The sequence below is a fragment of the Condylostylus longicornis genome, unplaced genomic scaffold (genome assembly GCF_029603195.1).
Source record: "Condylostylus longicornis isolate FDR11 unplaced genomic scaffold, ASM2960319v2 ptg000084l, whole genome shotgun sequence".
NCBI classification, from domain to species: domain Eukaryota; kingdom Metazoa; phylum Arthropoda; class Insecta; order Diptera; family Dolichopodidae; genus Condylostylus; species Condylostylus longicornis.
Window position 1 is genome coordinate 432,843 of NW_026578052.1, and position 144,179 is coordinate 577,021.

General features: G+C 23.7%; 1 protein-coding gene across 1 annotated transcript; it reads left to right on the forward strand.

Moving 5' to 3' along the window:
* The first annotated feature begins 32,362 nt into the window (after nt 1-32,362).
* Nucleotides 32,363-116,447, forward strand: LOC129613475 (cysteine-rich motor neuron 1 protein). Its single transcript, XM_055527564.1, has 5 exons — nt 32,363-33,124; nt 34,286-34,416; nt 108,962-109,146; nt 109,255-109,400; nt 115,798-116,447. The coding sequence occupies exons 1-5, from the start codon at nt 32,922-32,924 to the stop codon at nt 115,805-115,807; spliced, it is 675 nt and encodes a 224-aa protein (XP_055383539.1). The 5' UTR covers nt 32,363-32,921; the 3' UTR covers nt 115,808-116,447.
* Nucleotides 116,448-144,179: the final 27,732 nt, after the last annotated feature.

The following is a 144,179-nucleotide window of genomic DNA, read 5'->3' on the forward strand; positions in this document are numbered from 1 at the left end:
ATACCAATGCTATTGCTCGTGTAGTACTTTCCATTTTATGTACGATGCTACTGTTAATTATGATAAATACCAATTTTTACATAAATATATGTATACATATGTATGTATTTAAGTTGAAATATCTAATTGTTAATATGTATTTACCTTTATTAAACTACATGTAAGATTTTGCGTACTTCTACAAAAATGAACTGCAAATGCTAAAATAAAAATGGTAACACATTTCAGAAATGAATCGAAAATTGAATTGTTGAATAATCTAAAAATTTATTTTGGGATGAGAAAAAATATTCAAAAAGAACTAAATAATAATAACAACAACAATAATAATAATAAAAAATAATATAAAATAATAACTGAACAAACAATAATGGTGATGAAAAGAAATAATCTTGACAAAAATAACAACAAATACGGTAATATTACGTATAAAATGTAAAAAAAAAAAAACCTACACAAAATAAAAATAATAAAACAATTCATCTAGAATTCTGGCTGCTAAATTATATTGCAAATAACATTATATACTCGTAATATTAAAAAGAATAAAAACGAAATCATCTCCATTTTCTTAACTCAAAATATGAAGAAAAAAAATAACGAAAGCATAATAAAACTACTTGAAAGCTTGGTTATTGCTAATACAGTCTTATAATGAAATTAAAAATTGTATAACTATACTGCCTTATTATAGGGTCAAATTTTTTCTATCAAGTGGATTTCTGGCGATTTACAGTTGAAATTCAAACAAAATAATCAAATAATATTATTTTCCAACTTATGAATACAAAAAATATGCTCAATGTCCTTTAATTTAGACCGAACACCTAATTTATTAAATTTAAATTTTTATATACGAGCTTCTTATGGACTAGCAAAATTATGTTTTCATTAATTTTCCTTTTTCGGCCCAACAGGACATAAGATGGTCCGTCCCAACATTCTTTATACTCAAAGATATAATTCAATTGATCTATATACTCTATAATAACTGGTCAAGGTTCAATTTTCAAAAAAAAAAAAAAAATTAAATAAAAATATATTCAAAAATAAAAATCAACATTTCAACTCACACCTAAAATAATAAAATATCTTAAATTCTTATTCTCTTATTATTAAGAAGAGTTTTAGAGAACAAAAGATAGTAACAAAGAAAAACAAAAATGAAATAAAAGAGAAAGAAGCGTGAAAATACAAATGGGATTATGGTGATGGTTATTGTTTTTATTAAGGCTTATCCATCAGACTTTATTATTATGAGATGGTAATGGTAATATAAATGAGAATAAAATAAGAGAAGACAGAGACAAGAAGTATATAGAAAAGAAAAAGCGTCTGCCAGTCATTTCAAGGATATGTTTTTTTTTTTTATTTATTTTCATTTTCATTTTTGTATTTCAAAAAATTATGATGAAAAATTTATAATGTTTCATTTTATGAGAATCCTGCTCATGGCTTTTCTCTTTATCTTGCATTCGTTTTTCTTCATTCAATATTAGCTATATAATATACTTATGTATGTATGTATATTAATGGGAAATATTAAATGAAAATGAGGGGAAATAAGGGTATGCTTCGAGGTTTACTGCTTCATGGAATCGTTTTATTTCGCCTCAGATTAAATTTTAATAATTATTTTATTTTCATTTTTCCTATTCTCTTTTCACATCTTTATGTTATTTGCAATAGCTTTTGATTTTTCAACAAAATTGAAAATAAATTAATGTTTGTTTTTATATTATGTTTTTTATTAAGTATACATGGAAATGTTGCTTTGTGTCCATCACATGCGTTATATGCGTTGATACAATAATATATTTCTATATAATTAGAAAATTGCTTCAAGTACATATTTATAATTTTGTTATCATAATATTTATACAATATTAAGTTATTCATTCCAAATGATTGATGAAAATTTATTACAATTTATTTATTTTACGAATTTTTTTTTTATAATTTCTAGTTGCCAATTACAGAACATAAATTGTAATTTTATAAAATTATTAGTTAATAAATTCAGAAAATGTATACAATACAATGTATAAATAAATATATTCGATTTAAATTTGATAGAATAAGGATGAATAGTACTATCGGAAACATAAGTGGAAAGGACTATGAAGAATGCATTTAGAACTCCGACAAGCGAAGGTGCTTTTTAGAAATTAAAATCGAAAGTGCTTTAAAACCATAATAAGAATGGTTTTCAAACGGAATATTTTATGCTTAGAGAGCACCGAAGCAAACCGAGCATAACATGTCTGGCACTCTTAGTAAGGTAGCAGAGGAAATTGCGGCTCATTTTTCCTCGAAATATGAAATGTTTCATCTACAGGCGAAGAGACAGTTGACTTTCCGGTTACCTCTCTAATGAATATGCCGTTAAGAGTATTTCCCTAAAAAAAATTACTCGAATTAATAAGAAACTTAAATACAGATACATTGTGTACTCGTTTCTAATTATACAATTCGAAATAATATTAACATCACTCAATTAATCAAATAAGTGTTAAAGCAACAATGTTATCCCCAGTCGCCTACAATACACAGCAACCTGCTAACTGAAAGCAATTCTATAAATTTAAATAATTTTTTTTTGTCAAAATTATTAGAAAATTTACTTAAAAATATTCTTAATTTCAGAAAAACAAATGCAATATTTGATCCCGCTACGTCCTTTAAAATATGTTCAAAAATAACAAATAAAAATTTTATTTGAAACATCAAAATATTTTAATTATTTAATAATCTTTCTTTGCCAAAAGGAAATCCATGTTGTTTCCGAAAAAAATTAAATTAGGTCACCAATTTTATTTCGTCCTATATTTCTAATTTTAATTATGCGAATGTTTTTTTTTTAAAGTTTATTAAAATTCGACATTTCAATTCAGTTTTTTTTTTGTGCATTTATTTTGGCTTGTTTTTAGTATTTGTTTTGTTTTTTGGTAAATTTATTCCGGAAAAATACAAAAATTATGAAGGAAAATCAAAGAATAAAGTAGAGAAGAAGAAAAAAATAAAAACCTCGTCATATTCAGAATAATAAAAATAAAATAAAATTTAATGTTGTTGATGAAAAATAAGAAGAAAAAAAAAACATTATTCTTCTTTCATCTTTTATAATATTTTTTTTTTGACTTTAATTGTTTTAATGCAATTTAATTAGCAAATTTTTTCGGATTATCTGTTAAAAAATTCTTCTTCATTTTTTTTTCTTGTGTTTTTTCTGTTATTTAAGTGTGCGCTTTAACATTAAAGTGAACATTAAATGTTATTAAAAAAAAATATGTTTTTTGGTTTTTTTTTCTTTTGATGGTTATTAAATTTATTCTTATTTTATATTATTATCCTTAAATACAAACATAAACCAAAATAAAAAGAAAATGCATATACATACATGTACATATATATTATTATATAATTGAATATGAAAATAATATTTTCATTTTAACAAAAAAAAAACAAAAAAAAAATACAATAAAATGAAAATAAATGTACAGAAAGACAATCATTTTAGTGGCTTTTTTGGTTAAGTTTATTATAAACCATAATGATTATATAACAATAATAACATAATATAATAATAATAATTAAAATAATATTATTAATATTAAAATATAATAACATTTATTACATAATAAATATATAAAATAATGATGTGGTGAAAAGTGGGTTGTAATATTGAGGTTTTTATAATTTTATACGAAAAATTATTTTAAATAAAAAAAATTAATTTTTGAAATGTAATATTCAAAAAAAAAACAATTATTAATTCAATAATTATTTTGAGCTATTATTATATAATAAACATTTAAAGCGAGCCTCAATTAAAATAAGAAATTTTTAAATAAAAAAATAATAATTTAGCTATAATTATATTAATTAATCATAGCTATATTATTTGAAGATTAAGACGGAAATTATACTACAAGGACATTGGTTTTTCAATACTCATTCAAAAATATTTTTTTGTGGTTAAATTATCTTCAATAAAGTAATTTTAATAGAATAATATTGGATAAAAATGTTATCTAATTGATTATTCTAATATAACTTAATTTAAAATTAAAGTAATTTTCACTTAATTTTACTTATTTTACTCAATTTATTTCTAGAAATTTCATCTTATACTTTCATGTTCTTAATTTAAAAAATAATTTAAAAATTCGCATATAAGTACATACATAACATGTACATATTATAAAATATGCTTATGATTAAATTCCTTATATTTTCATTATGAATCTCTATGTTCCATGAATATCATTTATATTAAGACACATAGATAAATATATATTCAGTTATTTACATCAATTCGTCCCCTTTGATTCCATTAAATTCTATGTTACAGTTTTATTTTGTTACATACATCGTTAATACTAGGTACATACATATATATTATCATGTTATAATGACTAGACATTTCACACCTTGATACCTTGATATTTTCAGACCATGAAAATAAAAAGAAATTAAATTACACATTAAAAGGAAAAAAAAAATAAAGAAATCCACTGTGCTACGTCACTTAAATTATGAGGCAATAATATTATTTTATATAAGTCTAAAAATTTTCCATAAATTTTACTTGTTTTTTTATGAATTTAAAAAAAAAAAAAATAATTTTTTTATCAATTTTCTTAGTATTTTTTTACACGAGAATTTTGGCGTTTTTTTTTTTATGAAAATTTTGTGTAATTTAAGCTTTTGTGGTTATAATTCTTGTTGAAATGGTTTTTGGTGGAATATAAAAATGCAAAGAAAAAAAGCATATTCAATTTCGGTTATCGTTATATTTTATGTATAAATTTTTTGGAAAATAAATTAAAAAAAAAAACACGAATCAGAAAGAAGATGAATAAAATTCGGATATTTCTTAATGGAAATTTTATGAAATTTTTACATAAAAATTCTAATAAAATATCTTAAATTTAATAAAAACAAAAATAAAGATTGTAGACTATTTACTTCTGTAAGCTATTCGAGCAAAATTTCTGTCTGTTTTTCTACACAATTTAAAAATTAAAAGCTAAAATTTTATAGGCGAAGTGAAAAGTACCAATAATGCTAAAATTGATTATCATGATTAAATTACTTCTAAACATTTAATTATAATAGCAACAACTAAATTCTTATAGTGTATTTTTAATTTCAATATACAGTTTGTAACACAGAAACAAATAAAGTCCTGAGATACAAATAAACCCTTACTTAGAGGCGAATTAAAAATTTATTTAGCCAAATTTCAGTGTCCGTCTAAAAGATAAATTAAAAATTAATTTGAGTAAGCTATTCTCATAAAAAACTTGTAGTAAATGCTAAAAATGATTTTAAATTTGATGTTGAGTAGCAATTCCTGTAGCTGAATTTACAACTATCTTAAAAGTTATTTTTTCATATCTCGGAAATTCTTGAGGTCATTTAGGCCTTTTCTTGGTTTTCTAAAAAAAAATATAGCAAGAGTTACAATAAAATAATAAGGGTCTGTAAATTATTTTCTATTTGTATACGTTTTGCCACAAATGAGTTACAATAATAGAGTTTTGCAAGAGTTACAATAAAATAATAAGAAGGGTCTGTAAATTGTTTTCTATTACTATACGTTTTGCTACAAATGCTTGCATTTCTTAAGAACTCCCTGGATATCAAGGGATGTATGTAAAAATCTGAAAAATTGAAATATCATTATTTCTTTCAAATTTTTTATTTTAAACATGAAACTAAATATTTGAAAAAAATAAAAAATTTAAAAAAGAAAATATTTTTTGGAAATATGATACGAGTATGTATGATAGGTACTTATTTTTTATACGAATATCCTTTTTAAGTGAATTTTGAATTTTCATATACACAATAATTTCAATTATAATAATACCCTTGTTGTATTATGGTTATTTTTTTTTGTTTTGAATGAGAAAATATTGGAAAAGGAAAAAAAAAAGAGTTTAAAAATTTTTCTAGTATACGAAATTTTCGTTCTAAAAATACATGTGTACATAATATATAACATAAATATTTTATAGAAGCTTCTACATACCTACTATATATTCCAAGCATATACCAGCTTCTACTTTGAAAATATCAAAATTTAGGAAATAATTCATTTTTTTAAGTAACCCGTCAGGTAAAGGTTACCTTAAGTATTATATTATACAAACTTTTCAAATTTCTGTATTATAAATATGTGTATGTACTTATAAAGGGTTAAAAATACGTATATTATACGCATAGACATATTTTATATTAAAAATGTCAAATTGTATGTATATTACATGAAAAATAAAAAAAAATCTACCTTGAGGTATTTATATAACCTAATATAACCATGTTTAGCATTATAATATTGCATGTAAATAAATATATAATTTTACGTCTAAACACATATTAAGTAAAAAATTGTAGATATTTTTTTTTTTTGAAATTATTGTACGTTAAATTAAGCCACTATAACCTCAAGGGTTTTGTATTGTGCAGTTAATGTGTGCTGGTTTGTATACATAACAAAACAACGCAATATAAAAAATTTAGTTAATCAGACCTATTTGGTTTGTTTATATAGCACATTTCTTTTTAAGAAAATAAGTTTACATTATATCTGTAAGTATTTAGATATTTACTGGCAGAATTCTCTTATTGGAATAAAATTTTTTGTACAACGAGTGAAAATTTAAAATTTATGATATATGAGCAATTTATATACGATATATAAGCAATATATATATATATATATATATATATATATATATGATATATATATATATATATATATATGATATATATATATATCACATATATGATATATATATATATATGTGATATATATATATATCATATATATATATATATATATATATGATATATATATATATCACATATATTATATATATACATGTCCAAGTACAAATGTTTAGTGGGCAATATGATATTGAAGAAAAAGAGAATCCCATTCCAAAATTTGGTTGGAAAATGTTAGTTTCAATAACAGTTAATTTGAACGGTAAATTGAACAATTTGACATTTCCTCAAATTTTTTTGCTAGAAGAAATTAATTGTCACTTTTTGCGTTTTTTCAATTTAGAAATTGCCCTTGGTTTGTAATTAGTAAATTTCGAAATGTGCATTTATATCACCTTGAAAAGCTACAACTTGAAAAGGAAGGGTAAAAATTATGTTCTAAAGAAATAATCCTTTCATCTATTCATTTCTTTAATAATTTCTATCTTAAAAGGTTCAATCTTCAAGACAAGGCAGACACACAGATACAGCACAATTGACAAACATTTTTTTTTACAAAATTTTTCGGAAATGTTACGTTTTAAGAAATAAAATAAAAATATATAAGTAAGTATATTTATAACATTTAGATTCCCTGTTCTAATCTATTATTCTTATATACCTGTATTAACCAATTCAATTTAAAGTACATCATGTTTTCTATATATATAAAATAGAGTTTATCATAAAGTATATATTAAATGTACATATGTATATGCAAATATTATTTACAATAATAATGTAATGTATATTTAATATGTTTTCATGTACATATACATGGCACGATATTCTAAATTATCCTTGATAAAAGCACTCTTGTGTATATGAATATGAAAATCTTAACTACTATGTACATAAATATGTAAACATAAGAATAAAATTAATATAAATTTTATATAATACATGTACATGAATACATTGTGTATATATTTTATTATAGTATAGTATTATAGTAGCATATGTTATAGCACACGCCATACAATGTACATAACATATTATAATTACACAAACATATACTTATAATATTATTTTATTCAGAAAAGTAAACTTTTTGTCCTTTCCACGTTGAATGTATATTATACGCGTATAACATTGTAAGGAAAATATATCATTTTCCATAGACATGCATTATTATATTATTGTCCTACAAACTTCTAATAACAATAACTAATATGAATTGTTTATCATTCTTTTACATACACACGCGCGTTTTCTTACAACCGACTAAGAGAGCTGATATGTATAGATCCACTTTTGTATGTCTGAATACTTAAACTGTACTTTGGCTCGTTCTTAAGCGAGTGAAAATATCACGTTTTATTTTCATTCTTATATTCTTGCAAAACGATATACAGTTGGGATAAGTACGGCGAACAAAAGAATATAGTCAAAATAAGACATGAGAAAGTTGGACGTGTCAACAATAACCTTAAAATAAAAAAAATAAATGAATAGATTTTATTATTCACTTTATAGAAGCTTCGATTGGTTGGTATTTCTTGAAATATCAACACTCAGCATTTAAAATAAAATAACTTAGATTGGCAAAATCTAAACTTTATAACTAATGTTATTTTCTTCAAAAAAAATGAGATCAGCTTTTAATTTAAAATTTAACAATTAAAAATTGGATATGATTTTCCTCGCTTAGAATAACTAGTTCCTTGATATGAATTTCGGAATCGCATAACTAGTCTTCCTTTGTGCTTATAGAAATTTTTAAAATCCAAAATAACTACAATGGTTAACTTTGAAATAGAACGCTTATTAATTTTAGAACCCCCGATATTATAAACGAGTTCATAAATTTATTGTATGTACATATATATATGCATTTAAAATTCACTCATGGGATATGTAGTCAAAATAAAATATGAATATAGGGAAGAAAAAATTTGTGAAATAATAAAAGAAAAACAGAACATAAAAAAAAAACAAAATAAATTATAAGCGTAACATAAATTGAAAGCAATCCCAAAACAATGTAAAAAAGATTAGCAAAAACAATATGAATATGTACAAGAATAACGTATTACAACACCTACCCGATGTAACCAACAATAATAGGAAATTTATATACTAACTGGATCAAAACAAATGCATTGTGTGACCAATAAATCAAAGAAGGAAAGCTGCTGACGTAAATGCAAAACTTGTAGAATTGTACAATCATGGCAACAGTGAACTCCCTAAAGCATTCACAATTTTTCCATTACTTATACATGGTATTGAAACCTTCCCCACTTCAATTAAACAGATCCTTGGTCGTAATTATATTTACATTGTATTAAGTAGAACTAGGCCCTTTCCCAGTATGTCAAAGATTTGACGATCATGTCAATCACGTCAATCGCTTGATTTAGCAAATGACAATCACCTGTAATTTGAGCAATTTTCAAACAAATCACTTATGCATTAGCCTTTAAAAACATGCGAAAAAACAACTAAAATGACAATCAATTGCATTAGCAACATATGTTGGAATTTATGACGCTAGCGTCATGTTGCCTTGGGATTCATGACTAACGTCAGTTGCATGCCTTTGACATTACTGGGAAAGGCCCCTAATATCTAAGATCATGTCCTCCCAAGAGTCAAATTCATTTCATCTAAAAAATAATCTTATAATTAAAGAGTAATACTATAATATTATTTTTTTATTTGTTAAGTAAATAAAATTTTTTACAATAAATAAAAATTTCTTAAAGTTATTTTGTTATTTTGCATTAAAGCATTTTCAAATGGAGTACATTTTCAGTTATTTAGTTATAAAAAATAAATTGGAACAAAACAAAACATTTGGTCTAATTTGGCAGATTTTATACGAAAAATTCGAAAATTATAATATTGAATAAAGACGATTTTATATCTTAGTAGTTTAACATATTGTTACAGAACTTTTTAATTTTTACTATTTTATAATATATTTAATATCCCTATAAATATGCAATTTAAGTAATATTTGATTTTGATATTATTAAACAGCATCTACATAATTATGAGAGTGATGCCACGTAACTAGCATTTTCATAATAAATTAGCTTATGTGATATAACAGTTTCGTCAACGATTTGGAATGTATTTTTTCTAATCATTAACAGAAACTTGAAAATCACTTAATACATAAAAAATGTTGGTATGTTAAAAACGTTAAGAAAAATCCAGTAATAAATTTAGAAATTTACATTAAGGTTTTATAAAACCAAGCATAAGAAGAAAACTTTGATATTTTTTTGACATCTTGTAGTTTTCTTTTTTTCTTTGTATTTGTTTATTATATTCTATATATTTATATATGTACGTTCTTAAAACGTTATATTATACGTGTAGATATCAAATATTTTTTTTTTTATTAAAATCTTACCCTACAGGTTAAACGTATAAAAGTTGTATAAGACATAGTGATGAAAAAATTGTTTATTGTTTTGGCAGGTACAAATATTTTCTTATAATATAATGGTTATTGTTTTCTTGTTTTCATGTTATATTTACTTTTTTTTTGTTCAATTTTATACTTTTGTTATTATTATTATCAAAACATATTTACAACAAGCGTTGAACGGGTGTATAATTTTCTTTCCGCAAGTTATTCCTTTTATTCCCCATCGTTTTTTTTTCTTTATTTTGTGATTGGGATAATGGAGAAGATCAGACATGATAAAAAATTAGAATAAAAAGGGAAATCAAGAATATAAAGACTGTGTTTTTTTTTAATAAAAAAATTTTAAAACATAATATTTTTAGAATTTCCCTTTACAGAGAGGAAAATATAAATTAATTAAAAGATATGAAGTCAATACAAAATGGCGGTTTTAAGTTCCTCCACAATTTAATTGAATATATAAGACGTATAAAAATGAAGTGTCTTAGAAAAGAAATATTCAATTCAGATCATAAATTAAAAATCACTAAAAATTTTAAAACACAAAAATTATAATTTTGAAAATGAATACTTTAAAATTTAAATTTCCAATTAAAATATATGTACACATATAGTAAACATAATATATATACATACATATATGCAACCTACATATTAGGTAAAATTTTAATTACTTCCGATATTAAGGGTAAACACCTTTTTTTTGCCATTGAAGTCACCATCAATGTAGGTGGCTTCATAAACAAATATATTTTATTTGTTTATATAAGCTTTAAAAACAGAAAACCAGACAATTCAAATTGAAATAAACATTGAGTTCTAGAAGGATAAAATAAAAAAAATCAAAAGAAAAAAAAATTACATACATACACAAGTATTTTTTGTTTCGTTTCCTTAAATTCAAAAACACTCAAGAATTTTAATTAAATTTACATTCTCATGACAGAAAAAACAAAAAGAAATTTTTTACAGATTTAAAGGTTTCTTTAGGTTATGTTAACAAAAATTAATTGTATATGTAGGCACATAAATGGTAAAAGTCAAAAAATTTTAATATTGCAAAATATTTCACTAAAATGTCCAAAATTTCACTGCAGTAATAAAATATAAAACGATGCTATGTGTATTATTTTGAAAAACAGTTCATTCAAACCGTCTCCAACGTTAAAACTTAATCGGAATAACTGTTGCAAACTTTTTTATAATCGAGCTAATACAGTTAAGACCAGAATTTAATGAATAATTTCTATAAAGTAAGAAATAGGAAACCTTAAGGGTAGTTCATTAAAAACTAAAGCAAAAATAAGGGTACTAAATTTTAATTTTATTTTTTCAAATATAACCATCAAAAATATTAAAATAACTAATAAACTTTAATTGCAATAATATCATTCACAAAATTTTACATATACAAGAAGTTTTTAAATTAATTTTAGATTTCAATGTAAATTTTATCAATTTAAAGTGATATATCCGAAAACAGCACTTTAAATACAGAATATTTCTTTCTGAAGAGGCAGGAAGAAAAGATTTTACTGTTAAAACCTTTATTATCGCCCTTTCCAAAAGAGAATACATTTATTCATTATTTTCTTATTTCAGTATTTTGAAATTTTATACGCTAATTCAATTTTATTCAGTTTTGTTGGTTAAAAAAAGGTGTAATCAAAGGACAACCAAAAATTAATTTTAGAAGTCGCGAATTTGCTTTATTTTTTATTTGTTTTTCTTTTTATTTCCATTTGCTTTCTATATGAATAAAGAAAAATATATTAGGTGCTATTCAATTTATCATTTCTCTTAATGCCTTTGTCTTTCAATGGGAATTATTCTCGTTTTGTTTTCATTTCAAGGGTTTTTACTATGATTACATTACGCATATAATACCATAATACGTATTGTATATAAAAGTTGATTCTGCTACCAACAATTACTGTTATTTTGACAACTCTCCTTATCAGGATAATAAGCTTTCTATAAAAACATGTATAGCTTAGAGACAATGAGATTGGTGTTGAAAGAAGAGATTTTTGCCAGACACAAAAATTATTAAAATTATGGACTGAGGCTAGAATTTCAATTAAAATTCTTTTCTTTTTATGAAAACGTTTTTAGTGAAATTTCATTCTGCTTTATATACTTTTTCTTGTTTTTATTGTCACGGATTATAGTTTCATGATTATCCTTTGTTTTGTTTTATTTTGTCTGCCTTTTGTTGTGATAATTTTTGAAATTTATGACATCACAAACAGAGCGAATCCTTATAGAACGATAATACCATTATACAGGAATAAATCTTGCTAAAACAAAAACCAAGAATATATATTATTATTTAATATAAATATCATATTCGTTTAAATTTAGAATAAAATTTTCATATATACTTTTGTATGGGATAGGAATTAATTTTTATCCTGAAATTTAATTCTACTTAAATTAAACAGAACTAATTAACAAGTTTAAAGACTTCGCAATAAAAATTGTTAGTTGAAAGGCTTTTAAGTTACAATGAAGCTTTTAGAAAAGGCCCTAAATATAAAGTAAAATATAGATTAAAAAAAAGTAAAAGTATATATAAACAAGAGGGGTGAAAATAAAATTATAACAAACTTGGTTAATAGCACGCAATATAGTGCACAATAAAATTAAATTAAGGTGACAAACATAATTACAAATTTTTAATATATAAACATAATTCATAGATGCATATGCATTTGATAATGCCCCAACAAAAGTATTATTTTATACTAATTAATATAAAGCTAAACATTTATTGAGTTCATCAATGAGAATCGAACTAAACAATTCTTGTTTGTTCATAAACTGAGGCCCTAATATATTTTTCTTTATTCATATAGAAAGCAAATGGAAATAAAAAGAAAAACAAATAAAAAATAAAACAAATTTTAAATCGTACTAGATTGTATCATCTTAGGCTGGAGTTAGATTTTTTTCAAATTATTCTAACATCTCTAGCTCAAGTCACGACCTAACCACCATACGACACACAGCTATAAAAAGAAATTTCGTATTTATTTTCAAAATCAAAATTATTCGTATTAAATTAAAAATATTCCAATTAGTAAAATCGTATCTTAAAAGCTTTCTACAATAGAACAAGAACCTTAACTTCTTCTTTCACTTAATGTTTGTTTTTATATTCTTTTGTCAGTATTATTGAGGATAATGAAATTTATATTTGAATCAATTATTGCTTAAATCGACGAAATTTTGTTCCTTTTGTGCATGATCTACTAAATATATTTTATGAAAGATATTCTAAACTATGTCGTATTACATTTTAATCACTATAAAATGCAATAAATTAAAACATACTTAATTTGCACCTTGTTTCATATTTAATTTTTTAATGTCATAAATTTACACACAATTTCAATTACACATTAAAAAGTCATCGTTGCACGCATACTAAATTATATACTTGCTTTTATCACATACATCAATAAAATTACACTTGTTATAACATAGAACGTTTAATATTCTTAAAAATTGATTTTTCAATTCAGTAGTGCATTTAAATTTATTCAAAACATTTACATATTTAGGTCATAATGTATAAAGTCTTTTATAAAACATTATAACAAAAGGTTTTTCATTTTAAATCAAAAACTTTTTATGATTGCGTATACAATATGAATTTTTAATATTGAATGAAAAAATAATGTCGTCCTTGCAACATTGCACTATGAAACAAAGCATTTTTATTGTGCTATTGTACGTAATATTACAAAAAAAATTAATAGTGCTCACAAAATAAAAATGATTTAGATAATGCACAATTTTATGAATTTTAATATTTTGCTTATTCATTATGTATTACTCTCTTATACTCATTGAATTATATGTCATGCATGGCAAACAAATTATCTTAAAGAGATGCACATTTCATTATTTCATATAGAGATTAATGTTTAGAAATAATAGAGAATTTATTCACACAATATTTATTTCTCATTTATAGTAGTTTGGAATAAAATTGAAGTGGAATATTGTATATATACCGGTATGAAAATTATTGAATGCAACGGATTGTACGTGTTTTTATTTCCAAATCAATTAGCCTAACACATTATTAGAATTAAAAGCTTTATCAAAATACAATATGTACTTTCATGATGTTATTGAAATTTCAGATCATTGAATATTCAATATTAATATTTTATTTCTACATTATGTACACCTCTAGAATAATTAAAATTTAGGAAAATTCGTTTGTCATTGTTTTTATTTCGTTACCTGAATATTTCATACAGACATATTTTTTGGTTATATTTAAAGAAATAAGAAAAGAGATAAAATGGCTTTCAGGAAATTATTTCGATGAGGAATTTTTAATAAATTTGACTAGACTTGTACAAGAAGAACATTCATAATAATCCATCTGCTTTAAATCATCTCATAATCAATTTACAACCCACGTTGGGAAAATTATAGTTTCTACTTCAGTTTGGAGTATAAGATACTCTGATCAACGCCATCAAAGCTCCTATACTGAAATCCAGTAATGCAAATAATTAAAAAAATTTCTTTTCAATATCAAATCTGGCCTTCTCCGTAAAATCCAAGAGAATAACCAAATTCATTGAATGTACACCTAGTCCAAAACCGACTGATTAGCACAAGTTAAAAAACACCATCCGTATCTATAAAAAAAAAACATAATTTAATCTCACAATATAACTTCATTTAGTTTGAAAAACAAAGGCAAAATGAAAAATTTAAATATAATAGATAATTTTAATTATTGTAACCTTAAACTTTCTCTTTTAGAAGATGCATTAACAGCACTTCTTATACAATATCTGTACATAAACGAATAATTTCAATTTTAATTGACCCAATTTCATTTTAAAATTATAGCACACCATCTATACAATATAACGGATAAGAGGAAAATTACAAATTAAATTTCATGTATAGCAAAACATTTAACTTGAAAAACTTTTTAATGTGAAATTATTTGCTCTGTAATAAAAATAGTCCTTAAAAATACTCTATTATATAGTTTGAAAAAAAAACTAAAAACAAATTTATTACTATCAAACTTTTTGTATACTTAATTTAAAATATAAAGAACTATGCTTAAGGGTTTCTGACTATAATACTTTTCCTATAATATTATAAGTTAAATTTATTAAAAATTATATTATTACATATCTATATCTACATTTTATTACATTTAATTTAATGCACATATAAAAAAACTATACAATGATAAGAATTTCGTTGCGGTTATAAAAAAAATATTCTTCAAATATAATTTCTTATTTCTAAATCGTCTATATGTATACAAAAGAATTTCTTTAAATTTTTATTATATTATAATGATTATGACGATATAACGATGATGATGATGATGATGATGATGATAATGGTTATTACCATTAGGTACTATCATTATTAAATAGAGTCTAAAGCATTATTATCAATATCATTAGCCGGAAAGCTCAAGGGCTGTTTTATTTTTTATTATTTTTTCATCATAAATTTTATTGTATTAATTGAATAAACTTGAAAAAAAAAAAAGTAAACACAAAATTTCTTCCTTATACAAAAATATTGTATATAAAATTGATAAAGAAAATATTCATCTTGATTTTTAAGGAAAATTACGAATTTCCTCAAAAAAAAAAAAAAAAATCAAAACGGGAGACATCTAACTTCATAGTACTTACAAGGAAATGAAAAAGGAATAACGAGGATGAAAAGTGGCGTAATGAAAAAATAAGAAAGTGAAAATTTTATGAAAAGAAAGGTTAACAAAAAAAATTTTAAATGTTGATAAAGTTCAATTCAATATACTAATTTAATAGTAGTGTACAACGTTATATACTACAAAATATTTCAACATAAATACATTATGATAGTAGGTAGGGTTTGTTTTTTCACTGAAATTGTATGTAAAGAAAAATTTTCATGATACTTATAGATTCTTAGTGAAAAGTCTATAAAAAGCAGTATAGAAAATTATTAAATTTTCATTTTATTTTTTGGCTAATTTCTTTTCTTCTCTTCCTTCTTTTCTATTTATTTAATTAACTTTAATAAATTGAATGTACTTAAATATTCTTTAGGTACTTTGCTATTATGTACTTTCTTTAAAATAAGAGTAAATAAATTGAAATAATTAGCAATTTTCAAGAGGTGGCACTGGTAATTTTCATAATGACCAAAATCTCACAATTTCTAATTCATTTTTGTGTATTTCATTATTCCTCCTGAATAAGTCGATATTTTCGTCACAATTAATGATATCCTAAATATATGCAATATTAGGCACCATAATGACGTATACACACATCCCCTATAAATATGCAACATCATTATAATGTAAAATATAATATGATGAGTTACGATTATTTTTTCATGGGATTAAAGAGAAAAACTATAATTGTAGGATAACTAATTTAAAGAATTAGATTTCTGAACATATTTTTGTAATTTTAAAGAAACACTAACTAAATCCAAAAATATAATGTTTAAAACTCGTTAAAAAAAATTGTAACTATTTAAATTTCAGTGTTTTAATTTCTAAAACATTTCAATTAAATGAAATACCTGTACTAATTAAATTTCGCAAGAAGAATTTTTGTTTGAATTTATAATAAAGAAAAATCGAAATAAAAACTTGACTTACATGGTAAATTATTGCTAATATTTATCTAGGACTAAAATTCCTTATAAATTCACAGAAAAACAATCAAATTTCATTTTTAGAATTAAAATTTATTAAAAAAATATTTCATATAGCTATTTTTCTTATAAATTCAAATTTCTCACAAATACTATGAAATATTTTTCTCAAATATATACACGAGACTAAAAGGCTACACATATAGTTTTATAAAATTAATAATTCAAAAATACAAGAATATTAAATATAATTTTATATAAATTATATAATTCTGGGTAACAACGTTAGTACTCGTATCAGTTTGTTTGCCTAGCAAAAGTCAGGAACACCCTATTTTCACTTATTTATATATATGTATATATAAATATGAAAGCATCTACATATCCTACATAATATTAAAACAAGATTTTTATGTATAAAAATTTTTTATTTTAAATTTTTTTAATAGAAATTAATATTTTTTAATTTACGGTTGAAAAAAGAAAAAACAGACATAAATATTTAGTGATGCTTCAAGACATTCTTGTAGACCTCTTTTTATTATTATTGTTTTTTTTTCTAAAATTTTATGTTAATTGAGTTGATTCTTGTGTACTGAAGCAATAAATTTTATTATAATGAAAATTATTTCTATTTTTCTTTTTTCTGTATAATAATTAGTGTTTTGGATAATTAATTTTGAATATGGTTATATTTTACTTTTTACATTTTTTGAGTATACTTAAAAGCACATTTTAATTTAAACTTTTTAGAGAAAAATAAAAAAAACGAATAAAATATGAAAAACAGAAAAACGGAAATTAATTATAATAAATACAAAAAGAATTTCAACGAGCTAAAAATGTTTATTGTTGCAGGAAGAAAAAAGCAAGAGGAAATTATTATGCAAACGTTTTGTACAATTTTTTTATCACATACTTGAACTCACTCAATTACGTAATAAAATATATTTGCTAAATGACACAATTTTTTGTTTTGTTTTGTTTTCTGGTGAAAATCAAGAAAAGTAAAATTTTAATTTCATAAAATTACTCTTCAAGCCTTCTATAATGATATTAGACTTTCAGTGATTTTTCAAATAAAATAAATTAATTTATTTAATTTTTTTTTTTACTGATTTACTTGAAATTTTTGAATGAAAATTGAAATTTCTGAAAACAAAATAGTCTTAGGTAATTCTAAATTAATTAAACTAAAATTATTCATTCACTATTTAGATGAAATTAATTATGGGATCATTATAATTTAATGTTATCTGGCTTAATAATGTAAGCTAAGTATTAATGAATATTGGAACCAAACACATCAATTTCGAAATTATTTTAACAAATGTAAGTTTATTCTTAAACTCGTACATTTTAACCTAAATGTAGTTACTGACTTATGCATTTACTTAAAAAATCTTTAAATATTAAATATTGTGCAAGTAGTACTTCTCAACTTTGCAGAATTTTTTAAATTATCTGTTAAACAATTTAAAATTTTCAATATACTATAAGGAAATATTATAAAGAAAAAGTAGTGAAATATTTTTATTCCCAAACCTAACCAAGTTTCTGTTTTAAACATTCCAATTTTAATTTTGAATCTTGTAATTTTTGTCTAATTAAGATAAAACTTTTAATAAGAAAATTTTAGCTACAGAAAATTTCAACTAAAATAGAAAAACTTTTTCTAAAAATTGTTTCATTTGTGCGTTTGTGTGCGTGTCCCTTGTGTGTATAATGTAGAAAATTTCTTTAATTTTTCTTCTTTTTTTGTTTGTTCAATAAGTGAAGCAAACAAAATATACATTTTTTTTCCTTAAATTCTTCCGGAATAAAGAAAAACTTTGGCAGAACTCTAAAAGTTTTAAATACTTTTTTTTATACAGAAATACAGGAAAAGAATCTTGCCATTAGAAAAACAATTAAAATTTATTCCACATAAGTTTGGAGAATACAAAAAACCGCGAATAAGTACAGCGATTAAAATTTTAATAAGTTTGAACTGGATAATTTTTTAAACTTAATATAATTTTGGTTAGTTAGTTGTCATTTATTTTTTTCATGAAGAAATTAAAATATTTTTCTTTAGTAATTGTAAATTCAATATAAAGTTGGTAAAAATCTTTTAAAGGAGTGAAAAATTTCAATGGCATTATTAAACAATAATGCAGCACAACGAATCGATGAGGCTTTGCATAATATGAATGAATTAAACTCTCTAGTGAATATGTAATGGCTAGCGTAAGTTTATAGTTAGTATTAATAAGAAGCAGTTTTACTACCCTACAATTTTCATATTATCGCATACATTACACAATTTTTAAGTATCGCTGTTCATAATATAGTCAAATAAAATAATTAAAAGGTTCTTACAATAAATCAACAATGTCTTGTAATATTACATTCTTAAATAATTATTTATTAAAACTATAAAGTGCATATATGTAATTGTAGCAACAAATTATAAAAAAAAAAAAGTAAACGAAATAAAATCAATACAAAGACAATGCCTTCGTGACTGTAAAACATAAAATATATTTTTGAATTTTATGACACTAAAAGTTTATTATGGTCAATAAAGCTGTCAACGAAAAAATAAATGCGACGAAATGCAAATGCAATATTATAGTAAAGAATTATACCAATAAAAATTTTTTAAAATTTATGTTGACTTGAGTTCTAGATTTTACAGAAAATATATAGTTATTTTCTTACAAAAAATTTGTTCTTCGATACAATTTATGTAAATTTGATGTAGATTCTTGAGTGGCGAGTGAAATGAAAGCAACAGTACCAGTTCTGACCACCGAAATCTTATGTAATCAGTAACTTATTGAAGTCCTCTTTCAACTTCTACCTATAAGAACTCCGTTCCATTCATATAGGGGACAACCTAAAATAGAACAATATATTTATGTTGGCAAAAACTAAGAACTTTACTTTGTATACGCTCAAAAAACATAAATAATAATTTATTTTAGAACTATTTTAAAACTAAAACAATTAACAAATTGTGAAACAAAGAGAAAAACCATGTTTTGTTTTTTTTTTACAATTTGTAATCACGATCCAGTCATACATATCTACACACTTCATTAGTTAGGTACTCACATAATACACGTAATCCTAATTTGTTTTCTAAAGAGAAATGAGCATGCTTGTGTTATATTTATTATACGATTTCGACTAGAAATCAAATTAAAATCTTTATTCAAGAATATTTATTTCGTGTGAAACGCAATAAATATCTTTAATAATAAAATATATATATATATATATATATATATATATATATATATATATATATATATATATATATATAACGTGCATATAGTTAAAAGTAAATTAGATTGAAATTTCTGTGCAATGAAAATATTTATGTAAATTTTGCATTTTTATAGCATAGCTTAAAAAATCCTAATGAATTGTTTATGGTTTTTACATAATAAAAATACTTAATCTAGGTGTATTATGCAGGTATAGTTAAAATTAAAAAATATTAATAGCACGAAATCCGAGAATTAATACATTTTTTAGGTGTTCTAATAATAAAACATTTTTTTTTTTTTAAATTTAAAAATTATAATGCCATATTATAATATACATATATATTGTATTCTGTAGTTTTTTGGTCAATATTATAAAATTTAATATATGCATGTACATAAACATACTCGAATATAACAAATTATATTCTGTATAATATTAAACAATTGAAATGGAAATTTATCTCAGATTAAAAATAAAAAAAAATTCTTTTTAAACAAGTAAAAAAACAGTCTGAATTTTAATACTCATACATACATTTACGAATATTGAAGTACTATAATATATTATATGTATATATTCTGTTAACATGATATGGAATTTTATATATTCAATGATAGATTTCGACCGGACTCTGATTGAACCCAATTAAAATGAATTTCTCTTGTTTCTTATTTCTCTGGCTATCGTTTTTGTATTTCCCCAATATGTGTACACAATTTTGTATTCATTTATTTATATCTATTCGATTCTTATTTATTTGTGTTTGTTTTTATTGAAATTAAGTTTTTATTATGTTTATGCACATTTACATATATACATATATATATTGAGAAGATATTGAACATTTCATTATAGGCAGCAAAAAATATCAATAACAAAGTGTAAGGCGGAAAGTCCAAAAAAACACGGTAAAACTATTTTTATTGAATCTAGGCAATGATCCGTTTTTCATGTTGATTTTTTTGTTTTGGTGAGAACCATACGGCCACACTGCAACATATCGTTAAATTTTGGGGTCACGACTTCTGTTAGATACCTAAGATACATAAATATTTTGCTCGTTAAATAAACTCAACATTCAATATAGACTTCAGCTTATAATTTGGGCTTTGGGTGTCATTTTTAGCTTAATTAGAATTTAATTAATAAAGCAGAGTGCTTAGAGTGCTTTAAACTCAAACGTGCTTCTTTTTTTTGGACGTTAGATTCCAAGTTGTGGCAGATGATTTAAATAAAGAATCCCGAAATGTTATTAATTTTATGATTTTTCTTTTTTCTTCTCGCACTAAAAATGAAGCACCTTGTATTTTGAAGGGATCAAATTTGAATGTAGTTTATTTTAATTTTTGAATATTTATCTTTTAACATAGTTGTACATCCATGTATACAATTGTACATAATTCACAATAATGTATATTGTGTGTTACGTATATGTTTTCTTGTTGTTCTATATATTCAATAATTTCAGTTTATTTGGGTCAAATCCTTTTTTTCGATTTTAATTCGTTTCTTTTCTGCTTTCTCTTTGTATGTAATTGCTTCTAAAATAAAATAAAGTTGCCGGCAAATGTTAACAAATTGTATACAAAAATACAAAAATAAGAAAATAAAAGTTCATTGCACGATAAATATTCAAAAAAAAAAAAATAATTAAAAAACATTAAAAAAAAAGACAAAGAGAGATAAAAAATAAAAGCAAAAAATAATTCAAAAATTAAAAATGCAAAACAAAAAATGATAAAATATTCAAAAAATCAAAACATAAAAATAAAAATACCGTTAATAAACTTAATAAATCACCGTAAATTCTCTCATTTTTGAATTTTATATTCTCTTACTTTACTTTATTTTTATTATTGTTATTATTTTTATTCTCGTTTGTGCGAATGTTATTATTGTAATGTTTTTTGTTCCTTTTTAAATTTATAATTATGTTCAGATTCAAAATGATATGAAAGTTTCATAATGAAACCGAAAAGGAAAAAGAATAAGCAAAGATAGAGAGTGGAAAATTGTAAATGAAATAGAGTAAATAAATAAAAGAAAGGAGAATAATATGCTTATGGGAAAATAGAGAAACAAGTAAACGAACTCTCACTGCTGCTGATTAAAGTGAAAATTTTTGTGAATCAAATTTTAAGAGGATAAGGTAAACAAACACATACGGTGAGAAATAGAAGCAGAATTTATTCTTGGACTAAAATAATTTTTAGATATTATTTAAGCTAATCTAAAAAAAACCTAAACGGCAATTAAAAAAAGGTAGTATTCTTTAAATATCTTTTAAAATTTGAACTAAGAACGAATTATAATAAAAATCTGCGTAGAAAATCTATTTAAAATATTTTTTACGATGAGTTTTCATCAATGCACAATTCTCTTTGACATGTAGCAATATTTGAACAAATCTCAAATTAGAACAGTGTCAAAATTAATTCGATACATAATATTGTTCGATTTAACTTACAAGTCTGTGACAATATTGGTATACTGAGAAAAAAAGATGATAAATTTATAATAATACACTTAATAAATTTTCCCGAGCTTTAGTAGCAAAAGTCTCAAGACTTTTTCAGTTATTTTGAGCCGAAGATTAAAAAAAATCACTTCAACTTAAAAAATAGTCAAAATTTGATAAAAACAAAAAATAGTAACTTAGCTACTAGGGTATTTCAATATGTATCAGCACTTATACATAACACAACAAAAATGCGTACAATATTTCATTTTTCGAAATTTAAAACGTGATTAAACTTTTAAGTTGAAGCGTATACGAACAAGTACAAAAACAAGTTGATAATTTACACTTTAATATCATTAATAATTAAAAATTAAAAAAAAATTATATATCAAAAGAATAACACTAAAAATTATGAATTATATTGGAGGTTTTTTGAATATTTATCATCAGGTGGATTCAATATAAAATCATAAATAAAATAAATACGTTATTTATTACGGTTGAATAAATTATAATAAATAAAATATGAATCGATTTATTTTTAAACATAATATTAACTTTATGCTTTTTTAAGCATCAATTCAATAAATGATAATAATAAATATAAATGAAAAACAAAAAATAATGCTGAATTTTAATTTAATTGGACTCTGGTTATTTTTCAAAATGATCTTACTTCTCTTTATTATAATAAGACTTATGATTTTATAATGATTTCTTAAACATCATAACTACCACGTGCATATAGTCAATATTAACTTTTTGTAATTGTAGATTGTATATGGCCTCTATTGTATATCTATTGTGCCTCCCATCTAGGAGTGAGATATTAAGCCTCTACAACATCTCCTCGAGACCCACCCACCTGATGGATTCGAGTTGGAAAGTTTAGCATACCGCGGATGAGGTCCACGCAATCTCTCAGAAAATGCAATGAGACCTCGTTTTCTCCACAAAATATACCAGCACTTTCACTTTCCAGGCTTAGCATTCTAAGGTTATCCTAAAAATTTGTTTTTGTGAACAAATTACAAACACGAATTCAGAAAGTGACATCGTTGTTGTCATGACTGATAATATTCGTCTGATAATAAACAAATTCAATATTTTGGTTTAAATAAAGCAAATAATTAAGAATCTTAAAATAACCACAATCAACTCATTGGCTTGCACTGCGTAATATAAGAGAATTTAAGCTTGAATGAAAATTATTGAATATATTTAATTTCTTCATTAAGAAGAATACAAAAGAATTACAATTTTATCCTTTTTCAATGGGATATTCTTGATTAAATTAACCAAAAAAATATAAAATTATTCATAAAAATCACTACAAATAAAATATATTTTATAACCAGTTCAATTATAATAACGCCATATAAATATTTATTACATAGTATATAACATAAATTGTATTGAAATTCTATTGTGCGTTCCGGGACGTAAATGCCCGTATTTATATATAATAAGTATGTATGTATAGATATTCATAAGAAAAAAATATTTTTATTTAAAAAAGAGAAATATTCTTTTTTGTTTTTAAATATTTTTTATTCGTTATATGTAAATATTTAATTACAATTTTCATTATTCACTGTATTATTTTTTTTTACCCGTTGTTTTTTTAAATAAAGAAAAATTTATAAGGATATGTACGGTGTAATTACATTTTATATACAAATAAATAAGTAAAAACCATATAAGTCAAAAATTAGCAGAAAATCGAAAAATTTTTGCTTCATCTTCATATTCAAATCTATAATCTAACAAAATTCGATCAAATTCAAATCATTGGATTCAACAGCTCATTAAATAAAATTGCGAAAATTACCACTCCAAATTTTGATCAAAATTCTTTTGAAAGAGTAAGCCAAAAAAAAATCTGGCTGAATTTGGAAAAAATACTAAAACAAGCTGACAACTAAATTCGAAACTTAGTAAAAATACAATTGTTACATGAAAATATTCCCTTAAGTTCTACGAATTCATATATTTTCAAAAGTAGCTCTACATTTTTTAACTTGATTAACTCGAAGCTACTAATTCTGACTTAAGCTGCTTCTCTTATATTGCCCCAGAAATATAAACAAACATGCGTTTATTGTTATAAAAGAAAAAAAAAAAAAAATCAACAAAACTCATTCATTTTATTAAAATTTTTGTGTTCTTATTTATACCAGAATCTCTTCAATTTTGTTTTTAGAGCGCAATATATAAATTATTTGTCTTGTCTTGTGTCTGGGATGACTTTACTTGACATAATTAGAACAGAATTTATAATATAAGGGCATATACAAAATATCTTTTAGAACATCCTTGTAACTTTTATATTATTTATTATTTATAAGTATGGGTCGCGTATACATTATGTATGTACAATGTACATTGTTATGTATACATAAATATTTACATTCACTCTCTTATATAGGTATATATATATTATTATTTTATAAACTCATGTCACAGTAATTCAAAATTTAAAAACAAAAAAATTTTTTTAATAAAATGCTTAAAACAAACAAATTTATGTCCTTGTATATATAAATATATTGTATTGTCATTTTAAAACAAGAAAAATAAACAAAAAAAAAAGTTTGTTAAAACAAAAAAAAATAAAGAAACAACAATAAATTAGTATAAAAAATACACAAATTTCATTTTAAATGAATTAGAGAGAAAGAAAAAAAATTCTTTGTTATTTTCTCTCTTTTTGATTTTATTGTTTTGTGAGCAAAAACTCAGTGTTATCAAAAAATTTCCTTTTTGTTTTGAAGGATAATATTCTGTTTTTTTTTTTTTTGGTTTTCGTTTTGGTTTTTTTGGTTAAAGAAAATATTAATTTATGCTAAAATATAAATAATCTTTTGACTTATAACCTTCTGTGTTAAAAAAAGCAAAATGCTTACCTACCTAAAACTCCGTCGACTGATGAACAAAAACAGCTGAACATGAAACTGTTTTGTATTCTAAAATGTTATATATGATTTTGCTTTTTTGTTTAACAGTATTTATTATGACCTTAAACTTAAAAGTAAGCAAAAAAATTTGTTTTTAAAATTAACTTTTTTCAATTTTGATTGCAATTTTAATTACAATATTAATTACATTATTTATAATATTCTTCTTATACAAAGAATGAAAAAAAAGGTGGTTTAAATTAAAATAATTATTTTTTTATTAGAAGGATACTTGCTCTTTTAGGTATGGGGCTTTAAGGAGGGACTATGGCAGTAAGAAAAAAAAAAAAATCTGGTGTGGTCAGCACATAACCGACCACAATTTATGTTGCCTAGATTAATAAAAGTATTCCGGAAGATTATAAAAATGCGTTTTAAACACTTCTGTACAATTTTAAGGAGATTTATAAGTTTTTAGTTAACATACCTAGAAAAAAGTGAATTAGGCTCTCAGTAGAGTTTCATTTTGCGCAGTCCGAGTTATACGAAAAGTTCGTCAGTAACTTCTGGTGACAACCAGAACCCAAATATTGAATTTCAAGAAATTCCATCAATTCGTTCCGTACATATATGATAAAAAATAAAAATCGGCCCCCAGATCAGTTTCCGAGTCCTGATCTTCCCAAAAAGTTTATAGATTCATTGTTTTAACACCTCAAACTTAAATATTAAATCTCAATGAAATCAGTTGATTATTTCTCTTTGCATACGCAAAAATGTATATTTGGCTCATAGTCAACGTCCAGTTCAACTCAAAACTAAATTTAAACAACTACGAAAACTGGAAGAATAATTAAAACTATGAATGAGCAACAAAGATTTTTTTTTTTCTTTTACGCTACTTATATGTGAATAGTTAATTCAAAGGCAAACTACATGTTAAAAACCTACGCACTGCACTTTTTTTTACGAGTACATACAATGTAAAAAAATGTTTACACAAAAACAATATTTTTTAATTAAAATAAAATTCATAATGGCACATTTCTTTACTTTTAATACTTTTGAAAACTTCTTTATTTAATAAAAATCCTCTGAATTCATGCAGTCTTCTAAAAAAAAAAAAAAAGTTTACTGAGTTGATTTAAAATTTTTTTTTCATAAAATTTTTCATGCAACTATAAGTATTTTTAATTCTCTTTTTGGCTACTTTAGTTTCCGTTTTCTTAATCCTTTCCAAAAGAAAAAATTCTTGCTTATATAAAAAGAAAAATTTACAAAGTTTTCATAAAGACGATGGCTGCAATATTACTAACTATCTTATAAATTTTCTTTTAATGTGCATACGCTCTTATTATTTGTAAAAAGAAAAAATATTTTCTTTTCCCGTGATGCAACAAATGCAATTATAGCTATCATAGACTATAAGAAATGCATTTTTTTAAAGAGCATTCATAATAATATTTGGTATGGCAAATCTTAGTATACAACACTCATCATTATTCCAGATTAATCAATTTATTTCAGTATTAACTAAACATTCAAATATTTGATGGATTTGGGTAAGAAAATAAAGTAAGGAGTTTAAGATTTTTAATAATTTTCTTTAATATTAAAGATGAGAGGGGATAAGATTTTCCACATTGTATTTTATCGTTTTCTTATGATATATTTCTATTATTGATTTTAAGTTCTTAATACAGAATAATAGGTATATGAAATATTGGTATTTTAAATCGTCTATTCTAAAAGGAAATTACAAATATTAAAAAGCTTATAATAAAAATTTTAGTATCTCACAAAAAGTCAACCAAGAATATTTCATTTTAATCGAGAAAGTTACATAAGAAAGGTACTTTTATTTTTCATTTTTATTTCTTCTCCAATTTTTCATAATAATATAGTATGTGTTTATTGTATCCTTTTAGGAAACTTATAGTAACTTGCATATGTATACATACAACTTTCTTATAAAAATTTTTTTTTTAGAAAATATTTTTAAAAATTATACATTTCTATAGAAATAAGAGCGTATAATATAATGGGTTTTGTACGAGAAGAGTAAAAATAATAAAAAAGGATTTCACCTTATATACATATTTATTGTATGTGGTTAAAATAAATACATTCCTATATTAATATGAATTTAGATTAGGGTTCAAAACATATTTATTTATATCACATTAAATTTCTAAAAATATATTTTTATATATAACATGTATAATAATATTAAATGTAGTTAAAGTTTAGTAGATCAGGTTCACAGGAAAAGAGGTCTATTTATCTTGCTTTTTTTTTGTTGTTGAAACAAAATAAAACAAAACGGAAAATATGTAAAATTTTGTTTAGAGAAAAACCAATGAATAAATGAAAAATATATTCTTTTTACATTTACGAAATGGAATATTTTAACAAGGACAACAGATACCTACATATATCATACCACAAATAGCTATCTATATATACTTAAGTATTATTATATTTATTTTTAAAATATTTTCCAGTTAATAATGATAACATCAATTTAATTCTATAAATATACACAATGCATTCATTTTATTGTATTCATTTTAATGTTACTATTGCCAGGGTTGATTTTTGGTTTACAAAATCCTCTGTACAGTTATAAAAAATTGGATTCTATGGTCAATAATTTTTGCAGCCCGCTATGGACTAAAAACCTAAAATTGAATGTAAATTTGATTAAAATGGTATATGTAAACAGTGTATTGTAAAAAATTTTTCTGTGCTCAATCAGATTATTGAATGCACGTTTTAAATTTGTGTTTATATGTAGCATAATATGAAAAGAGGGGCGGCATGTGCGTAAAATAAAAATCTTTCTAATATAAATCGATTGAAATTATGTATGTACGCCTGTTATGCTATTTCCTTAAATGATTGGACATTTTTTTTTAAAAATTATGAATAAATATTTAGAACGGCATTCTCAGTTGCGTCTTACTGTTTGCATAAATCCGATCCTGCACTATCTATACATTAAATAAAATATAATATTTGTTTAAGTATATTTTAATATTTTTACAATAAGTATTATTGTTTAATTTTTCTTTTTTGTATTTTGTATACTTTGAAAAAAAAAAAAAGAAACATTTTTCATTTTAAAAATAAACCTTTGACGTACTTTTATAATAATAAAATATTTTTAAGTAAGAATGTGTGTGTATGTAAATGAATGATGATATTATAAACTCTGTTTTGTTTTCAAAAAAAACAAAAAAAAAAAAGTTAATAGCTACAAAATTAATAAGTCCTTTTTGTTTTATGTTTTAAAATGGTAAAATGAATGGTAATTTGTGGAATGTGAATGAAATGACAGTTCGTAGAAATAATAAGAGGATTAGGTCTTTGTTTTATTTTTATTTTTTGAGGTATTTTACATGCAATGTACGCGTATACGTAGGTAGATATACATTATGCAATATGTATGCATTATTCGAATAAAACAATTGATATATTACAAATATTTTACAATAATGCTACTTCTCTATGTTAATTTGCCAATTACAGGCACCATTCTTAATATTTATATAACAATGCTGATTAATTTAAAAATAAATATATACTATAATATTTTGTAATAAATAATTGTATTTTCCTTAAAATTTATAATTATTTTAATGGAAATTCAAACTCATTAATCAAAACTAAATATTCGAATTTATAATATTATAGCATGTGTTATTTTTCAATATGAAAATTTATATGATATTATAATTGCAATTTATACCATATAATCAACGTAAAAGGATCAATAACTTAAAATTTTTATTATGTATTAAAATTAAAATACGATTTTACGAAATCTTTAAAGCTGCCCATTATTAGAATATATTTTGCTGAGTACATGGCATACATTGAAGATATTTTTATCATATCAAATTTTATACATATATCGAAAACTCAAACTAAGCTATTTTTTGCACGGCGTTGATTTTTTTGCACTTATTTATAAACCAGTTTTGTAAACTCTTTTATAACCAGTTTTGAATAACTCGGTTAGCTTAAGTGAAAAACATAAAATGTGACTATGGTTCCTCCTAAGAGCCAGGAAAATGAAAATGTAGAATGAAAGACGAGATTTTTACATTTTTAGCCATATTTAACACAACAATGGATGGATTGAAATATTTTAAATATTTTTTATAAGAGTAGCGATAAATAAACCGGCCGACGGAATCGTGTAATAAAAATCGAACCTATACAATGCTTCTATTTCGAATTTTCGAAAATGTTTTAATAAATACACTATGAACTTGTAAACTTGCTTATGATGTACATTTATATAATGTATAAATTTTTCAAATATACAAACGAGCTACATATATTATTAATAAAATTAGTGTGAATTAAAAAAACCTAAGTTTTTACTTGTTTTATTTTAAATCAGTATCTAGGTGTGATTTTTGAGAGACCCTATACAAGATTAATTTTCAAATATATCACCTAAACATGTGCATTAATCAAATTATATTTTTTGTTTCATAATATGCAATTTACATTTTATGGATTTTCTTATATAACCAATATTGCAGATAATATGACTGATAAGAGTATGTATACATATACATATGAATGTAATTTTATTGGATTTCAAAGGATTATTTTAAATAAAGCAACATTATGCTGACGTAATTGATTTATTAAAACTTGTGATTTTATTTTCTCTTAAATTATCAAATAAATTTCAATATTTTTTTTCAATTAAAAATAATATTAGTGTACGTATTTGGATTTATTTTTAGATTCAATTTACGTCACAAATAATAATATTAGTGCAATTGAAAGGGCAAAATTAAAAAAATTATAAAATTCAGATTAATTTTAAAATGTTTCCGATTTTTTTTAACTTTGTTATTCAAACTTGACAAATCAATATTCAAATTGGATTTATTTTATACTCGAAACTCGGAAATTCCATAAATAGTTAGAAAAAAATATGTATTTTAAAATATTTTAAACTTAACCCTATATTTTATGATTAATGAATAATGACTATCTATAGAGGTTAACTTAATAGGATAATCAATTTCAAAGAGAAAGCCTGAGACAAATTAAATTACATATCTAAAAGTTTATTTTAAAACATGAATTTGCGCTTCTTCTAGTGCATTATAGACTTAGTTTTTTCAGTATATAACACACTCAATATTTTTATGTTGTTTTAATTCAATAATTGACTAAAATAAATTTTCCTTGAACACATTTAATTGAGATTGATAGTTAAAATTTGATTATACAACATGAAATAGCATTTGAGTGAAATTGCTTTTCGAACTTTATTACTATGTACGAAAATAAATTCCAGAATAAATTCAGGAATATTATATTTTTATTTGTGAACTTTAAAACTCTGAAATACTTAAATTTAGTAATTATTTTTATTATAATTAAAATAAAAGTTTAATACGGCTATTATAGCTACATTCATTTATTAATACAATAGTTCTTCATATAAATCTTTTCGAAAAGCACATGCCGCATTGCCGTAGAAATATTTTTAAACTTATATATTAAAATAAAAATAATTATGGAGATTATTATTTTAAAAAGGATAAGAATTAAAAAGAGAATTATTTCAGAGTCCAATAATCCAATAAATTAAATTATATAGGATTACATTTAATAATATTATCCATAATCTGTTTTATAATTATGTGTATTATACGTACATACGGTATATTTAAATTCAATTTTATGAGATCTAAAATAAATCGGAAACTTATTTTATTTAATTGAATTCAAATTTAATACAATATTGTACATTTAGTTGAAATTTAATATGATTCTGAATTTAATTTCACATAATTATAATAAGCACTACATGAGTCCATGTTATAATTGACTATTATGAACCGAAACAGATAATTACCGACCCTATTGTGTATACAATAGGTAGGTTATGTGATGGAAACAAATTCTGTATATCGAGTTTCAAGTGTAAATAAACTATTTTTAACAACCAAAACGGTCTGTGTGGCATCGCATCAATCAAACATTTTAGGCCGATCGATATTTTTTTGGGTTTATCTAATGCCGGCAATTATGCCTTTTATGAACTAAATTTATTTAATATTTATTTAATATTATTACATTATATTTATAATCTAAACCAGTGAATTGAAAATTTACTTTATTTTAATTAAAGTTACTCTAAACTATGTAATAATAAAGTTTATAGAAGGTCTAAATTAAATTCCAGAAACATAAATTAAACTCCTATAACAAAGAATGGGAAACTTGAAAGATGCTATAGAATGAAGTTAATATGGGTGGAATATATGTCAGAAATATCCTCACCATGAAATCTAAAAGTTTCTATCGCATTTTTCAATTGAAACCTAAACAATAAAAATGTATATTTAAGAGAACTAACAATAACTTGCCCTAAGAAAAATTTCAAATAGAACCATAAAGCCTATTCCGACCTAGTTACGTATATTATTTGGTCGAGTTTACTCAAATATATATTTTCTTCATATTACAATTGTGTTCTTATATTGAATGAAATAATCAATTGTCGAGAATTTTATATAATCAAAAATATTTAATTTACAAATTAAATTTTTTTCATTTTCTCTTTACAGATTGCAACAGCAAATCAACAAGGATTATCAAAATAAAAAGAAAAGTATTTTATAACAAAAATAATGTAAAATAAAATCTAAAAGATTTATTTTGTATAATATTGTAACTTTTAAAAGTCATCATTGTTAAAGATTATACAATAAAAATTTAACTAAAAATCCGAAAATTATTAAAAAAATATACTAAAAGTTTCAGAAAATTTTGTGGAAACAAATTAAACTTGAAGCATCTTGAAACAACTGTAAAACTATAAAAAAAAAGGCATAAAAAAACCTTGAAAATTGATTTAAAATTTTAATTCTGATTTTTTTTTCTCTTATTTTTGGTCTATAAGAATTCCTAATATTTTTCTAAAGTATTAACGAACAAAAATATGTAAATAAAATTGCAAAACAAAAAAATACAAAAAGAAAAAAAAAAAGAATTATTTCATCCTTTTTGTTTTTTCATTTCCGTTTTACAGTCTCTCATTTCCTCCAATCCCTAATGTTTTTATATTCGAATTTTTTAACACCTGTATGCATAGTAGTACCATCATTAAAATATTATTCTAGATTCAATCCTAAAATCGCCTGCTAAAATAAAAAATAAATCCTTAATAATATCACAGTAAAAATAAAAACAAATAATAATAACAAAATAAAAAGGAAATAAAATAAAAGAAAAGGAAACAAAAAATCAGAATTCTAGAATCCTGTCTTCATGTACACATCTACTTTAAAGGATATAATAATAATATTATTAAAATAAAATATAGTACAGGATATAAAAGTTAAAAGGAAGTGAGAAAAAACAAACAAAAAAAAATTAAATATTTTTGCTCTTTTTTTTTTTTTTGGTTTTTTTAGTTTTTTTTTTCGAAAATTATAGAATTTTTAGAATTATGTCAAATAATATAAAATTTTTGTGGTTATTCCATTTTCGAACTTATTTGATTTACTATTTGTGTTGTTATTTACTTATAATGGTAGCAGCTGGTAGTCGTGTTGTTAGCGGTTTAAAATGTTATTGTAATCCACAAGAATGTGATGTTATTAGATCACAGGATTGTCCAGGGAAAGGAATTGTATTGTGGGATCCTTGCAAGTAAGTAAAAAATAACATTTTTTTTTATTTTACATTTCTCTACTGTTTATGGGTGGAAATTTTATTATGGGTGGATTTTTTTTGTTTCTGTTTTAAAATTTCTTATTTGGTTTTATTTTTTATTTTTCAAATTGCTTTTTTCAAAATGTTTTGATATCTTAATAATTTGCATGCATTTACGTATATGACTATATTTGTTGAAACAGTGTGTTTCTCATTTCAAAAATTACTAAAAATAAAAATTAAAAAAAAAATAAGGTTTTCCAATAGACCTCATCAAATTACGCAATTAGCGAAATAGTAGAAATGAACAACAACAAGTGAAAAGCTCATGGGCCTATGAACAGGATATTGTCAGCTCAAAGTTCATGGAAGTGAATTTTGAATGGAAGAAAGTTTGTAAATTCTATGAACAAACAGTGGATACGATTTCATCGAATTTAGTTTGTAAATCTATACGAGAGATCAGATTTTCTAGGAGCCGTTTGATCTCCGGGAGAATAGATTCTCTAGGCAATTACTTGCTCACAGCAAAAGCTGCGACAAATTTATCTCTATTAGGTACTAAGACGATAGAGGCGATAAATATTCTCTTTCTTAATGTTTCAGTAAATGTAAGGACCACGTTAGTGTTTAACAGTAATGTGGTCCTAACAGTTTCGGATAATTATGACCATCATGACCATCCAAAATTGTAAATAATTTTTAAGTTTTTAAAAAATATTGCAAATCTCATTGAAACACAATATTCTGCTATATTTTCTATATTTCTATACATTAAAATTATGGGAACCATCCTGTTATTATTTTAAAAGGATTTTAAAAAACATATTGATAATTTAAGCTTATAATATGCAATATTTTAGAATTTGATCTAAATTGAATAATTTTTTTTTCTTTGTATTTTATAAGCCATAAATCAATAAATTTTCAATTCTGGTTTTTCTTTATTTTGTTTTTGTTTTCTTTTGTTCTGTTTGTTTTAATATTGTGCAAATATTTTGTTGATTTTTTCTCTCTTTTATCCTTTTAAATTTTTTTTCCCCTTTGTTTTTTAAATTTTAGTTTTTTTTTTTCCTCTGCATTTTAAAACCAATTTTTAATTTATATACATATTATATATTTTTTATATTTTTATATATATAATGTTTTCATTTCCAGATGTTGTAAAATATGTGCAAAAACCTTAGGTGAAAAATGTGGTGGTCCTGGTGGTTTCTCTGGGACATGTGAACCACCATTACAATGTGTTGCTAGTTTACCAGTTACAACTGGATTAGGTATTTGTAAGGGTAAGTCTAAATAAATTTTACTATTTTCATGTTTTTTTTTTTTCAATTAAAAAAAATGTAAAAATGCAAAATTATTTTATTAAATATTGTGAAAATATGAAAAAGTAGGTCAAGAATGTAAAAATTTACTTTATCCCGGATGGGTTATTAATAAATAATATTTAAAGACGAAATCAAATCGAAATTATAAATTTTATGATCTTTATAGCGCCGCACCAAAAATTTTTTTTAAAGAAAATTTCATAGCACTATAGGACATCACAAGATATATTTATTCGCAGTTATTTGGAAAAATTTAAGACCTCATATGTGAAGATTATAATCACAACAAAAATGTTTGAATTTCTGTCGGAGTGATGATACGGTTTAACAAATTCGAATATCATTACTGCCATTATTACTGTTATAAATGTGATTTTTCCATTGATGTAAATTCTACTTTTTAAAATAAAAATTGGAAAATTTAAAACTAAGGTTTCAATATTTTGTTGGTTAAAGCGCTTCTCTACTAAATAATAAAAATTATTTTTTAAACATGAGTGAATGCTATACAAAATGTCTATTGCAACTATAAATTTATTAAAATATACACCCATATAATTAAAAATCCCAACTAGCTATAAAGTAAAACTAAAACTAAAAATTCCAAGTAAAAATTCCAACTAAAAATTAATTGGGATTTTTAAAATAACATTTTTACTTTCCTTTTTCCCTTTTTTTTTCATTTTATTATAAAAATTTCATTCTAAAATATTTTTCAAACTTAAAAAAATATTCACTCCCTCGGTATTTTAAGGGGCAAAAAAAAAAAATAAAATAACAATTTTAGTGCACTTTTTTCCTTTCATTTTTTACTTTTTTTGTGAATAAACTTGAATTCTTTTGAAGATGACATGCACTTAAATTTAGATTTGGATTTTTTATTTTAATACTAGGTCAAAAAAAAATATCTATTGTTTTTCTATCCAAATTAACTTTAAGCGCCATGATGAAAAGAAGAAACAAAACTGAAGGATCATTATAATGACGCGTACACTAAAATAATAAAAAAAAAAATATCCTTTTTTTTATTTTGAATTTGTAATCCTTTTCAACAAGAATTTTTAGTAGTTTGTGTCATTGTATTTATACCATTATTTTTCCGTTTTTTGAAAAAAAAAAAAAAAGAAAAAATGTTGTAAAAGTTTTCATAATGCGGAAGAAAAATTATTTTGTTTTTCTTTTTGTGTGTTTTGTTAAAATCTTGCTTCCAATGCTACAAAGATGGGAAGCGAGGATTTGATGCAGTTACGAGATTGCAATTCAGATCTAAATTTTTATAATTTACGTTCACTGCGGTTATGTATAGAGAAATAGAAATATTTAAAGTTCATATGGTAAATAAAAGCGTAATAGAATTCTGATTTCGTTCATAACAATGGTAGATAAAAATTACTTCGATAATTAAGATCCTAAATAATATAAAACGCTTCAGTTGTTCAAACTGATCGAAGGAAATGTAACTTTTAATTAATATTCTAAATTAGATCCTTTATGAATAATCAAATGTTATCAAAACTTGCAAAATTTTTGTACAAGAATTGGAAATTATTAAAAAAATTAAAATTAATTAAAGTTTGATACTAAATTAGGCCGTTTAAAGTGATCTTTTTAAAACAAAACATATACACGTAGTACAATAAATGGAAGCAACCGGAGTGTTGAAAACCGGAACCGGAATATTTTGCGTTTTTGAGCCCTCAATATATTTTCTAATGTATAATACTAAAGTGTTATTTTATTTGATCATCTCAGAACCTCACAGAACTAATGAAAACTATGTACATAACAAAAAAAAAAAAATCTTTCATATTTTTTGTTCTCTTTCTCTTATTTCACTAAAATACTTTAACATATCCTTGATTGTTAAAGGATTTAACTGTTTTTTAACTCTAACTGTGTTGTTGAAAATAATAGTTAAATGGAAAAGCAAAAAATACTTAAAATAAATTTTTAGTTAAAAAACAAAAAAAAAAAAACTAACAGATTTTTTTTTCCTCTTATTGTTTGGCAGTCTATTATTTTAGATATTTTTTCGTTCCTCCTATTTTTAGCACTTTTCCAAAAATTTTTTGAAAAAAGTGCTTATTAGTTTCACTCTGTCCGTCCGTCCGTCCGTCCGTCCGTCCGTCCGTCCGACCGTCCGTCCGTCCGTCCGTCCGTCCGTCCGTCCGTCCGTCCGACCGTCCGTCCGTCCGTCCGTCCGTCCGTCCGTCCGTGTGTCTGTTTACAAAACTTCTACATTCTTAAAGATAGAAAGCTGAAATTTAATACGTACATAGATCTTTACTAGAAACTTATTTTCGTAGAACAAAATTTTTACCTATCTCCCCCCTCTTTAGAAGTTATACCACCACCAAACCACTAAAAATAGCCTATTTTAACTATTTGTTGCAATGAAACCATAAGCATTTTTGAAATTTTGCAAACGCAGAAAGGCAGTAGCTTCCTTCCCCTAGCGCAGTATACTATAGCTAAACTTTAGAAAAACAAAATGGCCGTTCAAATTTACCGTTATCTAAAGTCCTTTTTTTCCAAATTTTTGATCTCGTTTTTCTTCTAAACCCCATAATGTAGAACTTTGAAATTTTTGCAGCTTTTAGACATTAATAAATAATTCATTTCGTTAGAAGAAAATTTTTTTCCATCTCCACCCCCTCTCAAGTTATGGCCTCTTGAAATTTGTAAAATTTGCATTTTCGCCGCCTTATATTTCTGAAACCGCAAGCTTTTTCAAATTTCTATAAACGCAAAAAGTTAACGGTAAATTCCATGATATTAAAAAATATAATTATTTTTCTTAACTCATACAATTAAACCTTAAAATCGAGCATTACGTTAACCCCTGCTTATATTAATTTTTGCTTTATTTCAAAGACTGCATAAATCGTTCATCCTAAACATATGCAATCCTAGAAATAGTTTTGTATATGAATGAAAATAATTTTAATAGTGTGATAGGTATACATACTCGTAGACTGTATTTAAAAGCAGAATTTTCACTTGTTGAAGGGAAAAGTGCTACAATACAAACCATTGGTTTGACCCAACTTTATTTATTATCTTATGCCAAAAACAATGATAAAAAAAAATACTAAATGTGAATGTAACAAGTTTAAGTACTTTTTTGGCACTATAGAGTTTTCTCATGACAAGAAAATATTTAAAAAAAAAATCTATAATATGATAAAAATAAAAGTACATTATAGTGGCATTGAATTTATGACCCATATGTACAGGGTTGCGGTTTTTTTTTGTTTTAAACAAAAATTTAACAAAAATGAAGTATGTGTATCAATATACGAATTTAGTTTCGTCCTTATAATATTTTTCATGAATTTACTTAACTTTTATGATAAAGACGACAAAGATGTAATTATTCAAACATAATGGTGTAAACGAACTTAAATTACTTTATAAAATATTAAATAAGGGCAACAGGAGCTGAGTATTTTCTTCAATTTTCCTTTACATTCAATTCTTAATATTTAAATTTTTGTATATAGTAAAGCAGAGGCAAAAAATTATAAGGCCATTTTAATAATAATTTCATGCTCCAATTTTCCGTTTACCAAATTTTCATAGACATACCTACAAATATACAATATATAAATTATGTATTTTATTGTATTAAAAAAAAAATGAAAAAATACCTTGACCTCTTCATATATAAATTCTTTAAAAATTTTCAATATTTTCAAGAGAATTAAAGAATAACTCAAAGGAAATGAGAAATTTAAATATTAAAATACAATATGTAGATTCTTGAGAAATTTATTTTTTCCTTTTCAAAAGATGAAAGTCAAAAAGGTTTTCTTGTTTTTTAATTTTTTTTTTCATTCTCTTAAAAAAAATTCTATTATACGACCTTTGAAAAATTTCATATTCCATTGCTTTTCTCTTTTACTTTAAAATCAATTGAGATTGAAAATTTTTTTGATTCATTTTACCATAAAATTATTATTAAAAATTTTGAGTAAGTGTTTGAACAATATTGAATTTCCGTTATAGGGCAAAATACTTATTTCATGATCGAGAAAAACTATAATCTTAGAATGGTTTAATTTTTATGTAAGAAAAAATTTCAGATATATACATTTATCCTTGTACATCCTAAATTATTTTATGATTAACGTAAAGCTTTAAAATTTGGGTTGAAATTAAGTTTTGCTCTCTTCATAATGGATTGAATGCCTCATAATTACATGGCTATCATAAATTACACTTGAAACCGGTTATGAAAAGATTTAGATCAACTGGAAATTTTCTAAACAATGATGAAAAAATGTGGAAAGTACTCCAATGGTAATTGGATTAGGTTCAGTAGTACAATATAACATTTAAAAATGATATATAGAATCATGAAAAAAAAAATATATTTTACATGCATCAATCTACAGAAATTATGAACAATAGTAAAAATGTAATGTGTCGCAATGCAAAAAATACATCGAATTCGTAAGCCCAATAAAATCATAATTCAATTAATTATTTTGAAACTTGATTTAGTTATTCGTAAGACAAATTGAACGTGATTTGCTAACATCCTAATCTGATACAATGAAAAAAGAGCTTCTGACAAAATAATTCGAATTTGACATTTTGAAGGATTTCATAAATATTATTTATGTTTTTTAATTTACTTTCATTTAGTTCATAATTAATTTCTATATATTATATTTAAAATATTTGACTATTATTTTAAGGAAAAAATCTCTACAAGATATTGTATAAAAAGTTCTTATCTATAGAAGAGCTAAAAACTAAAATGAACATTTTCTAAACTATATTCAATAAAATGAAAAACTAAAGATTAAAACACTTTTTCTTCACCTATTTGCATATTCCTATTTTAATTGATGAAATGATGATACTAAAATGCTAACATCTTTTCTTTCATCTATTTTTATCAAATCCCTATAAAACATTTTAATCCTTTTACTATACTTTCATCTATTAAATTAATGTATGATCACATTCAAACGTACGTACAAATCTGATAAAACATGAGAAAAACTACAATACAATATTGTTTCTAATTTTATATTTAATCTTTATTCAAATCCCTTTTATATGATGCAGATGTATACCCAAATGCATGAATACTTTCATAAACATTGATACGATTTTTCCGTGAATAAAATAAACACCGTTGAATCTACACCATATCAGCATATTATGCTTGTCTTATTTTCCATACATCGACCCATTATAACTGTATATTGCTTGCCTACCTATAATAATTTTATACCAGCATGTGCGCATACAAAATACACATATTGTCTCTTAAGGAATAATTGTAAGAACACAGGAAGAAAAACAAATAGAATAAGAATATGTATATGAAATAAAAAAAAAATAAAGTATAAAACAAAAACGAAAATAAAGAAAAATTCCCATTTTCCCATATGGCGGGAAAAACAAAACCATCCATGAAAATATTGTTAACTCAGTTGAAAACGACAAATTTCACTATTGGGTCACATAAGAAGTAGAAATATTGTTGTAATACAGTTTGTGTAACATATTTTTTATGTAAGAAAAACGACTGGAAAAATTTTTGCAACCATATATTTTACTACATATCGCAAGTAAAATAATATATAGAAAGGTAAAAAAGATTTAATATTAAATTTTAACATTAAAACTGAGAAAATTTTCCACAACGGTCGTTTTATAGCGTAACAGTACTTTTTATATTAAATGATCTAAAGAATTTTTATTAAAAATTTGATTTAAGTTAAAAAACATCAACTAAAACTGTGTTAGAGTTAGAACTTTAAAAATATAGTTTAATAATTGTAAGATGAATAAATTCACTAGTTTGATTAATTTACCAAAAATGTTGCGGAAGCATAAAATACTCTTCTTATAGTGCAATGAAATTTTGGAAATAAACAAAGCCTACAATGAATTTCTCGGAGACAATTCAAATAGAAAATATTAGCCTTTGTCGGACTCAATTCTTTCAATTTTTGCAACTTGATTATTCTCAATATTCTTTTATTTGGATAAGGTTTCATTTTGTACCAAAATTTATGAAAGGTACAATTATATCACCGTACTTCACATAGTAAATATCTGAAATAACTGGGGATTTAAATTTTTATTCTCAATAAATACTAGAAAAAAAACACATGTGCGCAAATATCAAACCGAGAGTAATAAAAGGTAGGTCAGTAATTCTTTTGGAAAAATTTCATTTAAGAAAGCAAAGAAAGTAGTACGATTTTTGTTTCTCTTCTTTTTCTTTTTGTTCCTTATGTGAATTAAGTGATTGTTTGTTACCATTTAAGCAAGTTTTCAAAAATTAATGGTAATGCAGATATTTATTTTACCGTATTTTAAACAACACAAGAGTATAATTGAATCAATTCATAATTCAACAATGAATTTGAAAACATTTAAGGAGAATTTTTGATATTAAAACCTTATTTTATTAAGCAAATTTGAACTAAACCGAATTAAACCTAAAGCAATGGACAAAATGTACTAACAACTAAAACATTTTCGTAGCTATAACTAAATTTCTTTATAAATTTAGATTATATTTATCGAATGTCCTTGTTTATCATTTGAATTTCTTCTGTATTCCTTGAAGATAATTTTTTTTTTCTTTACCTTTTCATGTAGAACATTTAAGTTTCTTTTGCCTTAATATAATATAACAATGTTTGCATATGTCAAATCCAATTCACTTCAATTTATTCATGTACTTAAATATTTTTTACACACAAATGCATTCACTTAAGAATGGATGAATTGAGTAAAAGGAGAATATAGTGAATATTTAAAAAAATTTCTTGTGTTTCTTTCACTTTTCAATATGCACATATAGATTTAAGTGATGTTGATTTGAAGAAAATTTTTTTCTTTATTCTTCAAAAGATTTTATTTTTCTTTAGGGTTTCGTTTCTCCCCTTTCATATATACCGATATAATAATATAAAATTAAATTTAAGTATTTTTTATTAATAATACAGAAAATAAAATCTGTTTTATTTACGAGCGAACAAAACAAATCAATGTAGGTAGAACATTTATTAAACTTTGATGATTATTACAAAGAATTGAAAATGTAAAGCACAATTATTCTTAAAGCGATTTAAAACAAACTATTAAACATTAAAATGTGAAGATTTTAATAATTAATTCAATACCTAATGATTCCTTTTTAGATCTACATAATATGTTGAGCTAATAAGCTCGAAATTCTAGATTTTTCTTTAAAAATGGAATTTCTAAATATTTACTAGAAATGTAAACTGATAATTGAAAAATCATAAAATATTGAAAATTTTCTCATTTTACATTTAAATTATAAAATTTATATAAAAAATTTTAAATCCTTTTGGATTTTCACTTAAAATTTAATTAAATTTTGACTACAAAGTAAAGAAATTTCCAAAAGATATCCTTAATAAATTTTCATTTAAGCTTATATGAATGGATTTTCTTTAAGAAAAAATAAGCTTTCTATGCGAATTTCAAATATTATATGTCTCCCATGTGATTTAAGCATTTAAAAACGAAAAAAAAAAAATAAAAAATGAAAATAAAAATTATAAAGGATATTTTTTGTGTCCCTTGCATGAAAAAAAAAATTGCAGCGTTAAAAATTTATTTTTATTGAAGATTAAAAAATTGTGAACATCACAGAGTATAAAAAAAATGCTTTGATTTAAAAGCCTTTAGCGCTTGCATGCCCCATGTTAAAAGTTTAAAAGTTTAAATTATAAAGTTTAAATAATGTTAAGTTGTGTTGATTTTTTTCTTAAAACCCAACATTATGGAATCGGCAATGATACACAAGTTTTGAACTATTTTTTATGTATGACGATATTAAAATTAAACCCATAAAAAAAAAGATTAAAAATTAAAAATTTATTATAAAGTTTTCATTCAAAAAGAAGAAAGTTTTATATTTTAAGGAAAATTTTTTAACAAATTTATATACAAATGAGTTATATTGGAATAAAGTGGGAATTTTATAGCGTTAATTGGTTTCAAAATTACTTTAACAAAATTCAAGAGATGAGTTTAATGGGAATAGTCTTCTAATTGAATTTCATTGTGGTTATTTATTGAACAATGGGATTATATGAATTTCGTACCTTTAGCTTTTAAAGTGGGCTTCAATTGACATTCTTAATAAATTCGCCTTTCATAAAACTTAATTAAAACAACATTTAAACTATTATTTTATAATACACAGAATTAATTAAGAAATTATAAAAGGATCAATATGTAAAGATGTATTCAGAGCAAAAATTAATAAGGTATTTAATGTTTCAGCTTCAAACTTTAAAAAAACCTAGCTACTGACGCTAAACTTAATTAAAACGATCTAATTATCAATTCTAACTATAAAATAAATTAAAATAAAATTTAATTTTTTGGGAGTTTAAAGTAAGAATATACAATTTCTTCAATTTTGAGTGTAAAAACTACTTTACGGTTCTAGCTTCCTACCTAACTATGATAATTTAAATAGTCATGTTAATAGTAGACCAAACAGTTAAAATTTTATTATGTTTATACTTCATATTATTCTATAAAAAAAACATTTGATAAGCAAAAATCTTTTTTTTTTTTTTAATCTTTAAATCGAGCACAAAATATAAAAGAAATAAACGTTCTTTTTGTAAAAACTTAATGGCTTAAACCTATAAAAATAAGCAAATTGTCAACCTTGAACTAAATACTATATTGAAAATTTTGCAATTATTATGTGAACTCTTTTTATTATAAAATTGTAGAACGTGACTGAAAAACAAATTTACTCTGAATTTTGATTATCTGCATCCATTATATAATTATAATTTACTATGAAAAGGAGAATTTATGACATATGCCAACCGTAAATGAAAATTTTTAAGATTTTACAAATTCAATTTTAATTCGTTTACATTTTTGGACATTAAATACTAATATAAAACAATTTTTGAAATTCTTTAGTGAATTTATTTTTTGGTAACAGAATTGTTTTAATTTTCTCTTACAAAGTTTTATTAATTTTCATTTGAATTATAATATGAATTTTATCGCATGAACAACAAAAATGTCTGGAACGGGAAGAATTATTTCTATAATAAAAATTTGAAAATTTTGCAAAACATCAAAATGTTATTACAATATTCCTGTAACCTGGATAGTCATATAAAAAGAAAAATCCATCCAAAATTTATCCTATACGAATAGATTTTAATTTACGGATTAGATAGGAAACCCTAAATAATTATTCCTAGTAATTAAAGAAATTTTTTTAAAATACTTCTCCTATAAATACTTGCAAAATACGTACAGACCTACTAGATGTATGTGAATTATGAATCCGGTGTCTTGGACATTCAAAAGACAACCCCTCGATGGGTGCATTAGAATCTGTTGCATTATAATATCCTCTAACAACAAACTCTCTTTCTCTATTCACTCCTATTTAACCAAAGTAACTCCAATTACCCAGTAGGTAATAGAATAGAAACCAGAGTCATTAAATACCAGGGCATAGCCTCATCCTTCTCTAAATCTTCCTTATTTAATAAGTTTCCACATTCCTTTAATTGAAGTTATAGCGAAAAGTGCATCAGAACGACACTCCTGACAATTCTAGCCTTAAATAATATCTCTAAAATGGGAAAATAAAAATTTTAAATATATGTATTTTAATGCTACCTAATTTACATATAAATTTTTTTGAAAATTTTACATTTTTTAACATAATCAATATGCCAATCAAATTTAAATTCATAGAAATTTCATTTTAAATTTTTTATTTGCCTTTCTTTCAACTGAACGAACAATTTTTAATAAATAATTTTTAAAATTAATCTTATTCCGGTTTAGTTTAACATCTTATTTTCATTGTAATAAGGTCATTTAAATGTTATGAACTTATATATTTTGATAAGCCATGTGAACTTTATTATTAAAAAAAATTTCTTTAGAAGAATGTTAAAAGTATTCACATTCGTATGTATGTTTCTACATTATGTAAAAATGTTTAAGATTAATAAAATTTTTTTATGGTTATTTTTAACATGAATTTCCTATGTACATATGTATGTATATTTACTTTATTTTCATTATATTCTGTATATTTCAAAATTACATATATTTTGATTCCGAAAACTTAAGTCTTTTCCTTTCCTTCTTTTAATATTTTTTTTCCTTTATAAACCATCATTTATCCAATATTATTATAGCTGGTCTTCAAAAATTTTTTCACTCTCATTAATTTATATATGGGTTATATTTTTTCTTCCTTACTTTCATACACAAATTCATAAATAATATAAAATATGCGATTACACAAAATCAATCAACTATGAAATTAGAAAAATCGAAAAAATGTTTTCCAAAAAAAAACAAATTTACTTTAGAATTTAATAAGGGGCAAAAACAATTTGATAATAAAACATAAAGCAAAAGAAAAAAAAAAGGTTTAATTTATACGAGGTGGAAATTTTCTAAGAAGAAAGAAATTTCTTTTTTTTTTCCATTTTCAAGGATTTAATTTAAAAATCTTTCAATTTAAATTTCCCATAAGAATAAACAAAAAAATATTCTTTTGAAATATTAATTCAACCGTAAATTTATTATCAATAACTCATAAATAAGTCTAAGACCTGACAGAACCCAAATAAATAAAAACGCAAAAAAAAGAAAACAAAATAAACAAATAATTGACTAAAGCTGTTGATGAAAGATTTTATAAGAATAAATGTGAGCCTACGAAAATTTTCATATTAGGGAAAAAATAATAATTATGTTGTAGAATTTCCTTTCCAACAACAAATAAGAAAAATTAAAATTCCTGTAAGTAAAACAAAATCTTTGTTATTAAAAAAAAATACTTTGCCTCGATTTTAATAATTTAAAAGAATTCCGCGAATTTTCACTTCAAAATATTGTCTCGGGATGAGTAAACGAAAAACAAACTTACAAATACTTAGTCCGATAAATATTAGTCCCTTTATTATAAAAAATATAAGGTGAAAAATCGTGCTCTCAATTAACCCTAAGAGTAAATATAACCATCTTCTACCGAAGTAACTGTTGTGTATGCTTAAAACTGGGAAAAATAAAAACCTTAAGTATAGGTGTATTATACATTTTAATGAAATATCTTGGTCGATATTTGTGGTCACTAGATTTTGGTATCAAACAAACTATTTCGTTCAATTGAGTCTACTTTGTTCTCAATATGATTAATAAGACTTCAACTATAATTTAGTCTTACTTCAGAAAATATCTAAACTACATTGATCAAGTTCAAGAAAACACTAATGTGATCTTCTTATACAACGTGTTGATACGAACCGTCGCTTATTATTTATTCGTATGGATATAACAGAGTTAATTATACTCGTAATCAACTTACTCTAAATATTTTGATTTAACGTTTATTTTACAACAGGTTAACCTTTGTTTTGGAGTAAAAATGATAAAATTTGCAATTATAAAAGGAATTATAAAGGATGTCTTTTCTTTAAATTTAAATATAATTTAATCTTTGAAACGGATGAGGGTTAAAAAACAAAAAATTTGTTTATTTTTTTTTTATAAAATAACATTGAATTCAAATTGAAAATGAATGTATTCTAAATGAAAATTTCAAGTTCAATAGCTATAAGGACATAATATTATAGAATAAAAATAATAATAGTCGAATTACATAAATATTATTGTATTTTTTATTTTTTGTTTGTGTGTAAAATAATGTTTTGGCTATTTTCTGTAATATGGGAACATCGAAAAAGAAAAAGAAAAATATTAATGTTCTTTTTTATTTTTCACATTATCCTTTGACCTTTAAAACTCTATTAAGCACACGTGCTATACATTATTATTTTATTTATATTTTTTTTTTATATAAACTTATGTATTTGGTTGAAATTCCGATAAAAAAAAACTTTAATAATAAAAATTGGTTAGAACTTTTCCAGTAATACAAGTATATAATATTCGATTAACTAACAATAAAATAATAAGGAATAAAGGAATAGTGAATTGAAGGGACACTATTGTAGTGAATAGCAATTTTTGTCATATTACATTCAAGCAAGTAATACAGTAATCACGTATATAAAATATTATTTAATTTAATTTAATCAAATAAAATGGTTCAATTATTTGAAGTTTATGGTACAATTGAAAGTTCTTGTTAAGTTTCTCAAAAAAAATTTGATATATTCTCACAATTATTATAAATATTTCACTATCTAGAATGATAAGCTAAAACTGTTATACAAATGTTTGAATATATGAATTGCTAGAGCAAATATTTTGTAATTTTTTTATCAATTGTATTGGCGTGCGATAAATTTTTAAAGAAACTTTGTTATCGCTTAAACAAGAAAATCAATATAATTTTAATTATAACTATTTCCGTGTTATCGAATTTTTTGTTGGGCTATGTAGTATTTTTAAATAATGCAGGACAAAAAATACAAGTCAATATAATGAAAAAGCAAATATGTACATACGACAAACATACAATAAACGATTCGATTTTAAAAATTGCTAAATTTTTTCATTCTTTGAGAAACCAAAAATGAAAAGTTTTCGACAAAAGCCATTTTTTTTAGTACAATAGAGAAAAGAAAAACTATTATACATTTTCATTATTGTTTGTTTGCTTTTTAATTCTTCAGAAGTATTGTATTTTTATTTTTTTTTTTAAAGGATTTTCTTTTTTTCATTTTTTACGATTATTATGCTATTTTTATTTAACAAAAGAAGAAAATATTATCCTGTGGAACGTAAATTTTACCTTGAAGACATTCATTTGTGGCTTTTCTCCTTTTTCTAAGTGAAAATGAAAAAAAAAACAATTCTTAAACAGTCCCAATAAAAATGAACAAAGCGTACAAACCGATACCGAAAAATAAAAAAAAAAATTATTAAAGAAACAACAATAAGAAAATAAAGGAATAAGGAAGAAAGAATTTTCCATTTTTCTATTCAGTTTAAAGTGACAGGATTTTGGGGTAAAGGTATAGAAGAAAGTAATAAAAAAAAAGTCAATAATGTTTGGTTATTTTATGTGTGTTTCACGTACTATTTAAAGTATATAAAAAAATCGCTACATTTTTAAAGAACTAAGCAAAAAAATGAAAAGGATTTGAGTTAAATGCGGTGTTGTTTTCTTCGTTCTCTCTCTATGTTATTTTAAATCTTGCCTACTTTGCAAATATGGAAACCATTTTTACATTTAACTTTTCTTATAGCTATAATATTGTTAGATTTTGTACTCCTTTATATTTAATCAATATTTTTTAACTTTCTTTTTATGGCCTTTTCTTTTATTGTAATTTTCTTTTTCATAATTTTTCTTTATTATTCAAGGTTATATAAAACTTTTTTCTTATACATACTTTATAATTATAATTTTGAAATGAAATATACGTGATTTTTAAATTAATGTAGTTTTCTTAACAAAAATTCGATTTTTTTTTTTAAACAGATATTTCATTTTCAATAATTTTTATATTAAAAATTTCAAATTAAATACTTTATAATTATTATAGAGTACACGGGCATTTTTTCATTTCAAAATATTTAATAAAAATGCTGATTAAACGAAAAATAAATCATGCATTTCTTTGCATTATAAATGCAAAAGGTTATACTTATAAAAAATTATTTTTATCAACTTAATGAAGTCTCTATTTTTAAAAATATTATAATTCAATTTATAAAATTTTATATCTTATAGGCGCACATCGTATTTCGAATGATAATCAAAGTTGTAAATTTATGGACGTAATTTGATAATAATGTCATGTCTTTAATTAAAAAAAATCTTATAAAGAAAGTGTTCTCAAGGCTTTTTGTGAATTTGGCAAAAATAATGTTTGAATTTCTTGATTATTTAATTTTTTTTTTAAATAAGTTTACTCGTGCTCGCTATGTTACAGAAAATCTGTATTTAAATGATGTATTGTATTGTATGTAAATTTTCTTTGATTGCAATACCAAAATAATTTTTACTGAAAAATATAGATATTGTGACGACATTTATAATAAGCAATTGTTTTCTAAATAATTTTCTATTGTTTAGTTTAAAAAAATGAAGTGAATAAATTGCTGAAAAGTACCATTAATATTTTTCTAATTATACTCGCAATATATGCAGACTAGTACAATCTAGTGATTACGAATTTAATTATAGTGATTTACGAATTGAATATAATACAAAAGAATGAATCATATTTACTTTAGTTTTTGTACAATTTGAAAAATTAATTTTCACTTATTTTATGCATACTTTTCATAGTTTAATTATCGTTTTCATTGCAAGCGTTCAAACTTATTCTCTATAATATTTCGACAATAATTTTCAATTTAATTCTTACAATTAAATTTATTTATGCAAAAAAATTTTTAATACAACTCGTTTTATTTAAAATGTGGTTAACCAAAAATTAATGGTACTTTTTAGCTGCTCTCAATGGTAATAATTTAATAATCTTAATAATTTTTCATTTTTAATTTTTCTTTTTAAATCATCTTTAATGGCTTATCTGTGTTACGATAGTATACGCATCAGAGAGTTAAATGCAAAAAGTGATTTTATTTATTTATGACAATTAAAATTGAGTGATAATGATAATTTATAAAAAAAAACAATTTTTAAAGTCAGGTCTTTTTTTATAATACAATTATATAAAATAATTAATTTTGTGTGTGTGTTTTTTTCCCACATTTTTTTTGAAGTCTTGTAATTGAATTTTTAATTTACGTCGAGAAAAAAAATTATTTTTTTTTAAATTTCAATTTTTTTTTAGTTTTACACAAAAGGATTATAATAAAATATTAATGGAGTTAAAAGTTTATTTTTAAAACAATAATAAAAATAAATAAAATGAATATATATGCAATTTAAATTAATCAATGGTAATTTTTTAATTTAAATTCGCGTTTTTTTTTTTTTTTTTGTTTTTAATAAGTTATCAACTTTATGATTGTGTAAATGAATAAATTTTAAATGTAATAACGTGGCATTTTGCGATAAAATGAGACAAAGCTGTCATAAATAATAATTTCGGATTGAATCAATGGTTTTATAAAATGGCACATTTCCTTGATTAACTGAAAACGAATTTCTGAAAATGATTTTAAACTTAAATTACTCTTATTAATGCTATTTTAAAACCAATAGAATCAGAATTTGACCATTATAAAAAAAATCGGATTTGACCAATATATTAATGCTTTTGGCATTAATATAATGGTCAAATCTGATATCGAATTGTTGGACAAATCTGATGAACGTATTCAAATAAATAAATATGTTTTTTAATGCCATTTATCATCCCAGTTTTACTTTAATGGAGACAAGGGCTACCGGACAAGGTGACTAAGTACGTTTCGTAAGCTCATTTCCTTTCAATTTAATTGGAAGTATGCTAAAACGAGAAAAAACAACTTTATTTATGTATGAATTTTTTTTCAAAAAAATTGAAGTTCATTCGCAGGTTGATCCATTTCAAAACAATGCATAAAAATAATATTATATCAAAATTAAAAATGCCATTAAAAAATTTAAATCCATTGAGATATCTCTGTCGTGTCTATTTAAATTCATTGTTCAATTTACTCATTTTGATCAAAAAGTCATATTATTGCCTAAAAATAATTTCAAAATTAACCATTATCGTAATAATTGTTACCAACTTGATTATTCATTATTATTAATTAATATAAGTTGCTTTATTCATTACAAAAATCAATTTTATCGATTGTTTATTGCTTTAATTACTTTTACAATTGTTTTCACATAAATAAAAAGCAATTGTACAAAAGTACAAAGTATCGTTTTCCGATTGTTGTAATGGATTTTAATTCCAATTTGCAATTAAAAACTTTTTGCTTCGCAGATATTTTTTACGGTAAATATATGATTTTGCATTTAACTCAAAGAAATGAACAAAAACTATTTGATGGTTTGTGCTTATTTAGCATACATAACTTATTTATTTAAGAGTAGATTAAATTAAGTTGATGTAGCTTACTGAATGCTGCCTGATTTGGTGTCACCGGAATGCTTTATCATCTCACAACGTTAAATTGAACTAATAACATGCTAAATAATAACTAAAATAAATCTTCGAAAGCTTTTATAAATTAAAGGACTATTTTGGCAAAATAAAATTGAATTGCCACGAAATTTCTTATAGCGATTTGAAAAACTTTTTAAGAGACCGAATAATTTTAAAGTAACAATTAATTTTTCCAATTACAATATTTCAGTAACCCATAACATATCTCAAAATAATATTTTATCCTTAAGTAAGATTAATTCTTAAATAAAATTAATTAATAAAATTTTTCTAAAAAGGCTAGAATAAATAACCAAAATCGATGACCGAATTTTTAATTTTTCATCTTAAGTTGCACATTTTTTACAACCTACGAATTTTTAGATTGATGTTTTTTTTTACTAAATTTTTTTACTTAATTCCTTTTACTCCTATTTCTTAGAAAAATGAATAATTATATAACCTAAGGCTATTTTCCTTAGGTAAAGAACAACGGAGAAAAAAAAAATAATATCAAAAGCATATTTATGTATCCACATTCACTTTTGTTGTAATTATAAGAACAAAAACAAAACCAAAAGTAAAAAAAAAACGCGGTATAAATAAAGTAAACAAAATTGTTAAAACAAAAATTAAAAATTTGGATAATTTTGCTTTGGAAATTTCAAGGACATTAAAAACGAAAATATTTATGAGATCAGAATTAAAAATTATAAAAGAAAAATTCCGTGTACACAACAATATAGCTAATTAAAAAAGACTTTACACAGGATTTATGGAATTATTGGAAAAATAACAAAAAGGAAAAAAAAATATATAACGAACTAATTATCAAAATAGTAAGAATTTTAAATTAATTTTTAAATAATTATTATTATAAATAAATAATTAGCTTTTTATGATAGGTAATGAAAAGTACTAATTATGGGATAGGAATCAAGTATTTTTAATGTTAAATGCTTTTTCATCGTTTAGTCGAAATATAATATTCAATTAATAAATTTTGTTAAGTGAAATTGTGTATTTTTAATTTGTAAACTTTTATTTTTAATGAATTATCACAAAATTCTTGTAAAAAGTTTTATCAGCTCTCCTAACTACCGTTGAAAAGGTTCAGCAGACTCAATTTCTCAAATTTCTTCGCAATTGAAAATTTAACAAAAAATTTAATCATCTATGTCTAAGCGACATAACAGGAGAAAACTGTAAAAACCCTACTGACCTCAGTCTTTTATAAACGCATTCGCGCAAAAAATTTACGTGATTTACGTAATATTTATGTAATTTTGTTGGACTAATACATTTGCTCAGTAAAATAATCTTCATTGTTTTTTATAAAAAACATTTCTTTGTTATGTTTTACATAAAATGAAGCATGCGACATCTGATTTTAATATTGAAATTTTCCTAATACATATCGGCACTGTTACTATTACTACATTGCATATTATTTAGGTACTATTATCTCCAATTGATCAATCAAACAAATCGAGAATTGTCTCAAAAACACATTATTCGTTAAATTAATCTACTTTTATCACAGGAATTTATTTTATGACCTTTAGCATGGTTGCTATTATTAAATTAATTTGTATAATATGACTAAATAAATGGAATCCTTATAATAAATCCTAGAAAATGAAATATTTTATGTAGTTTCATTTTATTTATTGGCATTATTAATTGGAACTTGTGACCATAGTTTTGAAAATGTTCAACAATTACGGTTTTTAATTGCATTTTCACTTTATGACAATTGCTATTAAAAACAATTACTGAAGTAAATTAATTTCTTTTATTTTGAAATTACAATTAATTTACGAATTTTTCCTTTTAAATATTTGCATACTTAATTTTTGCAATATAATTCTGAATTTTTACAAAATTTTCAAAAAATTCCAATTTATTTTTCAATATTTTGTTTTTGCCATTGTGTGTTCATTTTGAATTTTAACATAAATCCATTCTAATCCGGGTTATTTTATCTACAACAAATATACAAACAAAATGTGTACAACAATAAAGAAATTTCAAAATTCTACTACACAAATTTTGAATGTAATAAATATCATTTCCGTAAGGCAACAGAATTTTCATTTAGAAAAACCAACAAAACAAAAAGAAAACTATAAGTAATAAAAGAATAAAGTCATGAATGAAAATTGATGATAAGTAAATTACTCTTCGAATGACAAAAAATTTAAATTTCCTTTTCAGAATTTTCTTCTTCAAAAAGCATAAAAATTGCTTCCAACAGCAAGAAAAATAAATGAAAATTAGAAACAAAAAAAACTTATTTTTTTATATTTACTTTAAGATACATACATAAAATGATTTAAGGATGAAAATTTAAAAAACGTCTTGTTTCGAAAATTAACGAAGGCGTTATGTATAAGATAAGAAAGAAAGAAATAAAGAAAAAAAAAGAAAAAGATATGAAATGTAAATATTTTTTCTGTTTAAAATTGGGAAAAAGATTTTATTTCTGCTTTTTTCGATAGTGAGCACAAAACTGACCAATTTTAATTTATAAACAAAAAAATGAAAGGAACTTCTAAACAGTCCCACGGGAATGTACAAAATATAAAGAATTACTTTAATTTTCCTTCTATGAATATTATTTTATAATATAAGAATTATAATTAGAATTTTTCAAGGATTATTTACAAATGTTAATGGCTCTTGAAATTTAAAGATCCAGTCCTTATTATTTCCTCCTTATCATTATTCAGTCCTTATCATTAAAGACTTCATTATATTATAAGACCATACGTACACTATTTTTGCTGTTAGTATAAGAACGTTTCTTCGTCCGTTTTGTAATACAATGTTTGGATCGTTCAATATCACAACCATTCAGTAATATTCTAGAACTTTGTTGGTACCTTTAGAGTTTTCAATTTTCGCATTACTAATGATGAATTAAATTAAATGTAAAGTAAATTAAAATAATTTAAAATTTTTCTTCATTAAATAAAAATAATTCTAAGAATTTGTTTGTAAATAAAAACTAAATAGAGTTTGAGAATATCTGAAGTACTTAGCTACTTTCTAATCTTATCAATTGCTTTAAAATTAATACCTTTAATATGTGCAAAAATATTTAATATAATTTCAGGTTAACACCGCAAATTTATTTACATTTGAATTTTTTGCAACTATTACAATTTTCTCAAAAAAAACTCTCAAAAATTTTCATTGCATTTGTGCCGTGTTACATATGTTATGCATTACTACCCAAGCGATAATATCATTTAATTGAAATGACAATTTATTTTAAAATTTTATTATAAACATTTCGTGTAGCGTACGAACATCATGAAGTTTGTATAGAAATAAAAAATAATAAAAATAACATTACAAAAGGATATTTTATTTTAATTTAGATCCTTTTTATTTATTTATTTTTTCTCAAATATTTTTCATTCTATTGTATAATTTCAATTGCAAAGCAAAACATATAATAAAAAAATATATATATAAAGTAAAAATATTCGAACTTATTTTACATTCGTAGGAATTTACAAAAAATTTTGTTTTTTCAGGTGTTATTGCATAACTAATTGCCCTATTGTGTATGTCGAAATGCTTTTTTATTGTGTTTAAAAAAGTTTAAAAAATAAAATTTTATTAAATAATTTTATCCTTTTGCATATTTTGCAATTTTTTTATTATACATTGTTTAATTTATTTAAATATATAAATTTATTTATATTTTTATACAATATGAAAATAAATTTCGCATTTAATTAAATTTTTTTTTTGTTTTTTGAAATATTTTCCATTTTAGTAAAAAAAAAATTGCCATTTTTAATAGAAATAATATTATAATTTTAATTAAATTACATTTTCATTTTAATAAACCTAACTATGTTGGTATATTTATTAAAAATAAATGTTGAATATAATATGGAAAAATTCCATATAATAAAAATATTATGCAAATTTTAATTATTTTGTCTTTTCATCATTTTTAATGATACTAATATTATTTTCGGGTTTTTCATCCTATTCTATCATATTATTCTGGCTATTTTTATAATATTTTGTAGATCAAATATTTTAATCTAATATTGCGGGTTGTTTTGGAGGTTTATTTTTCTATCGGGGCAAAAAGATTTTATGTTAAAAATTATTAAATTTCTTTAGTGAATTCTTTCTAAATATAAATGACATCGGGTTTATGTAAAATATGAGCTTTTCTTTTGAATGAGACAAAATCGTTTTTTTTTTCTTGTTCCACAATTAAAAAAAAATAAATAACTAGAATTTTCTGGAACACTCAAAGCGGCAATTTAAAGGTTCACGTATTATATTTGGCACCGCATATGATTCTACCTGGAATTGTTTTAAAAATAATTCTAATTATTACTGGCACTTCAAAAAAAATAAGAGTTTTATTAGTGGTTCATTATAAAAGTTATATAATTAATTCACTTTAAAATAGATAAGAGCAAATCATGATTTCAATGACTGGGACTATAGTTCTAAACAGAATATAACAAATGAAAGCATTAGAATTTTAACATTATCTTCTAATTTATCTAATGATTTTGAAATCTAATTAAAGCAATAAATTACTTTTTCTCCAGAATAAATACAAAAGTTTTAAGGAAAAGTATTTTTCACTAAATCCTTATTTTAATAATAGTGTATTTTAATCAATAATCAACATTTTTCTATAGTATTTTTTATTTACATATTGTTATAATATTTATTTATTCAAATTATTGGAAATATTTTCCTTCATTATAACAATATTTAACTAAAAAATATTAACAATCCTATAAATAGAACGTAAACATTATAAAATAGTAAATTGAATATTGTTATATTCATAGTTTAATATTGTATTAATAAAATTGAATATGCAAATTAAATAATGATATTATGCAGAAATTTGTAAAAATAAAAAATATTTTTTGAAAATATAAAACTAATCTTCCGCCATACTAATAAAATAAACCATTATTCATTCGTTTTTAAAACGCTGGCTATACAACTATTTTTTTATACTATTAAAATTATCTTTATAATTTTAGAATACATAAATTCTTTTATATAATAACGCACAATTATAGTCTAAAAATGCATAATATAAAATAAATTTCTATTTAATAAAAATAATAACAACAAATAAAGAAAAACTTGGGAAATATAGAGAAATTTATTCAACATTTCAGTATGAAAAATAATGAAAATTTGTTATTAAAAATAGAAATTGTATATTTTGGATTATATTTTAATAATTAATTTAATTTTATATCAGTTTTATATTATCGTGTATACCAGGATGTTTCATTTAGTTACCCTGAGAATATTAAAATATTCTTCGTAGCAGTAAATGTTATTTACAACATTAGTTTTTATTTAAAAAACTTAATAGCTACCAACTGTATGATAAAGCTTAGACTATGCAACAAAATAATACTTTGTACTTTTATAATTTCTAATATTCTAACATTGTAATGAGAAATTAAGTCTCGAATTCCAGTCAGCATTTTAAGCTTTTCCTTCAAGTTTAAATCGATTTTAGGATTCAAACATAAAATTCAATTGAAGTATTTAATTGCTAGACTTTAAAACTTTTTTAAAAAGGACATTTTTAATTGCTTTGTGAATATACGCCTTCATTTATATATAATTTTAATATATTTTTAAAATGAAACACAGTCATAAAATAACCTAAATTTCATTTACTTAAAATTTCAAATATACAAAGTTAAACGCTCATTATAATAATATTTTGTTTATTCAAAATTAATTACATTTACCTAATTAGCCTAAAAATTAATAATTGTAAAAAAAAAAAACACTTTATATAAAATATCGTAATTAATTAAGCATTTAAGTTTTGAATAGATTGAACTAATATCATGTTATCGTAAATTTGAAGGCTACATATTAGCTATTGAATTATCAAATCAGAATTTTGAAATTAAGAGTTTCAAAATATTTTTTTTTATTAAACAAAATCTGAATAAAATAATAATATTATTAGGGTAGTAGGCAAACTCTTCAATATTTATTTAATTTCTCAACTAAATTGAACTTATTTTTATTGCCTCGTTAGAAGCTAGAACATTATTTGAAATTCTTCTTCTAAAATATATCAAATTTTAAATCTGTTCAAAACCCACGCATATTTCACACCAAAAAACCAAAACAAATTTACTTACTTATCCCACATTTAAACAAAAAAAATTTTCAGAAACCCACCTTAAATCTTCTTTATCTCAATTTTTGTTCTTAAATTTAAATTTATAACATTTATTTATTTATTTATTTCAATTTTTCATAAATATTCAATAAATATCACGTACGATAACGAAAAAAAAAAAATTTAATTTTCCTTTAACAAACTCGAAACAAGCAGAAAGAAAACAGCAAAAACAAAAAAAAAAGAAAATGAAAAGAAAACCACGGAAAATACTTTACGTGCCAAGGTTAACCATTTTCATTATTATAAAAAATAGTCTATTTGTGGCTATAATTTTGTTTCAAATTTCATTTTTATCTTTTCATTTAGCAAACCCTCCAAAATATAATCATTGAAACAATTGAATTGGGAATAACTATAAATAATGTGGTCCTGTACAAATATACAAATTTATTAACATTATTGTATATTTGTGTTTTTATAAGTTTTTATAATATTTTTGTTAGCTTTGTTATGTTAACCTATCAATAAAAAATTATTTATTAAACATTAAGATTAAATATTATTTTGGAACAATCTAGACCTTGAAACATGAGAGCTATAAAACTTTCAAAATATTAACAGCTTTTGGTATATTTTAGAAAAACCGATTCGCCGTAACATTTTTTACTCTTTTCAGCGTTATTATAATTTTACCGCTGAGATTTCTTAAATTTTTTTTCTAAATATTTAAATTTAAATAAAATTCACTTTCTAACAGAGTCACTTTCTACTGTAGAGTCACTTCTTTCTACTGTCTATATAATTTTATTTTCTTTTACTTATTGGAAATTTTCAGAATTACTAGTTTAAATGTTTTGGAAACTTTTTTAAATATAAGATATTTTGATTTTTCCAAAATGTTTTAATAAAGTTTTAGAGTAAAAAATTTCAAAATCAGAAAACTTGAAAATCATTTTGTATTTGCAAATCTCACCTAAAATCTTACTATATAAGAACACCATAGTGTTATTGTGAAAACCTGTAAAATCTGACAACAGATCTTTAATTATAAAAACAATACAGGTCTAAAAATGTGTTACCTTCTTTACAAACAAATCTTTTGTTCAAATACGTATATTTAAAATTTTAAACCACGTTAATCAAAGTAAACAAAGATAATTTTCAAATTTATGACAAATTCCCAACTGTCTTTTAATACTTTTTAATTAGTATAAATTCGAAAACTTTGGAATTCTTAAATTTCGTACTTATAAGGTTTTTAAAAATAAAGTTTTTGCATCAAACTTTATTCTAGTAAAATTAAATGTTCCTCTTTTGCAAATTATCAAGTATTTTGATTTAGAATTTATTTTTTTGTAAGTTGGATTTGTTTTGAATTCTCAATATTTTATCCCTTATTGAATTGAATGAAATATGAAAAAAGTATAGAAAAGTTTAGTATATAATAGAAATTTGTGTTTCTCTTCGATTTCTTTTCTTTTTTTGGCCTAAATTATTATTTAAGAAAAAAATATTTTTATTTCAAGTTTTTCTTATGTTTTTCTTTCTCCCTTTGTTAATATTTTTCTATTTTTAAGTCCTTTTCTTCAAAAGTTTCTACGCAAAATTCTCTATGTGTATATGGCATAAAATAATCCTTACCATATAAATACATACACAATAATTCTACAGTAAGGTTTGTAGAAGTCGTAACTTTCATGATTCAGCTGCGATCACAGAACTGTCAGTTTCTATGCGATAAGCACTCCAACAGGACGAAATATTAGACGTTTTGATCAAAAATTATATGAAATCTCTAAAGTTCTATATGCAAAACTTGATGGTACTCCTGAAGCAAGTAATGAAACTAAAAATAATAAGGCACATTTTTCTATTTTCCTGGAATAATGCGGTCTCAAACTTATTGTTGTTATTAAATTGCTGTAATAGTATGCTATTATGGAAATTGAAAACTGTTGCAATTTGCGAAATAATTATCCAGAAAGTCAAAAATAACAAAAAAAAAAAGAACCCAACAACTTTATTTTAACTCTTAATGGTTGTTAAACTTTATTTTTAAAGCTGATATTATGAGTTTTATTTCAGTCCAAAATATTAGACAAAAATTCCAACAAGTCTACTAAACTAAAATAACTAGTTAATAAATTAAATATCACGTTACCATGTTCTTTTTTCAAAAACGCGATATATTTATAAAAATTTTAAAAGTTTTACTTTTGTCCTCCCAACTTACAAGACGATAAACTTTCGAGAACACCACTGTTTCTTCAATTTTTATGTATAAATCCTATTTATATATATGTTAACATGTACAATGTATGTACACACACATAAATTTACAAAAATATTTTTTTAAGAAAAGTTTCTCTTGTATTTTTATTAAAAACTTTTTAATTAGATTACAATTTTATTATTTTGGTATAATTTTATACGGTTTAAAATTAAAATTCAATGTTGTGGCCATACAATATGTATATTTGTGTGTATATAAGAAAACAAAAATCTGGAATATATTTTATTATAATTTAAATTTTCCCTTTTATGCTTTTGATAGGTTTAGATTTCAGAGTATAAACATATAAATAATTAATATCATGGGGAAAAGGAGATTTAACTATGATTTACGAGACAAGTGAAGTAGGGGTGGACTGGACCTGGGAGAATTGTGAGAAAAAAATTCTTTATAGGTTTTATTTTGTATATTCATATACATATACTTATGTATGTAATTCATAATTTAATTTTTAATTTAATTTATATGCTATAGTAGTTATAAATTAAATTTGTTTTTCTAGTTTTCTTTTTTAATAATTAATTTTTTGTTATGGTATTAATGCTTCAAATATTTTCTTCCGATTCTTATTTATTTAATAAATTAAATTTTTGCACATTATAATAGACCAATGTACATTTCAATTTTATTATATAGGGATTATGTGTAAAATATGTTTAAACCCCTTAAAAAATTAGATTTCATATAATTGGCTTGGTAACTTGGGAGAATTAATATACTCTAGCTAATTTTATACGTTCTATTTAATACTTAAAAGAATTTAGAAATTTTGCTAATATAATACAATTAGTTAATTTAAATTTTAGGAATTATGGAAAAATCCATTTATGGACACCCTTTATTATAAGCAACAAAAGTTTCAAAATTTTCCTTAAAAAATTTAAAAAACTCAAATGGGAAAGAAATTTTCTTTTTGAATTATTATAAATTTAAATTACTATTAAATTTGATAAAAAATTAAGAATTATATTAATTGGAAATAAATAGAAAATGTTATTTAATAAAAATTGTATGTCCTTGTACATGATATTACATTATAATTTCCTAACATGACTTAAACAGATTAAAAGATCTTATATAATTATTTGAATTAATAATTTCTATATAACACTTAAACACTCAATTGTATATTTTAAAATTCTCATTCAACAATAACAAAATTTTAAACATTTTTATATTAAATAACACACCACTATTCGAGTTATAGAATAATTTTTACGGCAGCACCTTAATAGCTTTTAATAACAAGATAACGGCAAAACAATGAATACATCCTTTAAAATAGTACTTTACATTCACATTAGTATGCATGTATATACGTTTTAAATATTAGCTGTACACAGGGTGATATGGAAAGATATGCAACACTATATATACAATGTAAGAGAATTAGAATTAAAACTTTTGTTCCAGTGGGAAAAAAATCGAATCATTGAAAAAAAAACAAAAGAACTATAGTAACAAAGATCTATGGACTTACCCGACATGAAATGCATTGTGACAGCTGAATCCAGTCGCTGCACATGTTGAAAGGATCCACCTAGCTCGGATCTGGTTATTTTACATGTTAGAGGGATCCACGAATCTCGAATGCAGTAGTTTCGTATGTTGGACGGAACCACCTAGCTCGGATCCAGTCATTGCGTGTGTTGGAAAGATCCACCTAGCTCGGATCCACTAGTTGCATGTATTTGAAGGTTCCACTTAGATTGGATTCAGTTGTTGCATGTGCTGGAAGGATCCACCTAGCTCGGATCCACTAATTGCATATGTTGGGAGTATTCACCTAGCTCGGATACACTAGTTGCATGTGTTGGAAGGATCCACCTAGCTCGGATCCACTAATTGCATGTGTTTGAAGGCTCCACTTAGATTGGATTCAGTTGTTGCATGTGCTGGAAGGATCCACCTAGCTCGGATCCACTAGTTACATATTTTGGAAGGATCCACCTAGCTCGGATCCAGTTGTTGCATGTATTGGAAGATCCACCTAGCTCGGATCCAGTAGCTGTATATGTTGAAAGATTCCACTGAGCTTGGATCTTATCATTATATGTGTTTGAAGGATCCATCTAGCTTGGATTCCTGTGTTTCAATTATGGCTAATGACATCCTAAAAATAATCGAAAAGAAAAATTTCATTAGTTCAATTGTAACAAAAATATATAAATAAATCCCATGAATTAGCTTATCAGGAAAACGTAAACAAAATGAGATCGTATCAAGATTTCAGTTGTTGTTTTGGAGGGATCCACCTAACTCGGATCCAATTATTACATGTATTGAAAGTATCCACTACATTGAGAGGATCCAGTTTTTGCATGTGTTGGAAGGATCCTCCAGCTCGCATAGTAATTATGTATTAGAATAGTATCCACCTAGCTCGAATCCTCTCGTATATGGCGAACAGATCCACCTACCTTGGATCCTAGTGCTGCATCCGTACTTATAGTTATATCCGGTCATCCGTAATACAAAAATCTGAAAGGAGGAAAAATGCATTAGATAATTTTTACAAAAATATATTTAAATAAATCACAATTATGTGTTATCAAGAAAACGTCGAAAGAGTTCACATCAAGGTTAATATCGAAATTACATGATTTAGGGCTACTGAAGTTTTATATTAAATTATTACATAAAGCATACAATTAAGCAATTTTTTGCTAACTAACAAATTGTATATATTCTTTCTGAATCACTCTATACGTTATTTGCAATAAGAACTAAATGTGAAGCTATTTTAGAAAAATAAGCGGTACCTATGTATATTAGATACCTATGGAAATTTAAAATTCAAATTATATTTGAAAGATAAAAGAGACAAAGAATAATTGAAATGGTAATTACATAGAAAATTTTTAATTCAACATAATAAAAAAAAAAAATTAAAATTGAAATGCTCTTTTATAACGCTATAAAGTCTATGTATACATATAATCAGAAGAATAATTTAATTTTAAAAATTATCCTCTTGTACACGACCATATTGAGTTAGTAATGATATATGTGATATTTGAGTCCTTTTATAATATTGTGTATATGCTGTTCTTTAATAACGGCTATGATGTTTGTAACGCAATTTTCCTTTACAAAATGGTACTTAAATAGATTGCAACCTATTCTTAATTTGATATTATCGTTCTCTTTACTTAATATAATTGAAAATAAAAGAAAATATTGTTTTTAGTTAAAAATATATAAAATTTACATTGGAAATTGACTATTAAAATTACTAAGATCTATTCTGGAATGATTAGATCAAAACTTTTCCTAAAAATTTACTAATACTTAATTATTCAAAATTAATTTTTCTAAATTAAGTAAAATGTGAAATAATTTTGAATTTCTGACTTGTTATCAATTATTTTCTTAATTTCGTGAGAAATATTTTATATGATTCTGCTATAATTCCAGACAATATAAAGACAATATTTTACAATCTCTACTGTTAGCGAAAAGAATTCCACTTAATTTGTTGGCGAAGAAAGTTTTAAGTTTGGCAACCTTACTATTATACGAGTATATTGTATAGAAGAGGCTCGCACTGAATGCCACCAAATATTTTATAATGTATGCAATTTTTTTTTCAAATCCATTTTATTTATATTCTTGTTTGATTATATTTTATTAAACTGAATCTAACATTTTAAATTTTCTAAAACTATTAAATAGTATCTAGAATATTATTTTTAAAAATTAAATTATAAATTAATTCTATGCCTAAATACACCCCGTACCCATTTTACATACAATGTGCCACATGTTCATTAATACTTTTTTAATACAAAATCATTAAATTTACAATAAAGTATAAATAACTAATCAAAAAAAAAAAAATCGGCATTAGAAAAAAATTAACAATAAGGGTAAAAAAAAACAAAATTCCCTTGAGTTTTAAAGATAAGCAATTCATACACATATAAAATATTGTTTAGTGTAAAAATTTTAATGTTCTCTAAAGCAAAATCTATGATTTTCCATTCCCAAATTTAAAAAAAAAAAAAAGGAAAAAAATATAAAAAATTATCAAATTTTACTTTTCATTTTTTGCCCTCTCTTTATAATAAAACGAACCATATCTCTTTTCCTTAAATACAAAAGGAAAGGATAACATTTTTCTTTCCACAAGATTGATTTTTGGGTATCCCATTTTTTTTTTGTTTCCTATTTGATCCTTCTATATACTACATAAATGCCTATGTACAAATATAATTATGCTCTGGCATTTCTGAAAACTTTTCTCGATAAAGAAAACTAAAAATTATAAAAATAGGAAGAAAATTCTCACATGAAAATTTAAAAAAAAAAAAACATACACAATAATAAGGACATAAAGGATCATTCATATATTACGTAACATATATAAATCGACTATACACTCATATTAATATCGTATATATAAATAAAATAAAACATAATATAAAATCATAAGTAAAATTCTATACATATGTACAATATATGACAATTTTTTCAACTATAATACTCAAATTCATGTAGTGGATTTCACATTGACTTTTTCTTTAAAAATAAAGAAAAAACAGAACAAAATACTCATGTTATATTTTCGGTAGCATAATAATAACAAAATTCACAAAAAATAAAAATAAAAGGCAAGAATAAAGTAAAAGGACATCTTTTTCTTTATCAAAGGAAAAAGGGAAAAATTTTTCAAATTGAATGGATGATTGCGGGTGTTTTGTAAGTTATTTTTCACAATAACATTTTTGATATCGTATATAGTTTTCTCTTCAGCATGTTTTCAAAATGAAAGAAAAACACATATTATTAAAATATTTATTATAGAAAATTTTTTTTTTGGCTTATACAAATAGTAAGGTGTCCTGGGCAATCTTATTCTATAATACTATTCTATAATCCTGTGATTTATTCTATAATACTGATGCGAGCATATAAAAAGTAAATCAATTTCAAACTATAAAAAATTGTAGAGCTAATTATGTTACATATGTGATTTCCGCGGGAATGAATGATTCTATGAGTTATATTAGAAGTTCCGTTTGAAATTATAAGATTTCAATTACAAATATTTCAAATATATTTCAATAAAACTGTGTATTTAATTCAAATTTTTTGCTATTAACAATTAAATTACAAATATAATTGTATCTATATACGAAAATTGAATAAATCATAAATTTTATAAAACAATCCGATTTCATTATGTACATTTCTAAGGAAATATGTGATTCATCCAGTTTGAAAATTCATTAATGAGTATTTTTAAAGAAATCTTTTAATTAAATATTATAAAACCATAAAAATTTACATAACGTTTTTCTTATGATCAATTTAAAATGGGATTATCCAATTATATATTGGACATAATCCAATAAAACACCACATTATATTATTTTCTTTTATTCTAGATACAAGAATGTTACAAATAATATTATTAAAGCAAAAAAAAAATCCCACATTTCTTATTTTTTTTTTCATCTATTGTGTAAAATATTACAAGAGAAAAGGATATTGTAAACGCAATTGATAACTTTAAGGGTTAAAAATTTCAGATTGCAGATATTTTTATTAAAATACAAAATAAAATCAGTATAAAAAATTTAAAAAAAATCAAAAAAGAGAAAAAAAAAAATGCAAAAGAAAAGGACCCTTTTGAAAAGCTTTTTTTTTTTTTTTTAAAAAAATAAATACAGAAAACAAAAATTTCAAAGGGCTTCAGTGAAAAGAAAAAAAAAATATCATTACATTATTGATATAATAATGGTATGTGATTTTTTAACAACTTTTACGGGTAATTTTTTTTGAAAAATAGCAAAATCAATTTTACTATGTCTATTTTTTTAATGTATATATTAAAAAATAAATAGCCGTAATTTCAGATTCTAAGAAATTTGAATATTTTGTAAGAGGAAAGAAAAATTAATTTTTACAAAAATTTTGTATACTTTTAACAGAATCAAAAAAAATCATTAATATCAAAATCAATGTTGCAAATTAAACAAATCAAAATATTCAAAAAGATGATAGCTTTCGTTACTGTAGTGCTTAGCATTGAGTGCATAAAATTGATTAAAAAAAGGAATCAAACTTAGAAAATCTAATTCAAACTCTTAAAAAAATATTATAATTAAAAATTGGACTATTCGTCCTTTAGTATTCAATTCCAAATACAAAACTTGTTTCAATATAATCAAATCAAGATCTTATCTAAAAAATAAATTTTCTAGCTTACAGAAATAAAAAAGTATATACATACATAATAGTATTTATTTAAATTACTAAACAAAAACTTTTCACCTAAATCAATTACAAGTCAAAATCAATATTTGAAAAACTAAAAAAGAAAAAAATTTAAAACTTTTCTTTAATTTTCTCATATTTTTTATCGTAATAGTTTAATAGAGTATCATTAACCATCAGGTTAAAACAAAGTTCAATACAAAATAATTTTCAAATATTTTCCAATAAATTCAACATCTTAATTAAAAAATTGCGGATAAACTTTCTTTAACAAACTACTTTCCTTAAACTTTTTAAAAAGACAAAGGGTATAAAATTTTGTAATTAAACTTTAAATTTTGTAGCTGTAATTGATTGGATTGTATAACTTATTTATTAATAATGTGAAATGGAACATAATATATTTTACAAGAAATTTGAATTTTAAAAGGAAAATTTACTTTTTAAAATAATTGAAAAATGTAAAAAATTCTATGGAAACTTTTACGGTGGAATTTTAAAACGTTAATTGAATTTCTTATATAATTTGTTGGCTATCATGTAAGGTATGTGAAAACTTTTTAATTATTAAAAGCGTTAAAAGCTTGGATTAAGAAAACACGGTACAGTATATAAACGGTGTAGATTTTATGTAACTGACCTTTTTTTTTTATTTTACTTATAAATTTAGTTAATAAATTTTTTCAACATTTTGGCATGCAAATTACAAAACAAAAATATGAATGACTTGTTAAAAGCTACTTAATTAGCTTGTTTATTAAATTATAATAAATTTTTTTTAGATTACTTAATTAAAGTTAATATAAAGTAAAAATTGATTGATATAAAAAAAAAATAAATAATTATTTTTACTACTTATACTTTACTTTTTGAAATTAATTATTAATTTTTATAAAAAAATTTAACAAAATCGTTCACCTACGTGTACGGAACCTGCGTTCTGTATTGAAAACTTCATGTTATTCCAATAAAAGTAAATTTTTCCTTTTATTTTTTATTATGATGTAAAATGTCATATATTTTTTTTAATAAACAGTTCATGGTCAAAATAGTAAAATGAAAAATAATAATTTTGTTTTTCGTAAGTACTACAGTAATTAACACAAAACTGAAGGTAAATTAATTACCGGTAATTGAAAATGAAACTTTTCTCTTTCTTTTTTTTTTCTTTTGAACATTATAAAAGTTTTTTTTTTCATAAAGTTGAAAATTTTTAATAATAATCGAATAAATTGGGTTTTCTTTTTTTCGAAAAATATTTATGAAATGTATTTTAAATTGAATTTTTCAATGAATATATAACGAAAAGAAATTATAATTAGACTCTTTTGATAACCATTCAAAAATTAAAATTAATTAATATTTTTACATTCAAAAAATATAGACTAATAAGTTTTCAATGTCAACAAAATATTAATCCATATTAATCTACCAACTAATTTGAATATTTATTTTTCAAATACAATATTATTCTATAAACATTTGATGAACTATTGATTTTTCTTTATAATATAATTTAATTAATAGGCAATTTCAGTTCTAACGTTTAACACTTATAATGAAGTATTTATCATCATACATTAAATACTTAAAATTTAACTTAAATGTTATTTTATTTTGTATACATAATTCTATAGGATACATTGTTGTGTTATTTCCATTTAATACTTCATTAATAATAAACGATAATTTTCATTTCTTTTGTTAATCAAATATAAAATTGTCTAAAATTTTAACAAAATTAGCAAAACATTGTAATCCACTATATAAGTACATGTACATTATTATAAAGTATATAGTAAAGTAAGCTATACAGACAGGTATATTTTAATTACATGACCTTGTGTTGATTGTGAAAATTTCTACTTTTATAACAATTATTATCAATAATTGTTTATTAACATGAAAAATTTCTTATATTACATTGAATGGAGTAAAGTTAATAAAATTTGTAATGAACTTAATAAAAGGATAGAATATTTAAAGGAGAACAAAACATCCTTTAAATTGTATGTTAATATATATCAAGGTTAATGTAATTGTATTCCTATACAGTTAACTTAATACTTATATCTAATATTCTTTGCATAAAACTTAACATTATTTTAAATTACATTAAAGGAAATATAGCATTTTTATTTTCTGTTTTTTGTCTACAAAATTGTTAATTGACTTTAACCAATTATCCTTTTCACACTTTCTCTATTTAGTAATTTTATCATTACTATAATTATGTTTATGTAACATTATTAAATTTCTATAAGAAAAATAATAATATGTTTCTAATTGTACTTTTACCTTTAGTAGAATTTAATTTTATGTACTCAAAATTAGTCTATTTGTTTGAGTTTCATAAAGTTTTCTGAAGTTTCGCATATATGAAGGTATATTAAATATTTTTTGTAAATATTTTTTTCTTTTTTTCGAAATTAATTAAAATTATTAAAACAGTAAATTATTTATTATTGGCTATTTTAAAGTTTACAGCCACTAATTTTGAATTTTATTCAGAATTTTCATATTTTTCACTATTTCTACCTTGATAGTAATGGAATATTAAATAAATTTGATTCTGTTATATAGAAATTAGTGGTTACCATAACACCATTAAGAAGCTAATATAATTAAATTTATTCTTATAATATCAGATATTTAAAAATGAGCACATCTACTTCATTAAATATATATTTTTAGTTAATACCATTAAAAATTCATAAAATATACAAATACAAAACATTAATACAATAATAAAAACTTTCATCTTATTTTTTTTTATCTTAAATCTACAACTACATTTTTTATCGGTCGATATTTAATTGTTCTATTTTGTTTTCAATACAAAAATTTCTGTGTAGAATTTCCGAAATAATAAACATAAATATGTATTTACGAAACATAAAAAAAAATATAAAAAATCATTAACATTCCTTAGAGGTGCAAAGAAAAAAAAAATGGAGGTGGCAACAATATAGAAAAATAATAACAAAAAAGTACACGAATTTTTTCCATTAACAAGAGTCCTTATTTCGATTTTGTTTTTTTAAATACCTATACATACATAGAAAAAGAAAATATAAATGTACTTATGTATAGCATTTTCATAAGCTATTAATCTTCTTTTATCTTAAGTGTTATACACTTAAAATCTTAAACAATCTAATTTTTATTTTATTTTCTTCCTTGTTTTTTTCGTTTTTTGATTTTTTTTTTATTTCGTGTTATTTATTTTTTCGTTATCAAAAATTTACAATAGAGATTAAAGGTAAAACATTTTTGTATATGAAATATTTCTAAATGAACTCAGAAATAAAGTTTATTTTAATGAACATTTTTTTATTCAGAATGAAAAAAAAGTTCTTTTTTCATTGAATTTGATTGGAAAATGAAAAATATGAAGGATAATAAAAATTTTACATAAAAATGAATATAATTTAAAATTTCTGTTTTTAGCAAAAATCCTTAAAATTCATTCTTTATTGAATGAAAGCGTATAATTGTTAAAAAAAATAAAAGAGGTAGTAATTAAAAAAGAAAAAATAATCAATTTTATATTGTACCCATTCTAATTATATTAATAAAATATTTTGTTCTGTTATATATGAAAATTCTTAAATTTACTATAGCTACGCAAATTTAATATTTGAACAAAGTCCTACTTGAATTTTATTATAAAACAAGTGTTATAAATATATTATATACTTTTTAGTACAATTAAATAAACTGCTCACGTTTACGTGTTTTTTTTCGAAATTTTTATGTTTCACTACTTGACTGTTGAAATTGTTGCATAAAATTAATAACAATGTATATTATATTAAAATACAATAAATATTTTTTTAAAAAATTGACCTTGAGTATAATAAATTGAATTTTTTTATACAATTATGTACATACCCAGGAAATTTATTTAATTTATGAGAATTTTTCTACATCTAAATAGATTTGAAATTATAATTAGACTAAAAGATTTTCAAAAAAATCTATTCATTGTTTTAATTTTATTCATAAATTGCTATACATTTTGAGAATAGAATAGAAAATATTTAGTATTTTTTGCACTATGGAATTAAAATTAAAATTTTAAATATAGAAAAATAAAAACAAATATTATACTAGTGTGCTCTTAAAATTAAGATGGAATAAAGATTATATAAAATTGTATAGTTGTGCTTATTTGTACATAGATATGTTATATAAAATTTAATTGAATAAATTGAATTAAATATAATCAGCAAAATTATTTTAATCAATATCTACAATTTAATTATAATGAAAATAATAATAAGAACAATATATTTTTTGAAATAAAAAAATAGCATATCTAATTATCTAATTATAAAAAAAAAAAATTTTCATGAAAAATGTATCTTTATGTATATAATTTATTTAAATAATTTTATTAAAATGAAAAACCATATTTAAAATTTAAATTAATTTTATAATGTAAGAATACAATTGAAATTGTATATGAATGATACTTTAATTATGCAAATAATATATAACATTTAAACATAAAATTCAACATGATTTTCATATTTACATATACATATGATAAATTATTTATGAAAATATTTAATTATAATTTTAAATTGCCTGATATCAAGTCCTTCGGGAAATTATTAACAATATACTTTAAACCATTGATTTTAATTATGTATACTATATCTTGTTAAAATAATAATAATTTTAATTAAATTTATTAAATTTTATAACCTAGAGTTAATCTTAATATTAAATTATAAAATTTAATAATATAATTTTTATTTTGTTCAAAATATATGAATATACGTTATTATTTTCTTATTAAAATATTAAACAAAATTCAAATTTCTTTTATAAAAATATTGTTATTAGTAGTGAAATTATTTTATGAATTACCGGCATAGACTAGTATATTTAAAAAAGTAATTAAGATGAGTAGATATGCATATTTGTTTCAGCTGATATTACAATATTACCAATTACTTCAGATGTGTAATAATACTATCAATTACTACTAAGACGTTTTCTTAGTTATCAAAAACTATTTGCAATTTATACAATTTATGTACCTGGTAAATTTTTTCCACAAAATACTATAATCTTGTAATCATAATTAAAAATTTCCTTTCCTTCTCAGTTTATTCTATCCATCTGTTACCAAATTCATTTTATATTTCACCTAAAAATGAAATCAATTTTTAATAAAAATTACTTTAATTTTGATACTTTTAAATACCAGAAAAAAAAATACAAAAAATATAATTAATAATTAATTGATTATTTAAACTACATTTCATAAAATTTGATTACATTAAACACTAATTATATTCTATATGTTTAAGTTTTAATTAAATTTATTTTGAATTGAGAGGGTGCCGAAAACAAAAAATTAACTATAATGGTACGCAAAATTAAATTTAAAAATTTTATTTTGTTAAATTACATAATTAATAAATTTAAGAGAAAAGAAAATATAAAAGTTCATTTTAACATGTTATTAAAAAAAAAAAAACAAAAGAATTGAAAAAACTTTTTGAAAAAAAAAAATTGTAAATTAAACTGGGAAATAAAAAGACAATAAAAGTTAAAATGAAAGCGAAAAAAGAACACGACACATAAAGAAAAAAGTAAAATAAAAAAAGCAAAATCTTAAATTAATTTTAAACTTTTTAAATTGGAAAAATTACTCAAAAGAAAAAGAGAATAAAACAAAAAAAAATTGAAAGCGATGAAAAGAGATAATGGAAAACATAAGAACATTTCGTTAAACTTGTCATACTGTACGGGTGCCATTGAAATTAAAAAAGTAACAAAAAAAAACTTTTCCTTTTGTTGGTTTTCTAGTTTTTAATTTTTTTTTCTTTTTTTTTGGTTTTCGATTAATTGTGAGTTATTATACATCTATGTATTTAAGTACATATATGGAAAATGTCGTAACGATCGAAAATTTCAGAGAGGAAAATTTTGTAACAGTCGAAAATTTGCGATTGAAAGAACTTTGGAAATATTACCTAACCCTATGAATAAATCCGTGTTTTTATAAAAAGTTGATTTACATAGTAACAAAATTTAAAGTAATATTTGAAAATTCTATGCTTGAATCTTAAAAGGCAAATTTCACTTTTTGTAAAACATTCACGTTTTGAGCCTTCCTAATCATTTTCGAATAAAACAACACGCCAAATTAAGAACAAATAGGTAATTAAAGTAAAAAATTTGTAAAAATAATTGAAACTGTCTGAGTTACCTACCATAAAAGTTTAAAAATAATTTAACAAAATTTTAAAAAATGTTCCGGGTTCAGATCCCAAATTTAACATAAGTTATTTTACAAAAAAGATAAAACGGTCAACTCTACCAATTTTCCCATTTTTTATTTGCTTAAATTCACTTTAATTCAAAGTAAAACGATCTTAACGGAAATAAATTAATTCTTAATATAATGACAACTCTTAATAAACCTTCTTGTACCTACTTCAAATTTCAATTAATTATTTTTTTTTTTCAATTAATTTTTTTTTGGTTGAAAACGGAAGAGTATTTACTTTTTTCATTTAATTTTAACAAAAGTATTGGAAAAAAAAAACACATGTGGTATAATTGAATTCTCAAAGGCTAATACAAAAGTAAAAAAGAAAATCAAATTCCTAAGCTGGCATTACTACCACATACCCTTCATAAAAATGAAATATGTACTACACTACCTCTTGAAAGTAAAATTCAATTTTCTATGTAAAAGGAAAATACAAAACAGCTATATCACTATAAACATTAATTTTCCAGATAAAGTAAGTAACAAAAAAAAACTCGGGTAGGAGAAACAAGGTAAGCAAAAAAAAACAAGAAAAGTCACTAAATACATACTTTTTCTCGAGTGTCAAAGTCTTTATTCATTCCACCTGAGTTACAGCTTTAAAAGAAAAACCAAAAGAACCTAAGTTAGAAAACTCAAAAAAAAAAAAAAATTATTGTTGCAAGGAAAAAAAACTTTTGAAGGTTAAAAATAATAAGAAAAACATTAACACCATAACTCAATCCCTTCCAAATTCGACGTACAGGCAGATACACAAAAAAAAAAAATTAAATTTTTATTTCCTCTGAAAGCAGGTGCGAATATAGATACCAGCGTGTTAAAAATTTAAAACCTATACCAAAAAACATGAAAAAGGAGGAAGAAAGAGAAGAAATTTATTCTTTTGCAATGACAGAAAATTTTTCAATTTTTATAAAACAAAAAAAAAAGTCAAAAACTTTACGGAAAAAAAATTTTTTTATATAACTTTTTTTTTTTTTTTTTTAAACCAAATGATTAAGTCTTTCCTGTGCCATTAAAATTTAAAATAATATAAAAAAAACATGCCTGTAAAACAATTTTACCAACAAACTTTTGAAGAAAAAAAAAGTATATGAAAGGATTTACAATATACGGGAATAATATTTCTCATCCTACAAGAAAACTTAGCGGACAAAATATTTATAACGTGAAAAAAATAATTTTAAAACAAAATGTACCTATACCGAAAGTTTTTGACATAAAGTTCCATAAGACTGAGCTGCTGCCAAAGAAAGTATTCAAAAGAATTTAAAGATTTTTAAATTGACATTCTATTTTGGTATTTTATTCGCACTATTAACCATATCTAAACAATATTTTATAAAATAAAACGAGTTGTATTATGAAATTCCTTAAAATTCTATTAAAATTATACGATACAGTTTTTGAATGTATTTGTTATACAATACATGCTTACAATCACAATGGATAGATTTGTAAAATTATTACTTGAAATCATAATATCAATGAGTTTGAAAACAACAATGTGGTTGTTATATGGGAGAAACTGTCTTTTGTTAATACCCATTTATCAGCGATTAAATGCGGACGAAAATGAAATTTATTGTTTGTGTGACATTTTGGCTTAAAATGTTAAAAATGGACACATAAGGCAGACGAAATGACTGCATGTCATAACAATAATGTATGTATCTCATAATAGGGTACATCAACTCTTAAAAAACATTTTCCAAAATAAATAAAAATTTATTCGACTTTCTTTAATTTTTTTGACATTTTTAAGGATTAGGGAAAAATATTATAAAAATAAACAAAACAAGAACAGAATTTTTTTTTTTATTCGTTTACTTAAAATTCCCCACAGAAGATTAAAAAGACAAAAAATTCAGTAGCTTGTTGGAAAAAATTTTTGTATAACAAACTTTTTAATATAATGAAATTAAGAAAATATAAAGAGAAGGGATTTTCAAATCAATTGGAAACTTCTACGAAAGTTTTTCATTTTTTCAATGTTATTATTTTTCTTTTTAACCTTGTTTATTTTGAGTATGAATACATAAGTACATACATACATATATTTGTAATTTTTAGACGCCGTTTATGCATTTTGAAAAATATTAAGTTATTGAAAAGTTGTGTGTCTGCTATTTTATGTATAATGTTTAACAAATTTATATCGTAAAGTATTTTATCGCAATTCTTAAAGCATATATGACAAACAAAGTACCTACAAAGCAAAAATTATAATTTAAATAGCATGATTTTTAAATATTTCAATAGATAACTACATTTAGTTTATTAATAACTTTTATCAAATGATAGTTGATTTGACAATCATATGTACATTTGTACAAGAAGCAACTTAAAAAAAATACGAAACAATTATTAATTAAGAATTTTTCCCAATGTAGCGTTTTACATGAAAAAATGCCAAATTTAACGTCCAATTTTCAAATTGTCCAATATAATAAAGAAAAATATAGAAAATAACTTTTATTGCAAAATCTCTAAGCTCTGTACAAACAAAAATTTTAAAATTTCATATTTTCAAATTAAAACCCTGCAGTTTTTCTTAAGAAATTTTCACGTAATGCTAAAATTTCTTACAAACACTTTTTGTTATTCAAAAACTTTTATTATGTTAAAGCCCCTCTCGATTCTTTTCTTTTAATTTCGAAAAAAAAAATAATTGTATACCTATATACATAAATATATTTTGACTTTTTCTTATTTTTCATTTATTCTATTTTAGTTCCTATTTTTTCTACAATAATTATAGAACATATTAATTATATTCCAGCATTTTGGTTATTAATAACATCTGTCACCATCTCATAATTAAATTTTGGTACCTAATTATTATTATAATTTTTATGGAAAATTTTCCAAATCATTTACTTTTCTATTCTTTATTTTCTCTATTTAATTTCCTCCTATTTAGAATACTTTTCACAGGTAATTTTCTTTGCTATACCTACATACATAGATACAATTCAAATAAATGTCAAAGTCGAAAAGGTGAAAACAAAGTAGAGAAAATTTTTCTATTAGAAATTTTCGGAAAAAAGAAAAGAGCACAGAAATTTGATAGAATTTTCAAAGTTAAAATTTTGAAAAAGAGAGAAAATTAATGAAAATTTTATTCTAATAAGAATTTTTTCGAATATTCGAAAATGTACTATATCAGAGACCAATGTAGATAATGGATTTAGTTAAAAAAAATTTAAAACTTTTTTAATTATTGAAATCGAAAAAAAAAAGTGAATTTAGCAAAAATGATTTTTAATTAGTTTTTGAACTTTTTCCTTTTGTCTTTGTTTTGAAATTCAAAATACATAAGTGAATGTCCAATTTCAATTAGCCAAAAAGTTTTTTTTTTATAATCATCAAATTTGAATAAAATTTAATGAAAAAAAAAACTATTTTTCTTTTTTTCATCAAACTCCAAATTCTTTTTATTAGCTCACAGTCAAATGATTGTATTATTATTACTGAAATGAAAATTATCGCAAGTTTTTTTTTGAAGTTACTAGCCAAGTTATTGAACAACGAAATGAGCCCCACTTTTTAGCTTTGCGATACTGAATTTTAATAGAAAATCCTTAGACTGTTCAGATAGCGAATTTTATTAAATTTTGTTCTAAATAAATTCTAATCAAACCTGCATGAGATTTCAGATCATTTGAATTACTTATGCGAATTTGATGAGAAACTAAGGACTACAATTATATACGTAATATGTATGTAATTATAGTCCTCAGTTTTAAATATAAAAATTAGATGAGTAAAAATTAATGTATGAGCTAAAATTTTCATTCTCATAATTGTAAGTTCTTTTAATTCCAAAAAAAATTTTTGTCACGGTTTTTAAAAATTCCTTAAAAATCAAAATGCCAAAATAAAATTTGAAGTTCAATAAACTTTTTAATTTGATTTAAAAAGTTAATGGAAATTTTCATTGTAATAGTTTAAACTTTGATTTTACTTGAATGATTACATTTTATCCTGCACCTTATTTTGACAACGGTTCTGATTAATTATGCAATAATTTTCTTTACAAAATATTAAGAAAGCAAACAATATAAACAAATAACGTTATTTCTACCTGATGTCGGAAGAATTTAAAAGTAAAAACTTCTAGAAGTGATTAAGTAGGTACATACTTTGGATTTTTTAAAGGAATGTGTAATAATTAAGCTTCCATTCCAAAGATAAATTACTTTTTCGAAAGTAGGTTAAAAGTCGTTAACTTTGTATTTTTAATTCAAATAATTTAGGTATATTGATAAAATTAATTGTATATAATAACTATACAGTTAATTTTAATTTATTAACATAACTTAAAAAGTGTTTGCTCCTTGGTTTTAATTGCCGTCCAACATAGTAGGAATAAAACGTTATATAAAATACACAAGTACAATGTTTGTATGCATGTATATTGTATGCATGTATATGTTTGTATGTTTGTATATGCGTTCATACATTTATAACTTCATTGCTATAACGGCCATCTTTTTTTTGTCTTTCCTTTTTTCTCCCGTTTCCAATGATCATTATGGGACATTAATAAAACGGGATATTTTTGTCATTTTTCACTATTGAATTTATCTAATATTTTAAATTCTTGAAATATTTAAGAATTAAGAATAAAAATACGGAATAAAACTTTTCTTAAAGACGTTCAAAAAATTATTAAATTCAAAAGCTTTCTAACTTACCTGTTAAAATTCACAACTTGAATAAATAATGCTGCGCTTGATATGTGAGCCATTTGAAAATCTGTTTCTTATTTCTTTCCAAATTTTGTATTAATTTACACACAATAATTTACTAAGCAGGAAATTTAAAGCAATTTTCTATTTTTTGCATTAACTTCGCCATTTTTATCTGCACAATTTAAAATAAAAACGAAAATACAAATCTTAGCTTTTTTATGTCTGGCGCGTCCAACTGATTCTACAATTCTAAGCTTCAATTTTCAAATTAGAACGCCAAATTGCCAATTCCCAATAGTGTCAATATGACATTTTCTTTTTGAAATTTTGCACAAATTCACAATTTAAAAGTAAAACACATGCAGCGCCATCCTGAAAGAGCAAAATGTAAAAGTAAGCATGAACAGGATTTGAAAACTTTCTTTTCTACACGTAATATTTCAGTTCTTTTTCGGGATATTTCATTTCAGATATGAAAAATACAATAACTCAATGTTCTGATGCATAATTAATGTATAATTGTCACAATCCTCGGAATTCGGTGATAGACAAAAATATTTTTTTAAAATGAACCTTTTTTTCAGAAATTTTACTTCAAAAATCTTAAAATTAACCATGACTACTTTGTTTTTTTTTCATAGAGTTTGTATAGAAAAATGTCAATATTTATTTTATTTTGACGAAAAAATGTTATCTGAACACAAGTATGTCAAATGCTAATACAATGTGAACAATAGACGTTATAAAGTAAAAACTGACAGTACAAGATATGAGACCATATTTAGATTCTCCATATCAAATAAAAAATAAATTATTTTACTTTTGAAAGTAAGTAGTTTTTAGTTCGAAAGTAAAATTTTCAATAATTTTGTATTTCTCAATATATGGCAGGTCTCGCAGAAAAATTTTATTTTCTTACAGGAGAAAGAAATAAGTTTTCTACAGCCAGTCTATTTTTCTAGACCGTTTCTGATGTGAAGTGTGAACATGATTTTATATAAAATATTAGTCGAAACTCGATTATGAAAACATTTTGTGCCCATATAAACGTTATTTGACTTAAAGCCGGCTTCGTCAAAAAATTTTGCTTACTTGACTTGAAATGGTAATAATGACTTCAAATGTAATAATGATTTGAAGTTCATTTTTCAGCTTTGAAAAATCATCAGAGTAAGAATGAAGCTTGAGTTTCGAGTTGATTTCAAGTCAAGTAATTAAGCTGCTATATAAATGTAAGAAAAAGAACTAAAGCAGTAGCAACGGCAAACGATTTCTATTGTTAACCCAGAAAAACAGCGGAAAGCCAAAAACAACCTTACGGTTGTTAAAAATCGCCAGTGGTAAAAGGAATTTAAGCTATTTTACTGCCGGCTGTAAATTTAATTGATTCTGGACAACTCATTTAAATACATATGTGTAGCTTGACATTATAAAAAATCTGTCAGCTGTGATGTGTATTCTATACGAAATTTAACATTTCGCGGTTAATTTCACTTGTTCTGTTGTCAATTTAAAACGTCTATGATGTGAACTCGATTTTCGATAACATTTAAGCCATTAGCCCGGTAGGAAAACATGAAACAAAAAATTTTGTTATAAAACAACGGATTTTGATTTTTAACAAAATAGTAAATACAAGAATGATGGAATGACTCCGTTAAAAAAGTTTTTAATTGTGTTTAAATAATATAAAAAAAAGTTTTTAAATCATAACATATTATGAACATCAGAAAATAAAATGCTGATTTCGTGCAACATTTATAATCACACTGCGACAGATGATGTAATAAAAACTTGGATGAAAAAATTCATATGGAAAATAAAAAAGTATATACATACATACCTATGTATGTACATAACTATACAACTTATTATTATTATTTAAAACCAACATTAAAGGTATTCAAGAAAGTTTTTTGAACAAAAATAATGGTAAAATGAAAACAATGAAATTCTTTTTAAACAAAAGTTTCACATTAGATAAGAAAATTTTTATGAAGTTTTCTTCTGTCTTTTTTTTTTAGCACGGCTTTTAGAATGTTCTTGAGGGTATTGTTTTCTTATTTGGTTAAATAAGAATACAACAAGTAAAGAGTGTAAGAAATTTATAAAAAGTAAATAAAAAGCAAATGAATTAGATTATTATTATAAATTATTTTGAAACACAGTAAGTTGAACAAATGATATGATAGTTTTAAAATAAAAGAAAAAATTATTAAAAGTCTTAAAAGTACAAATTTTTCAAAAATAACATGCAATGGAAGTTTTAAAAGTTAGTGAAAATTTGTATAAACTTTTTTCATTATGTATGTGTAGATCCTGTTAGACAGGATCTACACATACATAATCATATACATATAATAATATACATATGTTATCCTATAGAATATGACAAAGTTTTTATAAAAGGTTTTGAAATTAAACCAAGAACTTATATGGAGTTTCTTCTAAATATTTAAAAATATTTTAACTAAAAAATCTTAATACAATTATTAAAACGTTTTAGTCTCATTGGACCTAAGAAATTGTTTTGTAATTTAGTTGCAAATTTTATTTCATATACTCAAAAAATTTCAACATTTCATAATCCACTTTCCGTATAATTATAATAAAATGTAAATACAAATTAAAACTTTGCGACTAAAACATATAATACAATATAATAAGTATATACCTAATATTTTGTAGTGCTAATGTTACACGACCAGGCAAAGTGGGTAGATACCTAGCAAAAATTAGTTTTAAATAAGTACATAGGTAGGTAGGTAGATACACCTCTTAATTATACTTAATTTTTAAAATAGAAACTTTATCTTAACAATTTCATTTATACAAATTTTAACAGAAAATTTCATTTACAAACTGTAAACACTTAGTATGCAAAACACTAAGTGATAATATTTCTAATTTTTTGAAAATAATCAAGAAATTTAATTTGAAAGAAAACCTTATCATAATTATTTTGAAATCATGAAAAATTCATTCTTGCTCTCTTTAATGCGTTGAAAGGACAATAAGGCTACCTATTTTATTACCATTAGTAGCAGATTGCTTGTATTTCAATTCTCTCTTAAGCTTTCTTAGCTTTTCCTTTTGTCTTCATATACATACAATATCATTTGTATACATAAGCACCTATGTATATAAATTTACATTAAAAACTTAAAAGAAAATTAAAATTAAAAAAAATTATAAATACTAAACATTATTATTGTATATTATATAAGAGAATTGCTAAAATACAGGATTATGAGAGGGAAAGAATCATAAAATATAAAATAAGAAATTCTTAAATTTTTAGAGTCACCTTGATATTTCCCATGTTTATGTACCATCCAATAAATATATTGTTTTGTATTGTATAACGTTGATTTTTAAAAAACCAGGGTGTAGCTTATGTGGGTAGGACCTTCATGTCTAGTTATAAAATCAAAAACAGATTCTTATGTATGCATACACTTAGGTAGGTACCTAAAGTTCTATTTCAGCTTTATTTTCGTTCCTTTACTTTATTTGGAAAACTTAATAATGGAAAATTTTTAATTTTGTTATTGTTACCAAAATTAAATTTAAATTTGTTGTCATAATTTCACCTTTTGTACCTATATTTTTTCTTTTTCCTTGTGTTTTCGCTTTCTCTTATTATAAAGGAGGCAATTTCATAAAAATATGGTGCCTAGCTTATTTAATAAATTTTTGTTTTTTATTTTTCTTTAAGGTGAGATTTTCATAATAAGGAAATGGTGATGGCATTTGAATTGAGTGTTTCCTTCAATTTTTTTGTTATTGTTTGTAGCCGCAGTTGAACGCTTTATTATTGGCATCATTTATATATTATTTTCTTTTCTTTAATATTTTTTTTTTTCATTTTCTTTTTCTTACTTATTTGCATTAATTTAATTAACGCCACAAATCTGAAGGCGCAGTTAATAAGGTGCTACTAAAAATGGATTTTTTTTTTCCTCCTCATTTTTATGAATTTTTAATAATTAAGAAGTTGGTATATATAAAGATTCAACGAGTGTATGGGAGAAAATAAGAGGATTTTAATAAAATTTAGGAAAAATAAAAAAAAAAACAAAATAATATTATTTTGGAAAAAGTCAAAGAGGAATAAAGTTAATGTGAAATTTTTGAAATATTTTATAATTTTTGGAACAAAACGACGTTTTAGAAATGAATAAAATTACGAAAAGTTAATTAAAAAAAAATTTTATTCGTTTTTTTTTTTGATAAAATGTATGTATGTAGCAATATAATTAATTTTAATTTTGAAATTATTTATTCATTGTAATATAAAGTTCGTAAAAAAGAAAATTATGCACATTAATAATCGATTTAATTTTCAGTTTCTTTCTTACGGAAAAATTTATTGGAGTATTACGTAATATTTACATTCTAATTTAGAATTTAGAAACTTAGGTAATTGTGTAGAATACGTGAGTATAAACAAAGGTATTTTAAAATTTATTATTATTTAATAAAAAGTTATGCTGAAGAATTTTTAAGAAGCATTCACAACTAAAAATAAAGTAATTAAAAATTTATACATAATTATTTTGGTATGAATTTGGTACACATGTATGGCTCAAATATTTTGAATTTGCATACCTCGAACAGAATCGGACAAAATAATTTTGAAAAGTTTGGGAAGATTTTCAGTTTATTGGAAACATTTTATGGTAGATCATACAAAACATCAAAATTTCTTGCGTCAAATTTTTAACTAACTTTGAACTTAAATATTAAAGTACCTACTTAAGTTTACCACTGAAAAATATCAAAATCAGTTAGCATAAAAACCATTGAATATCATAAATTTTCTCATATAAATATCATAGTAAATGTATGTATAAATAACCAATAGTACAAGAAATTTCTTTTGAATTAAGAATACTCTTTGGTTACACAATATTATTGACAAATTATAATACAAATACATACATGTATATATAACATATAAATTTGAATTCTATACAAAATTTATCTTTAAAGATTATAAATTTTATAAACAGAAATATACGGAAAAAAGTAAATTCATTTCAAATTGTAATTAAAATTCTTAGAATATACTTAGAATTACATTTATACATGTTATATAATCGGTTTTTCAAAGTAAATAAATATTAATATATGTATATATTGTTATTTATAGAGCACAGTATGATATAAATCACTGCATAATGTACACAATATAAATGAAAATTTTTGAATTTAATGGTAAGAGAACCCTGACTTTTACATTTACTTACGAATTAAATTATATATTCGATCTAGTTTAATAAAATGAACTTATAATTCTAGTGCCGGTAAAGACTATAAATGTTCTTGTATAGTGATTGCATTGTGTTATTTTAATGCAAAATACTTGTTCAATCCCCAAAGTCATGAGCCTTAATTAAAACAGAGAAATACAAAGTTCAATAAATTTAAAAACAAAGTTATTTAAAAAATTTTGAGTTATTTAAAAAAAGTTCGCAATGCAATAATTATATTCCGTCTACTTCAATATTTATGATATAAAATTATGATATTTCAAACTATCCTATAGAATTAAAAAAAAAACCAACAAACATTTTATCCTTATCATTTTTAAAAAGCACATTGTATTTATTTTTTTCCCTTAAAGAACCCTTGAAGTTGTATTTTTTATTGGACTCACGTAGTGTAAAATAATTTTTTTCATTTTTTTTTTAATAAATCGTTTTAAGAAAATGATTACATCGTAATTTCTTTGAGAAAATATAAAGAAGGATTCTAATAATAGAATCCAATATCATATAATCACCTTATAATATCAATTCTATTACTATTTCAATTTATTATATAATTATTTTAATATTTTTTCTTATATATTTTGTATGTTATCGGAATCTTATAAAATTTTTTTCTTGCTCTCTGTTCTTTTTTCTTATATCATTTCAATTTTTTTTTTTACATTTTAAATTACAAATTTTCTTTTTTTTTTATAAAATACCAATTTCAATCAACGAAAGGATATATGTATTTATTTCCAATTTCTTTTCATAGAAACACGCACATATGTCAGTAAATTATGTAATATTATGTAAAGGTATACAAAATTAAGAAATCCCTTTTTTTTTACATGATCCTACGATTTTACAATTTTTACAGAATTTCCTAGAAAGAATTATCCTTTTCTATGATCTCATTTTGATTATAAAATAATTTTAACTTAAAACTTCTTTAAACTCAAAATTTTTTATACATATTGGTGTAAATATAATATATCCGTGCATATTATATATATTTTGTATATATTCAGTGTGTATTAAAGAAAAAAAATGAAAATATAGAAAATGAAAATATGTTCTACCTTTTTTTTTTTAACTTTCATTTATTATCCCTTTCAAAGTCCATTTAAGTCAATCGAAAGAAAAAGGAACTATTTTTTTTTTAAGGAACTAAAAGGACAAAACCACACATTGTTCCGCAGTAGAAGGGTTTTTATTAAATCTGTGTAAGAAAATAATTTAAATTTAAAATTCTAATGAAAATATTAAAAATTTTAGGGTACTGATTTGGAAATTTGAGCCTAAACCCGGATCAAAAAGAAAAATTTTCATAATTCGGATAAATCAAATAATTTTGGATGATCTTCAGATACAAGCAGCGTTCCAGTGATTCCAATTTTATACAGACTCCAGTTGAATTAATTAAAACGAAGCTTAAACTGTTGTTCTGAATTCACTCTACAGGTATCAAACATCAAGCAGCAAGTTGATTCTTATCTGATTCTAAAATGTATGATTTGTGAAAATTGGGTTTCCAAAGTTTAATTAATAATGTTAGCAAGTAATGTATAAAAATATGAAATAATTATTGAAAATATTTATTCTGTAATTTTCAATTTACACAATTTCTGTTACTTCAAAAAGAAAATATCATCGCCTTTTGAAATATTTATTTATATTTTATCGTGGAATTTAAACAACAGTACAAATATCATAAAATGTAATTCAGTATTCGAAAATCACCTTAACTCCATGATTATATTTGTGTTCAGCCATTAAAAAAATTAATTTGTTTGGTCTTGCTTTTTTGCCATTCCAGTAAAACAGATGATTCGCACGTGTACATCTTAGTCAGCTATAACTTAAAAATCCTAAATTTTTTTTTTTTTTTTGCTAGATTTTCGATTTATACTGTTTTATTATTTTAAAATCCTTTTATTCTTATATTATTTATACAATATTTTCTTTGAATTTGATATTGAACACCTTTTTCTATATAAATAAAATAAATTCCTGATATAACTCAAAATATCTAAGAAAACTCAAAATATTTTTTGTATAGTTGTACTTATTTTATTCTCACCTTCTACCAAATAAAATGTATTACAAAAGAAGAAATGTACGGTAATAAAAATCAAACGAATGTGTGTATAAGATGTACAAGTGTGGATATACATATACATCTCATGTGTGATCAATATAATGTTAATCTTTTCCTTTGCTATTTATATCTTAAACTATTATCCTTTTTATTTCTTTGATTCCTCAATATGAACGTATCTATTTATTTTATTTGATTTCGATTTCAAATTTTTTTTAGGAACTGCTAGATAGCAAAAAAACAGGAGAAAAAATTCTATTTGGAAGTCGAAAGATTTTTATTTGAAATTCGAAAAGGAAAGAGGAAGAGAATAGGAGAAAGAGAGAAATAATCAAATGATTTTTTATAATAATATAGCAATCAGGTAGCTTCGTACCAAATATGGCTCTCTGATCAATTTTCAATCGAATTCCAATATATTCTATATAGGATTTAGTAAAATATCCTTTTACAAGGATAATAAAAATAAAAATTTGGCTTTTTATTTTTAAAGTGGACAACATATTTTTAGACAATTTTATTTTCTAAAATTTTATTTTAACAATTTTATTGAAATAAAATACAAAATTTATGTTTTTCTTTCATATTATTTTTTAGTAAAAGAACGCAATATTTTATTATAGAATAAAATTTCGTAAAAATTTTTAATACTTGAAGGATTTTTTAAGGTGGGCTTTAAGTGGCTCATATCTTATTTTATTATATTGCTTGCTATTATAAATTTTTGATAAAATATTAATTGCGTGAAATAATTTTAAAGTATAAGTAAGTTTTTGTGGTTTGTCTTAGAATTTATTTTATTATTTCATTAAGAAAAAATCATATGTCTCGACGCCAAATATTAAATGTAAGTTTAAATTGCCATCGATTATTAAAAAATATATTCTGGAAAACATTAACATACCCATGTTTAATTTTATATTTTATTGTCACAAAAATTATGAAATCAAAATATGAGGTAAAACTATCAAAACTGTTACGATGCTTCAAACAATACAATAAATAGGGCTATAAAAGGACTTTTCTACTGCAATTGGCTCGAAAAAAATATAATTTTATATTCACGAACTTTGTAACCAAGGGATTAATACCTCAACAATGTTGGTACGAAACTGGAACAGGAACTGAAACTTGTTACACAGTAGTCGTAAAAACACAGTGTTCAACTTCAATACAATTAGGAATTAACCTTTATAGCGGAGTCAGTAATTATCAAAAATTCCTTAATGTTTGATAACTGAGAATAGAGTTGATGAACGATATGTTGAGTAAATATAAAGGAATAGTATTTATTTTTATCTTTTGTTTACTTTTTGTTATACAAATCATAAAATTTAATTCAACATTTAAACCCGAAATACTTGAATATTGCTACTTTATTTTAATTTACATAACCTTGTTTAGTTAATTTTAGTTCTTGGTTTTTTTTATACCCGTTCCCGTACGGATGGTAATTTGTCTTACCGTGTTTGTTTGTCCGTTCGTCGCAACGACAACTCAAAAACTAACTGAGCTAAGCTCAACAAATTTTCATAAATGATTTATGGTAGTAAATGCCGGAATCCTATTTAAATTGGATGTGATTGAGGAAGTTGTTCAGGGAGCTGCCTTTCTAAAGCTATTTGGCTATATGCCAGAAATTATTAAATAATAAAATATTTAATTTGCAGCAGCGTCCTTCTGTTGTTTAAAGTTATTTAAATTCAAAGTTGAAAATGGGAAAGCTTGTTGCACACCCAAACACAATATGTAATTTTCTATATAGAAAACAATATTTAATTTTATTTAATTTTTTAAAAATTTAAAATAAAAACCTTTACAAATTTTCGTAGGTAAAATTATTTTAACATTTCGCTGAGGGATAAATTCTGTTTTGTAAGATCATTTTCATGAACTTATTTTTTCATCTTAAAGAATCAGGTTCAATATCAGATGACATTGTTATACGTTTAGATAAAAAAATACGCAGTTACATAAAGCCGAAAGCGAAATTAAAAATTATCCCTTCCTTAACTTTTTATTCTTATGCATTGTTTTTTTTTTAATTCTATTTTTATTTTTGACTCCTGTACTTGTTTTGGACATCTAAATATTAATTGCTTTTAAACTGAATAACAAATAAATACGAGCGAAAAAATTTCAAGTAATTTAAAAATTAAAGTAATAAAAATGAATAAAAAAAAATATTTTTCTCAACTTAAAAACTGATTTTCATTAATTTTTAAGTGCACAGATAATTAATTGAAAGAATATGAAAAAAAAAACTCCTAAAAAATATTTAATTGAAAAAAAAATCTCCATTATGTTGTCCTGTTTCAAATGGATGGCCTACGCATCAACATAAAATCGTGGTCATTTTACCGTTAGTTCGTGGAAATTCTGTTTTAAGTAGGATTATTCCAAAAATATAAAATTACATTTTTATATTTTAAGATTAATCCAAATGGAAGGTTACTGGAAAAGAAAAAATACAAAATTAAAAAAATGAAAGTTTTGAATTTTAAATTTTATTTTTATTATATCGTATAATAACTATACCGTAGGTAATATAAGACATTGAAATAATCTTGTCATACCGAATTTTCATCAAAATTAAGATTTGAGCTATATTTTTACATTTTTATAAATAAAATATAATTCTTTGTAATTTTAGTGAAAATCATGCGAGTAATGGTACGTAATTATGTACTCTAAAAATTTATTTTAAATCACATTGAAGTTATAATTCAAGTTTAAATGAGGAAAACCCACTGAGTGAATGTTAATGCGAAAACATTTCAAATCCAAATACCCTAATATATTTTTAGATCCTTTCGGGGCATTATTTAGCTTAAAAATAATATAATGAATTTATCGAAAATTCGACAGCGCTCAATTTAATTAATTCTTTATTCATTCGTTTTGAAGTTTAAAAAAATATTAATAAAAAAAAATTAAAGTTCCATATTTTAATATAGAATTTTTTAAACAAACTTGTAGATGACATTTTTTTTAAAAATTCCATTTAATAAAAATGTCACAGTTAATACGAGTAGCACTTATCCTGCTCTCGCGTGTGTGTAGTTTTCTTTTTTGCAACTATATAATCATACTATATGTCATATGGATGTGTTTTCGCACAAAAATCTATATATGTATGTAGAACTTTGTTGTCATATACAAATATTATGACTGATTTTTTTTCTTTAATTTATGACACATATTATTTTTTTTTTTTTTTTTGTTTCGAATTTACGCTTTTTGTTAATGGTCCTTGAGTTGATTCGTCGTCGGAGCTTAAATGTGCAAAAAAAAAAAACTGAAAAATTACAACACATTTGCAATAAAATGTGCACTTAACCATAATAAAAACAGCAAATATTACAAAATAATATGGAAAGTGTATATCATAAATATAGCAACTAGTCTAACAGTGAAAAAAAAAAACAAAGATGTTGGTTAATTCTTAGCATTACCATTCATAAAGAAAAAATATAAAATACTAAATGTTTCAAAAAATTCACAATTCTTGAGAAATTTAACAATTGCCAAACAAAAACATAAATTCCCAATTTATTTGTGTTCTTTCAAAAGTCGTATAATAGCAGAATTATTGAGTACTGCCGTTGCAGTAAAGCTGTAAGCGGCCTTTCATCGAATTAGCAGACATTCTATAGGACTAGATCCAAACGATCTCTTTAGAGGCATTTACTATGAAGCTGTTAGAAACCATGATGGATGTTTTTTCTTATATAGATTAAATAAATATTACTTCCTCTTAAGGAACTTCCTTCATACGGATTTAGTGAATATAAAATATATTATTTTTAAAAAATTTGGGCTGAATATAGAGACATCTATTGGTGCATAAAGGATTCTACTCGGAATACTATGTTAAAATATTTTCTTTAAGATGGTATATAAAGACCGTATATATAACAATGACAATTTAATAGTCGATTTATGGAAATCACCAATCAACTAGCCAGGTCTGGAAAGCTATTTCTTACATTTAATAGTAATTTTGAACCGGTTCAAAATTAGAAGAATCAACAATAGTTTTCAGTAAACAACGGGTTAAATTAAAATAAATATATAGATTTATTTTTTCGACAATGAAAAACTATTTCAACTTGACAACAATATTATTATTTATAATATATGTATACATATAGTTTGTATATGTACTGATGTAAGTATATTGAAAATTATATCACGTATGTGCTCAAGGTCGTTTTTCTCTTAACTTTTTTTTTTTTTGTATTTTTTTTTTAAAAAGATCATCGTAATCACTATTACACAAGCACATATTCCATATTATTATTATTTATGTGCATTGTATATTGCATGAAAACTTATTTTATTTATATGGTACCTACATAAAATTGCAAATGATACATATATAGATACTATAAATACAATAATATGGATGCTGTTATAATGTATAACAGTATATCTTCACATATATGTATGTGATAATATTGTGTTATACTTTTTAACCAATGATTTACTAAAATAGAAAACATTTTGCTATACAACATAAAAATAAAAAAATGAGCAAAAAAAAATATTTACATAACTAAATGTTTTTCTATTTAAAAAAAAAAAAGGATCATACTTTATGTGAAATTTAAAAGTGTGTCACAGAAGAAAATTATTTTTTTTTTTCTCGAGAATTTTTCGTAATATTTTGTTAAATATATGTATATTATTTATTATGATGGTTTCAATGATTTATATTATGCTAGAATGTATAAAATTTTTTTTATGTTGAAATATTTTGTTAAACCATTTAGTTATTTTCGTTAAAATTTGTCCAGTATTTTTATAAATTTGGGTTTCCATTTGAATTTTCCACATTTATTGTATGAATTTTCTCATGCGCTTAAACAAAAAATAGATTTAAATCTATTTAAATTTTCCGGCTCTTTTAAGGAATCGATTTAAATCCCCGATTCTAGTCCTCGACATCTCGCACAGCGCCGTCAAAAAACCAGTTTGGTCCCGCCCATAGTCGGACACTCACAGAGATTTTGAAAAATGGTCTCCCTGTTCTCCATTTCACGGCAGCTGCGACACATTGCGTTGAAAGGCAATTTTGGCTTAGCCGCGCATTCTTCCCCAACGGCCAGTGTTCCGTGTATATTGCATATACATTTTTTGAATAAATGAAAATTGTGCAAGTGTTTTTTACAAGTGAATTTTTATTTTCTTATATTATTATATGTATATTATATGCTAATAGATAATTCTACCCCCTAAATACATATGTAATAAAAATAAGTACTTACATTTTATTTCTATACAAAACTTAGCCTAGAAATATATTTTTAAAGCCCACACTATCATTAAAGTATTCATGTGTAAATATTCAATTTTCTCTGTACATATATACATACATACATATATTTATGTAATATGTAAATTTATACAATATTACAACATTACAACAAGTTTATATTATGAACTAACATAAATAACATAAAAAACATAAATTTTTTTTTTGTATGTAATGTTGTATATTATTTATTTATTTGTTTAGTTTAACACATTATTTTTTATGTAGTTTTTTCGGGGGGAGCGGGTAATATTTGTTGTTGTTTTATTGTGTTATACAATTTTCTTTGCCATTCTATCTCATACATGTATAGATTTACAACAAAAACTTAGAAATTCTGTATGAAAAAGAAAGTATACGAGTATTTTTAGGAAACATTAAAAATTTAAAATTTTAATTATGAGAAATTTTCAAAAGTATTATGAAAATTTATGGAAAATTTTTAATGATTTACTAAGCTCCTTTTATACGTAACCCATATATGACGTATGTATATACGATATCATTTACGTATGTAAAATATTTTTTTAATATAATTTCAGGAAATTTAAAAGGAAAATATTATTTAGGTACTCTACCATCACTATACAAGTATTACGTAAAAATGCTATACTTATGCCCTTTAAAATTAATAGTATGCATTTAATTTTAAAATTTTCGTTTTTGAATACGAGTATATGTGTAGGAAATTCATGACATAAAATGTTATTGTTTTATAATAAATAAATATTATTTTGTTTCCGTGAACAATAACATTCATTGTACATGCAACAGTTTAAATTAGTATTGTATTTTTTATTTGAAAAAATTTGTTTTTTTTTTAATCAATTAAAAAACAATTATTTAATATGAAAATTTTTGTATATAGAAGGTGTCAGAGCATTTGACCTTTACCTTGTAATTGTATATGAAATAATATTATTCAAAAAATAAAATGGAATTATTTTAAATTCGGAAATAATTAGTCCTTTGTTATGAATATTTTGTCGTTTGTGTAGCTGTTTTTGTTTTTATTATTCATTGATAATCTTTCGATTATAAATTAAAATTAATTATTCAAATATCGGTACAATTTTCAATATTTATTAAAGTTTCTACGTAGCAGTAAGTGCCCTAAAGTCCTAATATCTGGAAAAAAAGGATTAGGTAGATTTTACAGAAGACTTACAGTGAAATGAAATACTGTCGAAACAGTTATATAAAGACAGCTACTCTTAAGAGAGGGAGATAGATAGATTTTTTAAATATGAATCATTTTGTGGTACGTTAAAATGGAACATAATGATTAGACGACCTTAGAAAGTCATTCAACCATAGAAAGAGTGGCGGGTTGTAAATAAAATGGACAAGAGCAAGACTCCTTAATGGATTTTAATGGTTTAATAGAAGCACTGCCAGTCACTACTACGGCAGGCTAGTCACCTACCTAGTTAAAATTCTATGACGCAATGAATCTGGAGCATGACATATTCTATAATGTCATGCACTAGCCCTATGCTCCTCCTAGGAGCGAGAAGGAAAAAAAAATGAGAGCACCGCATCTTTCAGTAGTGATTTTTACATTTGGACAGGGAAAAATTTTATAAATGGTGGAACGTTATCAAGACTTTAAGGCTGCAGTCCACCTTATCAAGACTTTAAGCTGCAGTTTGCTGCTTTGTGCAGTTACAAACTTTTGCCAATTTCAAAAATCTATTATTACACGCTTTTATTTTTAATGATTGGGTATGTTGAAAATTATTTTAGCTATTAATTATCTTAAGGCATTGCTTTCAAACGTCCTTTTATATAAAAAAACCTACTTCGTATACACTTCTGCTTTAATTTTTCCGATAATACGAATTTTAAACTTATAACATTTGAGTTTCCGGATCAGAAATAACTAGACATTTTTGTAAATGATTCCTGTAGATTATCAAATTTAGCATGTTCCCAATTTATGCACCATTTATGAAGTATAAAATTCTTTTTCCTGCATATATTTTCACTCAAATGAATTTTTCCTTATTGTTCCTTCAATTTGCAAGAAGAAGAAATCCTTCTAGAGTAAGAAATAAACCAATTTAATTTTTTCCTTTTTTTTTTTTCATAGCTTATACATTATTTTTTACCCGGAAAATCTATTCAAGTAGAAAATTGAAACTATACCGTCAATATTAAGTTTTCACCTTCTAATTCAACAACGAAAAAAAAAAATTGCTATTTTTCTTGTACCAAACTTTAAGAAACAGAACCAAAAATAGAAAATTTAAATAGAAATTTATATATTTTACTCTGACTGCAAAAAAGGAAAGGAAGATATAAAATAATATAGTAAAAACAATGTGCAGCTTGAATATTCAGTATTTATGAAAGTTCTAGAAGAAAATTATGAATTACATTTAAATTTGATAGTTTTGCAAGTAAAATGTTACCATATCAACTATAAGATATTATTTTCATAAAATGAGAATATCAAGTATTTTATGTCAAAATATGCAAAAAATTTGAACCATGCCCGGACTATTTGACTATGCCCGGAATTGTTCGACTAAATTTGGTAATAAATTTACATTTATTTTAGTAGGAATTGTTTTTGTCTGGGATAACTAAGAGCATACGACACATTTATAAATAAAAATGGTAACAAATGGAAATGTAGCAGTGAATCTGTGCGAAATAAAGCATATGAGTTCTCCACCTTATATAATTGCGACTCAATAAAGAACTCATTTGAAATATTTTCCTATCTAAAAGTTTTTTTTTATCGAAACCATTGTAGTCCTTTTAAAATGACATTTAATTTTTTTTTTCTCGCGTTTCAACTTAAGTTAACCAAACAATTTTTTACTAGTAAAGCATTGCACATAATAAAAATTCCCTCTTGTATATTTATTTAAACGTTTTTACATTATTTATTCACATTTATAATATTCCATATACATATTCATAATGTTACTTACATGAAAAAAATATGGATTTCTGAGAATACCTCCTATATATGATGTATGGAACCAGGTGGACAAATAATATTTAAACTTTTTTCAAAACAAACTAAAAAAAAACAAAAAATGAATTTAAGGAATGGGAAGTATTGGAGAATTGGAGTAACGCTACCATCATAGGTGAAAATTTTAATTCTACTTTTATTTCTACTTAAACACCCAACATGGGACGTATACTAGATCAAAATTGTGTCACATGGAGTAGAGAAAGAAAAAAGGAGAATACAACGATAAAATGATAAAATTAAAAAAAAAAATATTCTTTTCTTTTCAATTTTTTTTAAGCTTCTGAAATTCTTCTATTGAATTGAACTTTTGTGGTATGAGAATTATTTATTTTTGTTGCCTTCGTATTTCTGTACCTCTCCATTTTATGATTGTTTTATTTTGCAGCTCGTCATTTATTCATTCATTCATTAAAAAAATAAAAATGAATTTTTTTTTTAGTTCCATTTCTTTTTCTTTTTAAAGTTTATTTAAAAATCATGATGATAATAGTGATGATAAAATTGAATGAGATAAAAACAAAATGGTAGACAAATTAGAGAGAAAAAGCTACTGAATAAAAGAAAAATACATAATGGTTTATTAAGAATATCCAATGGATGTTAAAAACAAAAAGAATAAGCAAATCGAGCAAAGTATTGTATATTCTGATTTGACAAGGAATAGCAGTTCTAAAAATAGCAATAAATGAATTGTGCAGGTTTTATATTACTCTGTGCAAATTGGAAATACCCTGGTCTTTAAGTATCAGAATAATTTTTCAGTTTGACATGGAATACGAGTACACAAAGGCATTAAGAATTTATGCGAAATAATTCCGAACGCACAAATGCTTACGGGAGAGCGCAATAATCTATTGAGCGTATACCAAGCAGCCAACTGTGAGCGATATGGTGCACCCCTCTTGTACAATGTTAGGGTACAAGTTTTTTTTATATATAGTAGAAATATGTAGTTATACATATTGAATGTAAAGGTTACTTCAAAATGTAAAGGTTAACTTCAAAATTGCTGCAAACATTTGACTAAAATTCATTTTAATTTATAACAATTTTGTAAAATGTTAAAAACTGTAAGAATATGCAATCAATTCTGAATAAAATTTTTTTTTTGGTTTTTTTCGTACTTTTTTTTTGAAGTGAAAAAATATTTAACGAAAAGATTGCATGTTAAAATTTTCAATACAATTTTTATTTTTACTACGTATAGCAACACAAAAATTATTGAATATTTTTCGACACTGCGTTAAAATGTTTTTAATGACTTTCTAAGAAGCAGAAAATTGGAAGAAATTAAAAACAAAATCACAAGAATAATCAACAAAATGAGTTGTTTTTTGTTTTTTTTAGTAAGAACTCCACCCCATCTGTATTTCCTGATGGCCAGAGCAAAACAGTCAAACAATATGTGTCTGCTGTCTAGAAAATGGGTGATACGATATCAATGCACCCCCATTTTAAATTTTATACTAGGCAGATATATTTTTTGCATGTATTTTATATATATAACGCATAGATGGCAAAGCTTCCTATGCCTTGGAAAGGCTTATCTAAACTGAAGGCCATGTGGTATCCAGATTTCGCTTATTCACAACTAAACTCCCTCTTATGGCTTCACATATGCTGTTTCACCTTGACTTGAGACACATGTTGTTAGCTGACGTATAACGATGTCACGGACACAACTTTAATTATTTCAATTACTTTTATATTCTCTGAAATTACCAAGATTAGGAGGTGACAGTCCATTTGGAGCCGTAATTATACTCACTTAAAATTACATATGCAATTTCAATATCTATATATCACATTCAAATTCAACAATCGTAGAAGAAATAAGCTACAATAATAAAATACATTATTATCCTTAAAAATAAAATATATCAAAAATATTTTATGATATCAAAAAAATTTCCTACCCACATAGTTACTACATGTTATTATCTTGCTTTTGGTTGTTTACATAAAAATTAAGTGCAGCTTATAAAAATATAAAAATTTAATCCCAATAATTTTGTTCCATTTAAAATTTATATGCCATCATATACAAGTAGGTATCTCATATAAAATTTACGTTGAAATATTATTTTTAGTGTTTACGAGTACGATTACTTGTGGTAGAAGGATATTGGAATTGTAGTTATGTTTGCGTATGTAAAATTGTAATTTACGTTACATAAGGTTAAGGAACAACATAACTATATACCTGTGCCAGCATTGTAATTTTGGTGTATCAGCGTTCTTAAGAAAGTTTATATCAGAGAAAAATTTTATTCACTAATAGGTGTAACATGCAAAAATTTAAATTGAAAATTATAAAATTTAGCGTTTCAATTTTTAATTTTTTCCCGGGCTCTATACTCTATAGCCTAATTAGAGGGGATTTCTGCAAACCATTAAATTTTTAAACATAACATTATCCGTCGCTCAACAGGCCTGACGTTTATTCCGAACACATGGGAATGTAAAATATAATTAAAAATTCAAAAGATTTTTAAAATAAGATTTGCAAAAATGATAGATTAAACAGGATGAGCTGACGGAATAAAGCAAAATGATTCTCTGAAAAATTTTATGTTTGCCTTAAAGAAATTTTAATTATAAAAAGTTGTTGTACATTTTTGAAGAAAAGGAACACATTCCAAGCAAGAAATCAATGAAAAATTTTAAATTGAAAGAAATAAATTTGGTATAACTTCGATTGATCCAAAATATTCTTACATGTCCTCAAATAATAGTATAATATTCTTGAATTTTAAACTTGAACAATTGGAAAATTTTGAAGAATTCTAATTGTTAATTACAACGTTGATTGCCTGCTAATTTCTCTTGAACTTTTGAATTCTTTTCCAACAAAATATACAGAATCAATCAATATTTTATTTAAATAAATTATTTATTAATATATTTTTTTCTCATTTTCTTTATTCATCCTCGTGCTATTACAATTTCTAAATAATATTAATGATTATGATTAGCCTTGTTAACAACATTATTTTATAATAAAATAATTTTCTTCTATAGATTTTTTTTATTATAAATTGAACTGGAAAGAAAATAGAAATAATATTCGAAATATTTTATTTAAATATTCATAAAGTATATTTTGTAAATACCGGGTATAAAAGAGAAAAAATGAAAATTATTTATTAATTAAAAGGAAAATCTTGTTAAGCCTTTTATTCCATCAGAATCAATTCGAAGGATATACATAAAAAAAATTAAAAATTCCTTGAGAAAATTTTTAAAGAGAGAAAAAAATACAAGAAAAACAAAATTAAACTGGAATAAAAATTTAATTAAATTTTGTATTTTTAAATAAAAATTTAATATTTTTGAAGAAAATTATTAAATTTTATATGTTTTTATTTAAAAAAATTTAATATTGTTTAAGAAGATTATTATGTACTTATACTAGCTATATTAACACTAGTAGTTAAAAAAATTTTGGCTTTCGCCGACGACGTGGACCTTATTGCTCGAAACATCAACACATTAAAAGAAAATTTCAAAAGTTTTGAAGAATCAGCAAGGCAATTTGGATTAGTTATAAATGCAAGCAAAACAAAGTACATGAGTAACCAGCACACTACTAATGACCAAATAATCGTTCTCAATGAGCATAGTTTTGAAAGGGTCAATCGTTTCAAATATCTTGGGTCGATTATCAATATATCAAACGACTGCACCGAAGAAATAAATGAACGATTGAAAGCAGCAAACAAGGCATACGCCTCTTTATATAAAATTATGGGATCGAACTTATTAAGTCAAAACTCAAAGATCCAACTATACAAAACGTTAATTGTGCCAGTTCTTATATATGGTGCTGAGACTTGGACTCTGAAAAGGAGTGATGAAAACAAACTTGACGTATTTGAAAGAAAAATAATCAGACGGATTTTGGGGCCAAGAATAGAGGAAGATGGTTCAATACGCCTAAGAACCAATGAAGAATGTTATAACGTTTTAAAAGAGTCAAAATTAAGTAGCCGTATTAAAATTCAACAATTAAAGTGGGCTGGCCATGTATCAAGAATGGACCAAGATAAAGCAACAAACAAAATATTTAAATATGGTCCAGAAGGAAAGAGAAATGTTGGTAGGCCAAAACTACGTTGGCTAGATAATATCGAAAAAATTGCTGAAAATTTAAATCGGAGGAATTGGAGATCAATCGCCGCAAACAGAGATGAGTGGAGAAATCTTTTAAAGGAGGCCAAGATTCAATATGGATCGCTGAGCCAACAATGATGATGATGATGATGAGTTAAAAAAACCATAATTAAATATTAAAATTAATTCACTCAAAAAAACGTGTTACTAAACAAATAAATTGTACCTCCATCTTAATTAATAGTTACAATTAACCTTTAACTAGGTGTATGGGATTAACAACATTTTAAATTGAAATTAAAAAATATATTACAAAGTTTCGAACGTGCCCTCCACTCAATCTATCTATAAGTAATTTTCTTTCAGCTGCAAAAACGTTTCGTGAATGGAAGAACTTTAGAGGCTATACCGACACGTCCGTATGTTATTGGATATTGAATCTATATGTGACTAATTAATTAACATTTTTTAACTATAAACGTAAATATAATTTCGGTTAAACCAAAAAAATTATTATCTACTTTAAGAAAGATTTCCGTGTACACACTTTATTTTTTGTTTTTCTATTTCCAGCATTTCATTCTTAACTATTTTATTTGGGCCATTTTTGATCCACTGCGACTAATATTGTAATTTTCTTGATTCGCCTGACTTGGGGCTAAATGTGTTCTAAATTTAATTATACAAATATTTTTTAATGCCCTATGGGCCTGTATTGCACATCCTAATCACATATGAATATAAAATATTCCATACTTATAAGCTATAAATATGTACATTTGAATGTTGAGTTTAATAATATCAGTATTTTAATTTATTATTCTAATGTCTACCATATTTTTTTTTTCCATTTTGTTTTTAAATAAAGAGACTGATGTATCATAAGTATAAATAAGTGAGTATATATGTATATGTTGGCATGATTGCATTAAGTTGAAATTTTTTAATGATAGCATTGACTGAGGTAAAATAATTTATATATATGGTATCTTGTATTGTCTGCATCTACAAAAAAAAAAAAAAAACAAATTGAGCAAATAAAAATACGAGTAAGTAAAAGAAAAACTTTTTTTGAAATTTGTAAAAAAAAATCCTGTACCTTCATTTTTCATTCTAGAGTGAAAGTTTTACTTCATAGTATGTAGATACTTGCCAGACATCTAAATGTTGAGAAAAGAAGAAAAACACATTATTTATTTCTTCGTTTTTAATCAAATTCTTTTGGTTTTATCTGATTACTTTTTCACATTTTGTATAGAGAAATTTAGTTTTAGCCTCGAAAAATTTGAAAGAGTAGGAGCGAGAAATAATATTTTTAATCTTTAATTTTAATTTATTTGGATTTTTTCTTAAAGAACTCTAAAAATACCTTGTATGTATTTGATTCATGTGTTTAATTGGAAATATTTGGAAAGTAGTGTTAGAATTTTATACAAGATTGTTATCAAGATGAAAATGTTAGAAATTTTAACTATATATTTTTAAATTGTTAGAATTGTAGAAATCTAAATTATAAGAAATTTTTACTACTAGTCTTATGCGTCATTAAAATACTTCAATTAAGTTTTGATCCATTTCAGACACTTATCCGCTTCGGTTTGCAATTAGTGAGAAATTTAACAATAAATTTCATAAGAAAATACGACATATTAGCCGTTTTTAACAAAGAGTGATCATAATATGCTTGCACACTATTATAAAGCTTAAAAATATACAAAAATAATAAAATTATAACAGAATTGTCTGCGTTTAATCAGCTCATAGTGCTCATGTAGTATAATTAAATTCATGTAAATAAATTCATTAAAATTCTATATATAAAAATTTTCCAATTACTTTAACTATATTTATTTAAATTTTAGTTTAAAATAAAATTTATGTATAAAACATTTGAAATGCAAATTAAGTAATTATTTTCTTTATTACCTTTAAGAATTAACTTCTTTTACAATTTACCCACTTTATCATATACACGTACAAAACTCTATTACGTAATACTATAGCATATACTTGTTCCCTTTCTTTAAATTTTTCTGTTTTTATTAATTATTCATTTAAATAAGTTTTCCACTTAAGTTTCCTATTATTTTTCAACTAAAAAATTCTGATTCACTATACAAACTTAATTTAAAAAAATTGTGTTTTTTTCCAATTACATTAAGATTATCCTTTAGCACATAAAACAGGAAAAATATAAGAAAAAAAAAAGGAAAATAGAAAATTTTTTTTTTGTATAAAACTTAAAATAAGTTTAGTTTTTCCTTTCACATAAAATAAATAGAGAAATGAATTAGTTTAAGAGAAAATATAAGCAAAAGAAAAAGAAGAAATGAAAAATTTTCTACATAATTTTTCTTAGCACTTAAAAAATACAACACACAATTTTTTTATTTAAAAATCTTCATTACCTACATTAATAATAATTTTATTAAATTTAATTTTAATTTTATTTATTTTGCCTGCAATAATTTTTTTTTTTGGTTTTCTTTCCATTTTTATAACAATCTTTTTAATAAATTATTATCCTGTAATAAAATTTTATAACACCATACTCTTGTAAAATTTTTATGAAATAATAATATAATCAAAACTATGTATGTGCAGCTGTGAAATTTCTAAAAGTTATGCTATGGGTAGGGGTGTACACCCCAACAGGGGTGTACATACCAATTCATAATATGAGATGAAATAAATTAAAAATTTTTAAACCGTCGCATAAAAAGAGCTGTAAGCGTAGTATAGTATGTACTTAACCTTCCGTCCAGCTATATGTAGTTTAGAAAGTAGAAAGCACCTACTATAATTAATAAGTCTAGTAAAAAAAGTCAAACGAACCGGCAAAAATAAGAAGTCAAGACAAAAAGAAGCGTAATTTTTAGAGGGTTGTTTTATCTTATTATTTCTTCTTTATTGCTGTTATTATTATTCATTGGGTTATTTATTAATTTGTTACTGTTATTTATTTTCTTGGCAGTGTGTTTCAGCCTAAGATACTTGAACTGGCCGGAACCACGAAAATGACATGCGAAAAGAGCTCGCTTGGTAGTAAATAGATGGCAATCTTTAGTAGGCAGACAATTCGAGTTTATAGCATTTTTGTATTACTAAGTTGTATTTAGTGAGACGGTGTACGGACGCTTTACGGGTGCTTTATCGAACTTGTCGAATGACTGTATCGAACTTGTGCTCCGGGCCATTCTATTGCGGTGGGTAATAAAATATGCAATGAATTGATTATTTTGAAGGTGGCTGTTGAGTTGACAGAAATTTGACAGATCGAGGAGAGTGGATATCGCATCATCGGATATTTTCCGGGGTTGTCGTGATTTCGGGGCAGTGAAAGACTTGCGCTATGTGCTTTTTCTGATGTGGGGGAGAATGAAATATCTGGTTGTGGTTATCTATTGGAAATCGGTTGGGATTAATTTAAGTGGTCGGGTGGTTTTAGGGGGATCTAATGTATTGTGGAACGTTGCCAATGGGTCTTTTCGTAACCTAGTTCTTGGAATTCGCCGTCTTCTTCTAGTTATCACTACCACAAAATGTCGTCCTCATCTCTCTTATATTATACTTGATTATGTCTCATTTCCATTGAATCTTTCTAATTTTGTAGTTCTCTCTTTAAGAGAGAACATGAAAAAATACTAATATGCTCTACATTTCTGCCATTTTTGAAAATTATGCAGAGAAGACTATATATTATATGCAGTTCATACTTAACATACGAATGAATGTAGCAAAACATATTATTATTTTACTAAACAATGTTACTCATTAAAAACAAGTTTAATTCTTTTTTCTCTCATATTACGGAATAAATAATATATTTATTTTATGTAAGGTTTAGGGGCACCTACATATTATATAATCATGTAAAAGGGGAAATAATGAATGGGAAAATAAGTACAGCCATAGGATATGAAAAGTTTTCCTGTTCCGTTTTTTTTTCTCTTTGAAAATTTTCTTCCTTTTTTCTTCTATTTTTAAAATGTGAAATGTTAGTAATAATTATTATTTTAATGAAAACTACAAGAAAAAGCACTTCACCTATTTTTTCCTTACCTAATATGTTGGGAATTTGTTTCTTATTTTATTTTACTATTTTTCATTTCATTCCCTAAACAACTAAACCGGAAACTCGAATCATTTTTTTTTATAACGCTTAATTCTCCTTTTTCTATATTTAAAAACCTTTTTTTTCTTATATAGTCAAAAATAATATATGAGAAGATAAAAGTGAAATATTCACGGTTTTTATACATGAATAACATGGAAAATATCAGCCCCTAAGCATAAAGAAAATTATATATTATAGGAATGTCTTCCAATGTCTATTGTTGTAAAAACTATAAGGAATTCGGAGTATTGTTACCCTATACTCGTACATGTTTTGAAATATGCAACTAGAAAAAATATTATGGAGAGCAGAATAATTCGAATTTGTATGAAAAACATTTATAGTACATCATCCTATTTTATCCCTAATATTTCTACTACTACAATAAAACTACCAAAGGGAGTTGTATGCCTTTCAAAACTTTAATACGACCGCCTTACACTATTCTATTGGCTTAAAGGACCTTAAGTTTGAGTTGTCTACTTTTGCAGCATTTTAAAGAAATTGATTTGTAAAATAATTCATTTATTTATGCGCACTTTTGACAATTACTTCTACGGCATTATCTACCATGTCGTGATAAAGTCAAGGTGCTAGGTAGAGTCAGGGAGTCTCGGAATACGTCTTCAGATGAGGCCTGAAACCAAATGATAATTAAACCCTCCACTTTCCAGATGAGACATGAAACCAAAAGATCATCAACCCCGCACTTATCCCTCCTATTTTATGCTATCACTCCTAATTCCCTCTAAGAATTTAATTCAAATTAAAATCTTTTGTTTTAGAAATAATTAGTTTTTAATGTAAAAAAGTTGTTATATACTCGAATTACTAGTTGACAATAACTGTGAAATCACAATAATATTAGAAATAAAAGAGGGTTATGAAAACACTTAAAATGTTTCAACGAAGGGAGTTAGAAAGGGTGATTAGAATTCTAAAATAAGAGAAAAACAATTTTATGCTATGAAAAATCATAAGTTTTATATTTTTTATAAGCACTTACAGAAATGAATGGAACATAAATTAGGACTGATTTAAAAACAAAAGAATTTTTTTCTTAAAAGAAAGAAAAAAAAAATTTTAAATTATATATTTTGTTGAATAAAATATTATTTCTTAAGATATACGACCATCATCAAGGATAAAATACCTAATATTGTGTTTAAAAGTTAGTATAGTAGAGATTAGAAGGCAATAATGAATAATATTTGAAATAAACATAATTTTCTAGGGTGTTTAACAGTAGAGTAGATATTCAATAGCCTACAATATTTTTTCCCCCTCTTTTGTTTTTAAGGAAGAGATTCATTGAAACCACTTCAACCCAGGTGATTATGTAAAAATGAATCTTTTATAAGTCAAGAATTTGTTTTATTTTTAATTTAGCGTATTTTTAAATTTTGACTCAAGTATTCCTTTGAATTCTATACTGAAACCAACTAATTATGAAGTATAAAATAAAAGCTGCAATTTCTATTCAATGAAAGCAAAGAATAATAAGAAAGCAATTGGAATTGGTAAGAAAATAACATAGAAATGAATTCATTTTCTACATGGTATTTGTGGGACGATGAACTTATATCTGCAGATGATAATTTCTTTAAAATTTTGAATTAACAATGAAAAATTCATCATTTTTATAATGACAGTGAAATCAAAACTTAATTGAAAACAATTTTTTTTATTTTAGTGTTGAAAATTAAATTAGAGGTTTAAATTATTCAAAAGCTGCTCTATACAAAAAATAGGTGTTTTAGTAAAGATTCAAATAATTGGAAGTTTAGTAGATCCTTATTTGTTCACTTATCTACTTCGGGGACACTCATATCCCTATTAATGTTATTATTGCGTACATACCTAGGAGCACCTATACCATATTATGAAGGATCTTGCTCCGGAAAATTTTGTTTAGACTGAGGAACCAATAATTCGCTATATTTTTCTTATATAATTCTGTTTTTTTCTTATTGGCATAAGCATAAACCCCATCTGAGCTTGACATCCAAAGTCATTCCTATATATTTTCCTGTGTTTTGGATTGATACTGTATAGCACAAAATTTAAATGTGATGGATCTACTAAATTTGTATTTGTGAAATTTATATATGCATAGTTTATTCTTCATATTTTCTGTTTTGCATATAGATGATGAATAATTTCAACTAATGGTAAACTGGTGAATTCATTAACTTATACAATTTTTTTAAAAAATCTTAGAATTTCCACCGAACTTCAAAATTTCATATAAATTTTCAAATAAATTTTTATTCTAATTGCGAAGCAAAATCTATACTTATTCATTCCATGCTAATGGATGAATATGAGGGGATTACGTTAAGATAGTATTTTATATCGCATGTACATCCGTCTGCATTTATTCAACTGCATACACGTGCCTTAAATTTAAGGTTACAAATTTACTGAATTCAACCTTGCAGTGTTTTCCTTTTACATAAATAATTTCTAACATTAGTTTGAACTTTACTTAGAATTCTTGAAATGATAATATGCAAAAAAAAAAAAAGGAAACGCTGTTTTTTAATTCACTCCATTTGCTTTTGTATGTAAGTTCAATATGGAATCTACGAGTACAGTGTTTGAAGTATTGTTTGCAACTAAAAGAAAAAACACAAACACGCAAAAGGAAATCCAAAAAAAAAATTTAAAAGTGGAAAAAATGAAAAATTAATAAACGTGAAGAATTTTTGTTTTTTTTTAGAAATTTTCACACCTGTTAAAATTTTGGATAAAAAACACCTATATGGCAAAATACTGACTAAAAAGCATTTTATTTTCTCATTTCTTAAAAATTCATATGGTTGAATACCATACAGTAGTCAATATTTTTAATGTACTAGCTTTGGAATGCAGACATTTGGTATTCAGGTTTTTCACGTTTCTTTTCCTTTTTTTTTATTGTGATTTTTCCTTTTAAGCATTTTTTATTTTTCTTTCTGAAAATTCGCTGAATATTTTGCGTTGTTCCTAGAATTTTCAATAAATAAAAAAATTATTTTTAACGTTAAAGAATTCTATTTTATTCATTCTACTTCATAAATTTTCCCAAGAAAGAATGTGAGCAATTCTTATTCGTTCACATATCCTTGATTTGAGCTTAAATTAAATAACTTCAATTTTAACTAAAACAAAATTTAAAATTCAAAAAATATTCAAGTTTCCGTTTAATTTGTTTTTGTGTTGGTATTAATTTCATTTTAACGTGATCAAAGTTTTCAATAGAGTAGGACTTAAATTGATTTATAAACTCATAAAGGACATATCGCTGCTCTACGTTTGCTTTAGCAACAATTGACTAATTGTAGCCATCATATTCATCGTCTACATTGCACCAGTTCCTATTATATATATTCTCTTAAGGAATTACAACAGCTTGTTAAGACTACCAGCCAGTATCGGACAATTATAAAAAATAACCATATGAAAATCTTTATACTACCAATGGGTAGTTATTTGCACTCAACTGGTGCAAATTTGGCAACATTTCAATAAACATTGACCTGATTATGTTCATAACAGCGCGAATTTGTTCTTATTTGCAATATTTAAACTATCAAATTAAATGCCCTCCTCCACATCAACAGGGTTCTTCAATCATTACTCCAACAAAACATTTTATTAATTAATGCATTTTTAACAATTCTCGAAAACGTGAAAAAAATTTCATTTTAATCGCTCTTTTTTTTTACTCTCTATGCTATGCTCTTTTCATATTAATTTATTTTTCTCTTAAAATTTTTAAGGTTTTTATAAATGAATAACTTGTATAAAACGTACTTACAAACAAGGTGCAAAAACCTGAATAGAAAATAATATGAACAAAACAAAATAAAAAAAAACAGCAAAAAAATAAAATGGATGGTTTGCAGAAATTGAAATTGACTTCGTTGTTAAATTTATGGAGCGTGTGTGAAATGTCCTTGTAGGATATTTTATTTTATACGATTTGCTTTTGTATTTTTTCTTTATACACCCCTTATATTATGTATGAGTTAGTATTACTTGTCTGTAGGGGACCTGGAAAGAAATTTAGTGTAAAGTAAGTTCATAAAGCAGAAAAAAAAAATTTTTGTTATTAGTTTTGTATATATGCACATTTAATTCAAAATGTTGGAATGCATTTATAAGATTTAAAGCAGAATGTTTTTTACAAAAAAATTAAAATCTAAATGGCTATAAAAGCTAATAAAAAAAAAAATTCCGAATTTATAAAAATGCATTCATTATTGTTGACCTACTAAAATTCCATTCCACTTTGTAATACATTAAACTCATATTATGACCTATTGAAACTATAATATGCATTAGAACAAAATTTATTTATTTTACTTCTCGAATTACGATTATAATTTAAGGAATATTCGTCTATAGAATATTTACTTTAGCAGCTAATTGTAAAAATTAATTCTTGAAGAATATTTTTTTTTTAACATTTCAATAAAAATACTTTTAAAATTAAAATAAAATTCAGGACATCAAATTATTTGATTCTATAATGACGATACGATGAACTAAAGTGGTTGTTGTCTATGTTCAAAAATAATTCCGAAATTAAAATAAAATTCAAGTTCTTCAAAATATTCCGTCCTGTAATTACAACACGATGAGTTAAAACGGTTCATGTCTATGCTAAATGGTTCATTTTTACATTCTTCTTTGTATTAGCAAGTAAATGGAGTATGAAGTGTGGAGTATAATTATGAATGAACTCTACATTCAGAAATTTAATACAACTGTGTGTAAGTTCTTAATGCATGGTCTAATAATATTATTAATGAAGAAGAAAATTTTTTAAGTATTCAATTCTATAAAACTGAATGGATTGAATGGAAATTGAAAATTTGCAAGAAAACTTTTTTATATTTCTCAACATTTTTTTTTGAATTTTGTCACTCCTAGAATGCAAATTATTTGTGCCAGTTTGTTTGGTTTTTAATGAAATTTCAAATTCTATAAAATTACATTTTTATATGCAAATATCATCTAGACATACAATAAATATTAATATTCTGGTCAGAAGGCTATTTCGCCTCTCTCTACCCTCTCCACCGTTCAACACTTACCAGAAAAAAGCCACATGATGTCTTAGATGAAAAGAAATTTATTTTTTTTTTATATTTTAAAAAAAAAAAATAAATTAAATAAATTGAAATTTCGAGGACTTATGGTATTTTTCTGCTTTAATAAGAAAAACAAGAAAACAAAAATCTAGAAAACACAAAACAAATATCCTAGAGTGGGTCAAGACAACTTTTTTTTTTCATTTTTAACCATTTTCTGTTTTTCATTTTTACCTGATTTATTTAAATGAAGTTAAAAAAAAAAATATTTATTTTCGAAAATGGAAAATGTGTTTTTTTTTTTGTTTTCAAATTTTTCTTTTTAGTTTATAAAATATGAAGACAGATGGAGATTATTTGCGAATAAAATTTATTATGTTAAAATAAAGAGGTTGTGTCATTTGAATAGAGGTCTGAAAATTATTGTAATTTTTTTAATTTTTTTTGTTATTTTCTTAAATTAATAAAGTCCTTTTTTAAAAATTTTACAAATTTAAAAAATTCATATTTAATTTCAATGATAAAATGACCCATTTTTGTTGTTTTTCTTACATAAAATTTTAATAATCTTAAGGGATTTTTAATAATATAGTGTCTACAAAAGTATTTAACATGATGTAGTAAAATAGTGAGGAATCCATCCAAATAGAACAATTCCGAAGTATGGGTTTAATATGAGTTACTGGCTTTCAAATTGTCGGAAAAGGCACCATTTATATTTTGAATAAAATATGGTTAATTTAAAAATGTTCATTGGGTCTTAACTTTATAGATTTGCTTCTTTAAAAACGTGTTTCTGCTTTTCAAAATTAATTCATTAAATTGAATGCAATTTTTTAAAAACTAAATTTAAAAATTTGAGAAGAATCCCACATTGCCATATTTGAATTTGTATATAACATAAAATATCCTTTTCACATATTTAGTCTTAGAATTCAAAAAATTTATCATATTTTAATAGACACTCAGAAATGAACATGAGATGTTCTTGTTTACACATTTTCATTATTAGAATTTAGAATTATTATGTTTGTATTCTAAACATAAATTATATATAAGATTTCTTTGTCTGTATAAGTCAGTCATAATAATGTTAATAATATGCATGGAAAAATGCTGTCTGCGAAATTTCCTTTAATCATAGCATAATTTCTATTTAGACAAGAATTTTAAATTATATTATGTATATGTATATTTGCATAACATTAAAAATTTAAATATATATTATATGTTGTATACACATAACAATAAACCATACATAATTTACAGCTAAAATGAAAAAAAGAAAAACCAAATTTTTGTTTTAAATTTTGTTTATAAGGACTTGGTGTTTTAACGCATAAGGATTTTGTATTTTGAAAATATGATGATTAAGTTTTGATATGCTTGTGTCCATTCATAAGATTTGTTCTCTTAACTCCATAATAAGGTGCTTCCATAAGCAATACTCCCTTTGTAGCGTGATTATAAATTTGCTTGCTTTTGTAACCCGTTAATTTTGCAAATTGGCATTGCTCTATTGTAAGACAAAGCACGGAAAATTGAAAAATTATAAATGAAACTGAAATGCAATGAACATCATACCACTTTTAATTTAAAATTAAGGCCTAAATACATAAAAGATTATTACATTTCAAAAAACAAAAAACAAAAACAAAAAAAAAAAAATTTTTAACAGGTTATACACAAAAATTTACAGTTGATATTTTTAAATCCGCCCATAAAAAAAAAAATAACATTTTGCACGTGTACGAGTATTTTTTTGTCCTTTAAAAGTTACCAGATCAAAACAACAACACAAAAAAAAAATGTTATAAAGTTGAAACATAAACCAAAAAATTATTTTAAAATACAACGTCATATTTAATGGATTTAAAGAGTTTCATTGCTATAAAAATACACCCAAAAGCTAAAATATTGTTAAAATGTCCCCAGGAAAATGTCGTTATTTTTTTTTTTTTCAATGAAATTTTTTTTAAAGTTTTCTTCCCTCATCTTATAGCGGTTCTGTTTTTATTTATAAAAATAAACTTTTATGACGCGGCTCTCTGTTTTTTTTTTCGTTCATGTTTATCCGCCATAAGATTTACGCAATTGAATGTATTTTTTTATAAAGCATTCAAATTCCTGGTTTTTCTATTGTTATATTTTTTTTTGCTTCTGGATTTTATATTATATGAAAAGTGTGTATGAAACTCAAATTATAAATGCAAAATCAGCCGATTTAATAGGTTCTTTTTTTTTGTGATACAACAAAGAAATTTTGAATGAAAAATATTTCAAGTTTTTGACTTCTCATATGTATTCAATGCATCATTATTGAATAACAGTATATTAATTCAGGAAATTTTTTAATATCATGGTCAATTCAAGTTTTTCATAAATTTTATTGCGTATATTAATTTTTTTACGGGGTACCTTCTATACAAGTACCGACCGCTCCTGTCGCAAATTTTAAAACTAGCTCAAAGTACACGATATTATTGAATTTTTTTTTGGAATATTTTGTGACCATAACAAAATGTGTTCAAACTACTATAAAATTGCATATTTTTAGGTGGTTTAAGTCAGTCCCTGAAAGTATGCAATTTTCCTGAAAATAACCTATTTCATTCTGCCGTTGATATTTTACAAATTTATAAGTCTCAAATGATATAAAGTAACACAAATATAAATTGTTTGTTACATTATACTACTTACATAAATAAGTAAAGTATTTTTTTATTTAAATATTTAAATATAACAAGAGTGGGTCGACGCCTTAAATTATAATGCTTCCTTGCAATTTTTAATGCAAAATAACAGCCCCATTCGGACAACTTCAAATTTCCATAATCATTACTTGTTCTACTTATAATTTTTTATTTATCACAATTAAGTGTATATACTTTTCTTGACAGTCATGGTAAGAGAAAATGGAACACATTCTAAAAATTCAAAATAATCCCATATTATGAATATTTTTTTAGGGATTTTGTGTAGGTACAACATAAAAAATTACAAAAACAAATAGAAAACTTGTTATAATACAATAATAATAAAAAAAAAATAGAAGGAATACGAAAATCCATTAGGCAAAAATTCCCAAAAGAGGAGAAAACTCGCGGAAATCAGCGAATTTTAATTTTTATATATTTTTTATTTTATATTTTTTTTTCATTCTTTTGTGTATAACCAACTGTGTTAGACAGGTATAAGTGGTATTCCTGCTTTTTACTTTTTTCTTGTTATAAATATTTTCATATTTTATCTGAAAAAATTTATAATGTTTAGAATGATTATCTTGAGAATGTCCTTTAAAAGGTTTTTAAGTAGATTTTGTTTTAGAAGTACATGGAAAAATTGAAAATATTTTATCCGCTCCGTTAAAAATAATTCAGGATTTTTTCAGGGAAATAAATTTTTTGTTGTTTTGTATTTTGATTTTTTTATTTAAATAATTGTGAATGATAAAGTTTTGAGAACACAAAATAAAAATTAAACTAATAATGAAATATTGAAATTCAACGATGGTTGCTTTTTGATTTTTAATTAGAATTGCAACTCCCTGTTCGAATTCCAAAAGAATTTTAAAAATTTACTTGAATAATTTAAATGCTACTTAAGTGCTGTTCACATTACAGACATGTTAAGAGGGTCATGTCTAAATATCTAAAATTTCTAAAATAAAATAAAATTTTAATAATCACCAATAAATAAATGCATTTTTACATAAAATATTAATTTTAATTAAATTTTTTCCAAAATGCGAAATTTTTCAATTAACATTATTAATTTTTTCATTTTCTTTTTTGTTTTTCTCTTGCCTCTATAGAGCTTCCATTTTTGTCACAAACATATCTTAATTGTACAAATGATCAGACAATATTATTAGAACCAGGATGTGAAATAACAAATAAAAAATGCCAATGTTGGCCAGAATTAAGAATATGCAGAGGAGATCGTACAATAATATCATCAGTATCAACAGATATTCGATGGCACTTTAGAACATTAGAGGTAAAAACTATTCAATTAAATTACAAATATATTATTTTTCATATTCCAAATGAAATATATAAATAAAATTTTTGTAAAAAACAAAAAAAAAAAAACAAATAATTACAGGACTGCCAATTAAATTTACAAAATTTAATAAAAAATGAAATGGAATTTGACGAAGACTATACAATATCACCGCAAAGTTTCTCCTATCGAAAATTACGAAGAAAGAGAAGAGCATCATTACGTAGGGGAAGAACGGGTAGAAGAAGGTAATTTTTAATTTTAAATTTAATAAAATTTATTTATGAATATTAAAATCACTAATCATATTAGTATATAACCCCCCAAAAGTATGCAAAATTTCATTTGAATACCATTAGTCAAAGAAAATTTTTAATTAAATCAATTGCAATACAGTTTACATAACAGTACATAGGCATTACAATAATAGTTAAGCAAAAATTAATACCCAATTAATCAAATTTGAAATTTTTGTAATCCAAGGCGTAAGAAACTTATTAAGGAAATTGCAATATATTTTTTTGGGACAATTTTCTTAATACAAATTTTCTTTAGTGCAATTTAAGTTTTTTTCAAGGAATTTAATTGGGAAATCCTCTCAATTTAATTAAATTTATAATTTTATAACGAAAAACATTTAATAATAATTTTAAAAAAATTTTGTTGATTTTCGAAAATTTTGAAATTTTTTTAAAAATTTTCGCATTTTATTCAAATTTTTCGAATTGAAAATTATTTTCCAGAAAAGTATACAATTTTTTAAAATTCATCCTTTTTTTACTTGTTTTATTCTACTTTTTCCTCTTTTTTTTTTAAAATTTCTAAAAAAGTGATGTATCTTACACATACAAATAAACATACACACGGAAATGAATAAAATAATTATAGCAAAAAAAAAAGAAAAATATTTTAATAAAAATTTTCGAAAACATTTTCAACTTTTTCGTACAAATTCTTAGAATTTTAATTACAAAATTTTAATATTTTTGTTTTTGAAAGAGCTACGAATAATTTAAAAAATAAAAAGTTTTTTTCTCGGTACATTTAACAAAGGTAAATTTTATTATTGTTTTCTTCGATTTTTTTCCTTATTTTTTGTTTTTTTACCTTTGTTTCCAATAAACTTATAATATAGAAAATTGTTCTATTTTTTATAATTACACATAAAATACTAATGAGACTTTGATATTAATTGTATTTTGTGTGTGTGTGTGTGTATTTTTCCCATTTAAATACCCTAAGGGTGTAGTTTTAACTGGGTTATAAAATATTTTTTATACTTCACCTATTTTGTATATAAAAACACACACTTAAATATTTACCTGTTATACAATATGCTTAATATTAATGAACAATGAATTTGTTATACATTTCACTTCCATTTTATTCTCTTCTATAAATTTTTCCCTTCGCTCTTATTTTTTTTGTTGTTGTTTTTTGTGTTTAATATACGACAATTTCACTTAAGTACATTTACTTAACATCTTAAAAAATCAAAACATCACCTGATGTTAATTTTTTTAGCTTCCATTATTATTGTTGTTGTTGTTGCTATTGTTGTTGTCGAATTATACTCTCTTCGTATATATAAGGCGAGGAGCAAAAAAAAAAAATAAGACGAAACAAAAAAATGTTCATGTGTTTTTAAGTAAACAATAAGCTTAACACCTTTAACTGGGTCTTACTTACTTAGTTATACTTACCCCAAAAAATCATCTCATTTCTTTTGCTTATTATAATGTTTTCTTGTTTTTTGTTTCATTTCCTTCCTTAAACTTCTTACACCATCCTAGATTTTTTCATTTTTTCTCAGTTGTGTTTTTTTTACCCTATACCATCTTTTTTTTCTGCTAATTTTCTTCTTGTTTCTTACAAATTTTTTGCACATTTTCATCATCGTTATGATTTTGTATTGCTCGCAATTTTTTTGTGTTTTTCTTCTTTTAGGGAAAAGCTTATTAAGGAAGAAAAAAAAAAAAATAAAGTGTTTTAAAATTTTTCTTGTTTGTTTCTTATTAATTCAAAATGAAAATTATTTCCAATAAAATTTATTTATATAATTTTAATTTTAACGTTTAGAATATTTAAAAATAATTTTTAACTAATTTAAACTAGTTCATTAAATGTTGTAGTTTAAAGTCCCCCTAATTGTGTTAAATTAATTGACTCGAGTATTTTCTTCAAGCAACAAGATCTTTGAATAAATTGGAAAAAAATTAAATTTGCAATAACCTCTTGGTCTCAATATTATAATTTACAAATATTAGTTTGGTGTGGACAAACGTAAATTTTGGTATGACCAGCTTATTACCCATACCAGCTATTATCGATTTCCTGCTTTATATTTCCAAATTTCCACGTATTCTTGAAACTGTTTCCAGTACACGTTTTTGAAAATTTTATAGTAAATATACCTTGAATAATGTAATTTCAATTTTTAGCAAAGATTAAGTATCTAGAGCCCGATTTTCATGAAACAAATATTAGTTAATACTGTTGGTTAACAGAAGTCAAATATTAGTTTTGGAATTCAAGTTAAATTCAGTTAATTATATTCTTCCTTATAAGAAAATTATAGGAAAATTTAAAACCATTCACAAATAAAGTTTCATTTGTCAGCCCTTTACTTTCATGAAAAACTTGTTTGTTCACCATGCTGCCCAACTGCCAAACCACACAATATTATTTCATGGAAATTGTTTAATTATATTTTTAAAAAATGATGAAATGGTAAAATCCACTGGTAGTTAATTCTATTGTTAAAGTCCATAGTCATAGATCAGTACACACTAGTGAATAAGGAACAGTCTCGAGGTTACTATATATGATTCACAAACAAACTGAATTTCAATGTTCATGGAATGGGTTAAAAACACACACAAAAATTTTAAACATTAAAATATCTATAGTAATTTAAAAAAAAAATTATTCCATTGTGATAAAAAAACAAAAAATTTTACATAAATATTCGATATCATGCCCTTAAGACCTCCATCTAATACCAAATTTTAAACTCATATTCACATAAACAGAAATTATTTACTCTTTCTGTTAATAACATTTGCCCGACAGCAAAATATTCATTTCCATAAGATTTTTATTCTTTCTAGTGTTTGCGTATATGAAAAATAATTTTACTAATTAAACTCTCATGAAAACTTCTTAATGTAAACAGGATCAATGACTTTTAAGAAAGAAATACTTCTACTACTCCATATCATTGCGCTTAAATACTAATGAGATATCGAAAAGAACGAATAATCTGCAGTATATGAGAAAAAATGTACAATTATCTATATAAACACTAAGAGATAAAAGAAAATCTTATTTTGTTCATTTTTCTCAGAGACTGTAGCTACATACACACACACACGTACATACTTATAAATATTGTATGCTTATTTATATTTATAGAAAAAAAAAATGAAAATTATCAAGGATCAAAGTTAATACTTCTAAGTTTAAAAAAAAAAAAAATTTCTTGTTTTTTTTTCTTTTGTTTCATTCCAAAAGAGAATGGGAAATTTTCTCTAAACTTAAAGTTAGCGATGCTTAAAGTGATTATCTTATAATTTAAAAGATTTTTTTTCTCTTTTTTTTTTTTTGTTGTTATATTCTCTATATGAGTACTACATACATACTTTTATCTACTGTATTGACTTTTTCCAAAAAAAAAAAATGAAAATAAGAAATTTTTCTTTTGGAACGAAGCAAAAAAGTAAGAAGTACACAGAAAACATGAGTTCAAAAGAATGGCAATTTTTTTTTTTGGTAATGACGAGGGAGCGAATAATTCTACTTATCTTAAATTTAAAAGGAAAAAAAAAATTAGATGAAAAAAAGGCACGAATATTCAAGAGTAGATAAAGAAAGAAATTAAATCATGTATATTTGTGGAATTTTCTCGACTGTTTCTCCATTAATTAATCTTAGGGAATGAAATCTTCTCGGTTTAATCCTTCTTGAATATGACTGCTTTAAATTAACCCTTTAATTAAGCGCATGATGTCATTACAATTTCAAATAAAATACAAAAAAATATGTTTTAGAGCTTAGAAAATGGCTTTCCTTCACCTACCTTCCAAATTGGCTGCCAATTATAAAACTTGTTCATGAACAGAAAATCAACTATTATAGAACGTTTTCATATTATAGGGTATTGAATCCATGTCATCTATTAAATGCAAAAATTATTTTCATTTTAATTTTTCTTTAATTGTCAATAACACTTACATGTTCTGAGTCGGACGCAAATCATTCGTTCGAATCATTGTCGGATGATTCGCAGATTACTCGCATTTCAATTAAAAGTTTTTTGGCATTGATTTCTTTTAAACCAAAAATTAATAGCTTTAAGAAAGATTTGTGTTTTTTTTAATTGTAACAACATCATTTAAAACTATTTTACTACAATCTATACGTAACACAATTTTTAGTATGATTTTCCTGGTGCACCTAATTAAAAATGTTAAAAAATTTTATTGTTTAAATTGCACCATGATATCTGATGTCAATTTTTGAAGATATCTTAACTTAAAAAATAAAACATAGAACATAAACTGTTCAATATTTCATTAAATAATTGAATATTCTAGTAAAATGAATTGTTAAGTCACTCGAATTACTTGTAACAAATTAATTGTAACGAATCTCGAATTTAGTGACGTAACAAAATTTTCCCTTTCATATATTTAATTGTGTACCTCTAATCGGGAATATAATAACAAAATTGAAACTTATTTTTACTCTAGTTATCATCCGGAAAAAAAAAAGTCTGAAGAATTATATTGAATCTGATATTAGCAGAGCCATGTATTAAAGTACAATACTGTATGTATACTAAGCTAAATTCTTATACTTCTATTAAAAAAACAACATAATACAATTATATATTTACATTTTATATAATATATACTATATACATAGTTTATTATTGTATAAACAACTAAATTTTTATTCAAAGAAATTCGCGTATATTTGCCTCGGGCTCCATTTAGAATTTAAACCGTGCACATAACTACAAAAAGCAACCAAAAAAGAAACAATCGTAGATTTTGTATTAAAAAAATTTTTCTTAAGAACTAAAAATAAAAGAAACAAAAAATAGAAACATAAAAAAAATTGAAAAAAAAAAAATGTGAAAGAGAAAATGGAAAACTGGATAAAGTTAAAATAATGAAAATTCTATAAGGATATTAAATTAAAAAGAGAATCAACATTATAGAAAAAAAACCATAAGGAAAAAAAAAATTATTACAAAGTAAAATATAGCTAGGAAATATGGAAAATTGGTTTCTAAGTTAAAAACTACAACAACAACAACAACAAAAATTAATCTAGTAATGCTAATATTTACTTTGATTAAATTAAAAGTGAAAATTTAACTTATCCTTATCATCTTTTCAAAATATTCATAAATTATGAATGTAAAAATTTAAAAGGACTTTCTTTTCTTATTCTTCTATTTACAGCTTTAAAATAAATAATAATTTTTATTAGAATTTTATATAGAGTTCTATATATCCTCAAATATACAAAACAAATATTTTCTCTTGAAGGAATTCTGAAAATTTTACACTAACAAACAAGTATAACATGTTTACAAAAATTTAAAGAACTTAAAGGGAAAAATTTACTATTGAAACATTTTACAAATTTCTATTGAGTATTTCAATTAATATGAAATATAGTATATGCATGCAGGTAATGAACAGGTGACAAATAACAATTGGAAATACATTTAGAAATGAAGATAAAGAGCAATTGACCGAAATATGAAAAACTACCTTACTAGCTAGCTTATGAAGGCAAATTGTAAAGAACAATAGAACAAATTTGAGTTTGTTATATTGTATGAAACCAGATGTTGTAAAAAGCCTAGACATGTTTTTATGTTTACTGCCTACTAGCATATTTCAAAACTTCTCCTATTTTGGAGAATTAGTTAGGTACTATAAGAGATTCTGTTTGAGCATTAATACTATTTCAATATTAATTTTCAAACATTAATATTGTAAATTATTGAAAATTTCGAGATACAATTAATTTAATATCTGGCGAAGAAAATATTCTGTGCAAAAAGAATTTCCAACTAGCTGTCATTTTTTACTTAGCACTGCATATACTCAATTATCACATGATCTTATGTGAAAATTCGGTTCACGAGCCCTAACATTCTCAACTACCCTAAATTTCATTTTTTCAACATCCTCAATTGTAGTATTTAAATTCAAGGAGATTGCTTGATTATTTCTTTGTATATGGAAAAAATATGAATTTGGCCCGTACAAAAAATTTAATTACAAGAGCCACCTGTAATAATTTTAAACTTTACTAATAGTATGCAACACATTTAGTAGTACAAATTAAAGAAGCAACACTATTTCTACTTACCTTTCACACGAATATCATGTAATATTTTGTAATGTGAGATAATCCTTATTATATATAATATCCTTGAGATAAAACAATCCTGAAAATCCCGATAAAATAATAAAATAACCATTATTAATCATTGTTAAACTGTTTACTTTTATAATTTATTATAATAAATATTTTTTTTTAACCTCATTTTGAAAACAACAAAATATAATAATTTTTCTCTCTCTCTTTCTCTTTCTCTCTCTCTCTCTCTCTATGTTTCAGGTCACTATAAAGTTACATCACAACATTGACCACATTTTTGGATTTAATATTATTTATATATATACATATATTCATTTATTATATAATTAAAAGACAAAAAAAAAAAAAACATAATATGTACATATGCATATATTTACATAATTAAATATAATATAAAAATAAATAAAAATAATTATATAATAATATATACACCTGTTAGATAATATCACAAAATTTATTATTATATAGACAAATTATCGATCATGTAATAGTAAAATTAAAAAAAAGAAAGAATGAAAACAAATAAAACAAAAAGAAAATTACACAAGAAAAACGATAACGGCTCAAAAATATAAAAAGGATTTTAAGTTAAGAATAATGGATTTTGTTATTTATAGTAAACAAGAACAACTATATTATATAATAAATAAATAAATAATAAATTTAAATGCAGAAAAACAAAAAAAAATCAGTTTAAGAATAAAGGCTTCAATAAAAAAAAAAAATTACTGAAAATGTAACTGGAAAAAAAAAGTGTTATACATAAAATTCCAATTTGTATAAAATAATAGTAAAAAAAAAAAATTCTTATATATATAAAATATACATGTATATAAATATTTCTATATACAAATATATAAATATACATATATTTAAATTTAAGTTAATTATACAAAAAAAAAACAAAAAAAAATGCAAAAAAAAAAAAACTTCTTAAGGAAAAATCTTGTGAATAAAGACAATTAGTATACTAAGTCAAAGAATAAAAAAAAAAAATGAAGAAAAAAAATGAAAATAAAAAAGAATATGTACAGTTTAATTCAAATAAAAATATATATATATATAAATGTTTTGACATTTAATGATTTTTTATTATACATAATAATTTTGGAAATTTTTCCAGGATATTTCAGGAATAAAATTGACGTCAATATACAAAACTCAAGTCAAATAATTGAATGGAACTGTTCAAATTTGTTAAGATCAATATAACTGTTATAAAACAGAAATTTTAAACACATTTTGAATTACAAATCAGGTGAAAAAGGTGAATGACCCTTAAATAACAATTTGATAAAATTATGAAAATGATAATTTATCCTGTTATCCTGAATTTATCCTAATTTCTTCGAAATTAGAATAAACTGTTATACGAATTTCAACAGAATTATCTTAAAATTGAGTAGGCTTGCACTTGTTTTTATACCAATATATTTCTGGAGTACTAAAAATTAAAGTTTATTAAAAAAAATTTTTTTACTTTCCAACATGGAACTTGTACATATAAGATTTTCTTCAAGGAGAAAAAGAGAACACCCTAAAAGTATGCAATTTTTTGAATTTTTTCGCTGTTATTAATTTAAAAGACTATACCTGTCAGTTTTAAATTCTATATTGAAGTAAATATTTAGGATTATAAGTGTCTCTATTGAAGTATAAATAATAACTAACTTGCAGCGAGACAGCTTAGAATTTTGAAATTTAAAAATTTCTGATTTAAGTTACATGGAAAGAATTTTTTGTAAAAGTTTTTCCAAAAAATTTTTTTCAAATATTTCCGAAAAAATATTTTTGCTACAGCTTATTACTGTGTTTTATTTTTAAGAAGTTCATTGATTCCATACATAAGTCATTAGTTCCACAAAAGTCTACCAAATTTGAACCGTTGCTTAAGGGCTTTCAACTTCGTCGCTCACCATTCTGGTAAAAAGCAAACTATGTTCTGTTTTCTGTTACTTATAAGTATCACGAAACAAGTGACACCACTAACTTAGTTTCATGTTCTCTAACACGTCAATTTATTTTGTATAAAATATTTTAGTGACAAGTTCTATTTTGTCCTCTTTGAATGTATGCATATTTAAAAATTATTTATTTCTTATATATAATTGACCTTCAATTATCTTTTAAAGGATTATTTTTATTAAATCTTGAAATATATGCAATTTTAACCAACCAAAACAATAAAAGTCTAACAATAGAATTTAACATAATTTGGTAAGTGTTATATGGTATGATTTTAAAATTTAATTCTGTGCAATACCACAAACCACAAACCTTTTATTTGCAGCATAATATTAATTATTAATTTTATTTCCATATTTAGATTTTATATCTTTAATTAAATGAATTTTTAAGAATTTTTCAATATTTTAATTTAATTTATAAAATTTTATTACAGAAATTCATTTATACACAAATACATTATATTATAATAAGATCTTAAATAACACAAATCAATATTATTGAACTAGTTTTATTAGATATACTTAAATCTGTATTACTAATACATTAACAAAATGCATAAATCAGAATTATATTAAATATTATGCATTAACAAATAAATATTTAGATAAAAATATCCTGAAATTTTAATATAAACCATAAAAAGACAAAGAAAATAAATAAATTTATTATTATTATTATTTTAATCCTATCATATAATAATATTAATTATATTTTCTATAAATCAATTTATTCTGATCCTTTTCATCCTTAAAACGAATATTATGTTCAATATAACATAATAATATTACGGTATAACTAAATTTAATAATGTAAAATTTATGTAAAATTTTATCATATATTTTTTAATAAATAAATCATTTAAATATTTAAATATAAATAAATAAAATATCTTAAAGCAATTAAATATCATGTAATTTCATATTTACACACTAATACACATTAAAATTTCCTGTTTTAATAAAATTATATTATGCTATACTCGTATATGTGTATTCATCAGAATTCTTTTTTTTTATTATTAATATAAAATATTTCTTTATAAGATTTTATTATTTGGATTTCAAATAAAAACAAAAAATATTTTATTGAATGCCTGAATTTTAAACTTACTCTTATTAAAATGTTCTTATATAATATGATTCTCATATACAAACATATTTTTTTTTTTCGTAGAAATACCTTAAAGGCATCATATTTCAAACTATAAATTAATAATGAATTCAAGAAAATTGAAATTAATATATGGACTTTTTTCCTAGTAAATAATATTATATCTCATCTCTTTAATATTAGTGAATACCAAGGGTTTTTAAGAGGTATTACAAAATTTAATACTTAATTTATAATAAATTTTTAATAAATATCTTGGACACTTGTGGAAAACAGTGTGTATAGATAAAATGTAGTGCTGATTGAGGAAGATACAGTCTAAAATAAAGAAAATAAAAAATATGTTGTCAGATCTTAAAATTTAATTCTACTTCTGTCTATATTCTAAAGCATAGAAAATTAATATGATATGAATAGGTCGAAAATATGGTCAAAAATATAGAGAAAGTAAAAATAACCGCTGTTTTGAGAGGATCACTGTAAAAATATTTGAATATTTTTACTTCTTGCGAAAATTTACTTTCAATTTTTCGGCAAAATTTTTTAAATTTTCATAGAAAAATTCGAGTTTTCTGGAAGGTTATTGAGAAAACTTTAAATACCTTAAAAGGTATTCAAATGTGCAAATTTCATACCCTATAGTTGTCCATTACAAACACATTTTATGCACATTATTTTATACACATAATTATTTTTTTTTTCATAACTACATTTTAATATTCCATGAAACACAAGTAATATCCTTTTATATAAAAAAAAAAAAAAATAAAACAAGAATAAAATAATTAAATAAAAAAAAAAGTAATAATCTTGAAAATTTATTACTATGAATGATAACAGTATAATGTCGTCCTTTTATCCTTTATCAAAAAAAAAAATTAAATAATAAAAATAAGAGAAAAATGTTTTTATTTTTCTCTTTCTTTTTACTTTTTATTATTAATATTGTTGTTCTCCTTCAAAAGTTAGTCGTCCTATATCCAAAAATATGAAATTTTTGTTGTTCTCGTTAGTGCTATTTTGTTGTTGGTTTCCTAGTATTCGTACTGCTTTTGCTATTTTGTTTTTTCATTCATCCTCTTTTTTTGTTTGTATTCAACCTATCTGTCATAATTATTCTGTTTCTATATCCTGATGACCCTTAAAAAATATTCTACTCATAAAAAATTCTTTATGTCACTCATTTTCTATATAATGTTTTTTTTCTTTCATTCTGTTTTTCACTATACTTACATGCAATCAAACAGATTTTATTTATTTTTCTATTTTATTTCTCATTTTTTTTTTGCCTTTTATTTCATTTTCATTTAAAGTAGGTACCTATTTTGCTCTTGGTTTCTTCTTTTTTTTTTTTGGATCCTTTCAAAGAAGAAAATGAAAAATAAAATTTTTTGTCCTATATATATATATATAAAACGACCGTGAAATTATGTCGTCCATTTTTTTTCCCCCATCTTAATCTATAATATTTAGGTATGCATGTATGTACTTATATTGCAATATAAAAACAAATAAATCAACATATATTTAGGTATATACATATGTACGTATATATGAAAAGAAAATGAAGTCTCAAATGTCATAAAATATTTTCATTTTAACATTCATATATAATGTAGGTACGTACCTACATATGAGCAGTATACATACAAACATAATTCAGAAAAAAGAAATCAGTATAACCATGTTATACTTAAAATGTTACAAAAAATGTAAGTGTATACATATATATATATACATATATAGAATTCTATATATAAGAAAATTTTACATTTACACACGTACTCATCATATTTAATGAAATTGTATGCATGAAAATTTTTCTAAATGGTAAACAATTTTCCGTTTTTATTTAAGTTAAGTATCCTAGACAAGATAATCAAAGGTTTTTTTTTTTATGACTCAGCAGCAGCTTAAATAACATCATCATCATTACCGAATTCAATATATTGTTATACATATTATATTGAGTAAAATTGTCTATGTATATATATATATATTTATAATAATGAAATTGTATGTTTTGAGTGTTCCAATCAACAGTGTTACGAAAAAAGAAGAATAATAAATGAAAATAATGAAGAAGGCAAGTGATACAAGTACAAGATGCGTGAGAGTGATATATAAGGTCAGTGTGAGAGAATGAAATACTGGTTTTATTGAGGTATATGTAACAGGTAACGTTCATTTCATTATTTCTCTTTGTGTTGCACCATTTGAGTATTTTAAGAAGTCTTTAATTTTTTAAAATATTGGTCTAGTGTAAATTTTGCATTTTTATTAGGAATTAATTTTCATATCAATTCTTTATGTTAATAAATAATATATAATGAATTGGAAAAATGGTCACTTGATCAGAATTTCGTTAAATTCCAAAATGCAATAATACGATATTAGATAATGCACAATTAAGCAATTCAACACTTATAAACTGAATTATGTACATTAAATTGTTTTGATTTTCAAGATGCAATAATACGGTTTATAAGCAGTAATTCTATGTGAATTAATAAGTGTGAAATAAGTGTAAATTGCTGAATTGTGTATATTAATATCGTATTACTGCATTTTAGAAGACAAGATTACTCAGAAAAATAAGAAAGGAGTGGGGTGTTTCGATTTTATGGTAAGCGTATCATTGTCTTAAATTTTAACTCTTTTGTTTTGAAATCCCATTTTTTAATTACCATTTAAAAAAAAATCTCTTGTATATTTTCTACCAGAATACTTTGAGAGATAATTTTTTTCAAAGAGAGAATTTTAAGAGTTGAATACTCTTCGTAGCACAAATTATTGTTATGAGCGTAGCTCTTACTTTAAAACATTCTGATCGAAAATTTTGTAATCAATTGAATTATGCCACACTCTGTATATTCTAAGGTTCATTACTTAATATTCTAGTATATATTTGTAGTATTTTATAGGCGTACAAAAAATATAAAAACAAAAAAATCAAAAGAATATTAAAATTCATAGCTTTTAGCCTTGCAAAAGAGTACGCAAAAAGAAATCAATTCAAAGTTGAATTTCGTTTATTTTATACACGACCATCATAGGATATACTATATATATAGTATACCAAAATAAAGAATAAAAATTTTTTGTTTATTTATCCTTTTTCTTATACATTTTATTTATTTATGTATATGATTCTATTTCATCCTTATATTATTATATAAATTTACAAAGTAATGTACAACAACCTCTATAATGTTTTCTTTTTTATGCTAGTATGTGTGTTTGAATTAATTTTAATATTTTTCTTAATCTAAAAATAAAATAATTTATTTTAACCCTATTCAACTTTAAATTTATTATTTATTCATTGGACGGACTATTTTTAAAAGAAAATATTGAATAAATAATAATTGTATTTCTCATTTTTTGTGGAAATTAGTGCGAAAACTGCTTATTCAGTTTTGGTGATCATCTTTCGTTTTAAGCACATATTTGATTTACAAATTACAAATGTTTAATATAATTATAAACTCTTATAAATAACTCAATATAACAAATTTTTCGATTATCTCCTTCCCTTCTCCACCATGATGTTTCTATAGTACGCCACAGTATTTTACTATTCAATTTTAGAAAAAAAGTGCTTATTATATAAATTAAACCGTTTACAAAACTTTTACACCCTTGAGCTCTACACCCTTGAAATCTATACCCTAGAAGATAAAAAACCGAAATTTTAAATTTATATAGATTTTACCAAGAAACTTATTTCGGCAGATGAAAATTTTTACCTATTTCATTCCCTCTTAACTTACATATCTTATAACTTGTCAAAACCCTAAAGATGCCATTTTTCAACTATTAACTGCATTTGGCAAAACCAGAAAAGTAATGGTTGGCATTTTCTACCCTACCGAGCCGTACCATATTTAGACTTTAAAAAAACCAAATGACCGTTATAATTTACCGTTATTTAAAATCTAAGACCGTAAACAATATTTGTGATATTGCAAAGCAACAGAACGAAGCAATGCTAGTGCAATATAAAAGTCTTTCTGGTAACAATGAGGTTAATTAATAAATATTATTATAAGAATAATAATAATATAAAATTCTTTTCCTCTCTATCTCTCCCTGTCTCTCACTCTTCCTCTCTCTCTCTTTTCAAATACATTCATATTAATTTAAAATATTGCAGTAAATTATCCTTTTATTTATTAAAAAATAAAATGTGTACACCTTCTCTCTGCCACTTCAAAAAAGAGCAAAATTTAAAAAAAAAAAATTTTTAATTATTATAATTACTCTCTTTATACGATATTATGATTTCTTTTTTATAATAACACGCTACAATAAAAGATAAAACAAACAAAATGGAAATTAAATATTTTTTTTTTAAATACTCGTACAATCTTTTATTTTATGTAATAATAATCGTCCTTTCTCATTAAGAAGATTTTTATTTTGTTTTTCGGTTGCTCTTTAATTTTAGCCACCAAAATAATTATTACCTGTTTTTTGTAAGAAGGAAGCTAATAAACTGCTTTCACTTGCATAGGTCAATGAATTTAAAAAATAGGTGTGTGTGCGTGTATGAAACGTGTATACAAAATTTTAAAAGAGATTTTTTTTTTATAAAACAAAAGAGAACCATTTTTAAAATATTAAAAGAGTAAAAAAATTTTAATAAGAGTAATTTGGTAGAGTAAAATTAATTTGACCTTGGAAATTTTTTTTGGTTCAAATGTTTAAAGGGAAAAAAATTACTAAAAATTTTTTGTTCTTTCTATAATCTACATATATACAAAGTTATTAAAGTATATTAAATATTTTTTTTTGCGGAAATCCCCCATTCAAACAAAAGAAAAAACAAAAAAGAAGTTTTTATTATATAGAACGAATGAAATTCTGACAAATTAAGAGAAATGAGAAAAAAAAACTATAAAGAAAAAGCTAAAAAGACCAAACAAAATGAAAGAAATAAATCAAAAAAAAAAAAAAAGTATAACGTATAGTAAGCAAACATAATCTAAAGTTCATTTCGTATGCAAGATTGTATGAGCTTTAAAGATTTTAGGCTAGAGATTTGGTCATGCTGAAAATATCTATATAAAAGGAGAGTACTATAAAGGTTAATACTTAAACATTGTCCGTACCGTATATACTATTATAATTTTATAATTTTTTTTTTGTTTTTCATTTTACTCTTGGTTCCACTCCTTAGACCTTAATAACATCTTACTTCATTTTGTTCCCTCTCCTTTCTTCTATCATGTGCATATTCCTCCCAGGCTCAGTTTGTGAGAAATTCTCATTTAATAGAAGAAAATTTTTATTTTATTATGATTATTTTTTGTACCATTTTTCTATTCCGAACAAAACATAAAAAGCATAAGAAAGAAAAAATTGAAAGATAAGAGAAAATAACATGAAAATAAAAATGAATTGAGTATTCGATACTTAGGCATGTGTATATATATATATATAGTAATGTACACTTAATGTGCTGAGTTGAACTATATATACACGAGAATCTAAACAAAAATGAGTACTAGTCTACTATACTCAAAATATAAAGAATATACGAAAAGAAAAAAAAAGAAAATTCTTATACTCGTTGTATTTACTAGATTTACGAGATTTTCTTCCTCTTTTTCTCATTTTTTTTCTGTTTTTCTCATTTATTTTTTTATAATTTTACTCACTTTTATTAGCTGGCCTGCTGAATGCGAAATTTATTCATTGTTGTTTTTTTTTTTTTTACATTTACGGCAGTAGCAGTACACTTACTTCTACTATAGAAGAATGAAAATACAACGTGATAAGCAAGATTAATGAGTGAGGATATTCTGTTTTTTTTTGTTGTATTCTTATTTAATAGTATATTTTTATAAATTTATATTATAACGCAACATACATATAACACTATATTCTTATACACAGGTATATAAGTATGTATATTACGTGTGTCCGTAAGAATAAGCTCTATTTTCTTATACATTTATATTGTTTTTTTGTATTATAATACGCAATGGAACTGTGAAATTCTAGGTGGAATTATTACTATATTTATATGTACAAAAGTAAATGTATATATGTAGATAAATCTCAACAAAACCAAAAATAAATAATAGGAAAAAAAAATTTCCTATTTCATCACATTTTCATCTTTTAATTTTCATGTTTCAATTTCCATTGTTTTTGTTTTTGTTTTTTTAGAATAATAAAAATTCAGAAATAAAATGACATATAAAAGGATATTTTAAGGGTCAAATGTGCAATTATTAATTTTGACATCCTTATTACCTTATTCAGACTTTATGTATTGCCTTCATATCATTTGCAAAATAAAGAAAATGATGTAAACAAGAAAACAGAATATGCACACATACCATTTATTCAATAAAAAATATTACAAGTATATGTATGTATGAATACTGTTCGAAAAATTCGAATTAGAATTTGGGTATGATGGGCCATGTCCGAAAACTTAATGTTCGGATTAAGCTATAAATATAAAATGAAAATATTATGAAAGGATATAAAATAAAAAAAACATTTAGATTAGGCTCGTAAAATGAGTCAGGTTAATAAAATTATTCATCTAATTTTAGACTGTCTCTTGTTGCCTTTAAAAAATTTTTAAAGTGAATGACCGCAATTAATTTAAAGGTTAATGATTATTTGGGTGTTATTCCCAAATTAATTATTAAATGCTTAATTTTTTTTTGCCTTATTTCAGAAGAAATTTACTTCAAATCACTGCTCTCGTTATAATCGTTCAGAATGTTTCTATATATTATTGTGCTAGCATGCATACGCACAGGCGCGGTCCTCATGTATTCGTCGCCCTAAGCGGTTCCTAAAAAGTGCGCCCCCCCCCCTCAAACGGTTCACCTGTTTTATTACTGTGAACAAAATTTAATAGGCATTGCACATTGTGCATCATAAAGCACTTTCTTGTAACCTTATTGTGCTGAATTATAGAATTAAAGTCTGGAACTAAACTTTCAATTTTTTGTTTTATAAATTCAAAAACAAGGTAATTTATTTAACTGTACGTTTTTTTATGAAGTTATGATCAGATTTATATCAATCACTTAAACTTGATTTTTTGATTTTAACAACCAAAAAATTTACTTTTTGACGTAAGTGAAACTTATTGTAAAAGGTTCTATGAAAATTATATCACATGAACTTTTTCAAAGCTTATTTGAATATGAAAAAAAGTAAAAATTTATTTTTATTCGTAATTTTAAATTTACGAATAAAATTTAGCTTTTTATTTCACAAATCGCCTGAGAAATGAAGCAGCGTATAAAAAAAGTTTCGACTTGCATTCAAAAATTTAAGGAAAATCAAAGTTTCGTTCTAAAATTTATGACTTGAAAACTAAGCTTTTTATGAACATTGGTACAAGCTTTTATACTGTTCATTAAATTTTTTAGACTTTATTAAAATAAATGCATTTACTGGTATTTATAGGCTTGTTTTTTTGAAATTTCACAATGTCGTTTTGCTTAACTGTTTTAATTTTGGAGATAAATGTGTGAAGCAAATTATGCGCCATTTCATTTTACTCTTATTTTTTGGATGACTTACACTACATCAATTCAGTATAAAAATTCTTAACATTCGCTTGATTATTAAGCAACATTTTTTCAATTCAATATAAGTAGTAGACATTACCAATTAATATTTAATTCTGTGATTGATAACAGTTTTTTCAAAAACGAAAACAAAACATAGTTGTAGAAATTCATAACGATCATGTAATTTTGAAATTCATTCAAAATTTTTTGTTGTTAAACAAAAACAAAATATTGGTATACACAATCTCAATATCAAGCTATGCTTTCCATCATTTAAGAATATTGCTCTCATTCTCTTTTTCTAATTTCTTTCTATTCTCATTCTTAATTTGTGTTTTTTTTGTTTTGTTCTTGTTGTTTACTAATGCAATAGTATACAGAAAAGTAATACATTATAATAATGTGTTTGTTTGTTTGGTGAGTGGGCGACAACTAAGCAAAAATAAAATTTTGCATGTATGAAACAATTTAAATATAATGTGTACGAACGAGTGTAGCCAGGGAGATCACTAAGCATAATAAAAACATTGCTTTGTGATATAATTATATGTGTACGAGCGAGTGTTGATAGGGAGCAATCTCAGCAAAATAAAAATTTTGCTTTATGAGATAATTATATGTGTACGCATGAGTGTTGATCTTATTCATATTAGACAATATAAATTATGTGTACATGTGTATTTCTGAATATTTTTATTTGTTGCGTACATTGCTTCTATATATGTATGTATATTATATGAGACGATTTCACTTATATATATGAACGATTGAATGTATACAACTGTGTGAAATAATATTCTGTGTTTATAGGCATATACAATACATAAAAAATAAGAATGAAAGAGTAGTGTAGAGTAAAGAAATGTATGAGTAATTTTAATTCTATGAACATTTTTTGTTATATGGTGCAAATAGAAAATATGTGTAGGAACAAAATATTATGTTTGCATGTAGGTAGATTTTATTAAGTTAATTTCGCTATAAATTGATGTATAAAAAAAAACTTGGAATCCTTTTTTTGGGTGAAAATTTTTTTTTTTTTTAAGTTTAGGGGTTTTTTAAGTTTTCAATGGCGCCCCTATTTTTTATCGCCCATTGCAAATGCATACTTTGCATGTATGATAAATCCGGGGCTGCATACGCATACACTATAGTATAATTAAATGATTCCAATATTTCATTCTCTTAATACTCTTATTAGTTTTTGGTTAATATGAAGAAGTTTAAAGAAGTTCAAGGAAAGAACAAACAGAAAAATTATTTGCCACAAATTATTGTTATTTTTGAAATCTAATATTGGAAATTTTCTCTATATAAATACCATTAAGCACAAATATTATGTACAATATTTTCATTACATGCAATTTATTTTATTTATAAAAATTATTATAATTAAGAAAATTTATATAATCGAAGAATTTAACATTATTATAATTTAATCGTAAATAACTTGTAATTTGTACCCAAAAGAAAAAAATTTCTAATTGTTCTTAAACATGATAACAATATAAACAAAAATTATTGCCTTAAAGGAACACAAGGTTAACAAACCTATAATGTTGTTATTTTTAAATTAAACACATCCAAAATTTTATTTTGATAAAACATTTAAACTTATTTACCCCTGATATGTTATATTACAGAGGTCAATAAACTTCCTTAAAATAATAAGAATTTTCATGGAAAATAATTCTTGCGGAATTAATTAATGTTTGATGTAAAATTAAATTCCTAAATGGTGAGTGAATTAAATGAATTAATTTACTCACCATATGGTGAATTTTTTTATAAAAATAAGTGATCTAATGTATATTTTATTTTAAATTTGTTTGCACTCTATTAAGTGTACTTACAAATTATATTCGTGAAAAATTACAAAAAACAACTTGAAATACTGTGCCCTCCAACACAATGCATAAATCCTAAATGTACCAAGATAGTGTACTTCACTTATCCTTATAAAGCTAAGCACAAACGTATCTAATTCACTTCTATTTCACCACATAATAAACTATCAATAACAAGTACTCGTATTTTAATTAATTTTTTTTTTCAAAATTCTAAAAGAAGGAAAAATAATCTTTTCATTTTATCATATTAACCTAACGGCATTTTATACATAATACAAGTTTCCTTCATGATTTTTTCTATATATGAATAATAATATATATATTTACAAAAAGGTTCATTGATCCTTATTCTACATATTTACACAATATTGATATTTTATTCTTTTATGTATGAAAGAAAAAAAAAATTTTTCTTAGAAAATGTTCTTGCTTAATAATATATAAAAAGTTCATTTGTTACTCAGAGAGCCCTACATATAATATGCTATACAGATTAAATGATTTTAAGAATATTGATAAGAAAAACTGCAATCAGGTGAGATTATAAGTTCAGTGAAAATACATTTAATTAACAGACAATGGCGTATATCAATAAGATTTAATTTTCCATTCCATTTTAGAGAAAAAATTATTTGTGTTATTCTTAATTAACAATAATATAATTAAAAATTTTATTAAGTATGTTATTCGTTTGACTCGATCCACTTATAGTACAGTACAAGTACTTAATGCGAGTCCATATATGAGAGAAATTTATTACAATTTACCTTAAATATACGAGCTATATACTATATATGTATGTGTCAATATTCATTTTTCCTTTGTTACAGATTTTTGATTCTAATTTTGTTGTTGATTCCCTCCGGAAATTAATTTTTTATTTAATAATAATGAACAAATTCATTTATTAATGTATATAAGTAACCAAAAGATTATCTTTAAATAATTCGTACTTGTAAAATTCATGTTAAAATTCTAATTCTACAATTTACTGTCGTTAATTTTAAGTCTCCTGCGTTCTGTTTTTCGCTTCCCCCACCCCCCCTCTACGAAAATTTTTATTTAATAAACAAGAGGCCACCTCTACAATTTGTCCGCAATTTTTTTCTCATTTTTATTATTTTGATAATGTTATAAAATTTTTGTTTTTGTCTTTTAGTTACAATCCCGTTATTAATAATAAAATTCCAGGAATTTTATTTCATTTTTCACAACTCAAACAACAACAAAAATAAAAAAATTTTCAAAAAGGAATTTTGAAAAAACAAAAACCACAACAATCATTGTTTTTCTATGTTTTTTTTCTTTTTTTTTTTGAAAAAGAAAGGAAATCTTGTATTAATCAAAATATACACAGAGAAAAAAAATTATGTTTATATTTTGAAAAACTCTTATATATGGTCCTTGTTTTTATTTAAGTAAAGGTTAAAAACGCTTCAAATTTAATATTTTTTTTGGCTTGTAATTTGATTGTTTTGTTATGCGATTATTCTAAAAATTTTCTTTTTACAACTCTTATAATAAAAATCCTTAAACCCAAAATAATATTAAATAAATTTGTATGTATGTATAAGTAAAAATAGGTTTGTTATTATTACTGTAGGCGGCTTGTTCTTGAAAACATTTCCAATTTTTCTTATTTTGCTTCTTTTATGCTGTAATTGAAATTAATGTTAAAAGAACAGAGCTATAAGAAAATCTTTGTTTTTCTATATATAATAATAAAGAAAAAATTAATCCAAAAAGTACAAGAATAATAAAATGATCTCATTATTTTTATAATAAAAACATTTTATTATAACAATATTGTCTGAATATTTTATTATTGTAGGACTAAATTGAAAAGTTGATTGATCCATAAGTTCAAAATTCAAAGAAATCATATAAAATCTTATATATATGTTGTTAATATTATTGGTTTCATCTTATTGCCGAATAATACCAAATTGACCTAATAATCCATAAGGCAAAATAATATTATTAAAATTATTGGTTAGGTGAGCATTGGTTGTATTCCCGTTTACAAAAATTGCCGTTTTTCAAAAATGACCTGCAATGGCAGTACGTTTTTGTAGTTTACTGCAAAAAAGCATTCCGTTTTCAGTTTGTAGAACTGTAGAAGATCTTCTATCAAATCGATAGCATAAAATTTTTTTCTGCTTTTATATTCTTATAAATTCAATTAGTAGAGAATTCATTATTGAGAGAGGGGAGAGACATTATTGAATTTTTATTGGCAGCTCTACTTTAGTATAGTTCTATTGCAGTGCAATTTTAACTAATATAATCTCTCGCAGTCAGTACTGTAAACGAGAACTCAACCATTAATCTAAAAATTAAATTAATAAAATGTTTTATTTAAAAATAAAAATAAAATATAGACAATTTTTTATAATAATATTATTATGAACTTGAATAAACCATTGAAAGTAGTGCCAGAAAAATAAAAATCTTGCAAAAATAAAAATACTATCCGGAGGAGGGTTATTTCTCTTGAAATACTTAAATAATTTATACAAGAATAAAAATAATAAAACTTTGGTTACAAGAATAATAAAATTCATTGTCTCAAGAAGAAATCACAGATGAGAATTTTTTGCTTTTATTACAAACGTACTCTACATACATACATATTTTATTATAATGATGGTATTTCTTTGAAATTTTCATTTTCAATACGAAGAATTTCAAATTAATATTTTAAATTCTAAACTTTGAAATTTATGAAAAAAAAAAATTTAATTAAATTTAATAATTTAATTTTAGTAAAAGTTAAGTACTTTAGTTACAAGTTTAGTTCAGCAGCAAAATTTTCTTACCCCCCCTCCTAAGAGACTTTCAGCAAAATTTTCTTATCCCCTCCTAAGTACAGACATGGCGCCTGAAGTAAACCCTCCGAGACCTCTTAGGTGTAAGCAGTCCACGTGCAGATCGTCACTTTTTCCTTGACATCACCATAACCCTCTTGTAATGTTTCTGATCATAATCGACCTGAAGCTGCTTGAACTGCCGCAAACAGATTACCGGACGGGGCTTCCTTGTGTATTACAATAGCAGTTGAGCACGTGCACCTAGCTCTCGTAAGACAAATGTGTGGTATTTTCTACAACCATTCTATTTCTCCTTTTCTTCTTTTGAATTTACATTTACCTCATCCCTGAGATGGTACGGACTGTGATATTTGCCTAATTTGCCTATTAATTATCACACCTTCATATTTCATCTGCGTTTTCTTTTTTTTTACTGTACTTTTCCTGGCATTAGTGAATTGTCTGATGTTCTATTTTTTTTTCTCTCTCAATTTTTAAAATTCATATTGAAATTACTTGTCTCATGTATATACGTTGGGGCAGCCTAAAGGTTTTGCAATCCAATGTCAAATGTCTAGCATATCTAAACCAAATTTATATTTAGCTAAATCAACATTTTTCTAACCAACCTTAAGAACTTCTGATAATTTACTTTTGCAACTGCATTTTCAATTGAGAACACTAAAGAACGTAATATTTTCCAAAAAAGAAAAATTCATTTTTACTAAAAACAAGAAATAATAAAAATATTCTTTATAGTTTCAACTTCATTATAATGCTGACGTCCTAAATATACTGTACATGGTCATTATTTTAATATTTGCCAGGATTTCCGATGACCCAAATTCTTTGCGAATTTTCTTTGTTTCATTTGACTTATTTATAACAATGCAAATATTTTTTGCAATTATTTCATTTCTTAAGAAAAATTTTTATTTTCGAAAATAAATAAAAATAAGAAGAAGAAAATTTCTTGACCACATACGTATAAATTACACGTAAACTTGGTATATTCAAAATATTTTCTAATTAAATTTTTCAAAAGGGAATAAACTGATTAAAATATTCTTGGAATGTACCGGAAACTTTTGAATTTCATTTTATACATCCTTGTATACTATATTCAAAACTATCGAAAAGTTTCCTCTGTAAACACAACGTTACACTCAATGTGCAATCTTTTATTCCCCTTTGTAAAATTTTATGCGAATAAATTAATTTAAATTTCCTTTTAATGCTATTAGCGATAAGGCGTCGTTCATACAAATTGAAAATGTAGGTGTTAAAAGGTTAAATGATTGATTTTACGTCAAATCATGCGTTAAAAAGAAAATCCTTCAAAGATTTTTATAATACGTCAATATTATTTTGTTTTTGAAACGTGAAAATATGCAAAAATTTTAATGAACGGGTGGAAGCAGAAAATTAATGTGAAAATTTACAAAGTAAGTATAAGAATTTAACCCAAAAAATTAGATTTTTTTTTGAATATTAAAAATTTTTTTTTTTAATTTAGAATGATAGTGTTTTAGTTGGCCTAGAATATTTAGAAATTTTTCCTAGAATAATATATAAATTGGTATAAGTTTAATCTCAGATTTGCTACAAAAATTGAAATTATCGCGAAGGCGACATAATTGGCGTAAATAAGACGTATTGGGTGATATTAAATTTTATTATATTTTAAATTTTAAAAATCTTAAAACTTTTAATCGTGGGAGGTGAGTTTTGTTTTGAATTTAATGGAAAAAAAAAATATTATAAATTGAATTTTTTATGAATTCCAATTGACCATAATAATATGATGATCAAAATTCGGAAGAGAAAATTCAAATTTGGAGAAGAGAATTTGAATAGAAAAATTTATTCTCATAGAGAACCGAATTAACTTCCTATACAAACCTTAAAACTAAATAAGAAGATATTTGGAAATCAAACCGTAAAAATATGCTGAGGTACGATAAAATTAAAACCAGGGGACAAATTTCGATTTGGGCTTGTAAAACAAAAACTAGACCCGTAGAAATTCATGTTTTACTTTATACGTACAAATAATGATATTGATAACACATTATTATTTCAATTGTTTTACTTTGAACATCACAATTTCATGTTTGATTCAACATACAACATGTTTGATTACTTAAAATGAATATGATTACTTGTTATACAAGACATATGTTCATCTTTATGTAATTTGTGACATGCAAATTTTAATTATGCAATTACCGCTTAATTATAAAATCGTTCCGGAACAAATAAATTATTGCGTCAATTCAAATCGATTGCGTTAACTAAAAATTATAATTAGTTTGTAAGAAATTACAAATTGTTTGATTGCTTAATTGCATGCGATCATACACAGTTTCATGTCGGCGCTGTTGAATATATGTAAACCTATATTGTATACAAAGAAGCAATTAAATAGTTGCAAAACTAATAATTGCATGTCTGCGCTAAGGATGCATTTTGCATTGTATCACCGTGTTCCTGTTAAATGTTTTAATACTAATTTGCTATGCATATATACAACTACTATGTAATTAATGAAGTTTGATTATTCATTTAGCTTCAATATGACCATCTCATTTATTAGTTGAATGCAGACTTTTTGGAAATATTAAGCTATATGATTTGATCGGCTTTTGCGTTGTCAAATGAACGACACTAGCCAATGTTGGTAAGGTTTTTAAGGTAATTTAAAAAATTATTTTCAAATGATATAAGTATAGCAAATTTTAATCAAATGAATTGGTTATCTCTGGGAGCTTAAGTTCGATTTCTTTTTAATGAAAATTTTATTTCTTTAAATTTTATAACCTTTATCATCGCCTATATTTATTTTAACATACCACACGCACGTAAAAATCGATGACGAACCAAAAAAAACCCAAAAGCATTTAGAAGTTTTCTGAAGAGGCTTTAAGAAAAATTTTAATTTTTATCATTTCGAACAAAATACGAAAAAAAAATTAAATAAAATAAAATTTTTCACTTCTATTATTGATTCAAATCGAATGAACACCATTAAAATTACCAAGAAAATTTCGGTTGAATCCTTTTTAATTTTTATTTTTGTTTCTTGTTGTATTTTTAATCCTTGAAAAAGCAATCATGTTTTTTTTTTTTAATCATTTTTCGGATTTTCTTTTGTTTTTTCGATAAAAAACCTCTCTTCTTTAATCCATTTTAAGAATTTAAAGGCCCATTTCGTTTTTTTATACATACGTAAAATAAAGAAATTTTAAAATAATCTTAAATCCCGCCCCAGCAGCCCGCCCCCCCTTTAAATAAAATTTAACTTTAATTGTGATGGTTAACAATTTATCAGAATCAGAAATGTTTTGGTTCAAAATAATGTCCTGTCAACTTAAATTTTATTTTTGTTTTTGGTTTTCTGTTTAAGGAGTAACAAAAAAAAATGTCTGCATATTTTTATTTAATTCTATTTTATTACTCTGTTTATGTCGTACGACATACGACATGGCATACTTATTTCAATATTTCGTTTTCGAAATTTCGTTTTCAAAAAAAAAAAAATATAAATTAAATTTTCAAATAAAATTTTATTCTTTGTCGTATTGCATTTTTTAAAGGGAATATTCTTTAGAAAGACGCTAATAAGACGATCCATTATTAAAATTCATGTCGACAATATTATAATTTATATTCAAGTTTATGACATTTTAATGGAATATTCATAATGAAATGAAATATATAAAAAAATATTAGAAAGTAATAATGTTGTTTGACCTCGACCTGATATTTGTGTGTTTAAAGTGCTCACAGAATGTTTTAATTGAAGAATATTTGCATAACACGTTTTAAAAATAATGGCAGGAGCATTGAATATGGCACTTAATATAATGTGTATAGTCACAAAGAATCATACTTTTGTCTTAGATTATTTCAGAATGAAATATGTGTTATTACTCATAGTAAATAGCCATTACTTTGAAAAGAATTTAAGAGTACATTTAAAGACTAAATAAATTTATTTTGTGTTATTATCAAGGTCAAAACATAATTGTAATTCCTGAAGTTGATGTTTTATTTTGTCGTAATGTTCGTTTAAGGTTAGTATTTCTTTTTTTGTCCCTTTTTTTGTCATTTAAAGTTATATTATAATTATAACCCTTGTCCTGACATCAGAAACATATTGTATACGAACTTTGAAGGTAAAATTTAATTTTTTACTGTAAAAAAATTGTATGCATATTTAAATTTTAATGTACATTGATAAATTTTAGAGTTTGCAACTAGGAGGAGTTGGAATATGTGTTGCACACAGATACTTTTTTAATAATATGATAGACATTGACAATAATTCATTCGATTCGAACAATTGAAATACTTGAAATTTTCTAAATACATATATGCAGCTACGAGCAACAATTGCCTAAGTCTAGTTTGGTTGTTTTTCAATTTATTTTGAAATTAAATTATCCGTAATTTAATTTATATTTTTTCAAATTATGGTTCTAGTTGCTATCCAATTGGGTCAGCCGGTTATGAATTCCGACAAGAACGAAGAGGGAAAGGCTGGAATATCTAATCACTGGTAAGTAGATTGTCTGGTCTGTTGACAACTTCATTGTATGCGGTGGCGGGAGTTGATGGCATTGGCTGTCAGAACCTAAAGGATTTTAAACAGATTGTTCTGACTTCTTTTGTTCTAAAAGCTTTGGAACGTGTCTTGGTGCTAGGGCTGCGGGACAGGATGAAGTCAGTTTTCAGTCACAGCACGCATACAGGGTGGGCAGGTTCAACGACACCACACTACATAAGGTCGTTCAAGTGGCGGATTTGGAGAAAGCCTTCAATAATATTAGCTTGCGAGCCATTCACGAGTCTCCAGTCAAGTTTGGTGTGTAGATGCCGTTTGTTCACATTCCAGACTGGCAGCAGTCAAGCTTATCACTAGAGGGAAGTCCCAGGGAGGCGTTCCCTCTCCGTTGCTGTTGCTTGTAGTCATGAATGAGATCCTGGCGAAACTCCTTACAACAATCAGAAATGTTTTGGAAGGATCGCCCACTGTGGTTAGCTGTTATGAGGACGAGGGATGTAGACTAGGAGAGAAAAGGAAGGTAGTGGTTTTTACGATAAAACCCAAACTGTATGGCATTTCGCTGTTTGTCCGACGGTTAAGTACTTGGGTAGCACTCATGGTTTTTTTTTCTCTAAAAGAAATCTGCTTAATAATTGGTTTAAGTAGAAATTCCCTTAATTTCAATTTGATTTATGTACGTAATATAAAGTACATATATATTGATGTAAATTGCAATTAATATGCATTAAATTTTCAATTAATCACCAACTTTCGCTACATTTTTCCCCTGAAATTTAATAATTTATTCACAATTTTCTTCCAAATCAATTAAAAATCTTATAGACCAATCAATACCACACAATGTCTTCAATAATATTCCTATATATACATACTAACATAATAGTTATATATTTAAGTATATAAGGGGCCATTTTATTTGATACAAAGTAATGAATTTAACTTAAAAATATAAAACTTTACAGGTTCATTTTAAAAATAACTTTAGAGGTCAATTCAATTTTATTATATTTCTCAATAATAGTAGCTGTGCTAAAAAAGTAAATCCGACATTTTACAAAAAAAAAAAAAAAAATCTATAAATTTTTTTTTCATATTTCCTTGATTTCCTCGATTTCTTTCCGTAATTTCGTTTTATATTTTTTTAAAGTTGGTAATTTAAACAAAACAAAAAAAATAAGAAGAATAAAGGAAGTAGGGTTAAGAAAAAAAAAAAACAAGCAAGAATCGTTAAAGTTTGTATGAGCCTTTGAATATTTTCCAATCGATGATGGTAATAAATTAACAAGTTTGTATTATTGTGTTACAGTAACAAATATAATAAATAAACACATGCATATATATATAGACATATACTTACATAATGTAAGACTCGATTACTTTGTTTCACCATCAGAGAGTTGTTAGTTCCGATTTTATACACATATACTTAATGTGCTCTGATTTTTTCCTTGAAAAAGGAAATATTTTCATGCTTCATATATTAATACATAAGCACATATATATGCATTGAGATCCTATAAGAGTACTGTAAATAAATATATATATATACATATGCACACATACAAACATACATTATGTACTCGAAATTATTTTTATTACATAATATTACATTTCATTCATAAGAATAAACATGTACATAATATTATGTATTTGTATATGGATTGTGTTATATATATACATGTATATATATAAAAATATTAACGTGTATATAAATGTAGGGGATTAAATGTACAGTTATTTTTATATTGGTATTTATAGCTTGACAGCATAATGTTTATCCTTTTATATTTTATGATTTTTTATGTTGTTTTGTTTTCTTCTTTGTTTTTTTTTTTTTTCTCTTTCCAAAGGATTATTTTATTTTATGTGGTAATTTTTAAAGAATTACAGTTTTAATCTGGATCTATATATAAAAAAAAAAACTTTAATGTTGTATTTTAATTTTCTTTTTTTTTTTTTTTTTGTTTTTTGGACACCAGGAATGCAGAAATTTTTAAAATTTTATACTTAAATTGCTATTTGTGTATAAAATACGAGTAAGAAGGAAGAGGTTAAAATATTATTATGTTGCTTAAGGTAGATTCTTATAAAATAATTTTTTATATAATAAATTTTTTTAATGGAAATATTTTTTCTGTATATTTTTTTCTGTATATTTCATAGTTTAAATAAATCAGAACGGAACGATGTCGTAAACAAATTCTTTATTGTACAGCAAAAAAAATTATTCGTTAGATCCTTGGATTAAACATTTTATTAAGATAAGATAGCTATATAACTATTTAGTTATAGAATTCACTGATAATATTATCAAGAGAAAAATATCGTACTTAGAGATTAATGCCCATCAGTTAATAAGCTCTTATTGCGCGAAATCTCATTAAAAGAGAAATAGTTTCTGAAATCTTCCGAAAAAGAGACATATTGCTATAATACTTACTAATAAATATGCAGAAACTCAAAATTTGTAGAAGCTGCTCAAATTCTGATTATATTGCTGCTTGAAATATTGATTATTTGAGAAGTTCTTATCTATAATTAGGCTTTATTTCTGTGAAATACTATAGTAATTCAATTAATTTTTGGCATTTATTCAAGCAAAAATTTTTGGCTTAGGATTCTTGTTTTAATATTTTCAAATAAAACCTTAAAATAAAACAAATTTCATTCATTAAGTATGATCTAATTTGAAAATTCTTTGAAAATAAATATTTGTTAATCAACAATGAATTTTCATTTTTAAATTCAATTCCTTTTGATAATTCATTGTTCAAGTACTTGTCATATATGAAATTATGAAATTATTTTAAGCCAAACCAAATTTTCATAAAAGAAAATTCATATTGTTTCCTCTTTTTCTTCCTGTCTTTTAAAATGAAAATATTTACAATGAAATCCTTAAAATAAATCAACATCCTTAATTTTGGTTTTGTGATTATTTTTAATTTTTTTATTCAGTATCATTTCAGAGTATCATAATTTAATTAAAAATATGGTGAACCACGCTTAAAATAAACATCAAAATTATGAAATACAAAAATTATTAAAAAAAAAATTATTTTAATATGAGGAGGGTTTTTTATTATAATTCACAAAGATTTTAAAATTTCAACTTTCCACTCGTATATCGAAATGAAATGCATATGTAATAATAAAAAATATGAAACCTATTATTGCATACTTATAGGAAAGTGTTAATTTTCGATTGTGTTATTGTTTTATGTACATAATATATACATATGTACATATGAGCAAGATAGTAAATAGAACATTAAATTTTTAAAACTCATTAAGAGAACTCATTAAAATAGGTAAGGTAAATATTTATTTGAGTAGTTTCTGATATCTTCACAATAAATATCAGAAGCTACTCAAACTATACTATGTATGAAATTTAGAAAGATTTCTAATATCGTCTCAAAGAGACAAAAGAAGGACGAGAATGCTGTTGAGGTATAGTAGAACTGATCTCAGCATACTGATAGCACCGGATATTGCCTGTTGTGGAAAATGTCCAGGAGGCTTAGGGTCACCACGACGGATATATGTCGTGAATGGAAAAGAAAGCATGTCCAGGAAACTTTATTTTATGATGACTTGGGAGACCTGTCCGGGGAGGCTATCGCGCGGTTGTTAAGATTCGCCCGGGAAGTTACTTGATTCGAATAGATGATTTTTGGGATTCGATAAAATGGCATTGTGGGATGTTGTTTTTGGGTGTTGCTGATGGGATTTTTTGTTGGCCTAGTACATGCGTTTGACGTGGATGTCCGGATGGAGTACCCCTCTCTTACTACTACTACTACTACTAATATAATCTCAATCTAATAATTTTTTATTAAAATATAGAAGAGATAAGATCTTGAAATCAAAAATTAAGTATCTGATTTGGTATATAAATCGTTTAGTATTCATTATGATCTGCCATCTTGTTGGCATATCTTTAATTAACTTCAGAAAAACAAAAGAGTAAATATTGTTGTACATATTATGCGGTTGCTGTCACTTTATCAGAAATTGACACTAAGCCGGAACAACCCATTAATTCACAAATATAAATAAAATTTTAGAAATTCAGCCAGAGTTGGGTTCGAATACTGTAGAACTTAAATATTTAATTTTTTTTTTTATTTGTTTACTAACCTATACCATACTTTTACAAATAATCTTAAAATCAAAACTTTTTCTACATTTAAATTTCGGCAAATCATTAAAAAATTTCAAATTTTTAACCTATATCCTCCACTTATTCTCGATATATCATCAATTTTATAAAATATTTTCCATAAATATTTCAATCACTTAAAATATCTAATACTAAAATATAAAAAGAAACGAAAAAAAAAATAAATAAATTCCAAAATACCAATAGAATGTAATATAGAAGATTGCCAAATAACACAATAAAAACGTACAACTTTATCTTCCTTCGCATCTCTATAAAATATGGAGAAAAATACGAAAAAAAAAGAGAAACTTGAAAAAACCAAATACAACCACAATAATAATAAAATTAAAAGTAATAATAAAAGAACAATAATAAAATAAGAAACACAACAACAAAAAAAAATAAGTAAAAGAAAAAATGATGAAAAATTTATTTAGTCATTGTGTAATGATTTTATTCTACCGTTATACACCAGATATTTTCTGAGTCAATAAAACATTCAAAGAATTTTAAGTATTTCCCATTTCCATGAAGAAAAAAAACAAGCAACAAAAAAAAAAAAACGAGAAACAGAGCGATAGACAAACAAAATAATATAATATAGGGAAAAATAGAAAACGCGAAAAAGAAAAACAGAAAAAAAAAATTAGAAAATTATAACAAAAAAAATACAAAACACACATATAAATATAACAATAAAAATTTTACATGAATTGAGAACACAAACAACAACAACAAAAACACCATCATGAAAATGGAAAATAAATATTTTCTCTATTATTACAAAATTGATAAACAAAAAGCTTTAATGGAATAAAAATTCTCTTCAAAAATTAAAATTAGTTCTTTTATGGTATTGATATTTTTAATTCACAAAATACACACATTTATTACAATATGTCTACATACATATACACCCACATATTATTATACACGTCATTCATATGTGCTCATTATTTAATTTTCATAAAGTATAAAAAAAATTATTTTAAAGAGAAAATTGAGACTATTTATAGAAATTGAATAATAAACAGTTAGGCAAGAGAAAAATAATTATGGCCATGACATTATTAAAAAAAAAAAATTTTTTTTTTTCTTGGAGAAAATTCCATTCCACATAATTTCAATTTGTAGTGAAATTTTTTTTTTTTTTTTTTTCAAAATTTTATGAAATTTTTTTGTTTTATGAAATGAACCAAATTTGGAATTTTTATTGAAAAAAAATTATGGAAATAAATGAGTAATTATAAAAAAAAATTAAAAAAATAAGGAAAAAAAAAATTTTCTTGATTATTTCAATTGTGTACTTATTAGTACAAATATGACGATGGCAATAATTATTACTAATTCATTAGTGTTATACAACTTTATGGTGGAGGTGGAAATGTAGCGTTGTGTAGTGCATTACAGTATGAAAATTTGTAATATACTATGAAAATTTTTGATGTGATGAACAAGGATATTGTATTTTGTTAATTTGAATAATTTACATTTGTAAATTTCATTATAGCGTAGTATATTTTTTTTTTACTTAAGACAGTAATTATTGTTGAAATTGTAAATTTAATGTACTGCGTTAATGTCAGAGAGCAAAGCTACTTGTCTAGAAAAGTTGATATTTTTAGGAACCAATAAATAGAACTAGTAAAATAGAACTACAACTGAAAAAATGTAGTCAGCGCTAATACGAATAAAGGAAGTAGTATTTGCTTTCCAATAAACATTGATATTTTCAGAAAACAGCAAATGAAATCAGTAATTTGACAGCTAAAAAATGTAGTCAGCGCTAATACGAGAGATTAATCGCTAATACGAGAGAGAGTAGCATTTGCTTATCATTCAATGTTGATATTTTTGGGAATAGTACGATGTAAGGTATAAGGAAAGTAGAAGCCTGTAAATGAAATCAGTAATTTGACAGCTGTAAAATGTAGTCAGCGCTAATACGAGAGAGTAATCACTAATACGAGAGAGCGTAGTATTTGTTTATGAATCGACGTTGATATTTTTAAGAACCGTACGATGGAAGGTATAAGGAAAGTAGAAGCCTGTAAATAAAATCAGGAAATTAGTAACAGCTGAGGAAAAGGTAACTCGATATCATTTTTTAGTAGAAATTTTTTTAAAAATTCATTATTTTTCACAGTATATAGGAACTTTTAATAAAGACTGTACAAAACTGTAGTGGTGAGTAAAATTAAATTTTTTGTCAATAAAATAAAAATCATTGTCATCGCAATTTTTAATATTTTTTTATTATTACTTTATTTATAATTTTATAACAAAACAACGACAAATGAATAATTTTCTTTTTTTTTATTACGGTTTAATTTTCATCTTTAAATTCATGGCAATAATTCATTTCCGTTATCAAATAAATAGCTGTAGAAAATTCTATTTAATCTAGATTTTATTTTTCTTTTTTTTTCCTTTTGTTTTTTTTTTTTTTTGATTATTATAAATTCATTCTTGTTCTAAATCATTCCAGGTGGCACAAATTTTCTGTATTTAAAAAAATAATACAGTTATATTGTATTTATTGAGAGTGTAAAACAGACAACAAAAATCAGAATTGCAAAAAAAATAACAAATGAAAAAAAAAATAAAAATAAAATAAAATAAAAAAAAAAAAGAAAAATGTTTATTGTGATAAATTTCATTTGATGAGAGAATCGTGATTATTTTATAGAATTTTGTACACATATTACCCTACTCATACTTACCTATATATGTACACCCCTCAATACTGAATGCATCACATACAATATGTAGCAATGTGTAGCAAGGCCATTCTTCCTTTTATTTTACGATTTTGTTTCAATGTTTCATTCGCTTGCTTTCATTTTTGTCATCTCTCTTTTTTTTTTTTTTTTTTGGTTTTGTTTTTTAATGCTTGATGATGTGATTCACTTTCGGTGATTGATTTCAATTTTATATACTTAAGTGTACATACATATACGTTCATACATATTTTGTATTATACTGTGCACTAATACATACATACTAACTGATATAATTGATATTTATAACAGTTATATATTATATCCGTGTATATTATGTAGATATTAATGGTACTTACGGTATTTTATTATACAAATTCATAGATATGCTTATGTATGACACATTGTGTCACTTGAAATTGAAAATAATAAGGTAATGTTAATGATACAGTTATACGAGTATAAGTAGATATAATATGGTTTTAAGTAAAATTTTGTATTTATATACATATACTGTTATAAAGGCATAAATATAAGTGAAACATTTTTATTTACAGTTCTTATTAATGTTTTGGAATTTATTAAGTAAATGTTATTTGTTTTTTACTTATATTTATGTTGGTTTGAGTAAAAATTTGTAGGTGTAGGATTAAAAATTTTGTGTAAATGCACAGGGTATTTCGTGTATACTCGTAATACTTTATACTCCAAATAGTATCACAAATCATATTAGACATAAATAAAATTCAGTGGAAATTAATCTTAAATATTGTAATATAGATAATTTACATAGAAAATCTGAATCATACAACTCACATAATACAAAATGTTTGACAACAAACATTTGCAACCGAATATGTTTGATAAGATGTTGTATATTTTACTTTTTTTTTTAACAAACAATAAAGCAATTGTTTGCATAATTTGATATCCTGAATTCACGGAAAGTTCTATAAAAAAATGTGTTTTATAGTAAATCATTTTGTGTGACACACACGATAATACAAAAATAATGAAGCAAACATTGTTGGGACATCTTCTCTTTCACTCATTATAAATTGTAATTGAAATTGAAAATGAAAAAAAGAAAAAAAAAATTAAAGGAAATTAATGTTTTATTTTTGCAAATAAAATGAATTTTAAATGATTTTTAAATTTGAATTTAAGCATTTTAATGAGATGATCGAAATGATATTGATAATGATGATAATCTAATGATAAAGATGACAGTGAGAATATCAGATAGTGTTGACAACGCAATTGTTTTGATTTCAATTCTCAATAAAATAAATCAAAGATAACAAAAAAAAACAAACAAAAATGGAATTGCTTGTAAATCTCGACTAAATGAAAAATTTAATTTTAAATTTTTTTTTCACTTCTTTTCTTGATTTTTATAATAACAAAGAAAATATAAAAAAATTAAATGAAATTTTATAGGATAAGCAAATTTTTAATATCAATAAATTAAATGAATTTAATAAAATAGTAAATTAATTATATATAAAATTTTTCAAAGTGTTGAAGGCTGCTTTTATTTCTATAGTGTATAACACCTTTGGAAATTACCTTCGAAAAATTGGGTTATAATGAGAGTTTTCAAATTGCTATTAGACGACGCTGAAATATTTAATAAATTTATTTCCGTTTTCGGAAAGTTCGATCCCATATTTCATTGCAATTTCCAAAAATATGATATCTTTATTCATAGTTCTGCCTCCTGGGCCGCAACTTAATATATGAACGGTGTTAAAAGTACCTTAAATAATTTTTCGAAAATTCGACTAGCTACATTAAAATTTTTGGTTTTCAAAATATAAAACTCATAGAGGGACTTTCTTTTGTTCAAGTTTGATTTGAATACAAGCAAATGCCT

What these genes read in the sequence shown, in the direction of transcription:
- LOC129613475 (XM_055527564.1), top strand. Translation starts at nt 32,922, where the DNA reads ATGTCAAATAATATAAAATTTTTGTGGTTATTCCATTTTCGAACTTAT. An exon ending in GTATTGTGGGATCCTTGCAA is followed by an intron (nt 33,125 to 34,285) that starts GTAAGTAAAAAA and finishes TTTCATTTCCAG; the next exon opens with ATGTTGTAAAATATGTGCAA. An exon ending in GGCACTTTAGAACATTAGAG is followed by an intron (nt 109,147 to 109,254) that starts GTAAAAACTATT and finishes AAATAATTACAG; the next exon opens with GACTGCCAATTAAATTTACA.